At 52.1% G+C, this 139,478-nt stretch overlaps 7 protein-coding genes across 9 annotated transcripts; 4 read left to right on the top strand and 3 right to left on the bottom strand.

The window, feature by feature from the left end:
• Positions 1–29,378: 29,378 nt before the first annotated feature.
• Positions 29,379–38,266, top strand: JAM3 (junctional adhesion molecule 3; the record flags this gene model as incomplete). The annotated part of the gene is made up of 10 exons (XM_080631652.1): positions 29,379–29,394; positions 29,505–29,591; positions 33,960–34,025; positions 34,819–34,932; positions 35,513–35,665; positions 35,834–36,036; positions 36,344–36,443; positions 36,728–36,857; positions 37,592–37,646; positions 38,231–38,266. The coding sequence occupies 10 exons, from the start codon at positions 29,379–29,381 to the stop codon at positions 38,264–38,266; spliced, it is 960 nt and encodes a 319-aa protein (XP_080487778.1).
• A 4,021-nt stretch (positions 38,267–42,287) lies between these two features.
• Positions 42,288–67,641, bottom strand: NCAPD3 (non-SMC condensin II complex subunit D3; the record flags this gene model as incomplete). The annotated part of the gene is made up of 35 exons (XM_080631682.1): positions 42,288–42,399; positions 42,491–42,551; positions 42,649–42,723; positions 45,180–45,257; positions 45,378–45,517; positions 45,833–45,993; positions 46,750–46,905; positions 47,317–47,427; positions 47,648–47,847; positions 47,978–48,111; positions 48,504–48,641; positions 49,843–49,922; positions 50,535–50,773; positions 51,738–51,845; positions 51,941–52,055; positions 52,437–52,544; positions 53,544–53,659; positions 53,784–53,881; positions 54,221–54,412; positions 55,534–55,754; positions 56,436–56,570; positions 57,340–57,413; positions 59,615–59,698; positions 59,852–59,931; positions 60,428–60,684; positions 60,849–60,974; positions 61,565–61,637; positions 62,243–62,376; positions 63,540–63,627; positions 63,865–63,926; positions 64,462–64,641; positions 65,186–65,370; positions 65,931–66,093; positions 67,282–67,433; positions 67,581–67,641. 35 exons carry the CDS (start codon positions 67,639–67,641, stop codon positions 42,288–42,290), a joined length of 4,497 nt encoding a protein of 1,498 aa, XP_080487808.1.
• A 160-nt stretch (positions 67,642–67,801) lies between these two features.
• VPS26B (VPS26 retromer complex component B) lies at positions 67,802–75,142 on the top strand. The gene is made up of 6 exons (XM_080631694.1): positions 67,802–68,227; positions 71,566–71,722; positions 72,721–72,885; positions 73,444–73,619; positions 74,235–74,377; positions 74,902–75,142. Exons 1-6 carry the CDS (start codon positions 68,005–68,007, stop codon positions 75,046–75,048), a joined length of 1,011 nt encoding a protein of 336 aa, XP_080487820.1. The 5' UTR covers positions 67,802–68,004; the 3' UTR covers positions 75,049–75,142.
• Positions 75,143–78,327: 3,185 nt separating this feature from the next.
• On the bottom strand, positions 78,328–82,312 carry THYN1 (thymocyte nuclear protein 1). Of its 3 annotated transcripts, XM_080631745.1 has the most exons (8): positions 82,176–82,312; positions 81,551–81,634; positions 80,874–81,103; positions 80,636–80,704; positions 80,085–80,177; positions 79,362–79,457; positions 78,606–78,756; positions 78,328–78,493 (listed from the first exon to the last, which is right to left on the bottom strand). In XM_080631745.1, exons 2-8 carry the CDS (start codon positions 81,591–81,593, stop codon positions 78,447–78,449), a joined length of 729 nt encoding a protein of 242 aa, XP_080487871.1. In that variant the 5' UTR covers positions 81,594–81,634; positions 82,176–82,312; the 3' UTR covers positions 78,328–78,446. The 3 variants fall into 3 exon arrangements, with proteins under 3 accessions (XP_080487871.1, XP_080487869.1, XP_080487870.1); XM_080631743.1 differs by having other exon boundaries at positions 78,388–78,756; XM_080631744.1 differs by having other exon boundaries at positions 78,388–78,756; positions 81,551–81,637; positions 82,176–82,188.
• A 71-nt stretch (positions 82,313–82,383) lies between these two features.
• Positions 82,384–87,080, top strand: ACAD8 (acyl-CoA dehydrogenase family member 8; the record flags this gene model as incomplete). The annotated part of the gene is made up of 11 exons (XM_080631543.1): positions 82,384–82,477; positions 83,070–83,170; positions 83,566–83,735; positions 83,973–84,082; positions 84,271–84,347; positions 84,560–84,697; positions 85,052–85,187; positions 85,280–85,377; positions 85,452–85,604; positions 86,365–86,467; positions 86,892–87,080. 11 exons carry the CDS (start codon positions 82,384–82,386, stop codon positions 86,942–86,944), a joined length of 1,233 nt encoding a protein of 410 aa, XP_080487669.1. The 3' UTR covers positions 86,945–87,080.
• A 1,012-nt stretch (positions 87,081–88,092) lies between these two features.
• Positions 88,093–108,351, top strand: LOC308228407 (beta-galactosidase-1-like protein 2; the record flags this gene model as incomplete). Its single annotated transcript, XM_080631707.1, has 20 exons — positions 88,093–88,175; positions 91,689–91,748; positions 92,803–93,000; positions 93,182–93,250; positions 93,498–93,593; positions 94,624–94,732; positions 94,964–95,056; positions 97,733–97,814; positions 99,787–99,851; positions 100,752–100,836; positions 101,787–101,924; positions 102,255–102,335; positions 102,531–102,637; positions 103,011–103,157; positions 103,509–103,580; positions 104,450–104,528; positions 105,355–105,442; positions 106,861–106,975; positions 107,718–107,834; positions 108,265–108,351. 20 exons carry the CDS (start codon positions 88,093–88,095, stop codon positions 108,349–108,351), a joined length of 1,971 nt encoding a protein of 656 aa, XP_080487833.1.
• Positions 108,352–113,233: 4,882 nt separating this feature from the next.
• On the bottom strand, positions 113,234–120,501 carry B3GAT1 (beta-1,3-glucuronyltransferase 1; the record flags this gene model as incomplete). The annotated part of the gene is made up of 4 exons (XM_080631788.1): positions 113,234–113,320; positions 115,409–115,705; positions 117,696–118,204; positions 120,315–120,501. 4 exons carry the CDS (start codon positions 120,499–120,501, stop codon positions 113,234–113,236), a joined length of 1,080 nt encoding a protein of 359 aa, XP_080487914.1.
• Between the last annotated feature and the right edge of the window lie 18,977 nt (positions 120,502–139,478).

Raw genomic sequence — 139,478 nt, forward strand, 5'->3', positions numbered from 1 at the left:
GATCACAGCAGATGGCTTGTAATGGAAACCAATGCACGGCTCCTCCAAGCTGCGCAGGGATGCGAAGGCATTAGAATAGGCAAACATCTCCCCATCGGTGCAGCAGAGCCAGGGATGCAGCACCAGGCATGGCCATGCAGCCTAGAGCCAAGGTAGGAAAACACCCATGGGAGACACCAGCACCTTTCTGCTCCCCAGAGCCAGCCCCACAAGCCACGGCAAGGGAAACGATCCCCATATCCTCGGTCCAGAGCAGAGCATCCTTTGGGAGCAGGGATGCAGAGCAACCCCTCCCTGCCCTACACGTGTTCCCACCCCCAAAACCCGCACCCGTTACCTGTGTTTCACCATCCGAGCATCAGGACAAGGCAGGAGATGCTGCTCCTTGCCCAAGCACCGCAACTGGAAGACACGGAGACTCCCGCCGGTTGCCGGAGGGGATCCAAAGAAATGATTCCCTCCGAGCTGTGTGTGTGGGGAATATCCCACATCCCAGCCAGCCCCCGAGGGGAACGCACCAAGAGCTTTGTGCTCAGGGAATGGCTGATTCATGCTTTTTTCCAGGCATCCCCTGCAAAACCTTGGATGAGGACAGAGCTCACAGCTGAGCGGGTGTCTTCCACAGCACATCACACTGGGCTTCCCTTCAGGGGGGATGCAGAGAGCCAAACCCATCTATTTTGATATGTAGAACCATAAGAGAAGGCCTTATGACTCAATTAAAGAGGAATGAGATCCCTTGGGATAGCCCAACCAGGCACCCGGGAGCCATCCATGGGGCAACAAGCTCTCATGGAGGATGCTAAACTGAGAGCAGGGTCTCAGACAGGAGGGGACATGCTCCCAAATCAGGGCAACCAGCACCTCATCCTGCCTTCAATGGCCAGGGCGATGGGGACCTCAGTCAGCATCACACCCTGCTGTGGCTGGGGCAGTCTGCAAGCATAGGAATCATAGGATGCTATGTCGTGGGTAGGGACACCTTCCACTAGAGCAGGCTGCTCCAAGCCCCTTCCAACATGGCTTGAAATGGCCAGGGAACGGGCAGGGAAATGTCCCAGTGGTCACATATATCCACTGGCATCCATGTGTCCCACTGCTCCGATCCCCTCGTGGGGCTGCTCGTGTGAAGCATTCCCTAAACAGGGACCCGTGTCCGTAGGAGATGGGCTGGAACTGGATGAGCTTTATGGTCCCTTCCCACCCAAACCATTCCATGACTCCGTGCTCTATAACCAAAGCCATGAACAAACAGGACTCCCCTCACAGACCTGAGCACCCACTCCATGCCCAGAGCCCCCAGAGCCACATCCCCTGGACCTCAATGTAGATTCCCCACCCCAAATCCCACCTCAAACACCACAGGAAGCTGGATGCTGCTGGGGAAGGTCCTGCTCTTCCAACTCTCCCTTCCCAAAGCACATCCAAAGCCTGTTTCCCAAGTGAGGGAACACCTTTAGCAACCAGCACCCCATGAACACAGCAAATGCAATCCCATCCCATCCATGCTGCTGGTACCTGGCCAGGAGATGCTGAAGGTCACCAAGCCAGACCTGTTCAAGCACCCAAAGCACCAGAATGGGTCCCACTCTTCTGTTTAAAGCTTCATGCCCCACAGCTGCCTCCCCTATGGATTTGGGAGGCTCCAGGTGCTCCCCATCAGGGCTGTTGGCACTCCTGCATCCCAATTCCCTCCCTCGGGGGCGCTGTGCCCCTTCATCCCTGGGTCCCAATCCAGGGTAGTCATGTTCCCCTTCCCCACTTAAACCCACAACCTCCATTAAGAAGCAGCATCCACGGCTGCAAATCCACTGGTGGCTCAGCCCTCAGCCCTCGCCAGCTCCCTTCCCTTAATGTCTCCATCCATCCTGGCATCAGCCTCACCAAGAGCTCCTTAAAAGACATCTAAGCAAGGAATAAGCCTTGGGAATGCGGAAGGTATATGCCCCTGACCCACTGGAAAACCCCACACCTGTATCCACCAGCAAAACCCATAGCTCCAGCAGAGCCCTAAGCACTGGTCCATGACCCACGTGAGCCTCCACACTGCAGCATCTCCTCCATGGATTAATCCCCTCCAATGAGCCTCAGGATAGCAGCACAGGGAGAAGCAGAGGCAGCAGCATCCCCCCAGAGGGGCAGTGATGCAGTGGGGAGGAGAGGGGAAGAATGAGTCCCCTCATCCCCCTGCCTTCCTCCTCCTCCTCCTCCTCCTCCTTCCTGGGCCCCCAGGTTGCTGCACACAGAATAGACCCATTTGCTGGCGGGGCTGAGTAATGCTCTGAGCTGCTCCTCCCCGGCAGTGAGTAATCCTGCTTTTGTCTCCATCTCCAGCACGGAGCAAAGCCAGGGATACAGCACCCCATGGCCACCTCATCCAGGAGGATGGCACCCAGGGTGGCATCCCAGGGGGGACACCTCGGGGGTGACACATGATGGTTTCACACCATGGCAAGCCATATCTATATGAGGACGTCAAATATGGGCAGCATCCTCTGAAAGGCTGCCTCTCATTGTGGTACCCTGGGTTAGTGTTCCCTGGGCATCCCTTGCCACACTGCTGGACCCTGCAGAGCACCATGGAATCATGGAATCCCAGCCTGGTTTGGGTTGAAGGGACCTTAAAGCTCACCCAGCTCCAAGGGCAGGGACCCCTTCCACTGGAGCAGCTTGCTCCAAGCCCCTGTGTCCAACCTGGCCTTGAACACTGCCAGGGATGGGGCAGCCACAGCTTCTCTGGGCACCCTGTGCCAGCGCCTCAGCACCCTCACAGGGAAGAGCTTCCTTAGATCCAACCTGAACTTCCCCTGTTCCAGTCTGAACCCATCACCCCTTGCTCTGTCCCTACAGGCCCAGATGAAGGGCCCCTCTCCAGCATCCATCCAGCATCACATCCATGGAGAAGCCCAACCTCCCTGGGTGCCATGGAAAAGCTGTGGAGAAAAGGCATCTCCATCCGCTTCCACCTGGTTCATCCTCCCTCCCAAGGAGGCGTGAAGGGAAGCCCAGCCACGACAGGCTCCTGCCTGGGTGGGACAACCAAGGGTTTCTCCATTGGTTTTCCCACCCAGGGCATGTCCTGGATCCCAGAGCATCCCTCCATTCCCGGTGCTGAGTCACAGGGCTGGCGGGCGGCTCCCGCTTGGGCTCCCACGCTGCAGATGGTGAAGCCTCTCTCCTTGTGATTTCATGTTTTCCCCCTTATTTTTGGATGTTATTTCAGTGCGCACACCCCTCGCCTCCCTTCCCCTCTCCCATGTCCCCTCGCCACCTCCTTCCATAGGAGAGGGCAGCCATGGAATCCTGGGATTCTATGCCATGAATCCTATGTTGATGTGCAAGAGAGCAGAGCTGGGATATCAGTGCCTCTAAGTAGCCCTTGGTGGCTTCCTTGTGGGATGTCACAGTTGTCCCGCATGGGATGACACCGGTGCACCAGGATCCAGCTAATTCCCAAGCTTCCCATGGCATGGACACTGATGCCATGTTCCCCATGCTCCTCTCTGCACTTCCAATGGTGGCTGTGGGCACAGGGACATCCCCAGTGGACAAACACCTTCCCCATCACTTCCAGGCACCGAGGACCACGAGCAGCACCAGTTTGCCCCTGTTGTGCCAATGTGGGATCCCAGATGTGGGTCATGGCACAACCTCCCCCTCCAGCCATGCACTGGGGGTGATGCAGCTCCCATGGGGATGTGGTTTCTCTTCCATTCCCTTTGCCATGGCTGAGCAGAGGGAGAAGCCTGCCTGTGGAGTGCGGGGTTCAGCAGCTCAGCTGCGCTGGGAAGAGGAACGGGAATATGGGATGCAGCGAGAGCAAGACAGGCTATAAATAAAGGCTGGAGAAGTGGGAGGCAGCAGCCACAGGGGCTCTGGAGCAGCAAGAAAAGCAGGTGCACGTTGGCTCTTGATGCCTTTGTGCTTCCCGGGTATCCCTAATAACTGGGATCCGGGTGGGAGCGGGGCCAGGATTCCCTCTGGAAATCACTGATGTCTGAAGAGCAGAAGGAGCTGAGGAAGAGGAGGATGGGAGGGAATCAAAGGCTCCAAAGGGGCTGCCGGCACCAATGCAGCTCCAATTTAATGGGAAAGGGGGGAACCTCCAGCCAAAATCTGTTACTGGAGTCAATGGGGGATGGAGGGAATTGACACAGCTCAATGCATCCAACCCGGGATCATCCCAGGAAGAGCTGAGATTCCCACCATGGGTCACTGGGAGCCGATGGGGACCCGTGCGGTGCCTGCAGCAGGCAGGGATGAGCGGGAAGAGAGGAGGAGAAGGAGACAGATGGGCAGCGATGGAAACATAAGTTAACTCGAAGGAAGCGGATAAACAGCAGGCAGGGAGCAGATCCCAGCACATATGCTGTGCTGCAGCCAGCCAGGAGCAGGGATGTTCCTCACTGTTCCCAGTCCCCATCCCTACGGAGCGGCCTGAGCCACACAGGGGTGTTGGAAGCAGGAGCAGGGCTCAGGGGGATGGGGTTCGAGGCCAGGGCTTGCAGCAGACAAGCAGGAGAGCAGCCAGGATGAGCAGCTCAGGTGCAGCTCATGGCCATGGCAGCCAAACCCAAAAGCCAGACCCATAGAAGAATCATCCGTGAGGTGGACACGGCTCCTGGCATGGGAATCACGGACCCATTCCCTATGGCTGCTTGGGGTAGCTTTGGCCAGGGAGGGATGGTTCCTCCCTGCCTGGCAGGAGCAGGCAGTTGGATGGGGTCCCTGCCTCAGTGTCCCCAGCCAGGAGAGGGGAAGCAGGTTGGAATACCTTGCTTTAGTGGACAATGTCCCTGCCATGGAACTGGATGAGCTTGAAGGTCCCTTCCAACCCAAACTATTCCTTGACTCTATGACTCTATGAGCAGGACAGCATCAGCTCGTGTGACATAAAATCAAGCTGAAGACCCTCAAAAGCCCTTGAGCCCTGTAGTGGGCACCGGGTACCCCGGTGCCTGCACAGCATCACTGCCTGCTCCAGCAAGGGGGACCCGGGTCACCCCGCATTGCCCCTGCTCCCCCAGCAGTGGGATGGGGGGCTCTGCCCATCACAAGCACGGAGAGGCATGGAGTTGCCAAGAGCATCCCTTTGGATGCGGGGTTCTAATGAGCCCCAATGTCATGACCCACATTAACACCCCGAAGGCTGCTGACAACAGAGGAGAAGAAGGAGAGCGCTCAACAAGCCCCCGCAGCCGCCTGCACCCCCGGAAAGCCGTTGGGAATGGGGCCAGCGAGCGCTGGGCGCACACAGACACCCTTGTTCCCTGCTCCCCGCCGCGGGCCAGGGCTGCCTGCACAAGGGGAAGCTTGTTCAGGGCACCCGCGCTTCCCGGCGGGATGCGAGAGCTTTCCCTGCGGTTGCCAGCACGACCGGAGGCTGCGGCGGGACCCTGAGCTGCAGCGGTCAAGGGCAGGGCTGACCCCATAGAAGGGAAGTGGAGGCATCCAGTGGGAACTGCAAGCGGGAGGCCTTGGAGAGGTTGTGAGACTGCTCCATCCCTGGCAGTGCTCAAGGCCAGGTTGGATGGGGCTTGGAGCCACCTGGTCCAGTGGAAGGTGTCCCTGCCCCTGGCTTTAAGGATGGGCCTTAAGGTCCCTACCAACCCAAACCATTCCATGAATCCATGATTCTATGTGGCTGGCCCTCACCACGTAGCCAACTTGCTTCCTCCACTCAGCATCCCCCACGCAGCTCCTGGTCCTGTCTTTGCAGCATCCTCCCCCTTGCAGCGTCCTTAGTACCACAGAATCCCAGCCTGGTCCATGCAATGGCTCCGAGCGGCCACAGCTCATCCCGATGTTGGTCAGTGGGAAGCTATGGTGGTATTCCATGAGCTGGGAGCAAACACCTCCTGCCAAGCACTGGAACTGCTGTCCCCATAAAGCTGGGTGGAGATGAGGAGCTGCAGCATCCCAGGAGCATCCATCTGCTGGGAAAGGCAGAGCAAGGAGCAATGGATGGGAGAGGAAGCCAGGAGAGCTCAAATTAGGATTAATAAGGCACAAATTGCTAGTGGCAAAGGGGAATTCAGCTGGGAAGAGGCTGCCAAAGCGCACGGGGAGCACATTCTCAGCTCAGAGCTGCATCTGCCAGCCCAGCACCACAATGGGAGCAGTCCTGACTCTGCTTCATCCCAGCACCTTCAGAGAGGAAGTTCTGCATCACCCCCTGGGATAAGCAGCCATACCCGGACCGCTGCAGCCAGCACACGCCAAACCCATGCTCTGCACCACAGCGCCGTGTGCTTGGTGACTCCAGCTCCCAGATCCTGAGCATCACACGGAGCATCACAGCTCTGTCGGTGACGTTTGCCCTGCGCGGGGCTCGGGAACCCGCTTGCACACTGGAGCCTGGTTCCAGCCTAGGAGCATCCCTGCAGGAGCAGCACGATCCCGCGGGTCCCTCCCAGCGGCAGCGCGCATCGGGAGGATGCTCCGCAGCGCTTCCCACCGCCGGGGCCGCTCCCGAGGACCAGGAGCTGGCAGGCAGGAGCCCCCCAGCACCCCCCGGCTCCGTGGCAGCCCCCATCCGCCCGTCCCTGCACCCGGCAGTGGCTGCAGCGGAGGTGGGAGCGATGACTCAGGAGATAATGAGCCACAGCAGGAGGAGGAGAGGAGCAGAGCGGGGACGTGGCGGTGGTGAGGAGGCAGCTTTGGGCTGCTCTGACTCACCCCCAGGGCACAGCAGCACCGTTGGACCCCCCCACCCCATGTACATCCATCCCGCCTCCCACCAGGGATGCGGGTCCCCAGGCAAAGGGGCTGCATATGGGGTCCAGCCAGCCCCCACGGCTGCTGTGCTGCCCCGCGGGGAGCCCATGGTCCAGCATCCAGCGGTGCCTTTCATCCACGGGGATCCTCCCGCTGCCAAACGAGCCGGTTCCCCAGCTCCCGATGGATAAACAGCCTCTGCAGCCTGGGGAAACTGAGGCAGGGAGGCACCAGGCTTGCCCGAGGCTGTTGTTCACAACAGGAGTCCCAGCTCCTGTTCATTTGCATCCCGAGCTCCTGTATAAAGTCATTTTCCACTGTGTGCAGGGCAGCGCCACTCACCCATGGGGTGACACTGCTGGCCCAGCCCCTTGGTAGCTTCCCTTCCATTAGAACCAGTCAGACCTGGTGGCACCGGTGCCTCAGTTTCCCCACATTGGAGCTCATCAGCATCTTTTGCTCACAGCATCTTCCTTCCCCAGGAGCTGAGCCTTGGCAGGGAAAGGAATTGCTTATGCAGAACAAATGGAATCAATCACAACAAAAGGCAGCGGGCCTGCTTCTATTTATTCCCCATCCGAGGGTTTCAAACGCATCTACAGGCATCCACAGCCATATGGAGACGGGGAACCCACCGGGGCTGTCCCAACAGGCAGGAAAAGGCAGGATAGGGGCACAAATCCAGGGTCTCAGGGTCACCTCTTGCAGTGTTTTGCTTCCCCTTGCATGTTCTTTGGGACCACAGCGGTCCTCATCCACCTTAGCTTAGGGGTGATGCTACCGAGCAGCCAGAACATAAAGAGAAGGGAGGATGAGGAGCAGGGCACCCAAAATATCCTGCTGCTGGGTGCAGTACAGCCCCTGCATCACCACCTCCACGGACACTCCACGGCGGAGGATCCAGCAGCAGGATCCAGCCCACGCTGCCAGGGAACTGAATCTGTGCTGCTTTATCAGGGCTGCTGCTCCTGCCGACAGATTCCATGTGCTCCAGGGAGCTCCTGGCCTCTCCCTTGGCCTCACCAGCTCATGGAAGAGGTGATGCTGCAGGTACCTCTCTGCTCCCATCCCAGCCGGGGCACTGCCAACCCTCTGGCATTGGAACAAGCTGGAAGTGGTGAGGAAGGCTGGTGGGAGATGGCTCATTGATGCAGTGAGGCTGCAGCATGTCAGGGCCTGCGCGCTGGAGGGACAAGCTCCAAAACCCTGGAATCTGGTAGAGGCACTGGAGGGATGGTTCCATGCATGGAGAGTGAGGGGACACCTCGCTGCCAGCACATGGGGTGCAGCCACTACCCAGGCAATGGGGAGATGCCAGCTGGGCTTTGTGGTTATCCAAGAGCAAACAGCAGCTCCCTTTGGGATTCTCCTTGGCTGAAGCTTTCCCACCCACCTGGGCTCCCACTGCACCCCTCCAGGACTGCTGGAGCTGTTTCTGGGCTATGTGGGATCCTGGGCACTCCAGGGGACTCTGGAGCAGGGCAGGACCCCCGCATGTCCTCATACGAGGACACTGAGGGCTCAGCCAGAGCAAGAGCCAGAGCAATGCTCTTCCCAGGAGCATGTCCCATGTCCCAGCCCAGGGAGTGCAGGGGATGATGCTCAGAGGGATGATGATGCTCCAAGGGGATGACGATGCTTGGAGGAGATAAGGATGCCTGGAGGGGATGCTAATGCTTGGAGGGGATGATGCTTGGAGATAATGCTGATGCTTGGAGGGGATGGGGATGCTCAGAAGGGATAATGATCAGGGGGAATGATGCTCGGAGTGGATGCTGATGCTCAGAGGTGATGCCGACGGTCAGAGGGGATGATGCTGGCAGGTGATGCTGATGCTCAGAGCGGATGATGCTCGACAGGAATGATGCTGGGATGGGATGATGCTGAAAGGTGATGCTGATGCTCGGCGCGGGCTCCCCCTGGCGGCCCCCCCGAGCCCCGAGGCCCTCTCCCGGGATCGATCCCTCCCCAGCAGCATCCTCTCCCGTTCCGGTCCCCCCCTCCAGCCCCAGAGCCGCGGCAGCTGCAGGCTAAAGCCCCCCAGTCCCCCTCCACCCCATCTGCTCCCAGCGCAGGCTCCCTTTAAGCCCACTCAAATCCAATTTCCAGGAGAGGCTTTTGCACCTGGGCACTTCCCGATATCCCCAAGGGATCTGATGCACCAGGGCTGCCCACCCCCCGTCAATGTGAGTCCTTGCTTTGGGCTGTGAGCGCTCAAAGGGGAGCCCGGGGCTGCGCCCCGCTCATCGATGGGGCTGCGAGTGCTGGCTGGTGGCTGCCCATCAGCCCCGCATCGTGTTGGGGTCACGCAGTGGCTCTCCAGTGCCGTGCCACACACGGGGTGATGAAGGATGGGGGGCGCTCAGCGCACCCCCTGTTCCCTCCCCGGGGCTCTGAGCCTGGCTGTGGAGCATCAAGGAGCATCTTGCCACAAGAGGGAACCCCTGGGCTGGAGAATCCCGTCCTGGAGCTGCTTCCCGGCTGTGCACCCACAGCCCCTGCTTCCAGAGAGGGGCTGGGGCCAGGAGGGATGCTCCCCTCTCCAGCAAGGGGCTTTGGACCCCTTCTATTGCCCCAAGTTACCTGCAAGCGCCTCCATTCACCCCACCGCAGGGAGATGGATACCTGTCCGTGAGATTCCTGTCTCTGACCTCATTTCCCAGCTGATCTGATCCGAGGGATGAGGACCAAGGCAGGACACACGGCTCAGGCTTACCTGAGCGAGGGGGCACAGCAGGCATCCAATGGGACAAGGAGCAGCCACGTACGCTGTGGGTGGCTCAGTCATGGCCATTCACAGCATCCCATGAAGGAAGCCCAACAGGATTTCCAGGAATGATGTAGCTGACCTGGCTCTGGTTTGCATCCCAGCGGGATATCCAGTGCTCAGGAGGGAGCCCAGGGCCTTTCAATGGGGCAGAGATATTGGTCCCCATTCAGGTTTATAGCCCCACTGACACTGGGCAATGCTTAGTGCCATAGAGCACCAAAGGGGATAGGCATGGGAATAGAGGTGATGAGGGCCTGTTGGGAAGTTGTCTACCCAAAACCATGGGATGAGAAGACTTTCCTGTGGCTTGAATGTGCACAGGGACACTTCCAGGAGAAGGAAAAACATTCCTCATGTATGGGAGAAGGATGGATGGTGCTGAGGAACTTTGCTGCACCCGAGATGCCAGTACCAGGAGCAAGGGAGGGAAAGGGGAAGAGAGATGCCAGAGGGATGGAGAGCAGGGGCATGGGCCAGGATTAGCAATGATAAACCCTAACCCAGGCTTATGTCGGCATGTGTTACCCAGGTCTGATGGGAACGATGGGTTTGCTCATCATTCCTAAGTGGCAAATTGTCCCTCCATCCTGTTTGCTCTGAATTAGGTGGCATATGTCTAATCGCCTTTGCGAGCACAACGGGCAGAGATTAAGCCCTTGCTCCTCCTCCAAGCCCAGCCATGCAGGAGGACAGTGCCTTCACCTGCCTGCTCAAGGGCAGAGGGGAGGTAAATGATGGCACCGGGTGCACACAGCGCATCCCATCTGTCCTCCAGGGGGTTGGAGCTGATTGAGCTTTAAGGTCCCTTCCAACCCAACCGGTTCCATGGTGCAAGGAAATTCTTCCCTCTTTTCCAAGCAATCTACTGTGTTTGAGCACAGTTTCCAAGCCGGAACATGCCACAGTACTGATTTCCATGGGAGTCATCAGGAGCCATTAAAGCCAGGTTAAGGTGGGGAACCAAGCACTGTCTGCTGGAGACAAAGTGCTTATTAAGCAGCAAATCAGTGCGACAGAGGAACCAGCACAAGATGAGGACTGTGGGATCCATGAGCTTTGCAGGACATCCTCACTATCCTCAAGCTTTTTCCTCTATATCCTTTGTCTTCTCTCAAGAACAGGCATAAATGCAATGGAGCGTTAGTGCCAACAGTTGTTAACCTGTTTGTGTTGAGTGGGATCAGGAGAGAGGAAGCATTTAGAGGCTGAGAGAGCTGGGCTGGGGCAGCCTGGAGAAGAGAAGGCTCCTGAAGGGGAGACCTGAGAGCAGCTCCAGTGCCTAAAGGGGCTGCAGGAAACCTGGAGAGGGGCTTGGGACAAGGGCCTGTAGGGACAGGCCAAGGGGAATGGCTTGAACCTGCCAGAGGGGAGACTGAGATGAGCTCTTAGGCAGAAGCTCTTCCCTGTGAGGGTGCTGAGGCGCTGGCCCAGGGTGCCCAGAGAAGCTGTGGCTGCCCCATCCCTGGCAGTGTTCAAGGCCAGGTTGGACACAGGGGCTTGGAGCAAGCTGCTCCAGTGGAAGGGGTCCCTGCCTGTGGCTGTAAGGATGAGCCTTAAGGTCCCTTCCAACACAAACCAGGCTGGGATTCCATGATCCCCTTCCCACTGACCCCAGGCAGAGGAAACAGGAGCAGTCCCCCCCTCCCCCTCCCAATGCCAGCCTGGGGATGCTGGCAGGATTCAGGCTGGAGCTGGAGCTGATGCCATGTCCCCGCTTGCCTTGGCCTGGAAGCGAGCACTGTAACGGGATGGTGACCCCTGGTCCTGCGATCCACAGCTCCGCTTTACTGGGGGCCGAGGCAGGAGGGAGAGGATGTGGCTGTGAACAGGGCTCCAGCAGCCCCATGGGTGCTCGCTGCTTGAGGGGCAGCCAGATGCTCCCTGCTCATCGAGGAGAGAAAAGGGCTGCACACACCAACCTCTGGGATCACAGCTTCCTGCCTGCAGCGTCAGGAGGATGCTGAGAGCTGGGCAGATCCCAGTGCCTGAGCATCGTGGTGCTGGGAGACCAGGTTTGGTGCGGAACCCCTGGTGAGGATCACCTCTTCTCCATCCCTGCACCAGCACAGGGTAAGTGAGCTCGGCTTGGGGATCCCTCGGGATGGAGATCAGCTTGGATGAGAGTTACGTGGCTCCTCTCTATAGCTGTTATCCCACCACGCTGCTGCAGACAGACCCCAAGGAATGCAGCCCAAATCCCGGGCTCCCTAAACGCATCCTGCTGGGAGGCGAAGGGCAGTGGGTTTATTCTAAGCACGGGCATTCCCAGCTCCTGCTGACCACTCCGAGAGCCCTTGTGAGCAAAGCACCCAAAGAAAACCACCTCTAATTAGAGGGTGGAGGTAAAAATATCCCCAGGCCATAAACAGAGGGAGGCAGACAGGGAAAAGGCACATGCCGGAGAGACTGACGCCCGGGAGGGAGACGAGATTAGGAGCAGCCCAGCCTCACACATAGGCAGGATTCAAAATAGATGAGCATATGCCGAAGTGATGAGCGAGGGGAGAAGGATGGGGCTGGTGTAGGAGTGGGGTCATGGGCTGAGCCACCGGGGGAGCAACAGCTTGTCTAGACTGCGGCAGCCAACAACAGAGGCGCTGCTTTCGGCTCATGAGCGTGGCCATGGAAAGCTGCCCCTGCATCCGCATGGAAGAGGGATGCCAGAGCCCTGCATCTGTTGCCAGAGCTGCTGAGAGTGAGCCTGGGTGAACCTGGGGAGTGCTTTGAGGCCCTCGCGTTCAAAGTGAGGTGTGTAAATGAGTGCGGTGTTACCTGCGGGGCCTGAAGGCCCTCTCCAACACAAGGCAGGACTTTGCCTCCAAAGCCAGTGTTTCCAAGGGGAAAAAGCCTCATGCAGCTCCACTTGGATGCAGCAGCATCCTGCTCACCTGAAGGCAGCTCTGAAGAGCCTTTCCCTCTCCAGTGGCTTATTCCATCATCTACCACCTCCATCATCCTCTGCCATACACAACGACGGCTCTCGACACACTGCACCCAACACAACCCAGTGCGCTGGTGTCTGCCGCCCCTCTTTACCTCCTTCCCACAGCTCCAGGTCTGGAGCGATCCCGATGGCTGGGAAAGGTCCAGGTGGAGAGCCCTGAGGCCCCAGGCAGGCTGCTCCACACGCCAGGCTTTGGCACAGCTCATTGGCACAGTCCTCAGAGCCCCGGTGCCCTGGATAACAAGGTTCCCATCTGCCGTGTGTGTCGCCATTGGAAACTCGCGGTGACAGGCGCAGGCTGCCATCACAGCTTGGGGCAGCTTCTTCCCAGCAGGGCTGGAATCTCACTTTGGGCCTGCAGGCACTACAAGTGTCAAAAGGATATCTGTGTTCCCTGGTTGCCTTCAGCTCCTCGCAGATCCCAAACTCTCGGTGTACAACACCGCCCCTTCCAGAACCCCCCGAGGGGGTTTTCCTTCTGTTTAACCCTCACTCCCCTTCTTTCTGTTCTCACAAGCGCTGACTCTCTCTGCTTGGGCTTCTCTTCTCCGTCACTGCCCACCACAGGCCTTGGCTGGAGCTCAGGGGAGCTCTCAGCAGGACACGCGTTCCCCCACTCTCATCCTTGCTCCAAGCACAGATGGGAAGCTCTTCAAAGAACAAAGGAGTCATAGGAAGAGGCAGGTTCGTGCTGCTCCCCATCATGCCTGAATAAACCCTGTGCTACACAAGGCTGCTCGGAGCACGTATTTCATTCCAGCTCCTTGTTTCAATGTTAAAACAATGAAAGGGGAGCTCCATTTGTGTGTGAAACCCCATGTTTGACACTGCAGCGCTTCGCCATCCCGGTCTGACGGGCTCTGCAGTCCCTGTGTGCTCTTTGTTGTGACTCCTTTGGAGTCCCGCATTCCAAACGGATGGAAAAGGCCATGGTGCCGCTCACAGGTCCACGCTCCTCCTGGCTGTGCAAATACAACATAGAAGGCCAGGAGCTAGAAACCCTCCCATCCTTCCTTGTTTCCTCTCTCTCAGCTCCACTCTGCCCTGACGAAGCTGCTGCTGGATGTTAAAGAGGGCCCTGTCAGCTCAGTGCTGACACTTTACCACTGATTACACTCTCTGTCACTGTATTTTATGTCTCTTGTCATTCCAGCCCAAGCAGACTGTGTTCAGATGACTCTTCGCTCAACAGGGGCCCAACCCAGAGACTGCTGGAGTCAGGATTTAAGCTCTGTCATCTTATTAGGTGGTTTCTTCCCCTTCATCCTCAATGCAACGTCCCATCTGGCCATTAGAGCTGATGAGCCTCTCTGTATTCATTTCACCAGGCTCAGATCAGCCCTCTAAATCTACTCATTAGCATCTCGAGTTAGATCTGCCACATTATCAACTTAAATACAGCTTTACATCCCTTTATTTCTTCCCGGCTCTCCCGAGCTGGTTCACAGCACAGAGGAGAGCTCAGCTTTCATTCCAGCTGCTTGATCTTCAACAGCATCTTAATTACATCCCATCATGACAGGCTGCTGACAGGCAGTGACGTGCGAGCCAGCATTAGCCCAGGCTGAGGCACTGGATTCCAGTGTCCAGTGCTGGTGGCTTTTGCTTCTCGTCGTCACTGAAAAAGGCTCTGGGAGGTCTTTTAGGGTTGGTCCAAAGTTCACAGTGAAATGCACAGGTTGGGGGCTAATTCTCGCAGGGAAATGCCCCTTTCTTATAGACTCATGGAATGGTTCGGGTTGGAAGGAACTTAAAGCTCATCTAGGTCCATCCCTAGACACTTCCCACTAGACCAGGGTGCTCTAACCCTTTTTAGAGGCTCTTATTAAGTGTAAGGAGGGGAAATACTCCCTTTAGAGCAAAACCTGACCCCAAACCTCTGCCTTCCAGCCGGCGTCCAGCTTCTCCTTGCTCTCCATCACATAAAACCTGCCCAGCCGCTTCCTCCCGGCCGGTCCCACGCACGGAGCATCCTCTTCCCTTCCCATGGGAAGCGGCTTTCCCGGGGCCGGGGCGGGGGGGGAGCAGCCGGAGGACCAGGACCGGTGGCTCCCCCCCTCCCCGGGTCCCCATCCCGGCCCTGCCCTCCCGGGGCCGCCCCTTCCCCGCCCGGTTTCTGCGGTAACGGGAGCGCGGCCGCCGGCGGGGCAGTGCGCAGGCTCTGCGCGGCTCCGCACTCCTTCCCTCCCATCATGGCGCTGCGGATCCTGCTCCTGCCTCTGCTCGGTGAGTCCCGGGCACCGGAGCTGCCCCGCTACCGGCACCGGGGGACCCGCGGCGGCAGCGCCTCGGGGAACAGATGGGAAAGGAATGGGAAGGGATGCGCTGCTCCGGCTCCTTCCCGGGAGGGAAGAAGGGAAAGGGGAGGGATGCGCTGCCCCGAGCCTTGTCCCGAGAGGGAAGAAGGGAAAGGGGAGGGATGCGCTGCCCTGAGCCTTGTCCCGGGAGGGAAGGAGGAAAGGGGAGGGATGCGCTGCCCCGGCTCCTTCCCGGGTAGAAAGAAGGGAAAGGAGAGGGATGAGCTGCCCCGAGCCTTGTCCCGGGAGGGAAGAAGGGATGCGCTGCCTCAAGCCGTGCCTCGGGAGGGAAGAAGGGAGGAAAGAAGGAATGCGCTGTCCCAAGCCTTGTCCCGGGGGGGAGGAAGGGGGGAAAGAAGGGATGCTCTGTCCCAAGCCTTGTCCCTGGAGAGAGGAAGGGAAGGAGGGAAGGATGCCGTTGGCCGAGGCTTATCCCGGTAGGGAGAAAAGGAGGGATGCGCTGCCCCGAGCCTTGTCCCAAGAGGGATGCGCCGCTCCAACCCCGTCGGGACGCAGGGGCAGGACGGGACGGGATAAGGACTCGGCGCCGGGAGCGCGGTGCCGCGGGGAGGGAGGGAGGGAGGGAGAGCGGGGGGTAAAAACATCCCCCAAAGCCCAGCTCAGCAAGGAGCCGGTCCAGGGATGAGGGTGCCAGGAATGTGCAGGCTCGGCAGGCAGGCAGGGAGGACACTGGTGCCTATTCAGGACCAGGCACAGGCGCCTATTGTTCCGGGGGCCCCGCATGGATGTTTGCAGTTTTAATTGCAAAAACATTTGCTAATTCCTCTCAGGAATGAATTTGGGCTCATTTGGTGTCTGGCTATTAATAGTGGAGGGGGGTGAGGAGGGGGACAGCAGCCGGTGGGCTTGGATTGCCCTCCCCCTTTCTCTGCCCAGAGAGCAGGAGGAGGAAAGGGGATGGAGTGGGGTTAGGGTGATAAGCAGCAAGTGATCACTGAAGCACACAGGGCAGTGCAGACACACAAATCACTGCTCTAGGTCAGTTCAGACTCAAGTGTATTGGAGTATTTCAAACAGCTTATCAAGCAATTCTCCATGTAACTGAGAGAGCCTGAAAGAAAGGGAGATGTGGGCACTCTTCATCAAAAACGAGTGAGTGAAGCAGTGAGGAGATGACTCTAACATCTTTCACATCTCATCTGCAGCAAGGAGATGGTTGTCACGCGCTCCACGGGCTGTTGTTCCCTTGGTTTACTGTGGTTTGTGGCAGAAATGGTTGCAGCAGGAGGAATCGGGATGCCTGATCCCGGAGCATCACGGAGGGTTCCAAGTGCTGACTCTGGATGCAGATGCTCCCTTTGAAGGGGAAAAAGCACAGACTTAAAGCACCTTTTCCATACAGTTAGCCTGCAAGGTAGTGCACTCAGCGCCGAGTGTCCTGTTGAATCTGGCCCGAGAGACAGCAAAGCTGGAGTGAGCTACAGACACTCCTGCATTGCTTTAGCCAGACAAACCCCACTCATTTCACACCTCTGCCTGACAGCATTTCTCTGGCCAGTAAACCAAGTGATACCAGGGTTTGCTCTGCGTTTGAATCCAAAGAGTTGTGGCCAAATCCAAGTGCCTCAGCCTGGAAGTGATTTCCAGCTATTTCAAATTTGGGTTCCTAAGCGCAGGAGAGTGGGGTTGGGAATAAAGAAGTTTGTTCCACTCTGATGGACGAAGTGAAGGTTATGCTGTGAGCAGCACATGACATGAAACATGGACTGAAGCCTGCAGGGTTGGTGTTGAACAGTGCGATAGGAGCATGACAATGAGGGTGTGCTTGGTGCCAGCTGACTACTTGGGAACAAACCAGGCACAAAAGGAAGTTAATGGGATGCTGAGATGCCGAGGTGCAAAATTAACCTGGATGGTTTAGGCTAGAAGGTGCTGGTGAGCTGATAAGAGGTGCAGAGCAGGGATTGCCTCCTCCTAGGGTGATATTGCCCAGAACAGCCCCTACTCTTGCTCACAGTCTTAAAGCCTTGCCATGGAGCCAATGGAGCATTCAATGCTTACCCAGCTCCAGGCACTGAAAGCATGTAAAGACTCTGCTCATCAGGGAAATGCCACAGTCATAATTAGACCGGCGTCAGTGATGGAGAGCGGGGCTTCCAGCTGACATCAGTGTCGTGCCCTACCTCCACTGCAAGCTTCCCTGTGGAAACAAAGGTTTGGGTGATGAGCCCTTCCCCAGCCTCTCAAGTTGAAACCAAAACATGTTGATGTACTCCTCAGTGGGGAGACCCAGCAAGTCTCTGGCTCATTTCAAGCTCAACACATCCAAATCTCCCTTCGATTCAGTGGTGAGGTTTCGGTAATGTGCTTTTCAAACTCTCCAGAGCAGTTCCCATTTCCTTCTCCCTTTTTTTCCCTCTCTGAAGTCCATCTGTCCCAGCCACCAGCAACTGTTCCCAGTCAGCTGTCAGTGCCAAAAAGCACTCGGGTGGCAGCGTTGTCAGTCGCGCTGTTGGTATTTTCTGATGGGAAGGAGTATTTGCACTGTTGCTTTCTTTCCAACAGGCAGCATAGAACCAGCACAAACAGCTTGGAGAGCCAAAAGGCTTAAGAACCTCTTCCAAAAAATTCTTAGGAAGGGCTTGGTGTTCCAATTTGGGTAAGAAATATCTGGCATCACCACCAAAGGGTGGTTGGATGCGCATCCCTTTTACAGCTGTTGACAGAGAACGTGACACCAGCGCATTCCCTCTTGCTTGGAATACTTTGGGGAATGACTTGGGTACTGGAGCACCAGTAGATTAAAGAGTGAGATGTGTTTTCTTTAGCGGGGAGAGAGAGCTGCTGCTCTGCTGGTGAACTTGGCTTCTTTCGCTGACCTCTTTGTTTTCCTTCTCCGAGTTGAACTCCGGGTCTGCTGCAGCTGGGTTGCAGCGATCTGGCCACACACTGAGGATATGCACCAGGAACACACGGTGTGGTGCCAAAACCTCACCTTCAACAAGTCAATACAGTGGAAGGAGCTCCTGCGTTCAGCTTCACAACTCAGGGCAAAAGCTGGTTTCTGGGTCTCCTGCCAGTTTGCCCCTAACTTTATCCCTCTCCAAAGAGTAAAGCACTTGCTCCTGCTGTGTTGGAGCAGAACTGGCCTCTCCCTGTTGTATATTTGGAGCTAATGCTTCACAGTTAATTGCATCAAGCCCTGAACTCCTTACAGAGCAGGCCTGGAGTGGTGGGAGGGAGTTAGGAGCCAACAGGATCCTGAGTCCTTCTCTGCACTGTGCCTTGCTAATGTGCCCCTCCAGAAGAGCTCTCTGCCTAAAAGCTGGTGGCCTGCTTTGAAACTGTTCATCTGCTAAAGAAGAGATGTATCCGTGATAGCAAATTCATTAGGATAATTACATTCTCAATCTGGCTTCTCCATCAGCTGGAAGCTGAACTGCACCATCTTCTCCCAATTGATAAGGGCCGTTTGCTTCCCCCTGCACCCCCAGGGGGTATCCTGTTTTTAGGAGACGCGGGATCAACCCCAAATTCAACCAAGAAGCGTCAGTTCTGAGTAGTGGAGAAGTAAGGGGGGGCGTGTGCCCTGCAATGAAACCCATCCCTTTGCTGAGACATGGCCTAAGAACCAGTTAATGGCGTTAATTGCACTAATGAATGTTCTGGACACAGTTCCATATTCACCCAAAGGGGCTGGATTGCTCTTTGGGTGCAGTTCTGTCAATAGCTGTGCTTGGGGCAGAGGAAATGCCTGCTGGGCTCCTGCTGGGAACCAGAGGTTTCAGTTTCAGTAAAACAAACAAGAACACGAAAACCGGACTCTCCTTTTGGCTGGAAAGCTCAGGGCTCTGTTTGCTTATGACTCCTCAGAGTGCTAACAACACCCACAGCATTAACCTGGGGTTAGAGGTGCTGTTTGGAGTGTTTCATTCTTGTTCTGGAGGCTTACCAGCAAAAGAGTTCATCTGTGAGGAACAGGACAGCAAAGTACTCCATGGACTTCATTGGGACGAGGATAACAAGATTCTGCTCCTCATTTTAGATAAGTGGAGGTCAAGCAGGCTTCCTCTGGGGACAGACACTGAGGGAGGTGGATACTGGAGCTGTGTCCTGCACTAGAGCAGCCAGCTGAGGTTCTGTTATCCCCTCTTCCACTGACTTTGGGCTATAAGAAAGCTGTGTGTGACTCCTGTGCTGAGTTCAGCTGTCTAAGGCACAGCTTGGAAGTGCAAAACCCAGACAGCTGCGTAACTGAGCTGGTGCCTGGTTCCTATTAGAGCAGCATCCTAAGCCAGGCCTTAGGAAGGCAAGAAGTAAGGTCTAGGGAGGGTGTTCCTCACCGGTCCCGAAGGGTCTCTGCTGTGTTGAGTATGGAAGGGATTTGCTTTGGTGCATGGTCCGAACCAGGCAGAGAAAAGGCAGAAGGGAAACCATAAATAGGAGTTGGCAAAGGATAAAACCCATCTCTGCAATTCCCCCTGCTCCTGAGAACAGGATTCCCATGGGCTGCTGGGTGCTTTCTAATGGGAGTCCAGTCCGCACTGGGCTGGCATCACCTCCCTAAAACCCAGCCGCATACAAGCTGTAACCCGACAGCCCACAGGTACTTGAGGTGAGCTCAGAAACGTGATGGGAGTTGTTCTGTCATGCCCAAATCACTTGTCAGTATAAATAATACAACGTATTGGGTTGTGTAGTGCCTGCCCCTCATGGGCTGGAGCAAAGGGCTTAGCACAGAGGTGGTTACAAGGGGAAATGAAGGTTCCAGCGCAGCAATGGATGAAGTAGATGAAATTAAATCGTGTTCAGCTCATGCTCAAGGTTTTCTTTTCTGTTTTAAGTCATAAATCCGAGGGATTTGGGAGTTAAAGCCGGAGCGCTCTAACCCACCCCCATCAATGTACCTGATTACAGCACAACCCTGAGATCAGCACCTTTTGAAGGCTCTTCGGGATTCATTTGGGCACAGCTGGCTCATGTGCAGACGCTGAGCTTTGTGCCAGGGACTTGCTGTATCTTTGGCACAGGGCTAAGAGGTAGCAGTTGAGGATGTTCAGCAGTATTTCAAGGGGGTTAACCACACCATTAAAAGTATATTTTGGTGGCCTAAGAAAGATTTTCTGCTGAGCCAAAGAAATCCACTGAAGTCTAAGGGGATTTGGTCCCGTTACTAAGCTGCTTCTAACACCCATGGCTTTCTTAATAAACTTTGGTGAAATGACTTCTGTAATTGCCCAACACTTGACAGGAGGATGTGAACCAGGGGCACTTAGGTTTAGACTCTGTTTTGAAGGGTGAAAGGGAGGGTGGTGAGGGGCTGGCACAGGTTGAAGTCCTTCAATGGGTGCTGAAGGAGCCCATAATAGTCTACGTATCCAAAGTGAGTCTGAATGTGTGTTTCATCAGTCATAGGGAATAAGCCTGGCAAGCAATGTCATGGGGGAGAGCTGTTTTGGAGAGCCAAGCTTACCTTCAAACACAGCCAGCAGTGCTCTGCTCAGCACTCCTGCTTTGTCTTCCTAAGGGAAAGGTTCCTGCCACATCCCACCTCTCCCAGACCCACTCGAGTGGAGCTGCTTACACAGCTATGGACACAGTGATTGTGTCTGCACAGATCTTTTAGACCAAGGTGAGCCATGGAGACAATCTAGGATGTGATGGTTGGAAAGCAAAGGCCTTGAGAGATGTTACTGCTCTTACTTGCATGACGGGAGCTTCTGTTTCATGGCTTGGTGTCTGTCTTTGCTTGGGGCTGTCAAAAGAAAGGAGAAGATAAATCTCACTGTAACAATTAGCATCCTCCCTCAGTGACAGGCATCCGAAGGACCAGTTCATCACTCACTGCTGTTAGCCCCGCGAAGGATCTTAATACACACTTGAATCTGTGCTCTCATCTTTCTTTTCCCTCTGCATTGATCTCTGCAGAAGCCCAAAGAGGAATACTGCTTTATACACACCACGTTGTTTCAGGGTTGTTGTGGAGCCTGGCAAACACCTGCTCTGTTGCAAGCAAGGTCCTGTACCTCAGTAACATCCCTTAGAGAGGGAAGCCCCAACAGTGACTTGTGCCTCTGGATCAGCCCTGGTGCCCCCCGTCCTTGGAAGGGTGGGTTGTTGTTGTTGAGGGGTTCAGATACCACCAGCCGAGGTGGAGGGAGTCATAAATACACAGCTCCCTGTTGGCCTGAGTGGTCTGTGCTTTGCTGACAGAACACACGTGCACCATGAAACAAGTTGGCTTCAGCTTGTGGATCAACCATGGATCTTGTTGGCCGGTTGGTCTTGGTCTTGAAGCCAACTCGTTGATCAACCCTGTTGATCCAGTGGCTCCTCCAGCAGAGGAGATGATTTGTTTCCCTTTCTGGTCTTGGCTACTCTGCTGAGGTTGCATATAGAGCACATCGACGGGGCTGGGCTGGTTTCTCAAGGAGCAATGGCTTATCTCATTCCTTTTGCACAAACAAACAGCTATTACTTGGCTTCAGCTTGGGCAGTGCTGATGGAGCTGCCTTTGAACTGGTGATGTGGAGATGAAAGGCAGAGCACCCTGTGATCACCTCCTGATTCTCCCTCGAGCAGAACTATTGGAGTTGGGAAGCATCCTTCTACAGCTGGCGTTCTCCCTTCGTTTGGGTCAGTTTTCCACATCCCATCGGAGCAGGGAGCTCTGCCTGGAGCGCTGCCTGTGTGTGCTGGAGGGGAGGCTCAACCAGGTACCAGGTTCTCTCTTCTCCCACCAGGAATGCTCCGGTGGGCCTGGCCAGCACCCAGCTGTCCTCACCCACATCTCTCCCACGCAGCAGGGTGAGATAAGCCCTTTGAAGTGTGCATTTGGGCTGGCAGCAGCTTCCGAGGTGCCCCAGTGCGTCCAGTTGCCAACTGCGCCTCGGTTCTCCAAGCCAACAGCTGAGCTTCCATCCAGGGCTGGAGCACTGGGGCTTTGCCAGGGGACAGAGGGGGCTCCAGAGCCCAGCGTGTTCCCGCATGGGAGGACTGGGGGCTTGCTTTGTGATGGGCCGTGCTCCTCGCCCACCCCAGCAACAACAGCGATTGTTCTCCTGGTGCTCCTGGAGCCTCCTCCTCCGGCAAGTATTTGGCGCAGATCCTGTTTGGCTGCTCTGATGGTTTGAGTCAGCTCTGGAATGACAAAGGGAAGCTGGACCCAGGTTCACGCTGGTCACAAGTAGCTCTGCAAAGGGGGGAGATGGGTCAAGATCGGAGATGAAGCAGGAGGCTCTATGAGAGAGGGTGTGTGGTGACCTGACCTCAACTGTTGGAGCCGGGTTGCGTGCAGCACGTAAGGGGATCCCTGCTGTTGGCTGTAACACTGCACGCTTGAGGGGAGCGTGTTTGTGGAGCTTCTTGTGCTCTGGTGACAAACATCCCATCACTTGGCTGCTTAAACGTTTCCCAAGAGCTTTTCAATTCCTGGCGCATCCTCACACACATGCCATACATCTTACATCTGTCATCTTCTGGACATCTTTGCTACAAAGGCTTCCCTCTTTCCCTCCCTCCCTGCTTTCCTTTTCCTGGGGCCCTCACTGAGAAGCAGTAGTTACAGCTGCTTCCCCAGGCTCCAGTGTCCTCCTCTTCAACAGCAAGCTGTAAGCGTGTTCTTAAGTGGGAAGATAAGTGGCGTTGTGATCCTTTCATCTCCTGGCTCACGGAGCAGGCTGGAGATAACCGGTGAGGGGATGGCAGCGAGGAAGAGGCACCTTTGGATGCGATTCCTGCTTTGCAAGGCAGTCTTTAAAGCACATCTCTGCTGGGAACACAGGCGGGTACAATAAAGCTGGTCCTTGCTTTCTCAGCATATGGCTTTTCCTCATGTCTCCGAGGCACATCCTCTGCCTGTGCCAGCAGAGCTAGTGCAGAGTGAGCTGGCTTCTCCCTTTCAGAGCCCTCCTTCTGGTGCTGACATTGGAAGGACTTGTCTCTAGACGCTGTTTTGGCTGGTGGTTTCCTTCCCGACAGCAGAGCCTGTGCGGGGCTGAGCTGTGCCCTCCCCACATTTGCACTTGGGGATTAGCAGCCGTGCACACGATGCATTCCTCTGCAGGGGTCTGTGAGAGAGCACATCAGCGACAGCCTCACATGGCAGGGAGCCCTCAGACACCCCTTGAACAGACGCTGCCTTCAGCTCCTGCATTCCTGCCTTAGTCCCTGCTCTGCTGCCTCAAGCAGCTGCCAAGCACATGCCTGGAAGAGTCTTTATAGGGGGTGGTCTTCAAGGTCAGCTGTATCCAGCCCACATTCCAGCCTACCTCATCTTCTGGCCATGCAGCCTGGAGGTTCCCAACCACGCACACATGCTGCTTGTTGGAAGCAAACCACTTGAAAGCAGTGTGTGTGCAGCCCGAGCCTGTGCCAGCCCCCAGGGAATAGGGCAGAGAGCTGCTGCCCACCCCACATCCCACTGTGCCACTCCAGTCTGCTCCCGCAGTCTGGTGGTAGCTGTGCAGATGCTGTTGGGGAGCTGCTCCAGGCCTGGGAACACCAGAAATGGTTGAGCTGTTTGAGGCAGGGAGCTTGGCTTTGGCACAGTCTGCAGGCAAGCACAGAATGGTTTGGGTTGGAAGGAGCCTTAAAGATACCATCTGATTGCAACCCTCTGCCACGGGCGTGATCCAGAAGAGATGATGCCTATTGCACTGAGAAGACCACATCCAGGTGCTGCTTTGAGGGGGCTTCAAAGGAGCCCAGGCTGTTTCCAGGTGCCTGCTCTTGCCTCTACCTTTGTGCCAAACACAGATTTCAGATGAGGCTACGAACCATAGCGAGGAGCCTGGGGGCCTCCCCTCTGCTTTATGTGGGGAGCTTTGCTACCCCTCCGAGCCTGCAGTGTGAGCAGAGGCTGCAGCATCCCTCTCCAATCAGCCCCAGCACCTCCCTGACAGGGAATTAAGTAGGATTTCTAGGTCATTGTGGGGCTGTCAGGAGGAATCATCTCCTGGAGGCCTCATTACCAAGGCTCTGCCTGCAATGCCAGGCTTCTGAACAATGGCAGCCTGGTTCCCTAAACACTGACTATAATGAGACAGGGCTGTTAACAGCAGTTTGCTAACTAAAGGCTGGTTCTGCCCCAGACAGAACAAAGCCAGGCTGGATTTTCTCAGCTGCCTCTCACACAGAAGCTATTTCAAAGGATCCTTATTAAAACAATAAGCTCGATGTTGCTTGTCCTGGTGATGCAGAGGGTCTGTGCTTGATGCTGGTGCACCCTTGGTTTCCCTTGAGCTCCTATGACTTTGTCCTGCTCTGATAGGGACTTGCTGCTTTACACTGGACAAGTTGCTCTGGGTGAGCTCCGGTCCCTTGGGTGCCGTAGGAAGGTGATCTTTGTTCTCAGGGTGGCCTGAGGGCTGCTTGTGAAAGGAGCTGGGAGGAAGGAGAGGAGACTGTGCTTGTACCTGGATGCTGAGCAGCAAGGACACAGCTCCCATGTGAGTGATGGGAGGCCAGCAAATGCCTCCTGATGTGCCTGCAATGAGATTTTGCATCCTGCCTCTCCTCCCGTTGTCAGGAGGGCCTGGATTAAAGATGGAGCACGATGGGATGTGTCTGCCTCTGGCTGGAGCTGGGGATTATTGCCTGGTTGAGGCAGCGCTTTGATGTGGCAATGGGAGCCCATGGAAGGTAAAGGGTGCACAGACAGGTTTTCCTCACCCTCTGTTGCTGCCTCTGAAGCACACAAGTGGTGCCAGACAGGCTGCAATGCCCCAGGATGCAGCAGAGCTATTTCCAGAGGCACGGAACAATGGTTCTCCAGCAGAGAACCATTCAGTTCAGCCGGCTCTTGCTGAACCCTTGTCAAACCTCCTGCACGGTGGAACTGCTCCTCTCGGTGCCTGCAGCAGTTAACTGCACATAGATGCTATTAGGAGTGACCAAAGGGAAGACCAAGAGCGTGCTTCCATGGCAGAGAGGTACAAGAGAGGTCCATTACCCAGCGCCCTGGGCAGCAGGGCTGGGGATCCAGGATGTCACTCAGTTCTAGCAGCATCTGGAGAGGGATCAGGCTGGCTCTTGGCTGGATGCTGCTGGGACTTGCCCTGCATGGCCAGGAACAACTGTACCGGTGGTTCAGCTCCATTGGGAGGGGAGGAAAAGGCAGGCCATGATCGGGAGGGATGTGTCGCTGGCTGGCAAGCTGTGCTGGGAGCCTGCCTTGGCTCTGATGTGCCATGTCCCCCAGGCTGTCTGGGAGGGGAAGTGGAGACTGCATTCAAACGCCTATTGTGTCCTTCAGCTGGGAGCAGCGCCAGGAGAGAGATGCTCTGGCAGCATCTGATACAGGGGGCAGATGTGAGGGGGAAACATGCTCATCCGTGAAACGCTGTCGCTGGCGTCTCCCAAGGAGTGCCGGAGGTTAAGTGCCCATGCGTTGGGATGCGGATGGGAAGGTCGGGAGAGAAACCCTGGGCTCCTGGGATCCTCTTGGCGCTGGGACAAGCCCTTGTGCAGCATCTGTGGCGTGTCCAGGTGAATGCTGCTCGCAGCCCCATTAAAGCAGAGGTGGGGAGAAGGGCAAAGGCAGGTTTAGCCCACATAGGGGCCCTCAGAGGTGCAGCGTTAGTGCAATCTGGCTCCCCTCTCCTGCACCCAGCTGCAGATCCCTGCAAACACGAGCTGGAAGCAGAGGATTTCTTTACCCTGCCTCGTCCTCTCCCTTCGCCCCTGCCAGAGCAGGGCTCGGCCACAGGTTTCAAGCAGAGCTGGAAACTTGGCACTGAGGCGAGGAGCAGAAAAGAGCCCAGCTTGCTCTTGTGTGTCTGGGCTGGCTTCTGCGCTGCTGCGGGGAGTACAAATATGTTCCAAAGCTGTTTGCTGCACTGACACGGCTCCAAGACACACAGGCCACAGATCCTCGGACCAAGAAGGGGCCATTGTTAGAGGGACCTTCTTGACTGTGGCTCTGCTGCAACCGAGTGCTGCTGCTTCATCCCTGCTTCATTCACAGGCTCCACAGTGCTTGATCCTCGCAGGTCACCCAGCTTTAACTGCACAGGCAAGCCAGGGCTTCATTCCTGTTTGTCCATCCCTGTGCCCTGAGCTGGCCTTTTGATTTACATCCCATGGCAGGCAGGTGTGAAATCAAGGTGGAGATAAAGGAGGTTCTGAGCATCGCTACCCTGTGATGCTCACTGATACATTGCTCATTGCACATAGCTTGCTCCGGAGCAGAGGGGCCAAGGGAAGGGAGTGATGGACTGATAGGCCATTTGGGCTAAGGAGGAGTAAAGCCCCCAAGAAAGCCAGTGAAGAGGAAGGGAGTTACCTCATTTGTTTCCAGCAGCCAAGGCAGGGTTGTCCTCTGAGAGGTATTTCCTTAAGCTTTATCCAGTCTGATTTTAGTTGCAACTTTTATGAACAATAAAGGCTTCCACGGTTTCCCTTGGAGGAACTGGAATGAATCCAAAGAGATCTGAGTGCTGAGAAGCAGATCGTGTTATTAAAGTCAACCCAATCACTTCTTTCTATCTCCTTCCCACCTTCTTGGCCATTCATGCTCCTGCAAGCACTTAAACCAAGTCCAGTGCACCCTCTTCTTTAGCTGCTTCTGAGATTGCGGCCCAGATTGCAGCCTGGCTTTTAGGGGCTCTGAGTGCATTTCATATGCCTGCAGCGTGCTGGTGGGGGATTGTCCCCCTTGGCTTTGGAGGGACATCTAAACCCCAAAGGCAGCAGGACACAGACCAGAGCTAAGCTGCGCTGGGGACCAGTGCTGTGTCTGTGGGAAAAGGGCCTCTGCCCAGGACTCAACTGGGAGCATTCAGCTGAGAGAATTCTCTGCTAAAAATAGCAGCAGATGATGCTGAAGGAGAAAAACAAGTCAGGGGTTGGGAGAAGTTAGTTCCCAGAGACGTGGGGAATTCAGCTCCCCCAGCACAAGCCATCTTTTAACCCCTCCATGCCAAAGGCACGTTTCTGCTCTGCTAAGCTTGCCTTGCCAGGAGCCCAGGTTGGCACTAGCCAGAATGGCTTTGCTCCTTGCTCTTTGCTCTGACAGGGCATTACTTTTCCCCCTCTTCCCCTGCTTATTTATTCCAGCATCTTCCCAATTGTGCCCTTTGCCAAGCTTCCCACCTTCATCTGTCTGGGAGCCCATTTGGGCTCCCTTTAATTCCCTGCTGTTCTTCCCAAGGATACAACCCCTCCTGAAGCGTGCAGCACATCTCCCCATGCAGGTTTGCAGCCTGTGCTCAGGCTGATGGTGACAAGGGAAGTCCTTTCAAATCTGGTCGCGTGAGTCAGGGCTGCCCCTACAATAGCATTGCCCCAGCTCGCATGTCTGCAGGCAGAATGCCTCTTCCCCTTTGGATCTGCATCCTTTGTTCCGACACAGCCCCTGCAACGCTTCCAGGCTGCCTTATGGAAGACAGCCCCACCTCTCCCGCCTGGAATGACGGCAGTGGCTTCACAGGCTCGTGGTCGCACGCTCATAGGCAGATGTGAATGTTCCCTTGGTGCCTGCCATCAGGCTCTTGCAGCGCTCATTTGTACATGCTGCGTGCTACACAGGAGACAGACAACTGGTTTCTACCCGAGACTGGAATTATACACACAAAAAAGACAGTGTAAAACTGGAAAGCACATCCTCAAACTGAGAGCTGTTTTCAGTCTTGTCATAAAGGAGTCCTCTGTGTGCTTGCTCACGCCCTCTCCCGTTCCCTTCTCTTGGCTCTGATGGCTCCCGCTGTCTTCCCAACTCCCGTTTTCCACAGGAAGATGACACGCTTGCTCTCTGATAAGCAGAACTTCAGGTCTGTGTTTTGTTGGTCAAGCTGGAGGAGGACGGAGGATCAAGAGATTAGAGTCACAGACAGAGAAATAGAGGATTATAGGCTAAAACCCTGCGAGCCTCTGTATTGATGGCTGGGACAGAGCCAGACACCAAAGTGCATTGCAGAGCCTGGTGCTGATAGCATATCCTCTTATTTCCTGTCTTTGCATTTCAGGCAGCTTTTGATAGGTGTGTCCTGCTCCAGAGCCAGGGTCAGGCAGGTCCGGAGCATCCCCAGCTCCTCCTGAAGTCAAATACCTGCTGAGACCCAGCCTGTGCCTCGCCTGGCGCTCAGCCTGGGAAATGTCACTTGGGCTTTGAGCTCCTCAGCAATCCCTGAGTCACATTCCCACACAAGACTAAAATAAAGGAACTTGCCCCCTTTCCCCTTACTTTCCCCTTTAGAGTCCGCTCTGTCCCCCTGATCCCGGCTGCAGATCCCTGCCACGCCACTGAATTGAACGAGACTTCCATTATCGTGTCTGCTGCAACCAGGGCCCTGCTGGGAGGAAGGGAGAGGACAGGAAGAAGACCATTGCCCCTGGCTCCTTATCACAGTTATCGGCTGGTTCCCTCCCACTTGGCACTAATTTGGTACCAGCATCTGCCACTTTGGGGAGGAAAGGGACTTGCTGAAGTGAGAAATAACGTAGGATGTGCCTGCGTGGCAACTCTTGGGGCTGGCTAGGGAAACAATGCAAGAAGGCAAGTGGGAATAGAGAGGAAGGGTTGGTTTCAAGTCTGCCCTATGCAAATATTCCCACTTCTCTTCAGTGCTCACCAGTTTTGCTCGCAGCCTTTGCTGTTGCAAGGCGCTCCGATCCAGGCAGCAGATTGCAGAAGGGTATAGCCACTGCGGGTTGAGATGCTGTGTTCCTTACTGTTCCTTTGACTTCCTGGTCCTCAGTGCTCCCTCCAGTGAGCTGGAACTGTACATCCTTACTGAGTTGCAGGGGACACTGGACCTGAAGGGACTGAGGCTTAGCAGGTACAAACAGAGCGGAAAGTCACCACAAGGCAACACTGCAGGTGGGAACCTGAGGGACCCAGCCGGTTGCGTCCCATGCCCTAAAGCAGAGGAAGGGATGAGCTGAGCTCCCCTCACATCCCCTTTTGTGTGAATGAATTCATGGTCGTGGTGTGGAGTGGCTGGGAACCAGCCCAGTTTGAAGCTGTAGTTGTGCTGTCTGTGTGTTAATGAGAATGGCAGGAGCAGCGCTCGGTGCAACACAACCGTGCTGGTACATTCCCGGCCAAGTGAGCTCAGTGTTTGCTTCTTGCCTTATTTCTCTAATGGCTTTTGCCAAAAAGCCTTAGTGCAGAGGCAATGAGAGGCTCTCCTGTGGCCTGCCCTCAAAGCCACACAGCTTTGAGATCAGCCTAACACTGCAAAGCATCTGTGTGAGGGGCTGGACCTCACAGGCAGAATAAGCTGGGCAAGGCTTAATCCCCTGGTTAGTGGTACCTAATGCACCGCAGAAGCTTTGTGCCCTGTTCCCTTTCTGTTCCCTCTCCCAGATTTTGAGGGGCAAATTCTCTTTCCATCTTTTCTTTGAGCCGAAGATGGCCTAAATTACCCTGCAGGAAGAGATGCAGTCTGACATGCTGGGAACTCTCTAGCCCGTGCTGCTTCCATCTTAATCTCTTTCAAGATTAGGTATTAGTCATCCACCCAAGTGTTGCTTCCTTCCCATCCTGCACGTACGCTCAGCCCTTCCCAGGAGAAGAGCCAAAACCCAGGGTAGGAGCTTGGGAAAAGAGGAGAGCTAAAACCAGACCATGCACAGGTTGAGAGGATGGGCAAGGCATGCACAGCCTCATGTATTAACTGCCCATCTTCCCCTTGATGTCAACAGCATTCAGATACCTCTGTGGAGCTGGCTCTTGGCCTCTTGATCCATGTCTGTTCTGGGAGGTAAGAGCTGTTCCGATAAGATGGGCTGCATGTGCCATGCCCTTCAACCTTCTTCCCAGGATGCCAGCCATGATCCCAGGCTCCCTCCTACAGCATCTGTGCTCCTTTAGGGAGAACAGAGCACAAGAACCTGCTGGTGGATGAGGTCCAAGCTCAACGTGTCCAGCCAAGAGCTCAGACTCATGCTAAGACCATGAGTAAGTTGAACTCTTCTTGTTCAGACAGCTCTGCAGCGTGGCTCATGGTGCCTCCTCCTTGCATGGGGCTGAGGATTTGCCAAGTGGGTGGTGTGTGAATCTCATCTTGGGAACAAGCTGTCTTGTCTCTGTGAGAGTGCAGATACGTGGGACCTTATCTCTAAACACCCTGCAGTGCCATGAGCAATGGCAACCAAGGATTGTGCAATCCTTATCTCCAGAAGCCCTTGTGGAAGGTGACCCTGCCCGTTGGAACTGCATCACCTTTAAGGTCCCTTCCAACCCAAACCATTCCATGATTCTATGATGGAATCTCCTGCATGGGAGAGAGGAGGAATGTTTGTCTGCAGAAGGAGGCTGCTTTGCAGGGAGGCTTTTGTCTTAAGAGGGCTCTATATCTCCTCGGTAGCGACCTGTTTAGCTCCTGAGTGTGGCTGTGTAAGCTGTGTGTATACTAATGGCTTTGCTGTCTGCTTAGGAGTAGAACAGTAAATCCTCCTGTCCAAAGAGGAGGGGGAAAGCAAGGAAAAGGGGGAAAAAAGGCCTGTGCATGGCCCGTATGCTAATACAGGACCTTATCTGCAGCAAGCACAGGCAGGTCTTTAAGGTGCTAGTTTAAATCAGGAGATCTAAATCTGGAGATTTAAACAGGCTAAGATTGCAGTCCAGAACCACATGTACCCTACTTGCAGACGGGCATCTCCTTTGCCTTCTCTAGTGCAGGAAGAGAGTGAATCAAGTGAAATGTGACATCCTTACATCTTCAGGTGACTGCAAATACTCCATGGGCTCCCATGCAACTTTGTCCCGGGGAGTCCAGGTCCTGCCGACACCACCAGATACTCCTTTATTATCAGCATCCAGAAGGATCAAGTGCCATCAGCCTCCTAAAAGAGGGGAAAAGCAAAAGGCAGAACCACGTGGAACGCCAAACCCTGCTCTGCAACGTTGCATTTGCCTCCTCTAGGTTAATTATGCTTCATGCTCCCTGCCCAGGCGGGCACATCTCTGTTGGTAGGTGTCTGTCAGAGAGCTGGCACCCTTTTAACTGCGAGGTACAAGGCATGCATCTAAAATCAGTCCCGCTGGCTTCTGATGGTGGGTAAAAATAAAGCCTTACACAGGCAGCTCTGAGAGCACTGGGGATTTACGCCTGAGTGGGGCTTTTGCCTGGCCACAGCCTGGTGATGGCCTTTTTATACCCGTTATCAGCTCCCACACAGACCAGGTCCATCTGTTACTTGATTTGAACGGAGACACTCCTAAGCTTTTGTGTGCTAATCTCTCCCTGCACATCTACATTGTTCTCCAGCAGGGCGGCCCACCCCTGAGTCAGGCTTGGCTTGGCTTTCCTGAGCTCGGGAAGGCACCGTGGAAAACTGGGATAAGAGGGAGCCATGCAGCTCGCTCCGGTCATTGACCAGCACGATCCATGCACCTGCTCCCTTGAAGGGGCTTTTAACCTGCAACTTTGGGTTACAAGCCTAAAGTTGATGGTGTCATCATCAACTCTATGATGCCAGGGCAAACATAAAGCCAGCTCTTTGGGCTGGAGGCAAGGGATGAAGGGGAAGGCTGAGTGCTACAAAACAGTGAGGCACCCTGTATAAATCCAGTCTTTATCTAGCACAGGTTTAAGCCCCTTAAGCTATTCCCAAAGCCTCAGCTAAGGGGAAGTTGGGCAGAAAAGACCCCATGGGGGTTTGGTTACCCCAAACGTACCAGAGGGCACGTTTGGGTGTCTCGGTCCTATCTGCTGTGTTGCCTACATCACCTTGTGCACACCGGCACAAGCATGGAATCACAGAGAAAAGAGGAGGGAGGGTGAAGAGCCTGAAGCACTGAGACACGGAAGGAGGGGTATTTCGAGGTCAGATGCTTCTAAAACTGATGGTTTATGGTGATTTCCTCCAAGCCAGCCGGGGACAGAAGCCTGCCCTCCCTCTTCCTTGCCTTCCCCAGCCCAGCACCATGCGGCTTCCTCTGCTTTCCCTCTGGAGGCTTCTCACATTGAACACTTGGCTTCCTCCCCGCCGCATGCACTCATCACTTGTAAGGCAGGGGCAGCGCTGGGGTCGGCTGGGCTGCCCTGAGCAGCAGTGCTTGTCTCCTGCCTGCTGCTCTCATCGTCCCTTCTGCACTGTCCTTGTCACCACCGCTTCCTCTGCAGCTCTCAGCATCGAGGGTGGCTGCTGCAGGGGGCAGCTCCAGGCTGGCAGGCGTAAGTGTGCTAACACATGGCTAACACCTACAGTACATCACTGGGTAGCGCTCTGCTTTTAAACAGAGAGGAGGTTGGGATGGAAGGAGATGGAAGGTCACCCTTTAAACCCAGTGCAGAGAGAGGAGGTTTAGCAGGGCAGTTGTCTACAAAGCTTTCTCCTGATGCTGCAGTTTCAGTGTAGCATTTTGAAGTGATTCAGACGCCATGAGTCACAGCAACAAGCAGAGGCTGAAAGAAGCGCCATAAGAATATGCTATAGACTTGAGTGCCTTGTCCTGGATTCCATTTCGGAGAGCTGATGGCATTTAGGATTCAACCATATGTGTGCCTGAGCCTGTAGCACATACAGAGCTGGTAAGGATTCGGAGCTGCAGCACATACAGAGCTGGAGGTGCGTCTGTTGTGGCATGCCTGCTGCTCCCGAGAGGAATGCGTGCCTGTGCCCGGCTGTTCCCCACATCCTGCCTGCCGAGGCCTTTGAAGTGAGATTGCCATAACACAAACCCTTTGCTGCTTATTTGCACTGGGCTCAGAGAGGCCTAAAGGAACGTCTTTGGAATACTCGGTTTAAAAGGTGCCGTTGGCCACTAATGAGGATTTAAAACAAGCAAACCATAAGTGTGCCAGCAGCAGGGAAATGGGAAGAGCACAGATGCTCTGGCTCCTTGAGCAGCTGGGAAGCACTGCCTTGGTGCAGATTCCTTCAGCCCTCGGGAGACTGGGGAACAAGGAACCCCAAAAGGAATGCTAAGAAGAGCCAGGAAGGTGCTCAGCTCCTCTCCTGTGATTTAGGGCACGCTCCTTGCTCCTGTGTGCTCCTCTGCCACACACACAAGAATAACTCTGTCTCAGCAGTGATTTGAGGAGCCACATTGATCTCTGCCTGCAGTCAATACATGTAATAGTGTCAGAACCTCTGACTCGGGCCCCAAGGGCTCGGCTTTGGTCTGAAATCTGTTGTCACCCCTCCGGGATAGGCCTAAATCTCTTGTGTTTAGTGGGTGGGAAAACGCCGGCAGTGAGCAATTCCTGAGGAATGAATGGCTGGAGTCTGATGGAGTCTCACTGTCTTGGAGTGAATACTTCTACTTGTAACTGCTTCAGGGTAACAACAGTGGGGTATTACTGTCCCCACCTTCCACCGCACTTATATCGTAGCTCTAGTAGGTGAGTAGGACTCCCATCTACTTGAAGGGACACAATTCTGCTCAAAACAGATCTTGTGTGAGCAAAAACGTGTAACAAAAACCAAACACAGGTTTCCTTTAAGGAACCTTTTCCCTCCCCATCTTTCTCTGGCTTTTCCACAAGGAATACATACAGGACAGTAGAGACCAGGCGGATGCTGTGCAAGCTGCCTTCCGTGGCTCTTCAGGCACCGTGCAGCTCCATAGTCATCTGCTTCAGGTCTTGGAGAGGTCTTTGTGGTGCAGCTCCATGGCCAAGGAGGAAAGCAGCACCTCCAGCTTCCCCTTTTGGGAAGACTGAGCTAAATGCATTAGCAGAGCCACCTGTGCCAGCCAGGATCTCTGCACTGAGCTGAGTGCCCCGACCTCAAGCACAGCTCTCTTGGTCCCAGAAGCAGGAATCTCACAGCAGAAGCAACCAAATGCCTTGTTTGTGTGACGTGCCCTATGGTGGTGTTGAGAACATGACCCAAGGTTGTTCTGTGTCCGCTGGTGGTGAGCCCGGGGTGGTTTGCTGGGATCAGTGGGATCTGTGTGTGCTCACAAGGGAGCAAGCGAGGATCCCAGCGCCAGACAGAGCACCCGAGAGGATCAGAGGCTCAACAGCGGGGATGTGTCAGTGCCTTGTGGCACAGTTCCCTTCCTTCAAGAGGCAGCTTCTGATGAGGTTTGAACAGCAGAGTTGCATGTGGGGCCCTGGCATTCCCCTGTTGTAGTGTGCATCCTCCTCCTTTGATCAGCCTCTTCTGTGAATACCATGGGCTGATGGGCTTTGCAACCACCACAACACCCAGTTTCCCCCTGAATCCCAGTCCTTCCCTGAATGTATTCCGTTTAACTCCAATTCCCTTTCCCTCTATTTACACCACGACTCCTAAATAAACTCCAGCAGCGCGTTTCCAGCTGGGTGACTTATGAGCTGTGCTATTGCTTCTTACCTTCTGTTTGCTTTTCCAGGCTACAGGCTCTTGGCTGTGGAGCTGACATCCAGCAACACCAAGCCCGTGGTGCAGGAATTCCAGAGTGAGTCCTGGCTGCGGTGCAAAGAACTGGGGGGAAAGAGCTTGCTTCTGGCTTGTGGTATCTGGTTTCCTGGGGGCTTAGGGAGCCTGAGAGTCACAAAAGTGCTGAAGAAGATGTCTGGAGCTCCCTGTTTAGCCAGGCTCTTGATGGAAATGGTTTATTGAAGTCAAGCCACTGGCAAAGCATCTCCCTAAGTGCTTTTTTGAACTGGATCCCAAAAGGAGGAACAGCAGTTGCCTTGCAGTTAACACACTGGAAAGCAGGTCGGGAAGTATGTGTTAGCTTGGCCCTCCTATAGCTGTGCAACGGGATAGTGGGTAAAGCACCCCTCCGCCTGCTGCAGTGCCCTCTCCTGTAGAGGAGATGGAGGTGACAGTGCCTGCTTCAAAGGGACTGGGTTTGCTGCAGTCATCCCCAGGCATCGCGGTCCTTAGTACATCCCCAGACACCACTCAGAGAGATTCTGCATCCCTGCCGCATGTGGTGGGCTCTGACTAGCAGCAGGACAGTGCTCTGGCCTCGCCCTGTCAGAAGGGCTTGTTTGCCATAAGATAGAGCCCACAGAGAACAGTGTGTTCATTTCTCTCCATAGTTCAACTATTATTTTTGCTGGCCAAGATCCATCTTCCCCAATAGCTCCTGGAAGCCAGCAGTGTTTCTGTTTGTGAGGCAGATGAAAGGCATTGCTTCGTGGGCAGCATCTCCTAATAAAACACTCTGCGAGGCTGCTTAAAGCAGAGCAAAAATACATCTGCTTCCTATTAATCTCTGTGTCCTTTTGTTCTCCTGGTAGGTGTTGAGCTCTCCTGCATCATCAAATCCACCATAACACCAGATCCCAGAATCGAGTGGAAGAAGATCCGGAATGGAGAAACCTCTTATGTATTCTTCGACAATAAAATGCAGGGTAGGGAGATTTGTTGTCCTGAAACCTCCAAAGCAGCCTCAGAAACCATACAGCTGAGCACAAGTCTGTAAAGGCAGGACCTCTGGCCATAAATGACTGGTGGTCACTGAGTGTCTGAGCTTTCAGGACCAGACACTGACCCTTTCTGTCTTTCCATATGACACGCTTGTCTTTTATCACCTTTCCATACGGCATCTTCTGCTTCAAAGCAGACTCTTGGCTTGATGGTGAAACTCAAACCCAGCCCTGCCATGAGGGCTTGACTCCATCTGGAAACACTCCAGTGCTTTAGATGGGATCACAGCCACATCCAAGTGAATCTTCCAAAGGAGACGAGACCTTAAGGCTCTTGGAAGTTCAGTTTTGCCATGATTGGAGGTTGAAGTGGTGCCTTCTAGAGTTCATCCTCTTACTTAGTAGCATTGGTTCCCTTTGTGCTCACTGGTGAAAGCTCTTAACTCCAAGCATTAGGTTCCTTTTAGGTGCTTCTCCAGGCTCCAAGTTGAGCCACTTAATTCGGACCCTGAAACCAGTCTGTGTGGCTGCCCTGAAACGTCTCTGTCCCTTTCCTGTGCCTCAGGGGACTTTGTGACTCGTGCAGAGATCCTGAGCAGGACATCGCTGGTGATCAAAAACACCACCCGGATGGACACTGCCACGTACCGCTGCGAAGTGGCAGCGCCTGCTGATACCAAAACCATCGATGAGATCAACATCCAGCTCACAGTCCAAGGTACTGCTATATAAACCCACATACTGACCTAACAGAAAGGGGTCTGGGTCTCTCCAGAGTCCAAAACCTCTGTGTTTGGGTTAAAAGCAGCTGGGAATAAGGGCAGGTTCTGATGGCTTTGTAGCACCTTAGAAAGCAGCATTCCCATGGTTTGTGTCTTTCCCACAGTGAAGCCTATGACTCCTCGATGCACTGTGCCTAAAGCTGTCCCTGTTGGCAAGACAGCCTCTCTTCACTGCCACGAGAGCGAAGGTTACCCCAAGTCCACGTACAGCTGGTACCGCAACAGCGAACCTCTATCACCAGACTCCAGATCCAATGCCAAATTCCATAACTCCTCCTACACCCTGAACCCCAGCACAGGCACTCTGGTAATGCCCTGGCATGCAGCAGCAAGGCTTGGGTTGCTGCATGGGTTGCTTGGGAGAGTAAAAGGCCACTGCATGGCTGTCAAGGGAAGTCTAACATGAAGAAGGTTGTGTAGGAGGTGGGTGAGTTGGGAAGGGGAAGATTAATGCTGGAAGATCCTGGTGTTTGGTTTTAAACTCCTGCCTTTTTAGAAGGAGAAGATGTCTCACAGCTCACTGAGACGCCTGGGAGCGTAGCTTATACATGCTTATGGCCTCGCAGTGCCTTCTGTTTCTCACCTCCTCCTCCCCTCCCTTTTCTCCTTGCCAGGTTTTCCATGCTGTGCACAAAGGGGACACGGGCCGTTACTCCTGCATAGCAACCAACGATGCCGGCTTTGCCAAGTGTGAGGAGCAGGAGATGGAAGTCTGTGAGTGGCTCTACATCAATGCTGATTAATAGGTCCCCGTAAATAAGCTGCTGTCATCATAGGGAAAGAAGGGGGACATCCTCAAGTGTCTTTCCTGCTTTCTCATAGCTCCAAACACAGGAAAAGCTAAGTAAAACTTTCCAAGGAAACATCAAAACACTGTTCAGGTCCATGACACGTTTAGTCTTGGAATCAGTTCCCTATGGATTACTTACAATACTTGAGAGATGTCATTTTCGTGTATGTAAATCTAAATGTGAATCGATGGCTTCTCTCTTGGCCAGATGACCTCAACATTGGAGGGATCATCGGTGGGGTCCTGGTGGTCCTTGCGGTTTTGGTGCTCATCACCCTTGGTATCTGCTGTGCCTACAGAAGGGGTTACTTTGCAAACGGCAAAGAGAGTGGGGAAAGGTAAGAGTGTCCTTAGACAAGTCCCTGTCTCCCAGCCTGCATGAAGGAGTCTGAAGGTGCCAGAAACTGGTTGTTAAAGGGTGTTTTGATGCCTGACTCAGACGTATTTCTTCCTTGTTTCCTCCCAAAGAGTAGAGGCCAAGCAGTTCTTGAAGTGTCCAATCCCCCACTGTCAGCCCTGCACCATGCTGAAGGTTTATTTGCCTAAGGGAGCATTTGGCTTGGCTCCTCCTGTGCTTGCTGCTAAGAGCAGGCAGAGTGGATGCTGTGCTCTGATATCCTCAGCCTTTGCTCAGGAAGGGGGGACCAGCACAATTAAAAGCCTGCAGGGGTTTGGCCAAGGGGTTACCTGCTGTTGGCATAATGAGGGCTACAATGGCATGAGCAGAGCTCACTGCACCATTAGTTAAAAGCATCAGGACATGCATAGAAAATGTATGCAGAAGAGTAGGCTCTCAACAGGAAATCTCACTCGTGGTGAGAAGCTCAATTTGGGATTAAAACTAACTCTTAGAATGCACATTAAAATGTTAAAACCAACAGCATTAGCATCAGAAACAAGCCTTGATGTCCTTACTGAACCCGTAGAAGAGATAATATATGGAAACCCAAGCTTCTCACCGTTTCATGTTAAATGCTGCTTTGCAGCACGAGTCCTGTCCTGATTTTTGTCCCCCCCTCCAAAATCCTGCAGTCTTCTTGTCCCAGAAATGAGATCTTTCCCTTTATTTCAGCTACAAGACTCCAGCAAAGCCTGATGGTGTTAACTATATCCGGACAGATGATGAGGTAACAAATGATTTGCATTTAACATCTCTCTGTTTAGGAGAGGGAGGGGGTGGGCAGAGAACTACTGGCTTTTTTAGGACCTAGAGGCTTTCTTAGACACAAGCACCACTCAGAACTGAGGATGCAGAACAGAGAGGAGACAGAAGGGTGAAGGCTGAGTCATTTCCTTAGAACTGATGAACAGTTTAAGTTGCCTTGAGTGGCTTGATGCCAACAGCTATCAAATGCAGCTCTGCTCTCCCTCAGTTATCTCATGGCTTGACCCCCTTAGGATGAGTTTCATTGGATTAAGTGGGCAGGCCACGATGCTGTTACAAGAGAATTTCCATTCTGGGATTTGGATAGATCACTAAGATTAAGAGGAGGAAAAGCCTGTCCCTGGTAGCAGAGATGCTGAGGAGGGAATGAGAAAGTCCCTGGGGAGGAGGACAGCAGGAGAAGGAGCCCTTGGCCAGTGACTGGTGTCTCCTTCTTACCTGCCTGAAGGGGAATAGAATCCTGGTACTGACACAGATTGGATCTACCTTTCATGGGCACGTTGCAGGTGCTAGATCCTCCCTCCATCCAGCACTGTTTTGTTGCAGGGTGACTTCAGGCACAAGTCTTCATTTGTCATCTAAGATGCCACGAGAGTCTCACAAACCAGCAAAAGCAAGCGTGCAAATACCTCCTCCAGGAACCCGAAGCAAGAGCAAAGGATGAATTAAGTGCGCTTGGAAGAGTTTGGAACACACCAGAACTCGATAGCTACCTATCTGTATCTTGTTTTTTCTTTGCCAAAGTTTAAAGTAACTCCTCACTGCCCAACTTGCGTCTCCCCTGCCTCCGGAGATACCAGCAGGATCACCTAAACCTGTCCTTGGACTAAGGAAGCCCTCCAATGCTTCCCAAGAGACTGCGGGCTGTGGAAGTTTGTGGAATTGCCTTCTCTTTGTGCTGCAGGAACACGGCCACAATGTGCAAACCCACCAGAGGAACAGCGTTAGGTAAACGTGTAGTAGACATTACTAGTAGGTGTTACTAGTAGACAAAAAAAGGTGCTGATAAAGCAATAGACGGACTTCAGGGGGGAATCGTCCTCTCAGCAGCTGGTTGCCCAGGCCTGGCTGGTGACTTTTACACGTGTGTGATTGTCTTGTGCTTTTGGCTCTGACTTTGGTGCAGAACAGGGGATGTGAACAGCCTGCAGCGACAGGTACCGATACACAACTAACGCTCTCAGCCCTCTTGTAAACTTACCTTCTTGTTCCTCTGTCTAACAGGAGAGAGCAGGCAGCATCAGGCCAGGAGGATTGCTTCTGTTCGCTGCTTTATAGAGAGCTCACTGCACGCAGGTAACCCCTCAGTCTAATCTGCACAAAGCAGGCTTGCCTCTTGCGTCTCCTGGTGCTGGAAAGAGGCTTAGAGTGGAGGCAGAGTGTGCTGAGACATCCCTTTCAGGAAAATTAAAGCCAAATACTCCCATGGGGGAAGGAGGCCAGGAAAGGCACTGAGATATCTTCAAGCTTTTTTACCTTCTCCCTTCCTTTTGTAAAAATCCCACAGGCTCAATTTTGGGCAAAGAAAGATCTATTTTGGTTACTTCAGAAAAGGTAATGTTTCTATTGCCAGTGTAAATAGGTGATGCCAGCAGTGGGTCAGGAACGGGGCTATTTTTTTTACTGTTCAAGCTACAGAGAGGAGCTCAAACGTTGCTCCAGTCTGGCACTGTCAGAGCATGTCAGTATTACTGCAGAGTGAACTAAAGAGCTGCAGGTGGAACAGCATCTCCCTCCTCTTCAGCTAGCTTCAGCAATTTCCTTGTCACAAGAGGTCTTACAGACACAGAACAGAGTCACTCAGGGATAGTTTTTGTACATTTATGGCAGGAGCTGTCAACTTTTTTATACGTAAACCATAGTTTTCTTGCCAGTGACCAACACTTTGGGTTTGGTGTTGCAAGAAACAGCCAGGGATGGCTTTTTGGATCCAGTCCCACCAAGGTGACAAGAGTGACTTCAATGTTTGCTACCCCTCTGCCAGTTCCCTAAAGCACTAACCCACTGTGACAGCTACAGCAGCTTTCCAGGTTCAAGCTGCAGAGCCAGGGCAACTGTTCCTGGAGCTGGGAAAGCAAAAGCTCAATACAAAAGCACTTTTGTAGTGGCAGTTGCAACTTCTCTGTAGGTGGTAAGAGAAAGAAAACACATGGGGTTCTCTTGGCTTAGAGAGACTCATTGGAAACGTGCTGATAGTATTGAACAGCATTGGGTAATATACGGCTGCAAGATGCGGATGCAACACTAGAACTATGCTGTGGTTTAGGAGTTTTTTTAATGTAGCATAATGTAGTGTTCTTGTATTTCCAATATGAATTGAGTTGTCTTAACTTTTCCTGGATACAGTATTTTGGATACTTGACGATTTGGACTGTCAGTGTTATTTTCTAGTGTTCTGCATTAACCTGCTTTGGTTCCTTGGGGCCTCGCTGGATATGCCATTGCTGCATTTGTTTTGCCTAAGCTAAGTGGTACCACTTCTCCTTTTGCTAAGGAAAGGGAAAATACGGATGAGGCAGCAATAACCTGGGGTTCTCTGTGTAACTCAGACATTACCACTGCTATATTGAACTACATCATGATTACCTTCTTTAGACATGCTCTTCAAGCAAGCCACATGCTGGTCACTGGCTGCCTCTAACCTGTATGCCAGTAGTGAGCATAACATTCCTTCGCACTTTCTGTCCATCCACTACTCTTTTTCTGTGCTGCTTTTACAGGTATCTTTATTACAGGATACCTGTAATAAGGGAGAGGAAGAAAAGGGTTGAATGAGGGGAGCTCTGGGCACTGTGGGAGCACAATCTACATAGTCTCACCATGAACCAAAGGCAGCCTTCATGTGAAAAGCCAGCAAGCTTCTGTTTCAGTTCTAAAATGTGACAGTGGCATCTCTAACGAGAGAAGGGGAGATGATCCCCCTCATCCAGCTCTGATGGAGTTCATTGTATCTTTGTGAATAATATTCAGGTTTGTACTAATGTATTCTGTTTAACTTTGCCAAGAAGGTTTTCCATAAATACCAAGCTATAAAGCAGTCTTGTGGGGTTGTTTGGGGTGGGTTTGGTTTTTAAACAGCCAGATTGGAGGCTTCTGTTTTCAATGCAGCAAAGGTCAGGGAAAGTCTCTTCTGGCTGAGCATTCCCTTACTTGTATTGGGCTGAAGGTTACTTGGACATTTGTCTATCCCTGGTTCTTTTTAGGCTCATGGGCTCATCTCAAACACTGATCAAGAACAGAACAAAACTAGGAAAGCACAAGTTAGGAAACAACCTATTCCAATTTACCCTTCAAGTGGTTAAAGCATACTTCACGGTAGGAGAGAAGGTACAAAATAAATGGATGGGGCCATAATTGACCATAATTAAGCCAAAGCCAGCCTGTACATCCCCTGGTCCCAGGTTTTGACTTTGATTTGGAAAGTAAAGTTGAACTTTGCTTAAAGGTTTCTCTGATCTTCAGAACAGAGTAGGGAAACTGAGGGCAAATGATGGAATTCCAAGGCAGGAGGTAAGTGCCCCTGGAAGGGCTGTAGTAAAACCACACTCGGCCTCTTTGTTTCCCCTTATGCAAAAAAACTCATTCCCTTGCTGCTGGTCATGCCCGATTGAGACAGGCCAGCATGAATAAAAGAGATTCCATTTTCAAGTTGCAATGAAATCTAGGGCAAGAGCTCTGTAATAGCTTCAGTGAGGTTCATATGGCACCAGCGAGCCTCAGGAATGGTCAGATCCCAGTAGTCCCACAGCATATTTATGATAAACAGGTTATAGAGCACAAAGCCATGCCTAGGACTTACCAGCTTTGATTTGAGTTACTCACATCCTGCTTGCAGTCAAATGAGAGTCTATATTTAAAAGCTGCTGGGTCCAACATTAATTGAAGTGACTGTCTAAAGATACCAGCAACGGAGTGGAAGAGAGTTAGAGGCTGTGGAAATCCATAAGAAATAAGAATTCCTCTGTCAGCTCAAGAGCAGAAGCTGTGGGTGGAATTAATTCCGTAACCATTTATTTTCATAAAATGGAAATCACATAGTTCAAGACTGGAAATATTCCATAGAAAAGAACACGAAGGCTGCTCACACACACACAGGAGTCAGCACAACAAATAAGAGGTGCTGGAGCTTGCAATTACCAGATTTAGGAGGACGGCAGTGACAAGCTGGGTTACCTTTGTGCAAATTAAAGCAAGCCTAGCATAGAGCCAGGAGGGACAATGAGGGACTAAGCAGAGCCACTCACTCCCCTGCAAGCTGTGATAAATGCCTTTATGGCTAAGCTGGTGGCAACATTATGCTCTTACTTTTCCAAATGGACAAATTATACATCCTGTGAGTGAGGAGCAAGCCTCCCTTTATACTGCAGCTTTCAGCACTCCACTGAGCTCTGTCAACAGCAGCGGTTTATAATACGTACATGTGGTAATGCAGGCTTTGTGTGCCCACTTTCTAGACAGTTTCATGTAAACCCCACATCAGAATAGATAAGGAAGGAAGGAAGGGAGGGAGGATGGACGTGTGCCCACAGGGACTTATAAATACAGAGGAGAGGGACAAATTTCAGGCAACCTGATGATTCTGTGCAACAGCTCAGTGAAGGGATCAGTTGTCTGGTTTCAGTGGGGTTCTCCGCTGGGAACGTCGCAGGGGGACACATTGGTTGCTCTTTTTCCTTGCTGGGGATTCTATTTTCCACTTCTGGGGCTGGGAGGGGCTGGAAGGAGGAAGCAGAAGGAGCACTGATTGTAAAGCACGTCACCAGTGGGTCTCACTGCCATTGCTGCTTCAGCCCTGCAGTAACTTACACTTTCTCTAGTGAGTTCAAACAGATGATATCTTTTGGCTCCTCCTCAGCCTTCTCCTTCTCTGCAAATAACACACTTTCATATGGTAAGAAATGCCATAGATTTGATCACTGGGGTGTTTTCCCCCCCCTCAGGTTAGAATCCCAAAGAGAACTTGCCTGGACCTGAAGCAGGTGTGCGCATCAAGCTGATGTAACTGACCCCAGCACCAAAAGTCAAGTCATTAATGGTCTCTGAAAAGAGAAGCACAGATTAGAGCGAGCTTGTGACACAGCCTGGGAGCAAGGCATGTGGCACCCAAGTGGCACAGAGTGAGTATATCCAGGTAACTGCAAGCACATCCACAGCAGACCCCAGCGCCTCCCGTCCAGCCTCAAAACTATGTGCTGAATGTGCTGGGCTATTTGTGCGCATCAGCTTCACACTCCAAACTTAGAGCCTGCTTTGTATGGGGAGGAAGCTAATTCAACCACAAGACCTCCTTGTCCTCCCTAAGTGGGAGAGCCACCCCTTCCACTGAAGCTTTGCCATCTGTCTCAGCAACACGTTAGATTCAGAGCGGTTGCTTTGCCTTGTCGAGGCACAATATGGGCCCCTGAAGACTGACAAAGGACCTGAGCAGCCGTTCCTTGCGGAGCTGCCTGCAGCCAGACAAGAGGAATCACTTGACAGGGAAGCTAGGTAGAATTTAGCTTGCCTGAATAGGCCAGAGTTGTCAGCTGTCTCTTTGCTGTCATTTATCTCATGAGAGATGTCACAATATTCAGATTTTACTTTACTCAACACTCTGGTTTATGCTCATGTTTCCCAGAACCTTTCACAAGGAATTAAGGTAGAAAGTGCTTTATAGGACAGGAGCTGGAAACTCTGCTGTAAGGCCTCTCCAGACAAACTGGGTTTGCCCTTTAACTATTTCCCTGTCCCGGAAGGGAGCCACTGAAGCTTGTAGTGGGAATCCAGCTTGATCTGTCTGCCTTAGCTGGCCACTGCATCTCTGGAGACTGACCTGCAAGTGTCCTTTATGCAGTGTGTGCCTTAAGTTACCTTGGTTAATGAGAAGTTTATGTCAGGGGAAGCAGATGGTGAAGAACTACCATCAAGCAGGGCTTCCCATGTAATCAGAGGTGCTGTCTTCATAACGTGTGTTGCTGTACCACCATGAAGCAGTCCACACTTGCCCAAAGCCATGTAGGCATCCTCAAAGTAATAGGCAGGAGTTGAGAAGGAGACCCAAAGACAGCCAGAACAGACAAATAAAGAGACTAGACAGTTGTTCTGAACTTCTCAAGTACAAACTGGCTTACAAAGAACTCCAACAGTTCTGGAATAATATACTAGAGAAATAAGAATGCTTTATTTTGACTATCAGCCTACAAGGCCCACCATGCAGATGGCTCAGCACGCTAACTCAAGTGATGACACTGCTCTGTACAGTTTGTCTCCCTGCTGAAGGAGAAAGACATGTGCTGCCTTGAAGCAAAGGAGGAATTCAGCCCTAGTACCACTGCAGATTAATGTTCTGCCTCCTTTTTCACCATATGGCGCTCAAGAGAAACAGCCGTGCAAGCTTCCACACAGAGAGCTGGCTCTTCACCATTTCTGCTCTCTAAAAACATGCCCCCAGGTATTTTTGTTGCACAAAGATCATTGCCTGTTGCTCAGGCAGCAAAGAGAAACATTGAGGCAGACAAATCCAGCCACAGAGTGGAGCACGCAAGGAAGAGAGGAGTCAGATTTTCCAGTGGATGCACATCACTGCTGCCTGCTCACACATGGCAGGTATTTGCAGTTCCCTGCTTTGTTGGCTAGATGAGGTTTGCTCTCCTGTGTGTGTGCAGGTCAGGTGCTTGCACAGATAGAGGCAAAGAGCGCAGGCAGACAGCAGCGCCTCTGAAACATCAACCCATGCCCACAACACTTCACAGCTGCCTAATGAGAGACAACTTGTCACCCATACCCCCAGCTTCACTGGAGGGTGTCAGTGACACAGTTCACACCACGACGGATATGCCCTCAAGGAGGTCAGCAGTGAATTGACATAAAGGAAGGAATCCACTGCTAGAACTGAGCTCCATTTGTGTAACTGCCTCTCAGTTTGCAGAAAGTGACACTGCAGAATGCTGCAGGCTGGCAGAAAGCATTCCAGTAAAGACTGACTTTGAAGGTCAGGTTTTGAGGGAGAAGCTGAAGCTGCCATGGACACAAACTCCCAATCTGTGTATCAGGTTCCTCTCTGTGTATTTGTACATTAGTTTCCACAGCAGAGTGAAAAAACCTAAATCCTTCTCCAGTGCTCAGTTCTTCCTTAGGGAAGAATACACACACTCAGAAATGACCCTGCAGGTTATTAATCCCACTTGAGCAGATCTCTGTGTTCTCTTGCAATTGTCACAGCTCACTGCCTGCGCTAGAAGCGGGTCGTAGCTCACCCAAGAGCCTTTGTTTGGACAACAGGAGCTTCCTATCTTAGAGCTGAAGAGGACCAGACCCTGAGTATTTCCCTTACATCATTCATCCGAGACCTTCCATTTCAGAACAGTTCTTATTTACTACAAGCACTTACATAAATACCCAACAGCTAGCAATGATTCCTTTGCTCTTCAGGGAGCACACAGAGCATGCACTGCTACCTCTCTCAGAGAATGAGTGCTCAGCCCCATTGGAAAGGGTTCCTTTGGGTTGTACTTACGTTCCGGTGTGCTGATTGCACGGCCCACCACAGAAATATTCTCTCTCGTAGACTGCTCATCCAGGCTTTGGAAGGATGCTGGGAACAAGAGGGAAATCATTCAAATAGAAATGTATTCACTCAGAGACCTCCAGGGTCTCACAATCAGGCTATGTCAACTAGATCTAACCCAATGCCAGTTAGCAGCAGGATTCCTACCTTGCTTGCTGCCGGCTGTGCTCAGTGGAAGCAATGCAGTTGCTAAACTTCCTCCAACACTCTTGCTCCGTTGCTTGCTCCTGGCTTCCACTGCTTTCCTGGCAGAGTTCAGGATGGCAACGGTGCTCAAGGATGTTGGCCTATAGGGAAAAAAACATGACAGAACCAGTCATTGCCTTCTGCAAGCCCAAAGGAGATGATGCAATCACAGAATGGTTTGGGTTGGAAAGGACCTTAAGACACCAGACCTTGTTGCCCAAGCCCCTGTCCGACCTGGCCTTGGAGGAAGGGAGACCTGTGTCCTCCAATCCCTTTCGATCTTAAGACATCAGATGTTTTGGAGAAGATCATGCTGCAATACTGGTGGCTTCCATACCTCTAAGCAAGGAGTGGCTAAGCAAAGCAGTAGCCCTGCAGTGTATCATGAAACTGGTCCTCCTAACCAGGACCCATACCTGCGACTGTGTTTCAGAGCATCAGCCCTCGGTGTAGCAAACACAGAAGGCACTGAGGAAGCACTTGATCGAGGTGAGGAGGGCTGTCTCCCACTTGTAGGAGACTGAGCATTACTGCTCCAGCCTCCAGAAGGTCCAGTTCTCTCCAAAGATGGAGGATGCTAGAGAAAACAGGAAGAAAGATCATGTCTAACAGTGGATACAGGTGTAGATAAGCCTCGACACAAGACACTTAGACCTACATGCTGCATGTTTAAGAACTACCCTTTGGGTGATGGATGTCAAGGGGTGAAAGGGAGACAGAATTTATTGGCCAAAATTCATCAAGAAGCAAATAGGAAATTGAGATGGGACACACATGTCCTAGTTTAGGGGTGTATATAGAGGTACTCTTCTAAATCAGCAGAGAAAGGTGTTTCCAGGGTAGAAGTCATCTCAACTTCAAGCACTACCTAAAGTAGTTCAGGACAACTGACCCCAGCACATACTTATTTCTTTACAATGGCTTCAAAAGAAGATGTGCACTAGGACAGGTTAAGTTCGCACTCTGTATACACCCAAAGTCAGACAAAATGAAACCTTTTATCATCTTTATCACACTGGGAAGAGAGCAACACAACATGTAAGCACAGCCAGTGGCAAGTTAGACTTAGCCTTCCCTTTAAATTGAATTCTCTTCACATCAGTTGTTTGCTGCTCCTCTGCCTAACATGTGTTGTTTGTAGTGGTTCTAAGCACATTAAATGACTCTGAAACCAAAGCTTCTGCCAGCAAATGGGAAGAGGGATAAGAACATTACACAGCCATGCTGTTACAAGTGCTGTAACGAGGTCCACACACATACAGAGCCTGAGTGTGAGCCATACACCAACTTTAGCAGAGGAGACAGCACATGTACAGTTAATGGCACCACCAACCTCTGCCTGTGCTGTGGAGACTTGCTCTTGGTCTGACTCCTTCTCCCTGGCCAGCTGCTCTTCATACTTCTTCATATCATACTCCAGCTCGGCTGCCAGCTGCTTGTCCACAGCAAAGAAGTCCTTGATTTCATTTCTGTAATCCTGCATCATTTCCTGGAGCAATAAGGAATGTTTCAAGTCTTTCAGAAATCTCTTGACTACTGATTCACATCCCCATTCAGATCACAGCTGCTTAAGTGCAAAAGGAAATACCAGTTGGTGGAGCAGAGGTGTTTTTAACAGACTAAGAGTTTCGATTCCAGTTTGTACTTGAGAACATGGAAAAGCTTTCCAGCATTCAGGCTTTCTGCCCACGTTCCACTGAGGAGGCTCACACGTATCACACTGCGAGATCCTGATCTAAAATCCCTTCGCCTCCTATGTTAGTTAACACAGTGGCAGTGTCACAACATCATATGCCTTCTAAATTTCTCTCTAAGAAGGCTGTTCTGTTCCCAGTTGCACATCTAACACATTAAGGCAAGAGAGGAAAAAGAAACCCAACAAGAAAACACTTCCCCTTACCTGGAGGTAGCTCATAAGGTCCCTGAGAGCTGGGAGCCTCTTCTGCTCCATCAGAGACTTGAGGGATGTGATTATTGGCACAATGTTTTCTATGAAGTTCTTCTTTTGAACCTTTGTTTGAACAAGGCATCAACAGTTACACGATGCAATAAAGGAGAAGCCACTCTGTGGTTACATGAATGCTCTCAGTGAGGAGTTATCACTCCATAGCAAGGGAATTATCACAGTTAAGCCTGCTCTTAACACCAGACATATGTACATAGGCTTTTAACCTAAGCAGAGCCTCTTAAGAAGCCAGCCCTCTCCCCACTCCAGATCAAATGCCACTCACCTGCGAGATGAGCTTTTTCTGTGCCACCTGCATGACAGCATTGGCCATTGCCATTTCATCTTCCTCAGGCTGAGTATCTTCGTCCGGTTTTGACCTCATAGTTGACAGCTTGATTTCTTTGCAGCTAAGGACTGCAAACGTATCCGAGAGCAGCTCACTGGCTTCCAGGTCCAATGGAAGGACATTATCCACAAAGCACGCTGAACACACGGGGAAGAAATAAGTAGTATACTGAAAGCAGCAGTGCCAGTAAAGACAGGAAGATAACATGGCTGGATTGAGGTCTTACATAGACATCAGTTTGGCAGACTTTAAAGGACAGGCCCTTACCTAGGATGCTGTGGCTGATCTTTGTCGTGATGCTGAACCTCTGCTCATCTGTAAAGTGGTCCAGCAGGAACCGGTAGATAAGCATCCTCTTCTCTTTGTTTTCTTTCCCCTTCAGAGAAAAGAGACTCCTCGCCCTGGGGATGAGCAAGACATATTACCAGGGCCAAGTCACATCATGTGAAGTCACCGAAATAATAAGACTTTCAATCAGCAAGGAATAGTTGAATGTCAATTGCCAGACCCATAAACCTGTTAGGATACCACACACTGCCACAAATCACATGCAGGAGGCCTCCCAGAAGTGTCACAGGGAAGGGAGAGCACTCTGCATTTAACACTGTTTCCCCTGGCTGCTTTCACCCTATTGCATACATAATTACACAGTGCCACAAGCGCTGTCATAGCATCAACTAGGTTGGAAAAGACACTTAAGATCATCAAGCCCAACCTTTGCCCCAGGGCTGGCAATGATGGGCCAGACAGCCCATCATTTAGCAAAGAGGAGATACGAATGTGCTCAACTGACCTCGCACTCTGAGGGAACCTGTTGTACTTCTCATGCTTCTCATAGCTATTGAAATGGAAGATGCACTCAATGAAGTGTTGGGAGAACATTACTGGATTCCTCTTCAGCAAGAGATGCACCAGGCAGAACTCTCCAAACCTGAAAAGGAGGAAAACAAAGAACTTAGCATCAGATAGCTTCTAAAGCCACCCCTTGAAACACAAGCATAGAGTTCACAAGCTATAAAGCAGGAAGGTGGTTCTCCTTTTGCAACTCTCCCTCAACACCACATTTAATCCTTGCCCAGCTCCATCTGGGCTTGAACAAGGATATCAGCTCATTGACTTTAAGCCTTTTTTCATGCAGAAAGAGACAGACATTCTCAGCATCCACAATACTACAATTTTTGTGCCATTAAAGAGAGACTGAACTCGAATCCAGGCACAAGACTTGGGCTGTTTAAGTAACTTAAGTTCCATTGTGGCTGAGACACAGCACTTAGCACAAAATGAATCACCAAAAACCCTACAACAGCTGCGAGTTAATCCCAGACATGAAGAACGTGGTTTTGTCTGGATGCAGTCACTGAATGCAGATGCAAAGAGAAAGGTTCCCAAAGAAATAACACCATGTTCTTTAGCTGAAGCTCTGGGAACGTGATGTTGCAATGTCACCATCTACTGGAAAGACATTTTTACATCTTAAACTCACTGAAGAGAAAAGAAAGTGTGAAGCTGCACTAGGAAGCAATGACAGGTTGATGGTGCTAGAAACACCAATCTTCAGATTGACTGTTCCAGGGAGAAAGCAGCAGTGCCCAAGTCTCCTGTGCAGCACCATCCTTAGGGAAACCTGCCCCATTCCCATTTCTCACATAACAGAGCAGCTTGAGACTTGGAAACCCACAGAAACATCACAAACATGCACTTAAAGCCAGTGTGCACAAGTCCTCTTAGGTGTCAGAGTATTACAAACTGGTAGAAGGCTTAAACAGAGAATATTTAATCCTATTCCTAAACCAAAACAACCACTCAAGACAGAGCCTATTGGAAAACCACAAGGAGAATTTCACCAAGGCTTGCTTCAAAAATTCCTGTTCTCTGGATAACTGAGAGTCAAAAGCAGAGCAGAGCTGCATGGCAAGAACATACAGCTTGCTACTTTGGGTCCTTCGGATGACTTGGAAAGAAGTTCTCCACTCCTTTGCTACCATAACAGACCCTAAGGCATGGACCACCATAGAAGTGAAGAGGTTAATGGGATCTCTCTCACTGGATCTTTGCTTTGCTTGCTGAAGGTACAAGGCTAGGACTGGGTTTGAGCCCACCTCTGATTCTGAACTCACAGATGAGTATTTTACCTGGCAATATCTGGACATGGATCCACCAAGACAGTGATGAAACGGAAGAAGAGACAGTTCTTCCATCTCACAAACTCCTCCTGTAAGAAACAGCAAATTACCTGGATTAGGAAAATCCTTCAGACAGTTGTCAGGACAATATCTGATGGAGGCCAGCAGAAGATACATCAGGCAGATGAGCAAGGTACCTTCAGCTGGAGGTACACAAAATCCACCCCAAATCACTTCTTTTGGAGTGGACATACAGAGACCACAGTGGCAAGGATCCAGGTTTACCACAGGTCTCAATGAAAAAGTAGAAGCATCCTAAGGCACATATGCTCTTCAACAACTCTTCTGGGAGTCAAATGCACTCCAAATCTGCCTTGCCTGGCTCCGCATGGATATGGGGAGGGTAAACATCTTGAGCCTTCTCAGTGGGAGAAGAAGGTGCTGCGATGCTCGTTATATTCATTCATACAGGAGTGAAGGGAATTCAGAGAAACAGAAGGTGAGAACAGAGGTACCCACTGACTAAAAATAACCTCATTATCCGACTGCATAAAGTGTCCTTGGTAGGATCCCTGCCCAGCTAGCAAACTAAAGCAGGAACAAGACGCATAGTTTAAAGTCTTCCTGATGAAGTGTAGATGAATCAAGGTGTAAGCAATGCACTGGCTGGACAGGCTGTGAGACACAGACCCCCTATTTACCTGCAGGAGGTTGGTGAGCAGGATCAGCGTCTGCTTACGGATGAAGGGATGGGGGTCCTTCAGACACAAGGAAATGTTGGGAATGTATCTGTCCACCATGGATGTGTAACGGACACACAGATCACACATGATGATGACAACGTTATTGCGAACAGCCACATCCTGTGACACCTCCAGCTCTCGAGCGAGAGCTGCAATGCATTTCTTGGCCAGATCCTCATGCTGTAAACACAATTTACCTGGGAAACAGGGATGAGATTGTCAGAGCTGTAAAGACAGGCTTCTTCCTAACCGCCACAGCCCAGCTTACTGCCTCCTTTGAGTCCAATAGGAGCCAAGAAAGGAATCGGGAAGTTAGCAGGAATAAAGAAGAAACACACATGGAAACTTGATGAGCAATCTGCACCATCTCTCCAAGAAATGATGCTTTGAGGAGTTCTTCCAAACTCCACTTAGACCCTTAGCGTGGGTCTCTATGCCAAATTCCCTCCTTCACAGCAAACTATTTCTGTGTACAGGGTATTATTCAAAGCAGCTAAAAAGAACAGCCCCAGCTGTCACAGGCAAAGCAGGGAGACACCCACCTCTGAGAGCATCACTAAACCAACCTAAAATAAACCAGCCTGCATTCTAACATTACTTCTCCCTGTTTCTAAGCTCTGTACAAAAGAATTAAGCTTCCCAAAGCAGTTAAGGAAAGAGTAATACTGTCTATCTGCAAAAGAGACTTGTTCTTAACCACAGAGGTACTACAAAAGCAGAACTTGCACTTAGTACTCTCCATAATACTGGAGATGCAGATTGAGGCTTCTCTCAAAGAAGTTCTTCCCTCATGCTGAGGAGCACAAGGAGTTGTGTGCAGTCATTCTGCTCTAAACTGCATCAGAAGCACCAAGTTTTCTTCATCCTCTTACTACATGTAGGAGAATCCTTCAGCCAGACAGCAACCAAGTATGATTCTGAAGGACACTGCTAATTGTTGGTCACCATTAACCACCATGAGAAACAGCCACATGGATGTATTTTTATGGGTTGTGCCACTTGTTACCATGGATATTTGCACTGCTAAAAGCTATGAGCTGAGGAGATGCCAACATGGAGCACTGTGGCTACAACTGACACAGCTTTTTGAGCAGAACTTGAAGCAAGAAGGCTGGGAATTGTGTATGTGAGGGCCAGCTTCTACTGCAGGATGGCACTCACCTAGAGTAATGAAGGCATGAGCTCTGACCACTGAAGGCATGGCTGATCCTCTGAACTGGGACAGCGGCTGAGAAGCTGGGATTTCCTCACCATCCGGAGGACTAGCCACTAGGGAAGAAGAGGTCAGGAATGAGAACATGCTCTTCTGGTAAACACTGTTGTCTGTAAGCCCAACACTACAGGCAGTAAGGAGAGCGCCTCACATTTGTCCTCGCTGACAGGAGCGGCCAGAATGGACTGAATCAACAGGAAGACACGTTTCTCCACTTTGGCTGGACAGAGCTGTGCAGCCTCCCCCAGGAGGTAGAGGTGTCTCACCTACAGAGATAAAGCACCACTGCAGTCAAAAGGCAATGCCTGAGCTGCAAACGAAGTCAGCAGGACTCTGCTGCTACCTCTCCAAAACCAACTTTCAATAACATTGAAATCCACCTCAAAGCAACCTCTGCGTTTCACACTAACCTCCCAAACAGCTCATCTAAGAAGTATGAGTGGAAAAGCAAAGAAAACCCATGTCATTTTATTACAAACACATGGGATATCGTACCCTTAAAGCAAGTGCTGATGTATAAAACCGCTGGATGCTCACAAATACCAGATTCCAGTGTGTACACACCAGGATTTTCCTATGTAACAGTTACTGGAGTCTCAACTACACCTCCAGCCTTTGAGCAGTCAGTGAAGGGGAACCAAACGTACCAAGAGATCTTCCTGCAGCTGCTTTGCTCCATCCTTTTTGAGGACTATATTCGAGATGTAGCTTTCACAGTTGGATACTAAATCTCCACACACCTGGTTGAGCAGCTCCTGTTCCATAATTAAACAAAATTAATTGGGCACTTGATTAATTAAGCAAAATGGAGCCTGAATATCTGTCCATACATGAAAACCTCAGCTGAAAGCACTTACATGCTTTTAATAATCTAGGTGCTATTGAAATCAATCAGACAGGGCCTTAGAGCTTTCAAATTCTTCCTGCACATCAAAGGATGCGTGCAAGCGTCCAAACATCTTGGAGAATCTGGCTTTTAATGATCCACAGGCCTAAGTTTACTTCATTATAGAAATCACACTGATCTGAAAAGGATTTAAGTGACTGTTTCATGTACATCCAACACATTTGGGGTTACCTGTGTGAATTTTACAGGCTGGTTGGAAAACGCAGCTCTATTCAAATGAAAACACAATGCAAATAGCTGCCATCAATATTGAAAGAGATATAGAACACAAAGAGAAAACTGCAGCAAGAGAGACCTGCACTAGTTTTACCTCCTTTGAGACTGTGCTCAAGCTGAGATGTCTACTTTACCTTCTCATTACAGGAGTGAAACAAGCTATGGTATAAAACAGGGGCACTAAAAATGAGCAAGTGATGTTTTATCAACTCCCTGTTTGGTCCCATGAGAGAGGTCTAGAAAATATGTGTATGTACAGCAGCTCTGGTATAGAATCCTCAGAGCTTATAGTATAAGCCTGTAGCTTCAAACTGGAGTAAGCCTGAGAAACAGCTGATTTCAAAAGGCACAGCCATAGGTCTCCTATTTCTGTCAGCTCTGACAGAAGGCAAATACAAGGTATTTCAGGTGGTGGTGGTGGGAAATCCTTCTCGAGAAAGACAATTTCTCACAAGCCCATCCTTAGAGGATGCTCTCCAGCACAACTGCAGTAAAGCAGGTAAGAGCTGAGCAGAACAGACTTGAGTTGCTGTGGTCAGCTCCCCTTTGTTAAGAGAGCCTGGACTGGAGACAGAGAGAGTTCTCCAAAGCATGAAACAAGCTAATTTAGAAGCTGTCTTTTCAGTCACACCTGTGCCTCCTCCAGCACATCTGCATAGGCATGGCAGAGCTTCTGCAGAGTCTCCACAGCTGGGCTAATCACCTCCAAGGGACACTGAGAATCCCTCAGCCACGACTTGAGATGATCTGAAAACGACAGAAACACAGAAAATGAGCATTTTCTAAGCTTCCCAAGTGATGGAGAAGAACTAACTGAAGATGGGAGGCACGAACCCTGCCTTCCCCACTGCAGTTTCTCAGGGCCACTCACCAATCAGCCTCTCACAGGTGCTTTTAGAGAGGTGCTTTGCGACATGACCCATGACACACAACATATGTCCTGTAGTATCAGCGCTTATGTTCTGCTGCCTGAAAAAGAGCAGAGCAGACAAACTCACATTAACACTAAGGAACACCACCAAACCACAGCAGAAAGATCCTTTCATCTGGGGTATGTATTATTAAGGCAGCCCTGCCTGTCAAACCAAATGAAAACTCAAAAAGCTTTAGGTAAGAGCTGGTTACTGCACAAACTGTGGGCCACTGCTTGCCTCCCATTGTAGAACAGATTGCCTGAATCAAGAACTGATATCTAAGCAGTTAAGCAGCAATCTGCCTGGGGAAGGACAGAACGTGCTCACTTGCTTTGTTCCTCTTCTTCACCCCCATCTCTTTCACTGCAGAATGGAGCTCAAAGCACACATATACCTGCTGACACTGTCCCAGGATTCAATGATCTTGGAGTAATTCAGCTTGGGGGAAGAACGTGCCACCTTAGCAAGCAGCATCCAGGCTGGTACAGCATGCTCTGTTTCCACATGAGATATGATGTTATTAATGAAGGTGGAGGTGAACTTATTCTGTCTGGACCACATATAAAAAGCTTTGTTCAAGTAACGGCTATAGGGGAGAAAGAAGAGAAAAAAGTTAAAGGAGTGAATAAACACTTGCCCTTAGGCACTGGCAGTAAAATCCAGCATCCTTATCCAGGATACACTGGGCAACGCAACAAAGTTGCTATTGCTTGGCATTCCCATCAATTGCAATACATAGGGATATCTACCACCTATTCACTAGCAGTATTTTCAGTCTTTCAGCTCATTGTCCTGATGCCTTACAGCCCTGGCACGCAAGCACGGAGGTAGTGTTCCGTGTCAGTAAGATGTAAGGTCTAACTGACACCATGACTCACCAAGAAAACATCATTTCAGCAATCTGTAACAGACTTTCTAGTAGCTGTTGTTGAATAGCCATGGATGGGACAGGTTACACTCATGTTAAGGCATCAAAACTTACTCATTTTCCTCTTTAACACCAGTTATCTACTTCACGTGGAAAGAGTTCTGAGCTCTACCAAGCTGCAAGGTATTCTAAGGCACCATGACTGTGCAAACCATGTTAGAAAATAGCCCAAATGAGAACACTGCCAGTGTCACAGATGGGCAAGGCAGCCCCACCAGCATCTCCTTTTCTATTTCTGAGCAATTATGCCCTGTTGACTAATAAACACACAGCTGCCTTTAACCAATGTTGTGTCCTTGTCATACTGTGTGTCATGCCAGTTCTGCTGTTTCTTCCCACAGCATTCTACAAAAGGCAGAATAATTCTATTTGTCATAAGACAAGTAACATATTGTACATCAGAATTAATACAGGGCGATGTTCTTTTTTCTTTATATATCCTCTCTTCTGTCGTCACAACACCTCCATCTGACTTAAATAGTCATGCTGCTAGCAACACGTCAAGAACAGCACGCACTGCTCCTGTGTGTGAACACTGGGGTGCAAGGACAGAGCACAGGTAATGAGAGCAGCAAGGGAAAACACTTGACACAAAGAAAGACTGCACTTTTCTCACCAGCTTGTCTGTGCTGGGATAGTTGCATATCCTAATGAGATTCCAAGTAACAGTACTGGATTTTGGACCTGAATGCTGATGTTGTAAAGGCAATAGAAGCATCCAAGGCATCGAACAAGGGAAAAGCCAACAGAGCTCATGATGAAGTGAAAAATGCACTTACTTGAGCTCCTGGTTGTCTGAAGCCAGGAGGGTGAGGAGATCCCATGCCAGCACCTGATTCTCATCATCACTCCTGAATTTATCATAACGTTTTATATGTTGCAACAAGAGCTGATCAAGGCAATCCAAGGCCTTTTCTTGGACAGAACTCTCTGAGTCCATCACAACAGGCACCACTCCATTTAACCAGGCCTTCTGCACTAGAGTATTATCGTGCTGAGACTGAGAGAAACACAATGTTGTGTTAGAAACATCTTTAAATCATAAGATCAGCAAAGGCCTAGGAACCTCCAGATTCAGATTGGTAAGTGAATCTTTATAAATGCCAGCATACTGCTCAACTAGCAATAGGATAAGGGAACTTGTACCTCTTTGACACCACAAGGTATTTGATCATAGCTGGTGCTTCTGCTGAAGTACTGTAACACTTTGGTTTGAAACCCTATAAATAGTTCTCACAGTATCACAATAAAGCTGTACAGCAGATGATCTAACACTAAAAAAACAGCTTTGCTTAATATAAACTCTGGGCTCCAAGTTACTAACCCATTGTGAATAAATAGAAAAGCAAAATATTGCAGTGCTATCATCTCCACATTGCATTTTAGTGGAGTGATTCACATTTTCTTTCAAACTGGAGAAGGCCAGCCACATGAACATTTTCTCCATGACACAGAGATCAACACCCAGGGAAAAGAAATGTTTCCAACAGTTGGAAGCACCCTGCAGCAATCTCAAGTATGTGTAAGAATGAATCACGACTTCCGAGTCAAAAGGTAACAAAAAATACTAAGACACAGTCATAGGATGAAATTCACTCAATGAACAACTGACACAGACCAGATTTGTCTGTTGTCTCCTTCTTTTAACTCACATTTTGCTCATCTGTGTAAGATCACTCACCAGGAGCAGCTCTGTTATAGACTGCAAGGCCTGCTTACGCACAGAGACAGCAGGATCCCGGCAGCGGTCCTGAAGGATGCACAAATCCTCTGCAGTGCAAGGGATCAATTGGTGCTTCAGGATGTTCATGAAAACCTGGAAGTTGGGAATACAGGCCATGTGCATCAAGTAGCCAATCAAAAATACAATCCACCCCTAGCAACTTGAACCAGAGATGAATTTCCCTCAGCCAGAGCCAAACATCACATTCACAATTTACGGGTAGTGGGTGCAGAGAAGTAGAATGAAACAAAATCCATCTTTTCAGTCATTCTGCTCTTGAAACAGCATTTGGATAGAGCAAATGTCACTATTTCCCCTTGAAAATAACAGATCTTTGTATGAATCATGTTTGTTACCTGGGAAGCTCGAATCAGGGGGAAGAGCTGGGGTGCAGAGGACTAACAGAGGAAGGTGGTTTTTAAAAGGATGAGATCTTTGCTGAAGCACATCTCTTTAAAAGCTAATGATTTCATTAAATAAAGGGAGCAACAAGCAAAGCATCCCTCAAAAAGAGCCTGGCTATAACCCAATCTCTTTGATAACAAGGTCAAAACAAACTAAGCAGCTAATCTGCTTCGGTTTCCAAGGAAGTCACTTAATTGAAATGCCTGTTGACATTTGCAAAGAGCCTCTCTTCTAAATGAGGGGCTAAGAGAAGCCAGCAAGAGTCCTAGAACAATCTCCCATCATCATGCTTGCATTATTTACTGATCAGGAGCTAGGAAACAAGATCTTTCCAAGGCCTGGAGGCACTGTGCAGGAATAGCAGGAAGCTACAGGGTAAAGTTGCAGAGTTCCCTACAGTACTATGGCCTCATTATTTGTATGAGTGTTGTGGGTAATCAAGCAGAAGCCATCCCACCTGCAGAGCGGATTTCCTCACGTTGGTTTTCTCATCTCCAGCTCTCCGTCTCAGCATGGCCATGACTTCTTTTCCTATCCAAAACCATGACAAGAAGTGAGCCATTTAGCAGCACTGCCATGCTGTGCAAGGAGAAGCACAGCTCCCAACTCAACTAAGCAATTTGTTGCCTGAGACTTCCAGGTCTGAACCCAAGTCAGGTTAATAGACTTGTAAGCAGAGAGCTTTGAATGCCTACAACCTTTTGTGAGTTATGCCTCAGAGCTCCACACAGGATAAAGCACTAATGTATGAACTGCTGTGTTTCCTAGAGTGGAAATGACTCCATTTATGAGCCAAATGAACTCCTCGAGGCTGCAGAAGGCAGCTGCAAAGAACCCAAGAGAAGAAGGAAACCAGAACACATCTTCCCACTCTGAACATCAAATTAGGCCTCAGATTTTACTTTCCATAGCCACAGTCATACTTATTTCTGCATGTTCTCAGGAAAAAGACACAATGGAGTTTATTAAATGCCACACAAATGAGCACGCAGAGCCACAATCGTTTCTCACCTTTGAATCGTTCGAACAGGCTAGTGACAAGCTGGCAATCCTGATTGATACATTTTGCTATTGCTTTTAAGGTTTCTATTTAATGCTGTTTGTCAGATTTCTTACAGTATCAAGAAAGATTTGCCCAAGATATAGCAAATTTGGGGGTCTGTGGCAAAACATCCACGTGGAGGTCCACTCTGTTGCCATTAAGAAATAGAATTAATCAAAGAGTTGGAAAAGGGACTTCAATCCTAATGGGCAGTTAACTGCAACCACATCTTCCTCCTGAGAACAGCTTGCTAGAAAAAGAACCTTTTCAGCACCAGATTATGCCATTAAAACACACCAGCTCTTGTGAAGGTGACCAAATGTGTGAAAACAATCACATTTTGCCAACTGACACTGATTTGACTCCCAGTGACATAAGGAGGAGGAAAACCAACCCCAAACCAACCCACCAAACAAACAAAATGGCTGAGAATTACCAAGGGAGCACCGTGTTTGCATGCTGTAACTCCGCAGCACCCTGCAGATTCCCCCCCTCTTCTTATCTCTGCCCTTGTGCAATCAGCACATTCTGACTGTCCTCAACTAAGACTTATTCCACTTCTCCAATATGAGCTCTTTGGTTTCCACAGAAGTGCAAGATTAGCCCAGGCATAAGCCAAACACAAGTGTGTGCCAGACAGCTTTGCTAATGCATCTTGACTGACTCGGAGGCCCTGTATTCCAGCTATCCTCTTGAGCCCAAGACAGCCCTTTCTAATCCAATCCTTTCCTGAAGTTGTTCTGCCACGTGCCAAATGTGTGCTTAGCTCGGTATTGGATACAAAGCCAGGCATCCTCTGCCACAGGGAGCCTGCAACTACACAGGGAATACAAAATACCTTAAAGTGGCCTGGAGGACTTTTCTATCTGAGAGAGCAGATTAATGACATTTATCAGGGCAACATTTTAAAGGAAAGCTTTCAATGGAAAAGACTGGAGCCTGACTCATGGAGATAGGGAGAGAGATCCCATGTGAAGCGCAGCATGAGGCGCGTAACAAAGCCACAAATGCAGGATGTGAACCAAGCCGCCTGCTGAATTGTTCAAGGGAGGTGAGCAGCAAGAACTAAGAGCAGAGATACTGGCACAGGCCTAAAGGTTAGGAAGAAAAGCTTTTACACTGAAGAGGGAAAGAAAGAAGAGATTCAAAGAGCCACAAAAGTTGATTTCATGCTATCAACACATTAGAACTAGCTGCTTGCCATTCTGCACCGGTCCACCTCACACTTGGCTTTCAACTCCAGCCAATTCCTGATGCTGCAGAGAAGCGAATTCTTCCCCACTTAAGTCCTACTCAAAAGTGCTGTGGTTTATATGGCAAACATATATTAGTTCTTTTGGCACTGAAGCAAGACATGTAATTACCCTTATATTTATGGAGTTCCAAGTAATATACCCCATCCTTTTTGGAAAGGATACGTTACCTGCTTTCCCACAAGAGTTACCACTACATTCATACAAAAACCATCGGGATTTCAAGATTACATGTATTTGTCAGACTTGAGTGGAAACAGGATTTCTTTATAGCTGCCACTTCCACTCACTTCATCACCCAGAAGTGGTTTTTTAACAGCTCTACAGAAAACCCTCTGCTTTCTTTGAGAAATGGACAGTGAATACACTTCAGAAGGTCTAATTTCAGTGAAGGCTTTGAAAAATCACCTGAAAAGGCAAGTGTGATTTTGACATACCATCAAGCCCAGCAGTGTTGCTGTTGTTTGTCAGCTCAATGGTTTTGAACGTGGGCAAGGTCTTCAGTGGATGGTTGGACACAGCTGAAAGAAAAGATCAAGGTTTAAGAGTTTGAAAGGCAGATGCTCACCCAGCAAGATGCTTCACTGTTACACAGAGAGCCTCATGCATGGCCTAGGCTTTACAGGGATGCACATGCACAGAACATGGCATGCCAAAAGAAGCCAGAGACTTACTAGAAGAGAATAGCTCTGTACCTTCTGCACTGACGGCCAAACTCGCAGCGTCTGTGTTTGCTTCCAAGACTGTGAGGCCGAAAAGAAAGCAAACAAGAGAAATAAATGAATTCTTTTAATTCCAGATGTTCTGTCCTCCCAAATTGTTTTCAGGCAACTCATCTAACTGTAGGATGCCACACACATATCTCTGAATTGGGCCGTCTGGCCTTTACCACGCCTGAGGGAGTTCAGAATGCCAGTCAGGAGCACATAACTTCACAGAGCAAAAGGCAACTCAAGAATCAAGCAACTCTCAGGCAAGAACGAACATATTTTTTCAGTGAGCAATTTCAGTCATCTGTAAATATCTTCCAAAGGTATCTCATATGGAGGCATCTATTTAGAACTGGCTCGTGAGAATGAATCCCTTCCAAATATAAGGCTTCATGAGTAACAAGACTCATTTCTTACTTCTCATCATGACACAATACACAAGGATGAGCAGATTTAAGTTCCTGACCACCAGCTCTCTTATCTCCCAGTAGTTATTCCCCAAAGTTCAAGAAATACTCCTACTATCTGATCCATTAATACTTACAGCTTTGTAATAAGTCCTGGATGCTCTCCAAGGTAGTAGCAGCTTTCATGTCAAGACACTGAGCAAAGCTGCTTAAAGCTTTGCTACGGACCACGGGTGCTTTGTCCGAGCAGCGCCCGAACACCATCACCTGTACTAAAAACTTATGCTTTAGAAACTTCTGCTGGTCCAGGGACAGGGAGGTGTCCGCGTTCCTCTCTGGCACATTCAACAAAGCTAAGGCTACATCGAGAGCAAACACCCTGTAGGCAATCTGTTGGGAAGAAAAAGCACGTTGTTAATGTAAGCAAAGCCACAGGAGTGGTCTACTCAGTGCCTTTAGGTACCAGTAGTAACAGCAATGCTATTTGGAACCCTTCAACTTCAACCTACTGCTGCCTCTGAAGCCTGGAGCATCAGGCTGGATGAGGTACTTACTTTAGTGTTGTGGGAGTATTTGTAAAGCCAGGCGATGAAGTCAGCAAACTCTACATTAGGGAATTTGCTCAGCAGAGTCACCAGGGCCTGTGCAGCGTATGTGCGATAATCAGCCTTGTCTGGGACCTGAAAAACAAGGGCAACGGCATGATGTGGCATTTCCACACTCTCCCCCAGGGAAAGGTGGAACTTGGATTAAATCCAGAGGGAGTATTTCTACCTGACTGTCTTCAGATGGGTAGCTAGGCCAAGTGCTCTCAGCATAGAACGGGTTGAAAGGGACCTTAAAGACCATCTAATTCCAATCCCTCTGTATTAACAGGGACTGAATCCCAACAAATCCCAACCCCCAAGAACCTTTCTAGTCATGTGGGCACCAGTGAGCATCCAGGCTCACTTTTGCTCTCTGACATAATTAAGATTAAATTAGATAATGTAAATCACATATTTGAACAGGATGGGTTAAGAGCTGCCCTTCACCAGCTAGCTCAGATGATAGTCTTGTATTAGAATCAAACTTCATTTTCCCCTCCCAACAGAGTGGTAAAGAAAGAGCACATTTTGGAAAGGTCACAGTAGGGTACAACCACTTGGAAATGAGTGGGATAGAGCTCACCCTCAGCATTCCCATAAGCTGGTTTAAGACCTATTTCCTAATTCTTAGATACTGCCACCCATCAGTTCTTCAGCTCCAGAGGTAACGAAGCTCAGCATACCTTGGTGCAGATATGTTGCAGTAATATCCGAAGAACTGGAAAAGCAACTTCTTTCAGCTCATCCACTACAGAGCTGCACAAAGGAAAAGCAGATGTTAATAAGGCTGGGTTTAGAAGACAGCAAAAATGAAGTAAATTCCTTTTGGAATGCATTTCAGAAGTCAAAGAGTGCAACAAGATACGGGCATGGCAGACCTACTGTCTGCATTAACCTGGCTTGCAGGTAGAAAACAGGAAAAGCTTCTCTGTTTTCAGTCTACTCACTAGAAGTTGTCTGGGGATCTCTGCACTTTGCAACCACATAGATCCCCAATAAACACAGGCAAAACCCCTCTTTAAGTAGGAGAATGCAAAGAGCTAAGGAGACATGAGCTCCATCATCATCTTCCCTTCCAAATACTTTGTAGTAAACCACAAGAGCTGAAAAGCTGACACAAAGCAAAATAGAGAAGGTGATGCCTTCTACTCAGTGCCACATCTCTGTCAAACAGCACCTCTGCCAACAAGTTGAGTAAATTCCCATTACAGACATGTTAATTAAGCCTCATTTGCACAACCAACTTCAAAGCCAGTGCCAGTTCTTGTCATCCCTTTATCAAGCAAACAGTAAAGCAAGGGCATGCCAGAAGAAAGAGCAGACCTACCCAGGCAGGGTAGTGCCAGAACTCTGTACTTCACCTGATAAATTTAATAGCCTGATTCCTGGCACTGATCACAGCTGATGTGATGGCAAGGACTGCAAATCTGGAGCCTGCACCACCTTCCAGCATCAGAATGACACTGAGGAGCTGCTGGAAGACACAGCGGAGAACCTGGAAAGAAAAGGTTATTCTCAGGTTCAGCTCAGCAGCAACCAGAGCCCATGGATAAGCATTCTGGCCAGGTTTATGGAAGAATTCCAAACCAAACAAGCTTACATCCAAATGACAGAACCTGCAAAACATGACTCCCAGAAGAGTAATTCAAAGAGGATCCCTTCATTAATACACCACAGCTTTCCCAGCTGGGATGTTCTCATTCCAGTTCAGCAAGGCATGGTTCCGAGGTGCTCAACTTTCACATACATGGTATTGAGCTGCTGGGCCTTGGGCTCTGCTCATGTCTAAGGGCTTCCTGAAAACATAACAGATATCCCCCTCCCCAAAGTAGTGGGCTTGAATTTGCCCGAAACATTTGGGATTTGAGGATATTCACTGGTGTTCGCACAGAAGTGCTCTGGAGCTTCCTCCCTGCCATACTTTTGGGATCACAGCATGCCTTGTTATCCTGGCACACTCTGAGCAGGGACTGAGCAATCAAACAGGAGAAGCAGGGATGTCCTGACTAGACAGACACTAACTCCTGGCTTGCTAGCTCAGAGCTAATTCAGATGGGTTTACACAGACCCACAAACACAGCAGCACAGTCACACCCAAAGCTCAAAAGCCCCATCCATAGGAGCAGCACAGGTAAGCGAGACGACACAGTGTGCTTGACAACTTAACAAAATAAGATCTGCAGACACGTTCCTGATGGAATGGGATGTGCCAGATGACAGTGTTCTCTGCACCAGAATCAACCCTGTTCACCAGCATCTGCACATAACACTGACATCATGCTTCGTTGCTGCACAACCCAGCACCACAGCACAGTACAAGCAGTGCTGGAGCTCCACCTAGCAGGAAACAAAAGCATTCCAGCAAATGCAGGAACCTGGAATTCTCTCTAAGATACAGAGATCTCTATCCTCTGCTCTCGATTCACCTGCCAGAAGAATCACTAGAGCACAGAACTCAATGCTCACAAAACACATCATTACACAAGTCAAAGGAATAAGGGCTGGGATGGAAAACAGCATCTCGCCTCTTACCCAGCAAACACATGCACAAAGAGTAAAACTAACTGGAGAAGTAAAACACACGCAAGCACAAACGACGTGCAGAGAAGGAAACAAACCACTGCAGGGAAGATTTTAAAGATTTTGCCTAACTTTTACCTTATCTTCTGCACCATGTAGAGGGGAGCACAGTAACCGCACCCCGAAATAGGCCAGCTCGGAGAGGTACTTGGCTTTGTCAACATTCCTAAGCAAAAGGAGGCAAAGAGATGTCATCATCTCTCATCAGAGAAGCATTTACTACAATTACTACAACTAAACATGCTCACTGACTGGAAGACGCTCAATATTCACTAGCTGTTGTTTCCTGTTAGCTAGGGGAAACGTTTTAATTATCTTTAGTGAAAGAAATCCCTGATTTCGTTGTCACATCAACAGGTTAACACCAACAGAATCCCCTAAGCATCCAGAATTCTGTACTCACATTGCTGATGAAAACTTGAACTCCTGTACCACTGGCTCAAAGTTTGTCACTTCAACAAAGACCTGCAGGGGAAGAAAGCCAAGCTTAGCCCATTCACAAGTAGAGAAGATGTGCAGGTCTGCTGGGGGTCAGACCCCGCAGAACTCAAGTCTGTATTTCAAATCACAGCATTTTCCTTGAAGCAGGACACGGCATGTGTATGCTGAGGGTTGAGCACCTTGGAACCAAACACAATCTGCTGAGCATAACAGATATGGAGCAGGCACCCCACTCAGAATCCCAGACTGTTTTGGGTTGGAAGGGACCTGAAAGCTCACCCAGTTCCAACCCCTGCCATACGCAGGGACACCTTCCACTGGAGCAGCTTGCTCCAAGCCCCTGTGTCCAACCTGGCCTTGAACACTGCCAGGGATGGGGCAGCCACAGCTTCTCTGGGCACCCTGGGCCAGCGCCTCAGCACCCTCACAGGGAACAGCTTCTGCCTAAGAGCTCATCTCAGTCTCCCCTCTGGCAGGTTCAAGCCATTCCCCTTGGCCTGTCCCTACAGGCCCTTGTCCAAAGCCCCTCTCCAGGTTTCTTGTAGTTGAATCCCATTACCTGCAGGCAGTTTTGCACACACTGAGGTTTTTCTTTGAGGGGGAACTTAGGTAGCAGTCTCAAGATGTTTTTGAGCAGAAAGAAGATTGCATTGCGAACTTGAAGGAGGTCATCTGTTGAAAAGTAAACGTTTTCATCATCCTCTTCCTCCTCCTCCTCTTCCTCTTGGATCTCTTCCATCTATATTGGTAGAAAAAAGAAACAGCACCATCCTGCCCACAGCACTGGTGGGTCTCTTTTGCACATTTTGGTTTTCAGGCTACATCCCATGATTTCCCATCCCAAATGTGGAATCTTTTCTTTCAGATGAATCAATACACTTAACAGAGGGGGACAAAATCCCTAACCAACCAAAAATCAGACAGGAAGATGAAAGTTGGGTACAAAACCAGAAAGTGCCAACATAGCCTATTCTTGTTTCGAGGGAGAAAGTCCATCAGACTGAACACTAACTGGAAGCTCTCTTGAGGAAGCTGATACAAATTAGTTTCTCCCTCTGCTACTGAGCTTCCTAACAATACACCACACACAAATCATTAGGTTTGTGAAACTCCTACTAGGTAGAGGACCAAGAGCACAGCTGAACTGCTGAATGAAAGAGTAGGGAAGGAAAAAGGGGTGGAAAAGAGTAAGAGCATCACACTGCCCTCGAGGTGAAATAGTCTGCCAACAACTTACTTATTAATAGTGATTTATATCTGAAGAGATTATGCAAACATCTTACATGGGAGGGTCTGTTCCTGCGTGGTTTGCCTTTCTTTCTGTTTCTCCCTGCAGTGGTCTGAGAGCTTTGAGTGTGCATCTTCTTCCTCTTCCTGGCCACATCTGGTTCCTGAGGCCAGCATTTTGTCAGGGCGTAAAGGCACTTATCAAACATCACTTGGTGCAACAGCTGGTTAACTATACTGCCTGCCCAGGAGAGACAACATCAGCATCTTCCATGCAAAATACAGACAGCATCAAATCATCTGGCCAGCTCCTTGCTTGCTTTGACAGCCAGAAAACTGACTGCTAGAACACTAACTGCTGGTTATTTTACACAAAAACTATTATTTTCACAAATGAACCTGTCGAATAGCTCCACATAGTGAAATCCTTTCTAGTTACAGAGCAGGAACAGGAAACAGCTTCTGCCTTCACTGTGTGTTACTGTCTAAGCAGAGGGATACACAATTCCAGCTCTGTGTAGCACCCAGACTCCTCTGTCCACCTTGTCACAGAGCTACTAAGAAGATGCACAGCAGCACAAACCCCAGCTGATACCTTCAAGTCACTTTATGACCAGTGACCAAGCTCCTGTCAGGCTGAACACTCAAACCATGCCTGGGTTTGATCCCCAAGGATTTCAGGGAGATCAAGCAGACAGCTCCAAAGCCATCACTTGTTCCACCTGGAATTCTTCTAAATGAAAGCTGATTTAGCCTGAATGATGCTTTATCCTACAATCAAGAGTACAACACATTGCTCACCTGGGATTTCCAGCAGTAAGAAGTACAACCCAGCTGCATGGAGAGCAAAAACCCTCTTCTGTGAGTTAGCTTGCCTGTGCTGGCCCGCTTGGACAAAGTGATGTAACACAGCCACTAGAGCAGTAGGAGAAAAGTTCTCTTCAGCAAATATGGTCCAGATGTTCTGAGGTGAAATACACGGGTAAGAGTGAGAAATACCACCATAGCATAACTCTGCACAAGTGTTACTGTTCAATTTTTAACAGATCCCACTGCAAACAACCCCCTATATATACTTAAAGACATGTTTTAACAATTATGCTATAAATATATAATAATCATAGAACTATAGAGCGGTTTGTGTTGGAAGGGACCTTAAAGCTCCCCCAGTTCCAACACACTGCCATTGGCAGTGACAATGAGCAGCTTGCTCCAGGTCCCTGTGTCCAACCTGGCCTTGAACACTGCCAGGGATGGGGCAGCCACAGCTTCTCTGGGCACCCTGGGCCAGCGCCTCAGCACCCTCACAGGGAAGAGCTTCTGCCTAAGAGCTCATCTCAGTCTCCCCTCGGGCAGGTTCAAGCCATTCCCCTTGGCCTGTCCCTACAGGCCCTTGTCCCAAGCCCCTCTCCAGCTTTCCTGCAGCCCCTTTAGGCACTGGAGCTGCTCTCAGGTCTCCCCTTCAGGAGCCTTCTCTTCTCCAGGCTGCCCCAGCCCAGCTCTCTCAGCCTGGCTCCAGAGCAGAGCTGCTCCAGCCCTCGCAGCATCTCCATGGCCTCCTCTGGCCTCTCTCCAGCAGCTCCACGTCCCTCTTGTGCTGCTGCCCCAGAGCTGGATCAGGGCTGCAGGGGGGGTCTCCCCAGAGAGCGGCAGAGGGGCAGGATCCCCTCCCTGAGCTGCTGCTCACACGCTGGGGGTGCAGCCCAGGACACGGGGGGGTTCTGGGCTCAAGCACACACTGAAGCTGGGTCATGGGGAGCTTCTCATCACCCAGCACCCAAGTCCTTCTCCTCAGGCTGCTCCATCCTATTTCCCTCAGCCTGTGTTTGTGCTGGGGATTGCCCCAACCCAGGGGCAGGAATTCACACTTGAACTTCAAGTGTGAAAACGTTTTATAACAATGGTTATATTGTTAAAACATTATATAAAACATTATATGGTTATAACACTATACAGAGTTCACATGATGTTATACTATATATGACCTGATGTATCTTACCGATGGGAATACTTTCCCTCCGAAGCATTCCAGCACATGTGACAAGGATTGCTTAGGGCTGCCTTAGAGCATTTTGCACGTCTCCAGGTGGAACAGCCCTGAACACCTGCACAGCACCAGGACCCACTTCCATGGTGCCAGTGTCATCCTCACCTCCTTCTCCTGGTTCTCATCAGCAAACCACAACAGGGCCTGGCGAAGACAGGTGAAGACATCAAGTCCATCATTGGTGATCTCCTCCACAATGCTGGGATCCAGGGGCTCGGTCTCAGTGAAATCCAGATCCCAGACCGCGTCCACCCAGACTAAGCGGAAATAAAAGAGGGGTTTATAAGCACCGTAAGTGCACAGCAGCCCCTTATGTTCCCTCAGGCTCCTCGCATGCACCTTAGATGCCACTCAGACACCTCAAAGGCCCTCGGAGCCCCCTCAAAGCCGTCCCGGCCCCGCACCTGATCCAACCTCCTGCAGCCGCCACCGAGCCAGCGCCCGCACCAACTCCGCGGCCGCCATCACCCTCCCGCCGCCACCGCCGCCCGGCTTCGAACCAGCCAATCGCGTGCCGCAGCCGCTCCCCGCAGCCAATCAGCGCCGCGCTCAGCGCGCCTGCGCCCGGCTCCCGGTGAGGGGCTCCGTGGTGTGGACGGCGCATGCGCGGTGAGCGGCGCCTGGGCCGGCGGTGAGGCGGGGGCCGCGCTCCCGGTGAAGGCTGAGGGGCCGCGGGGCCGCGCTCGCCCCGGGCTCCCTCCAGCGGCGCCCGGGTCCCGCCGACTGTGTCCGTGCCGCATTGCGGGCTCCCTCCGCCGTCGAGACCCCTCCTCTCCGTTCCTCTCATCCCTGGGGCCAGGCCGGGCCGCCCCCCCATCCGCCGGTGCAATGAGCTTCTTCGGGTTCGGGCAGAGCGTGGAGCTGGAACTGGTGCTGAGCGACAGCGAGAGCCGGCGTCGGGTGGAGCACAAGACGGAGGAAGGGAAGAAAGAGAAGTATTTCCTCTTCTACGACGGGGAGACTGTGTCCGGGCGGGTGGTGCTCACCCTGAAGCACCCCAACAAGCGGCTGGAGCACCAGGGCATCAAAGTGGAGTTCATCGGGCAGATCGGTGAGGCCCCGCTGAGCCGCGCTCCCGTTCCCCTCACCTCCATAGCACGGGTTCTGGGAATGCTGCTGGGCCTTAGGGTGTGGAGATGGGGATGGTGTGAAGTGAGATGTGCTCCTGCCCAATGGTGGATCCCTATAGCCACACGCAGTCAGTCCATCCTCTGTTGAAGGTGGGTAACCTGGTGAAGGGAAGGAGCTCCAGCCTTTTTCCAGGTCATTGTTCCCTATTTCCTCGTCCTATTTTCCAGCCTCTGCTCGGGCACTGATTTCAGCTCGTAAATGCATGTGTTTGAAGGTGGGTGGTGCTTGCTTTACCTCCTGCAGGTGCAGGTCTGAGCCTGGATGTCCCAGCAGTGCCCTCTGCCAGACGGGATTCTCCAGAATGGCTTTGCTGTTGGCGTTGCTTGGCTGTCTGTCCCCCCTACTTCGGGAAGCAAAGGCTCTGATAAGGGTGGTCAACTGGGTGGGTTTTTCCCATTCATCCCAGGGGCTTCCCCATCCCCTGTTCCTCACTGTTTGACCTGGGTGAATGAGCTTTCTTATGGTGGGAGATGGAGATGAGCTCTTAGGCACAAGCTCTTCCCTGTGAGGGTGCTGAGGCGCTGGCACAGGGTGCCCAGAGAAGCTGTGGCTGCCCCATCCCTGGCAGTGCTCAAGGCCAGGTTGGACACAGGGGCTTGGAGCAACCTGGCCCAATGGAAGGTGTCCCTGCCTATGGAACTGGATGAGCTTTAAGGTCCTTTCTAACCCAAACCGGGCTGGGATTCTTGAGGCCTTCTTTTCAGCTTGGCCAATTCCATCTTGACTCTTTCTTGAGTGCAAGTCTGTGTGTCCCTGCATGGTTGGTTGAGTGGCTTCAAGTTGTTCAAAACTCGTGGTTGTCCGTGTGTGTAACCAATGCAGATTGAATGTTTCCTGCTCTCTCAGAGGAAGGGTGGCTGCCACACCCACCCTTGATCCCCGTAGAGATGTCCATGTTTCATCCCTGCACCCCAAAATAAGTTCAGGATCTTGGAATCATGATATTGCCCTTTAGGCACTGGAGCTGCTCTAAGGTCTCCCCTTAAGGAGCCTTCTCTTCTCCAGGCTGACCCAGCCTGGCTCCAGAGCAGAGCTGCTCCAGCCCTCGCAGCACCTCCATGGCCTCCTCTGTACTCTCTCCAGCAGCTCCACATCCCTCTTGTGCTGATGTTCCTGGTGATGCGGCTGCATTTGGTGTCTGTGGCACTCTGATCCCCAAAACCACTGTGTGAGCTGTGGGCCTGCAGCCTCTGCATTGCAAATCTTGTGCTGTAGGCAAGTGAGCTGGAGGTTTCCTCATCCAACCTCAGTACTGGTGTTGGATGATTTTGCTGGCCTCACTTGTGCTTAATGCTGCTTTTAGGAAGGGAAGGGGAGGCCAGGTAGGAGAGCCTGCAAACAATGGGGTGTACCTAAGCCTGTTGCTCAGGAGGGAGCCCAGTTGATGGTGATTGTCAGTGGAAATTAAGCATGAACTTCACTTCCTGCTGTCTTCTCTCCTTTGTGCTGCCTCACCTGCTTTGCATTGCCCATTTTGGAAGACTTGTGAGCCTCACCTGGTTAGAATAAGGGCTCTGAAGTCACATTATCACCCCTGCAAGTGTGGTAAGAGCTGCTGTGGCCACATGCCAGCCCTTTCTTTTTGCCCATCAGGCTGCTTTATTAAAGAGCTGAACTTTGTGCCACCTTAATGCTTTCCATCTCAAACCAGCCTGCCTTATATTCCAACTTCCCACTGTCACAAGGTCAATATCCATACCATACATAGAGGTAGGGAGACAGAGGTGTAGTGGGGAGAAAGGTGTTCCAGACTAGGGTCCAGGCTGTGAACACTGTGTCCTGTGTGGCCACTGGTGAGCACAGAACCTGTTTAACATTTCATTTTGCAGTGTCCTGAGCATGGTTTTGTTTAACCTGGAAACCCTACAGCCCTCAAAACCTGCAATTACAGCTTAGACCTATTTGACATCCTAATGTCTTCTAAAGTGTGGGAAATACCAATCCTTCCTCCACTTAAGGCTGCAGAGTGCCAGCCTGGGCCCTTCCAGGGTAGCACTGACATTTGCCTCCCCTTGCTTTAAATTCAATCATTGCCTTCTGCATTGTGTGGCAAGATGATCTGTTCCTCTTGTTATGTGGCATGAGGCTTCTGTCATGTTAACAAGCACTTCCCTCCCTGTGGACATGTATTCAATGCAGAGAGCTGCTTTATTTATGTCACCTGCCTGCCCAGGCTTGATGGCACTCACTGTTTAGCTTAAGTGAGGGGTGTCCTAGTGCCAATACTTCCATTATGGAGATAGGGTGAGCAGAGGGGTGTATGAAACTGAAGTCACAAGCTGGAGTCTCACTGTGCATCTCAAGGACTGGAGAAGTGAGTCTCACAACAGTTCTTGACCACTGCTAATCCCTCTTAGAAGCCTCTTCTGCACAGTTTAGTGCTGACAGTGAACTTGGGGGTGTGACTGATGACTTGGGGTTTGTTTCCTCATCTCACCATGTCAGATTGGCAAAGGCTTTACCTTTTGGAAGGCCTGTGTGGGTGTCTGGTAGGCACAGTGCTCACACAGCCTTGGGAAGGGCAGGTTTCATTGATGCTTAGCTGTAATACCAAGCTGTTAACGCAAATTGCAGGGCTTTAAGTTTCTGTGGCTTTGTCCTAAAGGAGATCACTTGTGGAAGTGCATTAAGTGAGGAAACCTGCAGTTGTTTCGTGCAGGCCCAAGAAGGTTGTGGGGAAACTGAAGCAATGGGCTGGTGTTGGTTACCTGAGCTGGTTTGAACAGTGCTTCCAAAGGTGAATGTTCTTCCCTCATCAGGGTTCCCACGGATGTTAATGCGTTATCCACTGACTGATGGAGCACTTGTCTTCCTCCCCACACACTTTGCAGTCATGCACTGAGTGCTGGCTTACTGCAGGATTGGTGACAATCTCCACTGTTATTCCCTGGTGGGAATCAAGACCACTCAAACTCTTTGTTGTCAAAGGATAAGCAGGAACAGCAGGAAGCCTCCTAGTCCTTGATTTTGCTCAGTCACTGTTTGCTGTTCCAGAGAAGCAGTGGTGGTGTTTTCCTCTCCTTACAGTGGCAATGCCTTTTCCCTGGAATATTGCATGAGCCACTGGCTCCTCTTCTCAACCAGCCTAATTAACACTGATAGGAGGTGACCCACATCCCTGAGGCAAGGTGAGCTCCTGATTTGGAGTTGGTGAGGCTGTATAGACCTCTTCCTGCTTCAGGGTCTGTGACATCTTCTGCCTTTCTTTCTTTCTTGGGATTGACCAGCACAGCTTACCCTGTCCTTCTGTCTTCCCAGAACTCTACTATGACCGAGGGAACCACCATGAGTTTGTGTCCCTGGTGAAGGACCTGGCCCGTCCTGGTGAATTCACTCAGTCACAGACATTTGACTTTGAGTTCACCCACGTGGAAAAGCCGTATGAGTCCTACACGGGGCAGAACGTGAAGCTACGGTGAGTGCCCTCCCCATGCTGAGCCCAGGCCCTGGCTCTGTGCAGTGTGCAGGTGCTGGTATTCACTGCATCCCTTCCCACACATCCTTACAAGCTTAGAATGTAATTCCCAATGGATTTTGGGGGGCTGAGTTGTCTTGGAGGGCTCTACTTTTATCAGCATGTGTTTCACAGTATCACAGTATGTTAGAGATTGGAAGGGACCTCAAAAGATCATCTAGTCCAATCCCCCTGCCAGAGCAGGAACACCTAAATAAGGTTACATAGGAATGTGTCCAGGCGGGTTTTGAATGTCTCCAGAGAAGGAGACTCCACAACCTCCCTGGGCAGCCTGTTCCAGTGTTCTGTCACCCTCACTGAGAAGAAGTTTCTTCTCAAGTTTAAGTGGAACCTCTTGTGTTCCAGTTTGTACCCATTACCCCTTGTCCTATCATTGTTTGCCACTGAGAAGAGCCTGGCTCCATCCTCATGACACTCCCCCTTTATATATTTATATACACTAATAAGGTCCCCCCACAGTCTCCTCTTCTCCAAACTATAGAGACCCAGCTCCCTCAGCCTTTCCTCATAAGGGAGATGCTCCACTCCCTTCATCATCTTAGTTTCACATCAAGGAGCTCCAGTTGACTGGAAATCCAGTCACAGGCCTTTGAAGGGGGGTTGGAAGGCTGAGATCTGCAAGAAGAGGTGTGTCTGTGGAGACCTGCGTGATCTTATCTCTTGCAAAAGTGGTTTTACCATGTGCAAGCTGTTACTTGGATCTCCACAATGGTACTCGGGCAGCTCAAGCTCACAAGTGCATGAAAGCTTAGAGAAGCCTTTTTCATTAGAAAATTCCCTTCTGTCTTTTCCAACCCTGGGTATTGGCTGCTCCAGAAGCCAGGATACTTGTGAGACTGCTTGGCTAGTCCAGTGCAACCCATTCAGCCCCACATCCCTCCCTGCTTGTCTCCGTTGCTTCCTGTGCCCCCCCTAACAGGAGGGGACTGGCCTTGCAGGTATTTCCTCCGTGCGACCGTCAGCCGCAGACTGAACGATGTGGTGAAGGAGATGGACATAGTTGTGCACACCCTGAGCACCTACCCGGAGCTCAACTCCTCCATCAAGATGGAGGTGGGGATTGAGGATTGCCTACACATTGAGTTTGAGTACAACAAGTCCAAGTAAGTGTCTCGGGAGCAGGCAGTGGCTGTGAGGAGCCATCTGCTACAGGGGACAGCTTGGTTTGGAAGCCTGAGGCACATGTCTTCTGTATGATCCTCAAAGGGAATCTGTGTTCACATGCTCCAGCAAGGCAGGTTGGATCCTGCTGAGGATCTGTGAGTTCCTCGCGCTGCCCATAGATGTGGGGGATCACATCTCTGTGATCAAGGTGTGGGAAGCTGTGGCTTCCCTGAGCTTGGAGCACAGCGTGAGGCTGCTGCAGTAACTTTGTGTTCCCTATATTATCCTTGGCAAGATCAGTATTTCCTAGTGTCTTCCAAGTATCAAGTCTGCTCTTTACCAGTCAGTGCAGCTGAAGTGGGACCTTAATTCAGGCAGAGAAGTTGGGAACAGCTCTTTTTAAGCTAGTTTTGATGCACCTTTCCCAGCTGATGCTGACAAACCTCCCTCTGGTGTAATATTGGGGTTAGTTTTAATTGACCTAAAAGATTGGATTTGGAGGCTTTGGCGTCATGGTGCAGATACTGATTGTGGTGCTTTCTCCCTTCATATGCCAGATATCATTTAAAAGATGTGATTGTTGGCAAGATCTACTTCCTGCTGGTGCGAATCAAGATCAAGCACATGGAGATAGATATCATCAAGAGAGAAACAACAGGGACTGGCCCCAACGTCTATCATGAGAATGACACAATAGCCAAATATGAGATCATGGATGGGGCACCTGTGAGAGGTGAGAAGGCAGATGAGCCCTTCAGAATTCCTCTTCTTGGGAGTCTTTTAGGATGGGAACAGGAGTCCTGCAGTATCTTCAGCTGGATCCGTGTGCTCCTGTTTCACTGGTGGGCTCACAGCAGTTTCCAGAGGTGGTTAAACACGATCCCCTTCCTTTTCTGATCTGATGAGGAGGAACTGAGGCATAATGAGTTGCAGTGACTTAATTCTTGTGCTAAAGCAGTGGAATAGATGTAAATTCCCTGCTGGCATGGGCCACCAGCTGGCATTGCTGCAGCTTGGAGCAGAAAGATGATGTTCTAGCTCTGTGCCAGTCTCCTGTGCCACATTCTCCTCTGCCAGAGAAAATGGCACCTTACTCATTTCTTCCTGCAGTGCTGTCTTGATGAAGGTCACAGCGAGTCCCATGCTCTTAGAAGTGGAGGTGGAGTAGCTGTCAGCAAGGGCAGGATCTGGCCATGGGTTTCTGAAGGGGGTTGAGATCTTCTTGCTCATCTTACTCCACCTGTGGAGATGGTCACAATGTTTGTGGCCTAGTGAGGTGTTTCGCTGGTGCCCTCCTAGTTTAGAGCTGTGCATTCTGCCTGTGCTGATGGTTCTGTGCACTTTGCAGGGGAGTCCATTCCCATCAGGCTTTTCCTGGCTGGCTATGAGCTGACTCCAACCATGAGGGACATCAACAAGAAGTTCTCGGTGCGTTATTACCTCAACCTGGTGCTGATCGATGAGGAAGAGAGACGCTACTTCAAACAGCAGGTGAGGAGCAGAGCTGGTTTTCTTCCTGGACCTGTGGACTGTCACTTGGGATCCTGTGTTAGAAGCACCTTCTGGGAATTTGGGATTCCCATGGGGAGAATCATGTTCTTGACTGAATATCCATAAGGATATTCCATATACCAATACCCATATACTAATGAGAGTGTGCAAAGAGTGGTCCGCATGGGTCAAATGTGCATGTAGCAGGTGCCTAACTGGGATTTCTTTTCCACTGTTGCCCCGTGGTGGAGCTTCTCACCTTACCCATTCCAATGTGGTAGCCCATGGCAGTAGCCCATGGCTGCCCTAGATGTCCAGTGGGTTGCCTCTGTGTGCTCAGACCCTGGGGAGGAGTGCTCTACCCAAACATACCAAGGCTGGAAATGGCCTCATGCGTACACATGGTGTAAGATGTTGGCGTGGGCTGAGCTCTCACTGCTTGCCTGGCTCAGCCTTTGGGCCTGGCTGGGGCCAGGAGGAGGCCCCACAAGCCCTGACGAGGCCTGCTGGCTGTGTTACTGCAGGAGGTGGTGCTCTGGCGGAAAGGAGACATCGTGAGGAAGAGCATGTCCCACCAAGCAGCCATCGCCTCCCAGCGCTTCGAGGGGACCTCCTCGCACCCCGAGGCCAAGACCCCCAACCAGCCTGCAGAGAACAACGGCCGGCAGTGAGGGGCCACGCAGAGGATGCTGCTGTGGAGCCAGAGGGACAGCAGCAGCAGGAGGAGGAGGAGGAGAAAACACTTGAGAGACTTTGTGAAAACAAATACCCGTTTTTGACTTAATTCCTTTCTTCAAAGGACTCGCAGGGTGGGAAGGGATGGGGAGAGCAAAGCGAGCTGCAGCACTGGCGCCGCGGGGCTGAAGGTGCCTCAGTGCTTCCCAATCAACGACATTCCTCTGGGATCGGCTGCGTTGGGGCATGTGTCCCGAGGCTGCGGAGCTGCCTGATCTCCTCTCTGCCCCGAGACCCTTTTGCTGTGGCAGCGGGGAGGGAGAGAGTAAGTGAAGGCCACATCTGCTGCTGCTTCCCAGCGGGGTGGAGGTTGCTCTGGGTGTGGGATGGATGTTGTCTTGCCTTTCTGAAACCTTCACGAGGGGAAAGGACACAGGGATTAGCTGGAAGGTAAAGGAGGGACTCGGACTGAGGGGTGGCCTTCTTGAAGTGCTGAGTGTTATCCCCTCGCTGCCTCCCCTTCCTTTCCATGCTGGATTCCTTGTCACAAACAGCTGTATCATGTCACTGACTCAGCCACACTGAGCACGCTGCAGTGGCCTTGCTGTGGAGCTCCTGTGTGTCGTGGCAAGGAGGAGCAGTGCCTGGCAGGAGGGAGCGAGGCATGAGAGCGCAGGAGGAGGTGGCACAGATTGGGCAGAGCTGTGAAGGTCCCAGTGCTGTTGAGTGGGAAACAGAAGGGGGCAGAAGGCTCCTGGCCAAGAGCAGTGCCTTCCTAGTGTTGTCCCAGCGCCTGCCTGAGTGCCTCTCTCTGACTGCTGCTGCAGAGCAAGGGCAGAGTGGCCTGGAGGGCTCTAGAGGATGCTTTTGGGAGGTGAGACATCAGTGGGGGCTCTCTTGGGAGTGGGCTTACGCTGCACACCCTGTCCTGCTCGTTCCTGTGTCCCTGTGGCAGAGCAGTCTTTGTAGTAGGGACAGACAGGGCAGTATAGAAACACGTGTGTACAGTTGTGTTTGCTTCCTCAAGCCTGTGGGATGAGGATTAGGAAGGACAGAAAGTAGATGAAATGGTTTTAAGAAGCTTATGGCCTGTGTGTGCTGCTAGATGAAGCCAAGCAGCAACTGGAAGGATGGTAGAGCTCTGTGTTTCCAGAGGCACATTCCTAAGGTCTGAGCTCGAAGGTCTGAGGGTAATGCTGTGAACTGAGAACCTGAATGTGGGCTTTTCCTTCCCTGAATTAAGCTTTTCCTAGTCTTCAGCTAAGTGAAATCATGAGAACATTCCCAGAAGGGAGTCATTCCTCCATTAACAATTAGATGTGGCTTTGTAGACTTGATGGAGTCTGGAGAATATCCACCCTGTTTAGCTGCCCTTTGAGGAAGCAGGGGGCTAGACCTCCTACCAGATGGAGATTGAGAAGCCTGCAGGAAATGCTGGGATATGAGCTCTGTTGAGTGCGATTTGCCTGGATTTCCCTGTGAGTTGGTGGCTCACTAGGGTATCTTCTGCTTTGTTTAGTGGAGTGGTGCTGGTGGAGGGAGCGGGGCCTAGGTGAGAAGGGGAGCATTTTATGTACTAAGCTACTGCACTCCAGTGATAAATGTGTGTTTCTGCTTGCCAAAGTAAGTTATCTTCTCCTCACCACGTGTAAGGCTGTGGTTGTCAGTAGAGCTGGACAGATCGCGCTGTTGTAGAGGACACTACTGAGCTCGTCCCTGCCCGATGCTGTGTCTCACCATGTGCTGCTCTCATCTGAAGACGTGGTTTGCTTTCTGCCCATGAGAGGTCTGTGCTGTGGGCTGGAGCTGGGTCTTCCGGACTTCAGACAACTGCCCTGTGGCAGGGCAGGGGGTGGGGACCTGCTGCAGGCCTCAGCGGCAAAGGAATCTGGATTTACTCCTTTCTATCCCTCTCTGTGTAGGGGGAACCTGTGCTGTGGCAATACAATCTTTTAGGGCTCCGATGGGAGCCTCTGGGGATAGCAGACTATCCTTCCATGGCTTAGCTGAGCACAGCAGTACTCTAACCCCCCTCTAGCTTCCCCTCAGCTCCCATCCCACCTGGAATTCCCATCCTTGCCCATTCCTCTTGCTTGTAGGCCACGTGGTATTAAAGAAACCTGGTGGATGAAGGTGTCTCTGCATTCCAGGAGTGTTTTGTTTACTGGCTGAACAGCAGCAGTACTGGATGTGGGACAACAAGGCACAGTTGGGAGAGTTCTGTTCAACATCTGCTCACCACTTAGGGAGGGTTAGCTTGGAAAAGGTGCATGAGTCGTTTGGGTTGATTTTTCCCTCCTCTGTGCCCCTCTCCTGTGTCCCTGCTTGTGGAACCAGAATGTAGAAATGATTCCCATTTTTTCCTTCATCTAATGGACCATTCAACCTGTTGCCCACTAGGCCCTGTGTTTGTCTGGGGTGGAGCAGATGTGCTGAGCCTCTTCAGAGAGAAGCCGAAGCATAAGGTCACTGCAGGTACTAGAGAAGAGCATTTCCTTAGCATGTAAGGGGCAGACAGCACTGGAGCAGTCGTGTCCCCTGAGGTTCTGTTCAGCCCTTGGCTCATTCCCTCTCCCCAGGCAGGCTGGAGCAGGGGCAGCGTGCAAGTACTCCAACCAAGCAGTGCAACCTGTAAGTAAGCCTCTGCTGTGTTTACATGTTTCTTAATTCGTCGTCTTTTCAATGGCTGTATTTTCCAACTTGGGTTTTTTTGTCTCTCCAATTAAAAAGAGCCAGCCCTGGCTGTCAATGCTGTGCACGACCTGGTCTGCTGTGGTTCATGGTGCCTGCCTCTGGCCTTGGGTTCTTTATGGTATGAAGCCATTTTCCCTTAGTGCTGTGCAGCGCAGTCCTCCAGGAGCAGTCTGTCCTTTGGCAGCTTTGTCAATCCTTAGTCTTCCTTTAGAAGCTTTGCTGGTGGAGAACCCTTATAGCTTAAAATGAGCAAGGTGGCTGTATTATCTTCCACTTCCCTGATTCCAGAGCTTAAATAACCTGAGGAGTCTGGTACCTATAGGAAGTTAACTGATGTGCTTTGCAGCAAGCAAGCTGCATGTGTATTTAAACGTCCTAGTGATACCTTCCTGCAGAGAAATGTGCCTCTGCAGCACATGGAACCGCACTGGATCCTGTAGTAGATCCCCAAGGAGGATGTTTGGCCCCTCAGGAGCTAAACCGCAGATTTCCCAGATTTACAAAGGAGAAGCTGCAGCTGATTCTCAAAAAGCTTTATTTAAAAAGAAGCAAGTAACAGTGTGTCAGGAGAAGGGATGTGGGGCTGTGGATCATGTGCAGGCACATTTTGTTGCTGGGGTTGAGCAAAGGAACTTGGGAATTAGGCTGGTTTAGGAGGAGGCATCAGTGGCAAGGTACAAACTGTGCTGCTGGTAGGTTCTTAATGTGGTTTCTCCTCTTCCAGGCTCAAGACGAAATCAAACTCCTCTGTGTTGGAAAGGTAAGGGAGGAAAAGCCGTAAATGGGACTTGCAGGCACTCGGAGTGAGGGCTGCCTCCGCAGGGGATAGCACCAGGAGTGCAGAGAAGAAGTTTCCTACCTTGTGTCAGTGGCTGGATGGAAAGCCGTTGTCTTGTGAAGAGCATCATGTTCTTGAGGGGGCCTCCATCTGCTTTGTGTGCCAGGTGGTGAGCCTTGATCTCGGAGAGCGGGATGAACCGCTTGGTCATCCGCACAAACTGCACATCCACCTGGGAAGTGAGGGGCAGCAGAGGAGGTTAAAGCCTCCAGACATCACGTAAGATATTTGGTGGCGGGGGATAAAGATCTTAAACTGAAGCAAATGCCACCTTATAATGGTGTGGAAGCTTTTCCTTGCTTGAGGCTAAAAGAACTTTGGGCTGCTCCTGGCAGGTGATGTGCTTAGAGCAATGTGAGCACTGGGCACTAGCAGCACACATCCATGCTGGCACAGGCAATACAGAATGAAGCTGTAGGACGTAGCCAGCCTGCAAACATTCCTGTCATTGAGTGTGCCTCAGAACTACAGCTTGCTTTGTGCTAGGCTGAGAGTGGTACTTCAGGATGTTCTCTTTGCTAACCCAGAATCCTGCTGTGCATGGATGTCAGTCTGCATCCAACATTTAAAGACTTAGGGAGATAGATCTGGCAGCCTTCTGGAAGAAATAGGGGAAAAGGCAAAGAAACTATCAGGATTGACCTTCTTGAGAGAGAACAAGGTAGCTAGGCCACGACAGAAGCTTAAGGAGACACACAGTATGATGCAAAGAGGCTTCTGCCTCCACTCAGCTTGCACACAGAGCTTGAAGCAGCTGTATTTAGTTTACTACATTACCATGGACCATTTGGGGTTCTCTTTTCTGCTGGAGGAATCATAATGAGGATTCTTCTGATCAAACTGTGTGTGATCAGGGTAAGCCTCCTTTACGACCTGAAGCAGAAAGGGAGAAGAACGTGAGACATCAGTTCAAAGCTATTTGTCAGCAAAGGCTATGAAATGCCCTTGAGCAAGCTGTGACTAGAGAGAAGGACTAATCCTGACGCACAAGCCAGCCTGGCTTTCCCTGAGCTCCATTCTAACAGCGAGATGCATTTCCTTCCTTTCCATCTCTTGGGTCGAAGCACTGCAGAGCAGGATGGTTGTCAGCAAAGCCCCATCACCTCTTTGGAACACGATGGAGAAGAGCACGCACAACAGAGGAAAACTGGGTAGAGGATGAGAGCCTTTGTGGTGAGTTCTCCTCCTGCAGAAGCTGCTCTGTGCCCGAGGTTTCATTGCTGACTGGAACTGAGTCAGAGTTTGATCAGTGTGGAGCAACACCTGGCTGGAAGCGCCCTGACATGCCAGCAGAACAGTTTGGTCCCACTTCTCCAGGGAGAAGTGCTTGTGTCAGCCCTGCCGTGACATCTGCCCTTGAGCCTTGATGTCCCAGGCTCACCTCCTGCTCCCACTGGACAGCTTTTGCCCTCCTTTGGTGCAGAGACAGAAGCAGGGCTAAGGAGCTGTTTGATAACCCATTCCCTGCCCCAAAACACTGGACAAGGAAGAGGCACTCACCTTGACAATGCCGACAATGCCAGGCTCTTTACAGTTACTGTGGTAGAAGAAGGCCTGCTGCCCGAGTTTCATGGCTCTCAGGAAGTTCCTTGCCTGTCAGGTGTAAAGAAGAGATTTTGAGCTCTTTGCATCAAGGGTTTCAATATAAGCAGCAGGAACAGGAACTAACAAGACAGTGAATGTGAAATAAAAACCAGGCTAAAGACAAGCTCCTGATGGTTAGAAAGCATGTGGGAATCCAGCAGTTCAGCAGAGCTGATCATGTATGGGGGGAAGCATGTATAGTAGTGGAAGCACACATGGATTTCCTCTGCGGAGAGGCCTGGAACAGAAAGCTGATGTCCACTGACAGTGTTTGAGTAAGGACAGACTTGCAAGAGGTTGCCAAGGCGAATAAGGGCTGCTCAAAGCGAAAGGAAAGCTGGATGATGTAATTTGCCCAACCTTTGACAGGTACAGCCTCAAAAGCAAATCCTTTCTTCAGGCAAACGAACAGGTTACCCATTTTCCCGGTGCTATTGCAGTGCCTTCCTCTGTCGTGTGCTCCTTACCTGGTAGTTTCTTACTCCATCCCAAAAGGTGGTCTGGTTGGGCTGAGCTTTCAAGTCATCAATGCTGAACTGCCAAAGGCAATGAAAACACAGGGTTTTGCGGGGAGACAAATGGGGTTTGAGAAGTAAAGACACAACAGTGCTCATCCGGATCGCCTGAGCCTGTAACTCAGCACTCTGGGGGTGGCAGTGACACTGCTGCTGTACTCTGCTGAGTAAGGGGGGTGCAGGTGCTTACTTTCACATCCACTCCCTTCTCCAGCCTGCTCTCTGGTTCTGATTTCAGCAGCCAGTGGCAGTACGTGATCTTGCTCTCCTCCCCACCGGAGTCAGACTCCTTTGTCTTCTTCCAGTTCTTCCACCCTGACTTGGAGCTCCCAGCTGGAGCTTTTGTGGACTTCTCCTCTTCCTCCTTATCCGGAGCCTCCTCCTCAGTTTTGGCAATTTTAGCATCGGGCTCCTTTTTATCTTTAAAAGAGACAACAAAACATTCAGATAAACCTCATTTGGTTTCCAACAGGAGTGATTAAAGGCTAAGATGATGCTTATTTGCTGGAGTTCATTAAGCAGAGGAGTGCCATGGATGAGCCAGCTGGGCACCTTGTTCATCTTCTGCTTTGAACACCACAGAATAGTGCCTCAAGCACCAGGTTCTTGCTCTTTGGGGTTTTGTCTGTGCAGACACCATGCTCCACTGCGCACACGCAGGTGGAAGCTCTTTGTAAATGGATGTGAATTGTGTTTCTTAACCACCTGGTGTTGTGAACGCATCTACAGCCTGGCCTCGGTCACCCCTGGCTGCTCGGCCCGTTTGCACAGAGGAAACGCTGTCTGGAACCCATGTGGGTTAAGATGACTGCAGTTTCACTACAGCTTGGACCTCAAGTGGGAGTTAGTGAGGACGCCAGCACAGACCTGCTACTGCTGCTTTGTCTCTCTTCCTGCTCGGCCAGGGCATCTCTGCTCTCCTGGAATGATCTTCTCTTCACTGGGAAGCTCCTGCTGAAGGAGGGAAGAAGGAGGAGCGCTCAGGTAAGCTGAGGAGAGCAGAGGCAGTGCTGTAGAAGCCGTGCGGTGAGTGGAGAGTGAATGATTTCCTTCCCCGGGCCCAGCCATTTCCTCTATCAGTGCTAACGCTGGCACTGGCTGAGGACCACACCCGCGGTGCCGGAGGCAGGACCCGCGCTGATGGACACCAGCAGAAGGGCAGCTTCGCTCCACAGTGATGGAGGAGAGGCCCCGAGGTGCTCGTCCCGAGCGCGGCCCCCTCTGCCCTGCAAGAGGCGCAAGGGAAGGGAGAGCCACTCGGCTCCGCAGCCTCCCACCTCGGGGCTCTGCCTCGACTTCTTACTCACAGCTGAACGCCCGCAATCCCCCTTGAGCAAGGGCTGGCGCGTCCAACCCCTGCCCCTTCGCCAGCGGCCCCTTGGCACTGATCCGGCTCCGGTGGCATCAACTTTTCCACCTCCCGTGCCAAGCGCTCCCTTCCCTCCTTGCCCCGCTCCATCCCTCCCTACCGCGCCCCCCGGCTCCCCCTCACCGGCTCCTCTCCTCCTGGCAGCGGGGACCGCGCTGCTGCCGGCCGCGGGTCAGCGGGCACCGTTATGCAGGCGGAGGCGGCAGAGCCCGCGGGCTCGCCCCCTTCCCGGAACCAGCGCGCAGGCGGGAGGCGCCGGGGGCCGGACTACAGCTCCCAGCCTGCACCCGACCGCGGCCGCCGGCGGAGGAGCCTGCGGTCCGGCCGCGCCATGGCCTGGTGCGGAGCCCCCCGAGCGGCGCGGCTGCTGCTGCCATCGCTGCGGTGCGCGGCCGGGCGGCGCCGCATCGCCTCCTGCATCGACCGTGAGCAGCGGAACGGGATGGGGTGGGAAGGGATGGGGAGCCCCGGGACCCCCCCCTCCCGCAGGTGCCGGGGCCCAGGGAGAGGTGAGCGGCCGAGGGGAGATGTCCCCGCTGCTGGCGCAGGGTGGTGCGGGCCGGGAGAGCCCAAGCGCTCCTTCCCCTTGCCGGTACCTTGGTTGTGTCCTCAGGCTCGGCTGCGGGTCAGCGTGGCTCGGGAGGGCCCGGTGCAACACTGGGGAGGCAGAACAGGCGGCGGGTACCCCTGATGCTGAGCGGGGGCTCTGGTTACCGGGATAACAGCTGGGGCCGAGCTGCTCTCCTCCTACGGGATTCCTGAGCGCTGCCCAGATGCATTGCTGCCGGGTGTAACAGCGTGTGGGACTGGAGCTGCAGCATCCCTGGGAGGGGAACCAACAAATCAGTGCTGGGTGAAGCAGGATGCAGGCTCTAACTAAAGCTATAGAGGGCTGCTTTATTCTTAGCTTGCTTCTCGACTGCCTTGCAGGCCCAGTCCTTGGGACACTTGGATGCTGTTGGACACTCATTTTCCTGCAGCAGACACAGCTTCTGATCTCTCTTCTTTCTTCCCTAGCATCCGCTGGCCTCACTGAGGAGCAGAAGGGATTCCAGAGCATTGCCCTAGATTTTGCTGCTAAGGAGATGGCTCCTCACATGGCTGAGTGGGATGAGAAGGTACCACAGCCCCAGCAGGGTTGTACCGCTCTGCTTTCTTGTCCCTTAGGGCATGATGGGTCTTGGGGCTCCCTGGAGGGGTGGTCCTGCAGTAGCTCCTCGGTGCTGTCACATCATCTGTAGGGCTTGGCTTTGAAGCTGCTGCTGCAGCTGGGGTTGGGAAGCCATCAGAAAGACCTTGAAGCTTCCCTGGCCAGGCTGTTCAATCATCTGAGACCTGGGTTTACTCCTGAAGATGGTCTCTATCTGCCTAGGTAGAGACAAAGCATTCTATAACCCACCCAGTTAACGTCAGCTCTGGAGGAGTTTGGGTCTGGCCTTGCTGTACCAAAAGAGTTTGAATGCTGAGATTGAATTCATCCTGATTATTGCACTCCCTCTGCCTGTCCCAATAGGAAATCTTCCCTGTGGGCACAATGCGGAAGGCAGCCCAGCTGGGATTTGGTGGGATCTATGTGAAGCCAGACGTCGGTGGCTCTGGATTGTCAAGACTTGATACCTCCATAATCTTTGAAGCGCTCTCAACGGGATGTACCAGCACCACTGCTTATATGAGCATCCACAAGTGAGTTGTTCCGTGGGCTCTGCATCCAGCGGAGGCAGCTCCCTTGGTGCTGCTTCTTAGTTCAAGTTGGGACCCTGAGTAGACCCATCCCTGTGAGGATCTCTTAGTGGTTGTGAACAAGCAGGCTCCAAAAGGAGATGCCACCAGGAAGCGATTCTAGCTTCGTGGCGTGCAAGATAGGGTTAAGTCCTGGCTGTGCAGGCCTCCTGTAATGCTGCTCCTTCTGTGCTGCTCCAGCATGTGTGTTTGGATGATCGACACCTTTGGCAGCGAGGAGCAGAGGCGCAGGTTCTGCCCGTCCCTCTGCAGCATGGAACAGTTTGCTTCTTACTGCCTGACTGAGCCAGGTGAGCATCCTCATCGTCTCCTTCCCAGGCTCCCAGCGGAGCTGGACCGGCCTTGACCGTTCCAAGCAGCAGGGAAGCTTCTCCTCGTGTTTACCTGGGCAGTCACCGGGATGTTGGGAAGGGGCAGGTGTGGGGGGGGTTCAGGCTCTGGGCTTGCTTCACTGGCTGCTTCCTTACCTCTTGAGCAGGAAGTGGGAGTGATGCAGCTTCCCTGCTGACCTCAGCTCAGAGGAAAGGGGACACCTATGTCCTGAATGGCTCCAAGGTACCTCTTTGTTCCTCCTACAGCTGCTGGATGCAGTGCATGCACAGGGGGGGCTGGGTTTCATCATTTCCATTTCCTGCTGTCTCCTCATCTCTGTGTATTCGCTGCAGAGCGTTCACTAGAGCTGGTCCCTAAACACCTTCTGGGGTCTTCGTAGCTGCAGGCTCTGGGCTAGCACAGAACAGCAACCCCTTTCTTGTGCCTTTCTGCAGGCCTTCATCAGCGGAGGGGGGGACACGGATGTCTACGTGGTGATGTGTCGCACAGGAGGCCCAGGCCCCAAGGGCATCTCCTGCCTGGTGCTGGAGAAGGGAACACCAGGGCTCAGCTTTGGGAAGAAAGAGAGGAAGGTAAGAGGCTTGGGGCTTGCTTCCCGCGTGCTTGAGGGGAGTGCAGGATAACGACGAGGGATCTCTTCTGGAGTGGAACCAGAATCCCACCTGGAACGTTCTTCCCAAGCCAAGCCCAGCTTAGGCGAAGTTTGCCCTTTGTGAAGGGAAGGGTTTTAATGTTGGAAGCATCGCGGACCGCTGGATGCGTGCCTCTTCTCAAATAGATCATTCCTGTTTCCACACTGAGGCCAAACCACATAGCCTGGGGTGCTCTGCAGCAGCTTGGCAAGGAGAGGCTGAGAGCAGTTCTGTGCTGGGAACTGGAGCCGTGCCGCTCCTTGGGCAGGCTGAGGGCACTCTGCTCTTCCCCAGGTGGGCTGGAACTCCCAGCCAACTCGGGCTGTGATCTTTGAGGACTGCGTGGTTCCCGTCAGCAACCGGCTGGGAGCCGAAGGGCAGGGCTTCAGCATTGCCATGAAGGGCCTCAATGGAGGCAGGATAAACATCGGTAAGAAAGCCGAGAGCGCAGGAGGGCAGGATCCTCTTGTTCTCTGCCTGCGACTGCTTCACATTCACTGTGTCCCTGCCTCCTCCCACCAGCTTCCTGTTCGTTAGGAGCTGCTCACGCCTCTGTGCTCCTGGCTCAGGAGCATCTCACCGTCCGCAAGCAGTTTGGGGAGCCGCTGGCAAACAACCAGGTACCCTCCATCAGAGCTGGGAGGGGACGTGGCCCAGGCCCCCCGGAGATGCTGACCCGCTTTCCCCTGCGCAGTACCTGCAGTTCAGGCTGGCCGAGATGGCCACACGCCTGGTGGCAGCACGGCTGATGGTGCGCAACGCGGCGCGGGCGCTGCAGGAGGAGCGGGAGGACGCGCCGGTGCTGTGCTCCATGGCCAAGCTCTTTGCTACTGATGCGTGCTTTGAGGTGGGTTACTCAGAGCATCGCCTGGGAGCTTTGCAGACCCTCCAGGGTGTCAGAAGGCAGCTGGGCGCTGTCACAACCCAGCCCCAAGCACGTTCATTGGGCCAGAAGCCTGATTTCAGGAGCAGGGCGTTCATGGGACCGAGTTCTGCAGCCTGTGGAGGCTCCACAGCTCAGGCTTGTGCTTCCTGCCCTGCCAAGGGGACCAAGGAGGGGGACAGGACAGGGAGCAGAGCAGGACAATACGCATGCTGCAGGCTGGGAGATGTCCCTGCTCAAGGCAGGGGGTTGGAACTGGATGATCCTAAGCTCCTTCCCAGCCCAACCCATTCCATGATTGCCAGGTAGCAAGTGCTCTTTGATAGACCCCTGAGAAAAGACCACAAAATGTCCCTTCCCTGAAAAGGGGAAGCAAGAAGGGAGGAAAAGGAACAATTTCTCCCTCTCTGACCAGTAGATGGTGGTGGTGTTGGCGGTTTGCACCGGTAGCACCACAGACATGCAGCAAAGTACCCCTTAAAAGCGTTTTCCTTGGTATTTCTGTGTTATAAATGCATCATTAATGTGAAAGAGCACGTGGGTGACGTGCTGGCATTGACAGCAGCACTGGTGGGCACTGGGAGTGCCTTGCTGCTGCACCACACTTGAGAGATGGGATTAAGTGACCAGAACAAAGAAACCAGGAAGGTTCCTGGGTCCTTACCAAGCTCCTGTCCCTGCCGTGTCCTCCAGGTCCCTTCACTGGGGATTGTTCTCTTCTCAGATCTGTAACCAGGCCCTGCAGATGCACGGGGGCTATGGCTACCTGAAGGACTATGCCGTGCAGCAGTTCGTGCGAGATGTCAGAGTCCACCAGATCCTGGAAGGTAAAGGGCACTGTTACTGCCAGTAAAACATCGTGTCTCTGACAGGGGCTGCCCTCTTCTGATCTCGTTCGGGCCATTCTATATTCCCTCCTTTGCCATCCCTTCACCTACACCCAGGACATCCTCTTTCCAGTACCAAGTGGGTCCGCACTCCCTCTCTGCGTTGTATGTGTGTTCATAGTGAAAACCTGGATGTTGGTTTATATCCACTCCTGGTGCTGCATCCTCTCGAAGCCCAAATCAATACAAGCATCTGCCACTCTGAAGCCTGAGCACTGTTGGGTTTTGCCCCAGCACCTCCTAAATGCCACCTCCATCAGTGGGAGGAGCTTTTCTGTGCTGGAAACTGCTGATCAGGGGAGAATCCTCTATGTGGGGGAAAATCCCTTGACTGCCTCTCTTTTGCACCCCTGTCCTGCTGCAGGTACCAATGAGGTGATGCGGATGATCGTGGCCAGGAGCCTGCTGCAGGGCTGAAGCCAGGAGCTCTTCTCCAGCCTTAAAATGCCGTTGTCTGTTACACTCACTCTGTTTCCCTCCCTGGGAGCACAGAGAGGGATATCCCTGTGGAAACAGCCTTTCTGCCTCATCCTGACTGGAAGCGCACAGCTGGATGCCCCTCACATGCTGCCACTCTGTGCCTGGCAGAGCTGCCTTTCCGTGGATCCTATTGTGCAGCCTGAGGATGCAAATCGCAGCGGTGAATACGAGCCTCTGTCTCCACATCTCCATCACGGGCTGCTTGCCACCCCAGAGGAACCCCAGGCTCTGCTGAGTCAGGGCTGAAATGGGAATGCCGGGCAGAGGTGCAGCCTTAATCCCATGGGATTTTTCATCTTTAGTTCAAAGGAGCTATTTGCTCTGCTTTAAAACCTGGCCTCTGGGGACATAGGGAACATAGGGAACAACTTACCCACATAACTGCAGCTCTAACCACTTAGCAATGGCTTTTTAACTTTTTATGAAGCAGGATGCTTCTGGGCTACCTGGAAGCATTCCTTTTAATCCCAGCACACCTTTCCCAATGGACTGACTGCTTGTTCTCCCTATTCCTACCACATATTGGTGCTTAATCTAAGCAGTACAAACACTAAGGTACTGCATGGCAACAGTTACCTGTTGTTCCTAATCGGTACTCCCTGCCCTGCCCAGCGTAGGGGGAATAAATCAGTGAATTCAGGTATTTCCCCGCTGGGATTTGGAATCAATAAAGCAGTGATGTTGATTTGACTGATAATTCCCTTCTGTGCTGTGGCAGGGATTAAACCCAGCTCCCCTTCTCCCAGCACACGCTTCACCCATGGCAGGGCCGGGAGGTGACGGACCCTTAGCGCCTGATACGGTGGATTTGGGTCTCGCCGGGTAGCGGAGCACGGTGGCGGGGCTGGGAGCCGCCTCCCCGGGTAGCGGCCGGCAGAGGGGCACAGGGACCCGCCTCACCATACCGCTACCCTTCGCCCCGCCCTGCGGGCGCCCAGCCACCAATCAGAGGCGGCTAAGAGGCAGGCCGAGCCCGCGGCTGGCCAATAGCGGGCGAGCAGCGGGCGGAGCGGACCAAGGCAGCGGAGTGAGGAGGGGGGGTGTCGGCGGGGCCGGGCCCGGGCCGGCGGCGGAGCGCGGCCGCCATGTGGCCGTGCGGCGGGCGGCGGCAGCGCCGTGTCGGCGGGGTCGCGCTGGTCACGGTCGTGCTGTGGGTGCTGGTGCGGAGGTGAGAGCGGGAGCGGCTGCGGCGGGGTGGGAACAGGAGCGTGGTTTTGGGGTGAAAACGGGGAATTACGGCAGTGCCGGCCGGGAAATGGATCCGTGGGGATAAACCCAAATCCTTCCTTAGGGGGGTGCGGGCGGAAGGAGCGCGCCCCGCTGCCGTCCGTCAGCGTGGAAACGGTGTACAGCCTGAGCTGCACAGGTGGTAAACGCAGCTCCTGCCCGTCAGAAGCGGTGACGGGTGAGGAACGGCCGGCTGCCAGCAATGTAAATCACGCCGGCGTTGCGCTCCTGCTATCCCGGGCGATGTTGGCTCTCCCGGGGCTTTCCCGCATCGCAGCGCGGAAGGGGGGGATTCCCGCTGGGAAGTGAGTCCCGCCGCTGGAGCTGCGCACGTTGTGTGCACCTTGCTCCAGCCTCTCCCGGGTCCGGTTCTTCCCGTCCTGTGCCCATGTGGTACCCGGGGACCGGCGCTGTGCCCGCGGTGCTGCCGCCTCCTTCTGCTCCAGGGTGTTTGCTGCTCCTCTGGAGCCCCCCTGCAGAGCAAGGAGCTGTAGCTCAGGGTTGTAGCTTGGGTCACATTCGTTTGGGGGTGATGCTCTTCCCCTCTTCCCTGGATGAGCCGCTCTCGTGTTGTAGCTGGAGGGGGGTGTGTTGCACTTCTCCATGCCGAGTGGCAGGAGCTCTTCAGTCCCTGGCACTGGAGATGATACAAGGGAAGACGTAGTTATTCCTTGCATGGAACAGGCGTAGTTATTCCTTGCATGGAACAGACGTAGTTATTCCTTGCATGGAACAGACGTAGTTATTCCTTGCATGGAACAGACGTAGTTATTCCTTGCATAGAACAGACGTAGTTATTCCTTGCATAGAACAGACGTAGTTATTCCTTGCATAGAACAGACGTAGTTATTCCTTGCATGGAACAGGCGTAGTTATTCCTTGCATGGAACAGACGTAGTTATTCCTTGCATGGAACAGACGTAGTTATTCCTTGCATAGAACAGACGTAGTTATTCCTTGCATGGAACAGGCGTAGTTATTCCTTGCATGGAACAGACGTAGTTATTCCTTGCATAGAACAGACGTAGTTATTCCTTGCATGGAACAGGCGTAGTTATTCCTTGCATAGAACAGACGTAGTTATTCCTTGCATGGAACAGACGTAGTTATTCCTTGCATAGAACAGACGTAGTTATTCCTTGCATAGAACAGACGTAGTTATTCCTTGCATAGAACAGACGTAGTTATTCCTTGCATGGAACAGGCGTAGTTATTCCTTGCATGGAACAGACGTAGTTATTCCTTGCATAGAACAGACGTAGTTATTCCTTGCATAGAACAGACGTAGTTATTCCTTGCATAGAACAGACGTAGTTATTCCTTGCATGGAACAGGCGTAGTTATTCCTTGCATAGAACAGACGTAGTTATTCCTTGCATGGAACAGACGTAGTTATTCCTTGCATAGAACAGACGTAGTTATTCCTTGCATAGAACAGACGTAGTTATTCCTTGCATGGAACAGACGTAGTTATTCCTTGCATGGAACAGACGTAGTTATTCCTTGCATAGAACAGACGTAGTTATTCCTTGCATAGAACAGACGTAGTTATTCCTTGCATAGAACAGACGTAGTTATTCCTTGCATGGAACAGGCGTAGTTATTCCTTGCATAGAACAGACGTAGTTATTCCTTGCATGGAACAGACGTAGTTATTCCTTGCATAGAACAGACGTAGTTATTCCTTGCATAGAACAGACGTAGTTATTCCTTGCATAGAACAGACGTAGTTATTCCTTGCATGGAACAGACGTAGTTATTCCTTGCATAGAACAGACGTAGTTATTCCTTGCATAGAACAGACGTAGTTATTCCTTGCATGGAACAGACGTAGTTATTCCTTGCATGGAACAGACGTAGTTATTCCTTGCATGGAACAGACGTAGTTATTCCTTGCATAGAACAGACGTAGGTATTCCTTGCATAGAACAGTTGTAGGTATTCTTTGCACAACCTGCTCTAGTGGAAGATGTCCCTGCCCATGGAACTAGATGAGCTCTAAGGTTCCTTCCAACCCACACCATAATAACCTGGGATTTATTACCCCTGGGATTTATTGGATGTTTATTATGGGTCATGAAATTCATGGCAGGAAACTACCTGATCCTCAGAGCTATAGATAAGCTTTGGTAAGTGCTTATGTAATTAGAAGCAAAGATCTTTTAGGGCTGGTCTTGGGTTTGTGCCACCTCCATTCTTCACAGAGGACTATTGCAAGGCAGTACCTGATAAAAGGGTGGAAGTCTGCTCCAAAGGGTGTCTATAAACCGGAGTATCCATCAGAACCTGGTGGTTTTCTCCACCTGGGAATAAACTGTACCAGGAGATGCAGGGATCCTTATCCCACCGTGTTGAACATGCATCTGGGGCTTGGCTGACTGACACAGGACCCTGGTTGCCACCAGACAGCGAGTCCTGGGTGAAGGCAAATCCAAGCTTTCCCTTTCCTCTGGCCACAGGAAGCTTGGAATGAAGCGCAGAGCCCTCTGAGTAGAGCTTAGGGGTTAAATGAAGTCTCTTGTCCTTTAGTGTGGGCAAAGCAAACTGTGGGTCTCCGTGCTTCCAGCCTTGTTTTGGCTTCACTTTCCTTCTCCTTTGGCCGCTGTGGGTGTGTGGGGGAGCAATGCCAAGGCTGAATCTCTGCTCATCAGAGAGGACTTGAGCTGGGGTTTGGGTTTTTCCTCGCGGAGGTGAGAAAACCCAACCTGGGAGCTATAAATTGCTCTGCAGAGGAAGCACAGAGCCGTGGGAAGTGGGAAATCCAGCACCGGGGAATGGGGTGCAGCTCGGTGAGAGCTTCCCCGTGGTGAGCACCAGCCCTGGAGCCGGGGAGTTTCGAGGCAGGGAACTTGCCAGCTGAGTTATGGCCAGGGTTAAGCAGAGGAGCCCAAGGGACGGGGTTATTTATATCTGGCTGTGTGGTTCCTGGGTGCAGCCTTAGCACTGCTGTGGGCAGGGGTGAGTTAGGGCTCGGGAACTGATTGGAAACAGGGATTTTCCAACTTACTCTTGAAGTATCGGAGTCTCCAGACCCCTGTGAGCTTTCCAGCTCTGGCTTGCACCAAGCAAGAGTAGATAGAGCTGCTCTTTGGGGAGCTCATTGGCTCTAAGACCTAGTTCTGGGAGAGGGGCACGGAGCTGCAGGATACCCTATGGATGGATTGAGAGCCACCATCCCTGCTGGTAAAGCTCATAGGAACTCCTTGGGAGCAACGCTGCTGTTGCCAAGCCTCACCCCGTCATCCTCTGCTTGTTCCTGGCCTAGAAGAGCTCTGCCGCGTGCCGGGCCTGTTTCTCCTGCTTCGAGCTGCTCTGTCTTCCTGTCAGCTCTGTTGTTCCTGCGCCACCGCTGTGGGATGTCCCCAGCTCCTTGCCCAGCGCTCTCTCAGTGGGTGCATGGTGGATGCGCCTGGTGGGTGAAGGCTCAATCGCTAACCCAGACTTCCTTTTCCAGGTATTACCCGTGCCTGCTGCCGGTTGTTTCAGAGCCCTGTGGGAATGCTGTGCTGTACAGGTACCCTGGGCTGGCCAGCCAGCCCGTGCAGTAGCCTGGAAGGCTTAGGCTTAGCTCCTTTGGTCTCCTTGTCTTGTGTTGAAGGGCAGGTACTAGCTGCTGGGTAGCAATCCCTGTAAGCCCAGAGAGTCCTCCCCCTCTGCTAATACCTGCTCTGCACCTAGAGTAGAGAAAGCAGCTGGAGCTTTAGGCCTTTCCCTTCCACTCCTGCTTCCTTGAGATGGGAATTCATCCCTCACATCCCAGGAGCAAGCTGCTATTGTCCAGCTCCTCTGTGTATTCAGAGCTGTGGAACTGGGATGATGGAGGCGGTTTGACTGCTTGCTGATGAAATGGTTTCTTGGTTCAGCCAAAACCAACTGCAAGGAGATAGGGGATGGTTTCTTGCATGCAGGAGCCATCCCGAATGGAGCTGTGGTAGGATGAGGACTCAAGGCGGTAAGTGCTGTGGAACCTGGCATCTCCATTGCTCCTGTTCTTTTGGCAAATAACACAGTAATGGAGGCAGTGAGAGGCTGGTGCTGGCGGCTGACTCTGCCTTCCCTGGGATGAATATAACCCAGGACATGACGGAAGAAGTTCTCTGTTCCCACTGAGGGGACTTTGCTTTCCGTGCATGGAGTTGGAAGGTGTCAGAGGCCACAAGATGCTCAGGGTATCACTACCGAGCTGCAGCTGCTGTCGGAACAAGGAGCTGGGAGTCAGTCAGCCTGCTGCGAAGCAGGGACATCTGAAGCGGAATAACTTAGGAAGCGCTGGAATTGGGAGTGAGGAGCTGCCCTCCTGGTATGGCCAGCGAGGCGGTTCCGTGCTCTGGGCTGCAGCAGTGCCACAGGTCAGTGGCAGAGGGGCTTGGGATGGGAGCTGCTGCTGAAATGAGGGGTAAATGCACATCTTGGGCAGGCTTCCCTCTGTCTATAGCTCTCTATGACAAAGAGCCTGGCTTGAGAAGAAGTCAGAGCTGACCCTGCCAGGCAGGGGAAGAGGAGCAGCCCCTCGGGACAGATCTCTTCACTGGAGGCTGGGTGCTCTTATCCCTGCCTTTCTCTTCCAGGTTCAACTGGAGCGAGCTGGTCCCTCTGCGGTTATGGGGGAGGACCCTTGGCCTGCAGGCAGAGCACTCCCAGTTCCTCCTGGAGGGCATGCCATTCCGCATCTTCGGAGGCTCGGTGCACTACTTCCGAGTCCCCAGGGAATACTGGGAAGATCGAATGCTTAAAATGAAAGCCTGTGGCTTGAACACCCTCACCACGTAAGTGTCCTCCCTCCCTGGGCTCCGTCACCTTCAGCCCCTTCCATGGTGGTTGGTGGGATTTGTCCTCGATGCGGGTTGTTTGAAGGGACCCTTGTCATGCACAGCAGGAGGGCATGGCTCACACCGGGGGTGCGTGGGGCTTTTGATGCAGAGCCCTTTTCACCCCTCCACTGCCCAGGTACGTGCCGTGGAACCTCCATGAACGGGACCGAGGGAAGTTCGACTTCAGTGGGAACCTGGACCTCAGGTACGTGGTGCTGATGGCTCTGTTCCGGACCCGCCTGGCCTGTGTGCTGGTTCTGGATGAGGAGGTCATCGCCAGCCTCTGAAGTGAAGCCCGTGCCTTGGCCAGGCAATGAGGGCTCTCATTCCTTCTGGAGCTCCTTAGAGCTTTAGTCCCAGTCCAAGCCTCAGCGGGCAGTTACTGTGCTGCACAGGGGTGCAGCAGGAGGGGGTCTGCAGGCAGACACTGATGAAGCTCCCTGCATCTCCAGGGCCTTCCTTTCGCTGGCAGCTCAGAATGGCCTGTGGGTGATTCTGCGTCCTGGCCCCTACATCTGCTCGGAGTGGGACCTTGGGGGTCTGCCCAGGTACGTGTGCACTGATTCACTTGAGGGGAGCGTTTGGGGTGGTGGAAAAGCCCTTGGTCACACGGCTGAGCCTCCTTCCCAGACGGGGAAGGGTTGCCTGACCCATACCCATGCCATCCTCCTGCTGCATGCACACAGCTTGCTGGTGAGAGGCTTTGAGAGCTGAGTTGAAGGCGTCAGCACTGAGGCTTGCCTGGTTACTAGATCCCAGTGGAACCACTTGTTTTCCTCACCCTCAGGGAGCGTAAGCCTTAGCGGAGACACTGCAGTGGGGATTGCTGCTTGGAGTCTTTCCACTGCTCAGAGTGCCTTTGGTTATCAGAGGGCTCGGGGGTGGAACTGGAAGGTGCGTCAGGACTGCTTGTGTGGCCAGAGGCAGCAGTTAGCTCTACAAGCGCACGTGTTGCCATGTGCATCTTTATCAGACAGATAAAAGGCTGATAAAGAGCAGCTCTGTTCTCATTTCACAGATAAAGGGCAGTGATCCTGTAAGCCCAGTGCGCTGCACGTAGAGTGCAGGAGTTGAGTCTTCTGGACCTCTGGAAGCACTATGAGTTAATGCCTGCTTTTGCAGAGACAAGGAAGGTCCAGGTGCGAGGTGTTACAGCATGGCACTGTTCTGCTCTGAAGCAAATTGCCCTTTCCTCTGTTAAGACCCAACCAATGAACTAAGTCTTGGAAATGAGCAGTAGAAACCACAGAACAACGCCTGGAAGCTTTGTTTGAGTGATGGTTGGGGCTTGTGAGGGGTTGGTGCCCTAGGGGATGCAGGATGGTCCAGGGTAACCTTGCGAGTGGTAAGTTCAGCCCTTGAAATCCTCTTGGGAAAGGTATGAAATGAGCTTAGGCCCAAAATACAGGCCAAAAAGAGGGGAAGAGGTTGGCAATTGCAGCCTGGACTCACTGGAAGGGGCGGTGGAGCCCTCCCCTGACTCGTGTGTCCGTACCTGCACTGTGGCCTCAGCCGAGTGGCACAGGCCTTGAGTGGCCAGGAGACTCTGATGGATTCTGTTCGCTGCCTTTCTCATAGCTGGCTCCTGCAGGACCCAGAGATGCAGCTGAGGACAACGTACAAGGGCTTCACGGAAGCTGTGGATGCTTACTTTGACCATCTGATGCCTCTTGTGGTCCCTCTTCAGGCAAGTGCAGCCCATTGCCCTCTCTGTCCGCAGGTGGGGACTGTGTGTGATGGCAGCAGGCTGGAGCAGGAGCAGGGTTGTCTCTGTCAGCTCTCCAGATCCAGAGGTTTGGTTGTACACAGACTGTGGGAGGGTGGAGCTGAGGCCATCTGAGACTCCTGCATCTTCCCTGTGCCACTGAGGCTTCCATCCCTCTGCTGGTCACCAACGTCTCCCTTTCGTTCCCAACAGTACAAGAAAGGAGGTCCCATCATTGCAGTGCAAGTGGAGAACGAGTATGGTTCCTATGCCAAAGACTCAAACTACATGGCCTATGTTAAAACGGTAACGTTGGCACGGGCACTTGTTTCTGGGGTGAATCTCTCTCCTAAACACCTTCCATATGGTATTTTCTTTCTTCTGAATAATCCTGAGCTGGGCTTCAGAAACCCTGGCAAGCATCGGTGCATAATCCCACTGCTTTCTCCTTCATCTTGCCTCCTGGAGTGGAAGAGATGGCAGATGACCCTCTCAGTACTGATAAGCCTGTGTTCTCGTGTCTCCCAGGGAAGAGGCTGATAGGGAAATGGGGGAGTGTCTGGCATAGAGAGCTGGCCTTGAAGAAGCTGTTTCCTTCTGGTCCTGTTTGGCTTCTCTTAGGCAACATTAGGGAAAGGTTTCTCTTTGCCTCTGACTCGCGTGGCTGTGAACAAGCCCCTGGCACACCCCTAACCGTGTGTGACCTGGAGCTCAGCGCCAGGCAGTTCATTTGCCAAGTGCCTCCCTTACCCTTGTCAAACAGAGGCTAAGCTGTGCCCTGGCCCCTGCCTCTGAACTGAGTGATGGAGAGTTGGCCGGTGCCCACGGGTTATCCTGGTGGATCTAACGCACAGAGTCAGGGTTAGGGTTGGAAGGAACCTTAGAGATCATCCAACATAAGCCTGACCTGTTCGTTTGCCCCTAGTACAGCTGCAGGGCAGACACGTAACAAGTTGGGCAGCCTGCCTTACACAGCTGGGTGTTTCATTTCTTCCCACTGAATGCTTGGAAGTGTTGCTGTGAACTGAGTGTTCCCTGTTCTTCTGCCACAGCACTATCAGAGCCTTCTGAAAGCCTCTGGGTGGCCCAGGTTCCCTCTGGCTCAGGTTGCCCTGTTGCCTATGCTGTAGAGAGGCTCTTCCAGCGAATCAATGGCGTGGCAGGAGTCCTAACCTGCTTAGAGCAGTGCCTGCACTACTTCCGTCCCATGGAGTGATTTAGCATTGCTGAGAAGGTTCAATAGGGAGTAGATAGGCACACAGGAAGGAGTTAATGGCCAGTCTGCACTGAGAATAGATCAGTTTGTCTATGTCACACCAGTGGCAAGTATATAAGCAACTGGCTTGCAAAGGCCTGCATGGATGGGGCACGGGGGCTGTGTTGTGTCTGAGCAGCGTGTTGCCTCGGTGCTTTTCCATCTGTCAGTGATGAAAGAGCGTGTGATGCTCCACAGACCTGTCAGAACAGCTTCCCTTGCCAAGCCTGCTGTGGGTGTGTTTTTGCAGCGCTGTTTCATCATCCTCTGGTGCTGTGTGCAGCGTGCATCCGAGGAAGTGCATTGTAGTGGTTAAAGATGAAAATGTGGGAAAGCAGGATTTGCAGGGCATCCTTTTCGGTTGGAGTGGGATCGGACGTGAGGCGGAGCTCCTGTTCTTTGTCCTGGTTTGGGCTTTAAACGTGGTGAATTCACGCCTGCAGCTAGAACACATTGCAATCCTCCTGGAAGGAATATGCCCATTAACCCCCCCCAACTCATGGAACGCCTGGAAGCCCTGTGCTAACCTCAGCCGTGCGATGCAGTGCCATGCAAGGGTGTACTGGCAGCTCCCTCCCCACCCGGAGCAGGACTGGGATTAGCTGAGCACACACCTGCGTCTGTTTCTATTCCTGGTTTCTCTGCTGTGCCCTGGAATCCCCTAAGCCATTCCAGTGTGTGCAGCTCTCTGCTGGTTCTCCATTTCACACCTGTATTCAGAAGATGGGCAAAGAAGCTTCACGTTAATGCAGGGCTCGACATAAGAAGCTGTGTTAGAAACTCCAGTCCCTCCGTAGCTGGATTCTGTCAGATGCCAGCATCCAGAGGGGTATCAATAAGTAATTCCAGGTTGATAAACGAACCAGCTGGTCCCAGCTCTGAATGGGGCTTGTCTTTAACCTCTGCGTTGTAATTCCCTAAGGTGGGCTGTGTGGGATGCTCCAGTCTGCTCTTTGTGCAGGCCGGCGCCGTGGGCAGAGGTTTCTCTGATCACAGAGCAGGCGTGAGCCGGTTGCTGCACGTGATGCAGGTTACTTTAGCTTTGATAAATGTCTTTATCACCACTTCAGAGGCAGGAATTCGGAATGGGGGCACTGCAGGTTTGTTTTCAAAGCTCCTTGAGGCTGAGGGAGTGACTCCCCTGCAGGTCCAGTGAAAAGAGGGGTGAATCTGGGGTTTCCCCATCTCTCCTTCAAACGTGAGCCACTGCTCTGTAAAGAAAACACCCAGAAGAGAACAGGCCTGATGGGAAGAGCCTTCTGTGTGCACGGGCATTTTAAAACCTTAGAGTCCTGTTTCATCCAGAGAAGAACCTGTAAATGCCTAGTCAAGAGCACAGGTACCTGAGCAGTCCGTGATGCAGTCACTGGCACATCAGCTTCCATTCAGGGACGGTGAGCTGCTTTTCTTTGTCTCCTTCCACCTGAAGCCCTCTTTCAATGGAAAGCAGAGATGCTCTTGATTTAACTGAGCTCAGAAGGAGAGGAAATCCTGGAGTCTGATGCATCACCTTTCCAGTCCAGCTTTCTAAGATAGAAGAAGGTTTGGCAGTTGTCTTTCAGCTTTAGGAGCAATGGGAGGTGTCACAGGAATAGTGTTTCTTACCAAGCCACTCCCAGTCTCAAGCTGTCCCCAGAGGTGCTGATAATGTGCTTGAATGCTTTAATACCCTGGCCAACACCAAACTCGGGCTGTTAACACAATTGCTTCTCCTCTTTCTCATTTAGGCCCTGCTAAACAGAGGGATTGTGGAAATGTTAATGACCTCGGACAACAAGAATGGGCTGTCCTATGGCTTAGTGGAAGGAGGTATGTGCTTGGAGGAGGTATGTGCTTGGAGGAGAGCAGGGTAAGGCTGTTCTTTGCTAGGGGCAGCTGATGAAACATAGCCTTTGGGTGAGAGCAGCATGCTCCGTTCACTAAGCTGCACCCGTTAACCGTGTTAATCAGATTAAAAGGCTGGAAATACTGCTTCTTATTGCTTCATTTCAATAGATATTAAACAAGTACCTCAGCCGTTATTAATAGTAATAACTTAAGAAGAAGACACCCACTTTGCAATAAAAAAGAGAAGGAAAAAGCCTGTCAAAACCTTGCTTCAGAGATATAGCATTCTGTAAGGTTAGTGGGTTGGGGTAGCCCTCTCTGCTCAGCCAGCTTGCTCTGGGCTCACAGCCTCTGGTAGGGAGGTGAAGGAGGGCATCATTTGCTAATCCCATGCAGGGGGATGATTAAAGGCATTTCCCTCCTATTTTTCCTCCTCTTGTTCTTATGACAGGGTTTATATGTCCAGGTTGGATGCGGCTTGGAGCAAGCTGCTCTAGTGGAAGGTGTCCCTGCCCGTGTCAGGGGTTGGAACTGGATGAGCTTTAAGGTCCTTTCCAAGCCGAATAATCCCGTGATTCTATGGCCATAATAAGAAAGGGACATACTCAGTCCATGGCCCTACCCCAGCACTGCGCCTTCTCACGTGTGCTCTGGTGGTGTGCAGCAGTTTTCAGCCATGACCACACAGAGTCACTCTCTCCCATGGCAGAGCGCTGCAGCGCGGGTCTGCTGTGGAAATCCCTGTTTAGCCCTCCCCATCTCCTGTGGGAATGTTTGCTGCCTCGGAGCTCGTGTTTGGAGTTGCCTTTTCCAGCGTGTTGCATGCTGAGCGCTCTTTGATACCAATTTGCCTCTTGGATGTCATAACAATCTGCTCATTAGAGTCAACATGTCAAGTAATCAGATGTGTGGAATAACTAGGGCTCAGAGCAGTGGAGCAGCAAGGAGATTATGGAAGCACTACAGGGGAGAGAACAAAACCCACTGTAGAAATGGGTAAGAAAATAGAGAGGACTCTGTACTGGAGCTGAAACTGGATGTGATTTTGTTGATTCTGTTCATCACTGGTGTACTGAGTTCTGCCTGAGAGGCGTCTGTACCTTCCTCTTCATGCCAAGAGCAGCCTGGTGCTCTGCAGAGGAAACTGTTGGTGGAAAGCTGTGTGTATGTGAGAGCTACCAGCTGTGGAAAGGATGGGGAAGGCTTTGGGGGCTGGTTCTCTGCACCGTTCTCAATGGTGTGCTGTTGATCTGCAGGAAAAGCAGAACTGAGCATGTTCACCTGCAGGATTGCCAAGTGATGCTAAATCCAGCCACGTACCAGGGGCTGGGCCGTTAATACCGGATCAGTGTCTTCTAATGCATTGGCTCCTGGAGAGAGGTTTTCCTGCTCCAGTGCTTGAAGCTCATGCAGTGACTTGGGCTATGCTGCAGCACACACCAAGCAGTTGCTGGTCCCGTCGTGCTGCACGGGGCAGAAGCACCGATTAAGCTTCCCATTTCTATCTGCTTCACTGGTACGGTGGTTTCTCTCACTCATCCCACAGGCATGACAAGCTCTAAGGTAGCGGGGATTGATTCCTAACGCCTGGAAGCTCAATGTGCATCCAAACTGATAAGTTTGCCTTTATCTGGTGCTTTTTATCTGAGGACCTCCAAGCGCTTTACAGCCTCTCACTGAAGCTTGCGACACCCCGTGAGCTGCTCTGATGCTCTCTTTCCGGTACCTCTGAACATGAGAGCCACAGAGATGGCCTGCAAGCATTCCACTGTGTGCTGTGTCCAGTTTGATTCTGCATACCCAGTGGAGGCTTTGATGGGCAGCTGCTGAGGAGGTTGTAAGGATGGTTCAGAAGATGCTCCGCTTCCCCCTGAGCTCGTGCTGCATTCCCAATGGTCCCTCAGGCATTTTGCAGGTGGTTACAGGAATAAACCCTTTTTCTTCTCCCCAATAGCACTGGCCACTGTTAACTTCCAGAAGCTGGAACCTGGGCTGCTGAAACATCTGGACTCAGTGCAGGTAAGGTGCAGCTGGATTTGGAAGGGCAGCTCTTGTATTTGTTATGCTACCTTTTCCTTTTTAAGGTCTTTTATTCCAGAGGGTGATAAAACTCCTCCTGGGATGAGTTTGTCAGGGAAGGATTGGTTAAACATTCCCCAGAGCTGCTCTGAACCTGGAACAGTTAGATCCCTACAGGCACCTGCAGTTGTTTCCTCCTGATGAAACATGAGTTTCTTTAATGCCACTTAATGTGGCCGTTCCGTGTGGCACCAGATAAAGCCCCTGTCAAATAAAGGGCAGAATTCCCTTGGCTAGGAATAAGTGCCATGAGGAGGGGGTGCCAGGCAGGCTGAGCTCCTGGCAAGTGGGATGGGGCTGGGTGGAATTGCACAGGAGCTAAGGCAGGCTGTGACAAATAGGAAGCAATTGCTCTGTGTCTGCAATTGCAGAGCCTTTTAATGAAGACCTAATTCCTGCAAAGGCTAATTCCTTGCTGCCAGCACCATGTGCAGCATTAACAAGGCATTAAGCTGCTCAGGGCTGCTGTTGTACCTTGGCAAGCATTCACTGCAGTGCACCTGCATGCTCGGGGCTGGCACTGGGAAGCTGTCATTCCTAAATGTGTATTTCCAGGAGCAAAGCAGTGCAATTGGTTTGTCCTTTTGCTCTGGCTCTACCAAACAACAGGATCCAGAAGTGTTTGGTGGCACCCGGTTGAGTGCTGTGGGTTTTGCTTTGTGCCCAGAAGAGGTCTTCTCTGCTTTGCCTTTGTGTGCTGGGCACTGCAGCCCCACAGCTTCTTGTTCACAGCTCTCGGATGCTCTTGAGAAGAAAGCACATTGCCAAGCTGCATTTGACCAGTGCTTCTCTAGAAGAGCCAAGTCTCCGTTTCAACTCTTTGGTTTTGTTTCGCTACAGAGAGATCAGCCCAAGATGGTGATGGAGTATTGGACTGGATGGTTCGATAACTGGGGGGGCCCTCACTATGTCTTTGATGCGGACGGTGAGCACCATACCCTGCTCCTGTAGGGCACACAGCAGTTTTGCAGCCCTGCTGTCGCCTTCGCTTTGTGAGAGGCTTTGGAAGCGAAGAGCCTCGCAGCGAGTGGGTCACGTTGCTGGGCCGTGGCTTTCCTTTAGTAGTGTCAGTAACTGGCAGCTCTTGTGATGATGTTTTTCCTCTGGGTTCTGTGATCTCAGTGTCAGTGTGTCCTGAGGCCTCGTGCTGCTCTAGGGCCATTTAAAAGTGCAGCCCAGTGATTGAAATCCTCAGTTTCACCTCCTGAGCTCATCTGAATGCTGTGAAGGTTTGCTGGGTGCTGTGTAAAGATGTCAAGAGGCTTTGGGAAACCTCCAGCCTAACAGGGGTACTCATCTAGTGACTGAACACTCCTCATTCGGAGAGTTTACCTGTTGGGGGGGATATGTGACCTCCAGCCTCTTGCAAGTCTCACATGGACCGAAATGGATCCTTTGTTCCTAGCTTAAAAGCTCATTGGGAAGGAAGAGTCCTGAATACACCCAACCCCACCAACCCCTCCAGAACCCCTTGGGCATCTCATGCAGGTGCTGCAGAAGCTCTGTAAGCAGGGTTGTGTAAGGCTATCGCAATGACTGTCTCACCCTCCTGCACTTGTCTTTGTAATTGGGCCATTAGTGGTTGAGTGGAGGAGGCTGACTGAGTAGTGCTGCCAACTCCTCTGCTTAAAAGCAGAATTCCTGTTCAAGGACATGGGCTTTACCCTTTTTCACCTACAGGAGAGCTGTATTGGAATGTATTAATGTGTCCTGGTACGTCAATAGATGTGCTGCTCTTCCTGAGGGCAAAATCCATATCCCAGTCCAAATCCCTGCAATGATACTGACTGACAAGGACCAGAATGTTTGTGTCTGGAGGAGTTTTAGCCTAGCTTCATGCGCTGTGGCCTACCTGGCACTGCCCTTCCTTTACAGAGATGGTGAATACTGTAGCCAGCATCCTCAAACTGGGAGCATCCCTCAATCTCTACATGTTTCACGGAGGCACCAACTTTGGCTTCATGAACGGTGCTTTGGAGGCTGATGAATACAAGTCAGATGTCACCAGTTACGGTGAGTTTTCTTCCGTTGCATTGCCCATGCACCTATGGAATGCAGCTCAGGCTACCCTGTGGGCTGGTTACTCTTGACAGAAGCATTGAGAAGTGATCACTACATCCACTTTGTCGTGGAGAGATGAGTTGGAACAGAGCTCGGAAGCAAGTACCTGTATACAAGGGGGGTTACAGTAGTGTTTCCTATTTCCAGACCTATTCCAGGGTGTGGAGAATCCCCTCGTTCTGAATTGGGAATAGAAGTCACAGATGACAGCTTTGCCTCATATTGATAGTGCTGTCCCAGAGCTGCTGTGTGCTTCAAACCACATCTGTGCTGCTCTTTCAGATTACGATGCTGTGCTGACAGAGGCTGGAGATTATACATCCAAATTCTTCAAGCTCCGGCAGCTCTTCAGCATGATCATTGGTAAGGAGCAATCCAGACCCAAGTCACTGTCCTACCTCCAGTGTTCAGGCAGGGACTGGTTTCAGCTTGTTTAGCTGGAGCCTGGTTGGTTCTTGTCCTAAAGATGGGTGGGAGAACCAAGGAGGCTTTAAATCTGTGCTGGGCTTTGGTATCTCAAAGACTTGTTCCATCCTTCTCTTTCTTTTTGCATCTCAGGCCAGCCTCTTCCTCTCCCTCCTGTGATTGAAAGCAAGGCATCGTATGGTGCAATCCTGTTGCATCAGTACATCTCTCTCTGGGATGTGATACCATCTCTTCTGCAGGTAGTACTGCCAATTTTCATGCTAGAAGGCATCACTCCTTAGGTGGGAAGGGCCATTAGTGCCTGTTACCCCGGGAGGATAAAGTCAGGGAGTGTTTTATCAAGGGTATGCGAAGGAGGCAAATCTTTTATCTCACCTCTTTTACTGCCACTTCCCTTATCTTGGAATTCTGGTTTTCCAAGTCCTTGGCTCCCTTTTCTGGCACTTTCCTGGCTGTGGCTTTCAGAGTCACATGGGGTTGAGGTTGAACAGGAGGTTTGCAGGGTAGATGTAGCCTGTGGCAGTGGAACACCTGTCTGAAATAACCTGCCTCTGGGTGGCCTGTCAGTGCTGAGAGGCCATTTCTGCCCTTCAATCTGTTTCTCCTTTGCAGCCCATTAAGTCCGAGTTTCCCATTAACATGGAGAATCTGCACCTGAACGATAGCAGTGGGCAGTCGTATGGATACGTGCTCTATGAGACTGTCATATTTGGTGGTGGCCATCTCCATTCAAGGAACCATGTCCGTGACCGAGCACAGGTAAGGAGCACAGGGACCAGCCTAAGTCAGGTGTAAATGCTTTGGACTTGGCAGGTAGGCAGGAAATGGGTCAACCACGAAGGGAAGTGGGAAGTTCTCAGCTCAGCCCCAGCCCTTACCATGTGTGAAACAGGTTGAGGTTCCAGTCTGCTGGAACTTCTGTCTTTACAGAGCAGAATATTGACTGTTCTGAGGGATGCTGTGATTTTCCTCCCCCACTTCCACCCCATCAGTCAGTGACACTGTTCTAGTTGCAAGTAGGGGCAATTTCCTCCCCAGATACAGCTTCCTGCAGCTATAACAGCATAACTGATGAGAAGTTGCTCTCCTCTCCTGTGCTCTGCTCTGCAGGTGTTTGTTAACACCGTGTATGTTGGTGAGCTGGACTACAACATAGTGGAGCTCTCCCTTCCTGAAGGACAGGTAACTGCTTGGAGATTGCTCACAGCAGTAGGATGTGGATAACAGGACCAAGACTGCTAAAGAGGAATAGCTCTCCAGAAGGCACCTCCCACCAAATCCATTTAACAGTGGCCTGACACAGGGAATGGTTGTTATACCCCAATGAGACACTATTTCACTAGTGAAATACAGGGTGATTTCACTGCCAAGTGACGGTTTGTGCTTGAGAAGTGGGGTTTGAATACATTTCCATGGAGAAGATTCAAGTCCTTGTTGTCTTTGCTGCACATTCTACAACTGCAACTGTAGACATTAAGTACCGTGTAGGCTTCGCCTTCCTTAGCACAAAGCAGCTTTTAAGGGGGTTTGGGGGCTTTTGCACATTTTAGGACTTAAATAAAATGAGGGGGAATGTCTCTTTTTCGCTCTGAGAGTAGTCTTACCCTGGCAGAAGTTGGCAATAAGACCAGTACATTGATTGAAGCATGTCAACAGAGCTGTGTGTGGCTCCTAGGTGAGTGGGTCGGATATAGGAGGTGTTCTTATGACTTGATGGAGAGGTGTATGACATGAGCTGTACTATGTCAGGCTCTATTTCTGGCTCTGTGGGTGATACCAAAATGATGCTTCAGATTTTAACAGCAAAAAAACCCCAGCTTTTATGAAAAGGCTGAGAGTTCCTCAGGGCATCACTGCTTGTAGTAGGTAGAAGACACTGTCCTGCCCCATGATCCAGAGCTTTCAACAGGCAAATTGCAACTGCCAAAGGTATTGGTGCCACATCCCCTCTATTCAACACCTCCACTGGCCTCTATTAGCCAGGCGTTAGGGCTGACACAGCACACGCTGAGCACTGGTCCAGCTGATGCTCTTCCTTATCTTTCTTACAGGGATTCAGGCAGTTAAGACTCCTGGTAGAGAACCGTGGTCGTGTCAATTATGGCCTGGCACTGAACAAGCAGAGAAAAGGTAAGTGAAGTTCTTTGTTCTCCCACTGTCCTACATAGTTCCCTGGGTATTAGCCCTGTAGAGCTGGGTTTGATACTGGAGGATCACAACAGTTAAAAGCTCACCCAATATCAGGAGGAGCAAATTGCACCCTGCTGAGCAGAACGTACTCAAATGTTCAAGTCTGGCACAGTTGTGGAGCTGCACGAGGTCAAACCCCCAGGATTCTATTTTAGTGGGGAATTATGTGCAAAACCTGCACAAAACAGACCAATGGACTTGGGCCCGTGGCTGTGCTCAGTTTTACTGCAGAAGGGGTGCACAAAGCCTCTGTGACAGTCTCAACAGCACTCCTGTAAGTAGGAGGCTGGATTAAGACCCAGCTTTGCCTGCTACATAGAGGGTAACTGTATGTAACAAGAGAGTGCTAAAGGTAAATGGCTTCTTAAGGTGTGCTAAGATCCGTGGATGAACAGCACTGGATGTTCAAGCCCGTGGCACTTTGTGCTGTGCCTGTTAGAGAAGTAGCTCATTTACTGCTTCCAAATCTATAGCTGGTCAGCTAAACCCAGCGATGCACCAGAGCCCCGGCTGCTGCCTGTGCCAGCAGTGCTTTCTGCTTCAGGGCTGTTTAATGGCTTGGTGGGTAGAAGCAAAGGAGAGAGTGGAGAGGCCAAAGTCCAGTGATGTTCCCTACTCAATCTGCATGGGCAATGGGACCGTATGGACTCTAATTCCATTGCAGAATGCGGCTGCTTTCCATCTCCTGCTGTTCCTCACGTTCAAAGATGAAAATCTCTCCGCTTTAGCTGTTCTTAGCTCCTCATCATCCCCATTGCTCTTGCAGGCTTGATCGGTGATGTCTTCTTGAATAATACCCCCTTGAGGAACTTCAAGATTTACAGCTTGGAGATGAAACCTGCCTTCATGAAAAGGTTTGTGGCATTGAAAACTCTTTTCTTCCTCATTTGAAACCAACTTTTACCAATAGGGTAAAATCTACTCCATAGCAGTTCCATATAGCAGGCAGCACAAGGTAAAGTAGGTGCCGCTTTATCCATGCCGTGGTTCAGGGGTGAAATGTATTCCCACTGTGGAGGATTTAAAGGCTTCCTTCAGAGCAGGGTTAGATCAGGCAGGTAAAAGCATGGCTCACCCAAAGGGATGGATCCCAGCATACCCAGGGTTGGAGCTGATGGTCTGAAAAGTCTTTTCCAACCTGGTTGTTTCTGTGATTCCCTGTTGGAGATGATTCAGTAATTCAAACCCACAAGAGATGGATTAACTCTACTACTAATAGTACATTAGCAAGCAAGGGGAAGTCAAGGAGACTCTGTAATAGAGGAGACCTTAGCAAATGTTTACGGCAACTGATGCCCGATGGACTCTGGCCACCATCCAGAGAGGCTGTTTGCAGCTTGTTCATACCAGGAAGGGACACAGTGTGCATGCCCGGGATCTCACAGCTCCTGTGGTGTGTGTAGGAAAGAGAAGAGGGGCCGTGAAATGGCTTTTCAAAGGGATCTGGGCATTTCTAAGGCTGGTCTTAAGAGGTGCTGGGGAGCTACTGGAAGGGTATTGACGGGGTGACTCCCATAAGCTTGGACTGCAAGTGCGCTGCCATACCCAGGCTAAAGCAAGGTTGGCCAGCACTGGCAAGTGCCCAGGAGCAGCAAAACACAATCAGCTGAGAACCACTTCACTGGGTGGCAGATGTGAAAGGCTTTTAGCTTGACTGCTCCCCAGTTACTCAACCGCACTGGATCAGTAGCTTCCATGATTCCAAGAGCTGCACTTCCTAAGGGTCAGAAGGAACACGTGGGACTCCCGCACTCCTCCTTTCCTCTTCTGTTTGTCCCCTGCTCCCAGATTGTTGCCACAGGTAAGAAATGGTGCCAGATGCCCCCAGCTCCCGCAGATTCCATGGATGTGTCTGTGTTCCTCAGCCGGCACATGGGCAGGAATGTGTGGTTTGAATCCTGTCAGTTCTGCAGGTTGTCCTTTAGCCCATGGCAGCCACCTGCATTTCAACTTGCACCGTGGCACCTGAAGGAGGATGGGCGCTTCAGCAGTGTTAGAGGTGGTGATAGCCCCACAGAGCCTTTTCCTTTGTAGCAGGAGTTGGGCTGTTGGCGATGTGGCAAGCTCAGGGTAACAAAGACTCCGGCACACTTAAGTCGGGGGGAGAGATCAGCTTAGTGCTTGCCTTGACTATTTGCAGGAGATGAGCGCTTCATCCCTTTGCAGCGTGAAGCCCTCCCTCTAGAAAGCAACTGCTTGGCACTGCAGGCACGCAAAGCAATAGCAGCCCTGTGGTAACAGCTCCGTGCTGTGTTTGCTCCTTCTCCTCCAGCTTGCAGCGTGTGACTGGCTGGAGCTCGGTCCCGGATTACTTTGTGGGTCCAGCTTTTTTCCGTGGAAGGCTGTGGATCGAGCATCAGCCACAGGACACGTTCCTGAAGCTACAGGCAAGTCCTTTGTCTTCTCTGGATCAAGAGGTTTGGAAGCTGGCTGGTCTGGACTCTGTGTACTCTGTAGTGGTCCTGCTGGGAGAACACGTGCAATGCTGAGCCTGCAGAGCTGCTCCTCTATTGACAGTCTTTGCTTCTTGCTATTTGCTACTTGCAGAGCACACTGAAGAAAGGAGGCACTGGTTTTATCCCTACCTCCTCAATGGGGCGTGGAAAGAGGCACTTCTTTGTAGACATGGCACGAGAGTTAGCGTTCACATCTTCCTTCTGTGGCTTACTGCTGCTCTTGCAGAGAACTTCAGCTCTCGTTCAGCTTCCTGCTCTGATTTCCTTCCCTTCAAGCCGGGGTTGATGCCAGTCATTATTGTAGTGCTCCCTTTTCCGGTTATGCTTTGCTGTCAATGCAGGATTTCTGTCACCTGGGCAATAGGTGAGGGGAGATGTTCTGTGCTTGGGAAGAAATCAAGATGGGTCTGTCAGAAGGATGAGGTTTTCCTGTACAAGCATGAATCTTTGGAAGCTTTATCCTTTTGATTAGTGCATTAAGGATAACTCCTGCTCAATGGGGCTTAAATGTTCCTGGCTTCAGGGAGAGCGAGCGGAAAACCTGCGGGAAGTGGCCTGAAAGAATGCAAGTGTGAAGCAGACTGAATTCCGGTGGGAATGGCAGGCAGGCAGTACAGCTGCCTGTATATGATAATACAGCTGGGTACATGTGTGTGTGTTCTCTTGGTTCTAGGGCTGGGAAAAAGGAGTCGTGTTCGTCAACGGGCAGAACCTGGGCCGCTACTGGAAGATCGGCCCTCAGGAAACACTCTACCTTCCTGGCCCCTGGCTTCGGAAAGGGAGCAATGAGGTGAGAGGTTTCCCTTCGCTTGTTTGGTGCAAGATCCTGCCCCGAGCCAGGTCCCAAAGAGCTGAACACAGATCATGTCTTGATTCCCTGGGTCCAGCTGCAAACCAGTGCAGCACAGAGGAGGGAGACTGTTCTCTGCTAAGGTGTGGGAGGTGGGGGAATGTGCTGCTCTCGAGCCAGTTCTGGCTCTGACAGCCAGTGAGACATGGTGGGGATGGCAGCTCAACTTCAAAGCCATCAAGTTCCAAATCAAGACAAACCTGTTTGGTTCATTCCCAGCATCGTGTGGTGCTGAAGAAGAATCCCGGTCACTGTTCAGAGCTCTCGAAATGCTGCTGCCTTTCCCTCCTGGGATCGTGTGCCTTTTCCTCCTCAAAATGCTGACAGTAGCTTTGTGTGAGGAATGTTCATGTGTCCCTTTCTTCTGCAGATTGTCATTTTTGAGGAGCGCACTGCAGGAAGGATAATACAGTCTGTGGACATTCCTTATTTAGGAAGGACCCAGTATGTGGACTGATGAGAGCTTCTTTCCCAATGTTTGGCTCACCTTGAACATTCCTGGTTGCATGGCTGGGACGTGATGGTCCAGGCACTTGGGCATGTTAAATCCCACTAGACCCAGGTAAAGGATTTACTCTTTGGCAGTAAGTTCAGAAGAGAGAATGGGCCCTGAAGGTGGGTCTGTTGTTTCATAGATGGATGTGGAAGCTTATCTCCCTGGACTGCTGAGGACCCACTGCTTGGATGGCTGCCCATGATGCTATGGACAGCCTGAATGGGGGAGAGTAAAAGTGCTAGAGGCAGGAGAAGGAGAGAGAAAGAACTGAAACCATCTGAACTGAAAGCTGAGCTCAGCTCCCCAGTGACTTTCAAGATGTGTTGTTATGGGCCTCCTCATTTCTATCATTAGATAGTGAGAAAATAGTTGGTGAACATGGGAGGAGCCAGGTGTGGAAAACCAGGCAGAACTCAGCAGCTCACTCTGCAAAGAGGCCGTTTACTTGTCCACTCGTTGGAAGCCAAGTTGTTGTCAAATGGCTTTAATTCAAGGTGGTTTTCCACTGAGTTTTACTCTGGAGGTTTGTGTCTCTCTCAAAAAGGATTAAAAAGGGTTTGAAGAAGTGACCTGCGTGTTGTCCTCTGTCAAACACATCAGTGTGTTTCAGGCGGGAATGGGAACTTGCAAGGAGGAGAAAGGACCAGTTAATCTTCAGTCATCCCTCCACCCTGCTCGCACTGTGAAGCACCCGAAGGTGAAATTCCCCCTTGTAAAAGGAGCAGGGATCAGATTTGGGTTGGGATAGAAGGGATTGCAGATATAGCTGCAAGTGGGAGAGCACATCTGTTCATCCTAGTTAAACCCGCTGTGAAAGCTTGGGATCTTGGGTCCTGTGTCCTTTTTGTCCCTCAAAGAGAAACCCAGGATGTAGGGAATTGTGACCTGTTGGGTTTAACTCCCCTGCTCAGCAGTCACTGAGGAGCTGCCATCTCTTTAGACCAATTTCTAGCTGGGAATCTCCGAGAAGCCGCTCAGCCCCTGCTTCGTATCCCAGTAACCAGAGGGGCCGGGCTATGAGGGAAGCACCAGACGTGGTCTCTGGTGATGGAGTTTCAGGGTCTGCTGGCTCTTAGAAACCATAGTTTTATTACCAAATGTCAATACAGTTTGTTTCAAACTGAGGACAGTGCAGCTGGAACACCCTCCATCCCCCCTGCTCGCACCCAACACACAGCTCTGCTCCCCAGGACCACCACTGGCCTCTCTGCACGTTGGAAGGGCCCAGGCTGGTGGGACCAGCTTGGAGGACAGTGGAGCATGTATGGTTATGTTCAGGACTTGAGCCTTTCCCTTCCTTTGGAAGCGATTCCCTTCCAAGGAGGGAAGGCTGCAACTCAGCAGGGACTGGAATTAAGATGAGTGAAACCGAACATGCAGCTGGGAGAGGACACAGCACTTGGAAACGATGCCAATGGCATGAATACTTGTTGCAGTCCTGTTCCAAGTGTCTCTTTGCACTCCAGGCTTTGCAGCCTGCAGTGAACTCGGAGGGCTCAGCTGATAACAGAGTCAATCTGCTACTGCTTGAATAGAACACCCCCCGTTCCCATGGAGCAGCCAGCAGCTCTCTAGCCAAGTCGCTCTTCAGCCAGTGCACCTAAAGGAGCATTTCTGTAAGGCTTTGGGACTGGGAGCTGGGGAATGCCACTCTTCCCAAGGGATGGATACACAGTGGGAGAAAATAACTTCCCAAAAATAGATGGTTTGAGATCTGAGGAAATACACAACGTTTGCAGGGTCACTTTTCCCCTCAATCCAAAGGTAAAATTGTGCTTCAGACCTTTTTGAAGGAACTGGGACAATGGTGGGAAGGGTTGATCAAAGGTTTAAACCCAACATGAAGGGGGAGGTAAGTTCTGGGTGGTGTTAATGGGGAGAAGGGAAGTGGTGTACCTCAATGTGTTCCTCAGCAAGTGTGCCAATCTCAAACAGAGCCAACCAAGGTAGCAGCACCCAGGTTTCTCTTGCATTGCTCAGTCCTGTGTCTCACAGAGGAGCAAACCACAGTTTCATCAGAGACCACACTTCCATCAGTGCTATCTCGGGTCCTTTGATGTTCAGAACACACTAGAGGTGACTCATGTTTTACAGAGATAGTTTATCAACCTACCTCGAGCCAGGTCCTGAAGAGCACTGAGCACAGGATCCCTTTACAAGGCTGCTGCTCTGTCACAAGTTACCTCTGGAACTGCTCCAGCAGCTCTGCAGTAGTGTGGCCTGGCTGTGAACAAGGGGCTGGGGCTGAAGCATACATCCCAGTATGCACTAGAATCCCCTTTTATCATTAAATCTCTTGTTTCAAGCAGTTAACCTTGTTTTTTTAGGGGTGGAAATCAGGCTTTAGGGAAGAGCACCCTTCAGAGAATCCCACACCCAATGCTCACGTGAACCGGGATTTGAGACTGGATCAGGGATTATAGAGCATGGCCACAACGCCCTGGTTAAAACCCACTCCCAACTGCTTTAGTGTGGATGAATAGAGAACCACATGCAGTAACCATAAATCCATCCAGGAACAACCCTGGAGTGTGAGCAGCAGCTCAGGGAGGGGATCCTGCCCCTCTGCTGCGCTCTGTGAGACCCCCCCTGCAGCCCTGATCCAGCTCTGGGGCAGCAGCACAAGAGGGACGTGGAGCTGTTGGAGAGAGGCCAGAGGAGGCCATGGAGATGCTGCGAGGGCTGGAGCAGCTCTGCTCTGGAGCCAGGCTGAGAGAGCTGGGCTGGGGCAGCCTGGACAAGAGAAGGCTCCTGAAGGGGAGACCTGAGAGCAGCTCCAGCGCCTAAAGGGGCTGCAGGAAACCTGGAGAGGGGCTTGGGACAAGGGCCTGTAGGGACAGGCCAAGGGGAATGGCTTGAACCTGCCAGAGGGGAGACTGAGATGAGCTCTTAGGCAGAAGCTCTTCCCTGTGAGGGTGCTGAGGCGCTGGCCCAGGGTGCCCAGAGAAGCTGTGACTGCCCCATCCCTGGCAGTGTTCAAGGCCAGGTTGGACACAGGGGCTTGGAGCAAGCTGCTCCAGTGGAAGGGGTCCCTGCCTGTGGCTGGGGGTTGGAACTGGGTGAGCTTTAAGGAACCTTCCAACCCAAACCATTCTGTGAACATAGAGGTATGTCAGTGCCCTCCAAACCATGAAACTAATGTAGGGAAAGGAGAGGGAATACAAAGAGAACAGAGATACCTGCTGGGCCTGTTCTAACCTGCCTTGCTTTTGACCCTCCCCCAAACCCTTCCTGTCTTGTGAGCGTAATGAACGCTGATTAAAGTAGGTCTAAAATGAAGGGCTAAGGTGCCATCTCAGAAGGCGGCTGTCACCTCCATGAGCAGAGAGCTCTTAGGCACACGCGGCCACAAGGTACACGTGTCTCAGAAACAAGTCACCAGGGGCCAGCACACTCCCGTGGCCATCCTGACCCTCGCCTTCAGGTCCTGGGAAACAGCCCCTCCAGTCTGACCCACCATCCCAGCGGTGCCACGTCCTCAGTGCATCCTGCCCTGCATCCACTGCTCCCAAACTGGGCATCTCCTCTCGCAAGGCAGCTGCTCTGGTACTAAAGATGATGGCAGTCCTGGGTTTTCTGTGCTTTTTCTCCACCTCCAGTGTCTGGTTGTGCTCAGAGTCCAGGAGGAAGGGCAGGGAACCCGGGCAGTTTATGGATGCAGTGGTGCTTGTTTGCAGTACACTAAGAACTCCTGGGAGTCAGCAGAGGTCCTGGGTACTGCACGTCTGGCTGCTTGGATGCTGTAGAGAGGAACTTTGCAGGCTGTGCATGAAGAGATCTGCAGCAGAGACACAAGTAGCATGTATATCACCCTCCTGCCTCGCTGCAGTCAGCTGCCACCCCTTGGAACTAGCCCAAAACGCATCTCGGATCCGGAGTACTGCTGCTAGGCAACTGGGTGGTGGTGACAAGCAGTTGTGACAGCGCCGGAGAGCTGTGGCCTCTCTGCAAAGCTGCTATATATAGTGCAGCTGATGTGCAGTGCCGGCTCTCCTCTGCTGGCCTGCCAACGGGCTGCCAGAGCGGGCCACTGCAGCAGGCAGGGCTCCAGCCGCTCAGCCTGAGCACAGGGACCCCTTCCCTTTGCTGCTGAGCACAGGGACCCCTTCCCTTTGCTGCTGAGCACACGGGCCCCTTCCCTTTGCTGCTGAGCACAGGGACCCCTTCCCTTTGCTGCTGAGCACAGGGACCCCTTCCCTTTGCTGCTGAGCACACGGGCCCCTTCCCTTTGCTGCTGAGCACACGGACCCCTTCCCTTTGCTGCTGAGCACATGGACCCCTTCCCTTTGCTGTGCTTACTTCCCTGTATTCCAGAGAAGAAGAGAACAAGGAGCAGCTTCCTCTGCCCTCAGGCCTGGTTGTACACTCCAGTTAAAGGGAGCTGTGCATTTATTTTTCCCTGTAATCACGAAATGCAGCAACATGGTCTGGATGCAGATAGGAGTGAACAGTCCATCCTTCACTTCAGCAAACCAACTGCAGACTAAGTGCACATCGTGCACCCTTGTGCTTTGGCTCTATTAGGACAGTTCATAAGGCAGCCTTGCTGTTTGGGCAGAGGTCTGGTTATCTAACCACGTAACTTGTGCCTAAACTCTCCTCCCCTGGTTTTCTCTCCTTCCCCTGAGCCTCTCACCAAGTCTCTCCCCTTCTGCAGCTTGTCTTTAAGATCAAATAGAGGTTCTTTACTTGTCTCAGGACGTTCTGCAGAAGGGGAAGGTCAGAATGTGAAAAATGGCACTGAAAAAGCACGTTTAGAAGAGTCACTGCCTGGTGTGCTCCTCGCTTCGGCATCCAGATCCAAGAGCTCTTACCTCCTGTTGGTCTCCGTTCAGCCACGCAGTCAGATTTCCACGTTGGGATCTGTGAATCCTTTCTTCCCCTCATTCACCAGCACAGGCTTCTCTGTCCTTGTGTGCCAGACCAGGATCTGAAGAAGCGACAGAAGTCATTGCCTGCACTAACAACTCTTCCTGCACATTCAATCAATGGTGCAATTTCACCGCCTACCCTGGGGCCTAATGGCGCATTCGGAGCGGAGAGGAGGTTTGCATAAAGCTTCATTTGGGCAGCCCTGCTGCTCCGCAGAGTGCACAGAAACAGCCCATTTTACAGTGTGCTGTCTTGGGACATTAACCTGCCCCTTCCACGGAGTTAGCAGCCACCTTCCTCCAGAGGCTCATCCACCCTCGCAATGCTGTAAGGCAGCTCCCTCCCAAACAGAGCCACACTTGAGTTCCCCCCAGAGCCAGCTCCTTACTCAGGTTGTTGCTTATCCTGTTACTGCATCCCTGGCCAGTGTGGGAAGAGGAACGTGAGTTTTTCAGTGCATCTTGATCAGCCATCACTGGAGGGAAGCCCCAGATGCAGGAGGTAGGTGCAGAACACTCCCCGCCTTCCACATGCACATGGTCCTTTCAGAGCCCACCTCAAACCCCCATACACATCTCCTTTGGTATGCTGGCCTCACACTGCCACTCTCTGTACCATGTACAATACGTTGCTTACAGCCCCTCTCCAACTTCAACCAGAACTGAAGCTTCTGCTAAAGCTTCCTTCAGTCTTGGCAGCAAAATGTAATATAGAATCATGAGATGGTTTGGATTGAAGCCCTCTCCAGGTTTCCTGTAGCCCCTTTAGGCACTGGAAGACTGTTTAGGGATGACCATCTGCGGATGAGAACTGGAATACATATAAACTGAAGGAGGTCTGCCATTCATGGAGGGGGTTACAGGTAAGCAGCCTCCAGCAGCTGTGCTGTTCTGCTGCATGGAAGCTGTATAAAACGCTCTCCCATACCAGACTCAATTACACTCACTGCTTTGCTCCCAGAACCTGGATTGCTGGGAGCTGCTTCATCCCTTCAGTTACAGCTTCCTGCTTCCCTTCACCTGCTCTCACTGATGCTTGTTGCCTTGCGGGGGTTTCCTCCCGTTGCTATGACAATGCTCTGCACAGTTAATCCAAGGATGTGCCATTCCATACCCAGGCCCTGCTCCTGGGGAGGAAACGAGGGCACGTCCTGTTTCTAAAGGATGAACAAAGCCCTTCGCAAACCCTTTGGTTAAACAGGAGCACCCCAAGAAGCTGCTGGACCAAATTTGCCTCTGACACGAGCCATCACCTCCTGTGCAGGGCTTAAATCTCACCAACTGGGGCAATAGAGACCAGCTGCTGTCTGGAGCTGGTCCAAACCCCTGTTTGATTGCTCCCCACAAGCCCTTCAGGGCCTGCCCATCCACAGCAGACATTGCCTTCTAACAGGGAATTAGAAAGCCAACAGGCAAGTTGAGCTACGGTGAGAGAGGGCCACAGGGTTCCAAGCACACAGGAGGGGATGCAGGGGTTCTTGTTTGAGACGGGGACTCTACAGCATGAAGGAAAAGAGACAGCAAGCTGCAATGACAGCTTAGCTTCCTCCCAGCTTGTGCTAACCCAAATTCCTGCATCTCTAAGGCTCTCTTCAGCATTGTGGAGATGCTCTTCTCCCAGAGCACACCCCCTGGTGTAACAAACACAGCTCACTTCTCCCTGTAACTCTTGCTTTTCCTCTGTGTCAAGAGAATCGAGGCCATTGCTATTAAATGAGCTCAAACTGATCTTCAGCTGCGCTTTGTGCCTTGTGAGGGGTGTTACAGAGAGAACACAGCAGACCACAAGAGAAGAAAAGGTTACAGCAGCCTGGTCCGAGCTATTGCAGCTGCAGCAGAGAGCTCCATGTCCAGCACGGAGCAGCACAGGCAGAGAGTGCTGCAGAACCTGAGCTCCTCCGGCGTAAATGACAGCTTTACAGGGGACGGCATTGCAGAGCAGTGCTGGTCACCAACCAGGTCCAGGCAAGGCCAAGAGCCTTGCTCCATGCCTGTCACTCAAATCAACAGCTCGAGCGCTGCTGCCTGTGAGGCTTCCCCTGCACGGTGCAAGCACTGGTCACCAACCTACATGAAAAGAGGAGGCAAGCGATGGCACGATGGGGCTGCCCTGGGCGCCCGCAGCACGCACGAGGAGCAGACCGTACCTTAGTGCAGTTGGCAGCTTTCGGCTCCAGGTCGCTGAGGGTGACGAGCTCCCGGAGCAGGCTGCTCTCCTGGTAGCCCCCCTTGACTCCTCGCAGCTTGAAGTACGCCTGAGGTCTGTGGAGGATGAGCCTGAGGTTCACCGCAAAGCCGGCCATGTCTATAGCGAAGGGGCGGTGCGGGTCGAACACCGTCTTCCAGCCATAGACCTTGCCCGCGGCGTTCACGCGGGGGGACTCGTAGCGCAGCCCTCCAACAAAGGCCACCGGCCACACCGACACCTTCCTGGTGCTGCGCATCTGCAGGGGCACAGAGGGACGGGCTGCAGGGGCTGCCAGCACCCGGCAGGGCGCCTGCGTCCTGCTCAGCACCAGCTCTAGAGCCAAGAACCCGGGCTGCGCTCCCAAGCTGCAGAGCTCGACGCTCACGGGTACAAGGAAGAGCATCAGGAGATGCAGAAGCCAAGTGCTTTGGGAAGCGGCACAATGGGAATGGGCAGCCACTGAAACAAGCAGAGAACCACGGAATGGGTTGGCTTAAAGCTCATCCAGCTCTAACCCCTGCCACGGGCAGGGACACCTTCCATTAGAGCAGCTTGCTCCAAGCCGCATCCAACCTGGCCGTGAAGCTGGCATGAGCGCAGCACTAACCCCAGAGCTGCCAATAATACACATAACTGAGACCGAAGAGTGGGGTTTTGTCCAAAGGCCTTTAGAGCTGTGGGGCGTCAGTGCCCCACATGGACGGCACGGGAGATAGGACACACAGGAGGGAAGCACCAGCTGGAAATGCAGGAATGGCGTATCTAGGAAGCAGGGTGAAAGCTAAGGAGTCTGAGCTGCAGTCTCAGCCTGTGAGGCAGAGCAAGACCCAAAGCATCCCCAGAGTGAGGCACTGCAGCTGCAGCTCACACCTCAGAGCCAGCGGAGCCTCTCCAGAAGCTCCCAGCATGCAGGACAGGGTTTTGTACCTGCTCCTACCCCCGGTGGAATGATGCTGGATGCCTCCACTCCCTGCAGAGTCAACAGGCAGAGACTGGAGCCACGAGGGGCCACTCGAGATGCCTGCACTTGCCAAGGCAGATGCTCTGAATGCCAGGCTGCCCACTCACCCAGGCCCTCTCTGCTGGCAGGCTCAGCCTCCAGCCTGTTCTCAGCCCAGTCTCTCAGATCAGGGATCTCCCAGAGCTAATCTCATCACTGCTAATTGCAGCAAACAAGACCAGAGGAGCTCTGGCACTTGCCCTTCTGCATTATACACATGCTAAGAGCAGCCCCTGCCCACAGGGAACAATAGTGCGTGTCTTCTGCATTTCGCAGCACGTTGCAGCAGCTCCATGTGGCCTCAAACTGCAGCTCGTATCAGAGAGAAACCTCTGCAAGCAGAGCCCACAGGTGACTGAAGGAACCCTTTCTGCTTTATTCATGCACGGTGTCTGTCTCGAGATGCTGCCGGAACCAGGCTCAAAGGGGACTGTGGAAGAAAAGCATTCATCTGGATTTCCTTCCAGCTTTAAAAGCTGTGGCTATCGAAGCTAAAGTGAAAGCCATCAGGGGAGGGAAAGGAGGCGTGTGTGGAGCTCCCTGCTATGGAACCTGGCAGCTGGTGGGGAAGGAAGCAGTCCCCATTCTCATCCCTTGCTGCAAGAGCAGCCCTCTCCAAGGCAGTGTGAGGGGCTCCACCTCTCTGGGAGAAGGACCAAGCACAAACCCATGCTCCTCGTGTGTGCAGCAAGGCAGAGCCATTGGGGAAGATGTCCTGCAGGACACCCTGCAGGCATAGCTCTGAAAGGGCACTGCTGCCTTGCAGTGCAGAGCAGGCACCATGCTCCTGACGGCTCCAGGATTCAACCAGTGGGCACTGTGGGATGAGAGCAAGCATATGCGAACAGCAAGCAGGGAGGAGAAACCTCAGGGACTCCTCAGACAAGAACAAACACCAATTCACAGGCAGCCAAGTGCAATACAGAGGGATGGTGGAGAAGTGGGTAACATCAGCTCAGAAACCGGCTGGAAATCTGCTCCAGGCTGGTGCATGGAAGGAGGGTGGACATGTATGTTGTGATGTTCCACTCCGCCAGTACTCCCCACAGGGGAAGGCAGCTCCTCCTTAGCTTCCTTTACAGTGAAACCTACCTGATCTCATGCCACTGGGGTTCCCATCACTTCACACAGGATGACTGTGGTCCAGGAGCTCAGGAGGGGACGCACACCGCATCCCCTCGGCTCAGCACACCGCATCCTTTACCCGCCATGTCCCAAGCTGCAGGCGAGCCCAGCAGGGTCTTACCTCCTCAAAGAGCTCCAAGCTGTAGGTGTTGTCATCATCGGCGAAGTAGACAATGCCAGGCTGGCTGCTGTTCTTGTTGAAGGTCTCCCTCAGCCACCTCAGGGCGAGGTTCCTCTGCATGGTCCCGCGGGGGATGCGGGGGTCCCGCATGTCCCCCCGCAGCTTGTAGTTGCGCGGGGTCTCCACGTTGAGGTGGGTGTAGTTGAGCCCCGTGTCCCGCAGCAGGCGGGTGATGAGGGGCGTGCGGCGCTGGGAGTCCTCCACCAGGATCCAGTGCAGGTTGGGGACGTGCAGGAGGGTGTTGGCCAGGCGGGTGAGCTCTGCCTTCTGCACGGGCCGGCTGTAGGTGGGGGTGATGACGTGGATGGTGGGCAGGGTGTCTGACCACGGGGGCGGGCGGGTGTAAACATACTCTGTCCTCACCACCTCCACTATGTCCCGCTCCGACAGGCAGTATTCCTTGGAGTCCAAGCCTGCAGCGAGATCACGCTGGGAGTCACCACCATCATCTGAGCAAGGGTACGAGAGAGAAGAAAGAGCTGCATGGAGTCAGTCCTCCAGCACCCCCCAGCTGAGCCCGCCGGCTGGTTGCTAATAGCAGGTCACCCTCCTGGGTGCAGAGGACAGGAAACAAGCTGGGATGGAGGCTTCCATACATACACAAATAAATAAAGGCATCAGGGACAAACACGCAGGAGGAAAGAGGGTTCTGCTCTTAGAAAAGCAGCACCAAGCAAGGCCTGAGTGCTCACAGCAACTTCCACAAGCACCCAGAATCAGAGAGTACCAGGCTGGAAGTGACCTCGAGGATCATCTCTTTCAGCTTTCCAGGCAAAGCTACGGAAGAGACAGGCTTTTGTAGAGCAGTTAGATCTAGATAAAGAAAACAGCAGCGGGGATGGATGAGGTGTCATTCCCAAAGAGCTCCAGTGCTCTGGGCACCACGTTCAGTGGGACACCGAGACACCTGGATTGGGAGGCAGGGAGCTAACTGGTGGTAATATCAAGGCAGTGAAGATCTCCCAGCAGCACCACCTTGGGACTCTGCAGCACTGACAGGCCTGGGATGGGGCATGCAGAAGCAGGGAAAGACACACTTCAAATCCAGAGATGGAGAGGGGAATCAAAGCCTGCAAGTGTAGGCATTGTCCTGCAGAGACTCTCACCTCTAACCCCTCCTGAGGAAGGCCCTCCCTGTCTCTGAGGATCACACTCAGCAGAGCAGAGCGAACAATAAACAGCATGCACATAGGATACAATGATCCAAACTATTCCTTGCAAATAGAATCCTTCCTATGCAGCTAAAGGGAAGAAAAGGTCCTGCCCCTGTTGTAGGGTGCGACTTTCACACTTCAGTACCGCTGCAGAGCAGAAGGAACACCACAGTCTACAGTCAGGAGCTGGCAGAGGTGAAGGGACACCTCCATTCAGTGTCTGAGGCAGCTGCTCTCTAGTGGGCACATCCTCTTGGAGCCATAGGGTTTGCAAACGGAGCGACCACCAGATGAGAAAGGAGAGACCAGACATTATTATATATATTATTATATATATTAGGTGACCCAGCAGGATCATTGCATGCTGCTCTTCCAGCATCGCAGACTTTGATTGCAGCCCTGAACCGAATGAAGGTCTCCTACTCCATGGCGCTGATGGAGGGAGATGTGTCTATCTGGTGGGGATGGACAGGGATGAGATGCCTGCACATGCTGGCACATCAGCAAAGCACATCAGCAGACTCCGAGCTGACAATTCCAAGTGTTCAGCCAAGGAAGAAGCATCTTTGGAGGATGGGTGCAAACATGACATTGAAAAGGGGAAAGAATCCTCCATAGAAAGAGACCAGAGAGGGGAAATGAAGTGGCTTTCTTCCCCTCACACAAGCCTCCCCATACCGACCTGCAGCAAGAAGGGCAGAGCCAAGAATGAAGCCTGCAAGAGCTCTCACAGCCTATGGGTACTGCCGCTGTGCCAAGAACAGGATAAAAACTAGGACCTTCTGGCCAGAGGGGATCCCTCAGAACTTCCTGCATCAATCTGATCTGGGCCAGGGCTCTGTTCAATGCTTTGTGTGACAGGCAGTGTGGGAGCTGATGCTCTCCTAGCATTGGAACTGCACAGACACTCAGGTGAGATGCTGGCTCTTGCCTTCTTCAAGTGCAGGAGCACCAGTTGGCTGCTTTCCTGAGGACACTTACAGATGCTCTTTGCCTCCCATCTCCCAGAGCTGTCTCAAGTGGCAGCTTTGTTTCCTCTGCTCTCTTGCTTCTGCAGCTTTCCTGCTCAACTGACTGGTGTGCAGGGACAGCAGGAAGGGGCTCCTCCGCTATGGATCATCATCCACCAAGAGCAAAGAAAGGCATCTTCCTTCAGAACTCTGGATTTAGGGCACAGAGAGCTCTCCAAGTGCAGCAAGCACACCCCATGGCTTGGAGTTTGATGTGTGTGAGGAACCTCTGCGAGCACTGGGCTGTTCCTACAGCACAAGTGGGGAGGCTTCTGCATGAGCATGGACTGGGAGCTGAGATGAGCATGGCTGCCATGGAGAAATGAAATGAGGGAGGAGATGAGGACGAGGGAGGGATGCACAGACCGGGCATGGGCTGGTTTGAGTTCTCTCACCCTTGTGCACTGCAAGCAGTGGAGCAATGGTGCTCTGGTGCCAGACGGTGATTAGTAGTGTCCAGGGCAGAACTATCAGCACGATAGCCAGGATGTCTCGTCTCTTCGGCATCTCCAAGACTGACTGGACCCACAGCTCCTCATTACCTGACAGTGAGAACCCCAGAGACAGAACAGCAGAGCACATGGAGAATAGAAATAAATGGGCAGGAAGGAACAAGGACACAGAGAGCGAACGCGAGAAGGAGAGAGCAGCAGAGGCGACACGACTCGTGGTCTTACCAGTGCTTACAACCCACCCATTGCAGAAGCAGGTTTGGAGGGGCCTCGGCTGCTGACACCCGGAGCAGGAGGGCACTTCTGCAGCACAGCGCTGGAGCTGCCAGCAGGAACCTCAGGGACTCATGTGGAAGGAAACCTGCAACACAGCACGAAGGTGAGTAGGCACAGAAGAGCACTATGGAGCTGCTGCACAGGGCGCACAATCCTCCTCAGGAAGAGCAAATCAGAGCTGGGCACTGAGCAGCAGCAACGTGTCCCACCCCTCCAGCGTGCTCAGAGCCTTGCTTCCCTTCGCATCCACCTCCTCGAGCTGAAGCTGCTCAGTGCTGCATCAGTGCTTGACCATGCCCAGCAGAAGAGGACCCTTCATCCCCCAGCCAGCCAAGCCTCACACCACCACGTGCCAGGCCCATGCCCTCAGAGGAAGCAGAGACTGTAATGATCCTGTGACAAGTCAGACCCTCTCCCTAGGCCAGGCAGAGCACTTGGGTTGCCTTGTGCCTGCTCCCTTGGGAATACAGCTCCAGTGAACCAGTGACTCTCTGTTTTGCCCATCACTGTCTTCCCCTCAGCTCAGACCATCCCACTGGCATCTCTGAGGCAGCTCCAATGGCTCATTTCTTCCATCTCAGGGGTGTTGCAACTGGAGCATGTTAAACTGCCACGATGGCTCGGGTTGATTCAGTATAAGCCCATACAACATTTAAGCAGACTGTGTTTTATCCAAGTGTCTCGGCAAGCAAAGTACATCACTTAGGGATACACACAATGGACACTCTGCAAACACGGGTACCACTTTAGTACCACTGCTCCCGTGCGGGGCAAGGCATTAACCTGCTGCTGAAAGGGCTGCAGAGAATGGGAGTGCTGGAGAGACGCAGGGTCAGGTCCCTGATTTGGCTAGATGTGGTTTTCCTTGGCTGTGCCTCTGACACTGAGCCCAGCGGAAGCCCTGAAGCGAAACGGCTCCAAGAAGCCATGGCTTGTCCTTTTGGAGTGGGATTCAAGTTGCTGGGCACAACCAGATCAGCACTTCAGTCACAGAGGGGTTAACTTCCCAGGGAAAACAAGGGGAACCTGCTACCTCCCATAGAGAAACCTGTGCCAGGGATCACCTATGGAGCTGGGGACCCATCCACCTCACATGCACCTACCCTGGAAGGGTCTCCAGCAGCAACAAGCCCCCGAACACACCCGGTTCTACAGAGAGGCAGGTTTCCCACAGGGAAGCACAGGGAAGCAGCAGGGAACAGCTTTCACAGCTCAAGGAGCTGCTCTGTGCAGCCACGTGCAAGGAAGCATCTCCCAGCAATGTGGATTTGTCCCTGTTTATGGTCAGGACTGGAGAAAGCAGGCAGGGAGGAAGAAGAGGAGTTCTTCCAGCACATCCCAGCTGCTGCTGCATCGCTGTCCAGCTCTGTGAGACAGAGACATCCCGCTGGCCCCACGCTGCCAAAGCACACAGTGCCCTCAGGAAAGAGCATCTGGCCTCATCCTCGCTGTCCCTGCAGTTGCTGTCAGTGCCTCAACAGGGGACACTGGGAATCCTCTCATGCATCCAGAGCATGTCCCTTGGGCATCCCCATAGGGCAGAGCTGGAAGGGGCAGCTTTGACAAGCCTGCCCACCTTAGCTAGCTGCAAATGCACCGAGGGAAGGCCTCAGGCACTTAGAGGGGCTGCGAGGAAAGGACAAGCAAAAAGAGCTGCTCAGAGTCAATGCAGAGCTCTGGCAAGCTGCCACAGTGGCTGGCATGCAGCAAATGGCCCTTTGTCAAGGGCAGCTTCCTCCCAACACAGTGCTCGTATCTTAAAGATGCCTTTTCCCTGCCTCCTGCCAAGCCAGCATCCTCCCACAGAACAGGCTGAGCCTGGGCTTCCTAGGATGGAACTCTTCCTCTCCATGTCCTTCTGGGGCTGGCTGAGCTCGCAGCTCCCTCTGCACCACCAAACCATGGGCTGCAGGGGTGAATGAGGTACCCACACACAGTGACTGTTACTGATGTTCCTTCCCTACACACAGCACACTCCGCATGCCCAAGGGCACACAGCTCCAGGAGGGATCCCAATAGCAGATGGGGATTGTCTGAGCCCCTCACTGTGAGAGAGACATTGAGGGGACCTTATTGCTCTCTACAACTGCCTGGCAGGAGGATGGAGCCGGGAGGGGGTTGGTCTCTGCTCCCAAGGAACAAGGGAATGGTTGGACTTGATCTCAAAGCCCTTTTACATCCTGGTTGATCCTCTGCAGCAAAGCCATTTGCTCACTGTTAATTGCTGAAGTGCTCTGAGTGCGCGGATGACCCCGAGAAGCCTGACTGAAGGACATGGGGAGAACTCCCTTGGGGCCGCTGTGAGCAGTAGCAAACCTGGATCCAAACTATTTCAAGCGTGCTCGCCCTCAACACAGGCTGAGGCCAGTTCTCAGTGCTCCAAAGCCACGCTCCCACCTCACCAGCATGTGCCAAAGGATGAAATCCACTTGCTGCTGTGAACAGCATCAGCCAGGAAACCCATGGTTGTACACTGCTGGTGACAGAAGTCACAGCTTCACAGCCCGACAAAGAGGGCTTGCCCTGCAGCCCTCAAATCCCTTGGGGCCCAACTAAATGATGCTTTTTGCTGCTGGTTATGGCACAAGGGAGGCTTGCCAAGAATTAGAATGGGAAAAACAATGTTCCTCCTGCAGGTATTCACCTACCCCTGCCCCATCACATACAACTCTCCTTTTCCCAGTGCACACCTGTAAACCCAAACCTGCCTTTGTTCAGACTGTCCATGTGAGGCTTCTGCTATCTCCTCCTCTGCAGGGAAAAGGAGGAGGAGGAACAAAGGGAAACAGGACGTAACCGAAAGAATACTTCCTTTTTTTTCGGCAAAAGACACAAATCCCCAGCTCAAACCTCAGTGATCTGGGGGTTAAAACACTTCTAACCCAAAGGTGTTTGGCATAGTTGGAACCAGTCTCCTTGGCAGGGATCTCTTCCAACATGCTGGAAGCAGAAGGGCTGTGCCACACGGTGGCAGAGATTTCCCGTTCTCCGGCAGAGGGCAATGGTGTCAAGGCATGACAATACGGAAAGGGCATTCATCTAATAGAGAAGCTGTAATAAATCCTGGAGCCACGTGTTAGGAACCTGCTGGATTATTAAACACTGAACGTTCTTCTTTAAAATGGAGTGAATTTGCCTCAGGGCTGGCACCTGCTGTAGGAAACGCGGATTCCACCTGCAAGCTGGTTCTAGTTTTCCCTTCTTTCTTCCTGTGGGGCTGGTGAGTGTCATCACTCCTTGGTTTTCCCCCCATTGAACAGAAGTGATTTAGAACATGTTAACCTGACGACTTGCTTGGATTGAGTTTGTGTGTGTATATATATATATATAGATAGGTAGGTAGGTAGGTAGATAGATAGATGATAGATAGATATAGATAGATTAGATAGATTAGATAGATAGATATAGATAGATTAGATAGATAGATAGATAGATAGATGATAGATAGATATAGATAGATTAGATAGATAGATATAGATAGATTAGACAGACAGACAGATAGATAGATAGATAGATAGATGTCACTGGAGTGAAAATACTGCCTAGATGTAAGAAAAACACAGACAAAACCCCCAAACAAAGACAGTCAAACACTTCCTTGCATTACAAACAGCCAGGCAATAGCAAACACAGAGCCAGATCCTACAACAAAAGCTTTACAATGCAAATAAACACATCAGGATACAAAGTATATTCTCACCAATAGCTTTTCCCCCTGAGCAAAGTGTCCCTAAACCTAAACACAGGGTTCCTTTCACCTCGGGGATGGGAATAGGTCTGAGCCCTGCTGGAAAATGACCCCCAACCAGAATAAAGTGCATCTCCAGCCCAGCAGACACTGGGGACAAGCCCAGCAAGTCACTGGGGTCACACATGGGCTCTGTCACAAAGCCTCTGCCAGAGATGCTGGTGTTTGGCAGCAAAGGTTTGTAAAGCTCAGGCTAAAAAGAAAGGCGGTGATAACTCTTGCTCACTAGTTACTGCGTAAGCCATTAATGCCAACAACCCCATAACTTTAATGGCGGCTGTTATAAGTGTAGTAGAAAAGCTGCAGAGCTAATTACTGTTTAGTTATTAAGCAGAACATGGAGCTGAGTAATGAGCACACGGAATTGCTTGTTCTTCCAGGGTTTCTTCCCTGTGAGGGTGCTGAGGCGCTGGCCCAGGGTGCCCAGAGAAGCTGTGGCTGCCCCATCCCTGGCAGTGTTCAAGGCCAGGTTGGACACAGGGGCTTGGAGCAAGCTGCTCCAGTGGAAGGGGTCCCTGCCCGTGGCAGGGGTTGGAGCTGGATGAGCTTTAAGGTCCCTTCCAACCCAAACCAGGCTGGGATTCTCTGAGCCCCCCCCAGAAGGTTGCACATCACGGCGACCAGCCTTGCACTGGAGCCGATTTGCACATCCCCAAGCTGGAATTGCAAGTCGAGAACAAATGGGATCAAACCCACAGATTAGCTCACACAAAGAAATAATATGAGCCCATCTTCTCAGAACAACACTTACAATTTACAGCGAGCACGAGCAAAGTGGATCAAGGGAGCTCAACACCAGCACAATTAGCTGCTGGAACTTATTGCCACAGGATACTAAGAAGAACAAGAACTTAACAGGATTCCAAACAGGATTAGTTGTGTATGGGAATAAAATGCATATCCAGAATGAGAATGAGCCACCCACCAGTCTGGGAAACAGAAACCCTGGAGCTTCAGAGCTTCAGCCACGTTTTAACAGGCATCAGGAGCTTCCTCTTCTGCAGATTCATCCTTCCCCCCGTGCTGCTCCACCTCTGCCAGCGGTGGCCTGAGCTAGGAACAGGACAGGAGACGTGATGCTCTCAGGGGATGCTCTGGTTGGCAATGCTTGCTCCAGACTCCCTCCCCAGCCAGGCGAGCTGTGGGTGACAGGTCTTGGCTGAGAAAGCATTCCCAGCACTCCATACTTCTTCATAAACGGCTGCACTTCACCCATGGGTTTTAAAAAGCATCTCCATCATGATGGAAAGCTGTTGGATTTACAGCCCACTTCCAAAGGGAAAGACAAATGAGAGCTGTTTTCTTCAGGGAAATGCTGCTGACACCCATGAGAAGTTGTTTGACTTTCTTTAAGGTTGCATGCTGAGTGACTGCTCCAGCAAGTAGCTCCTTCAAGGGCTCCTCCATCAAGTCTCCTCAAGCTGGTGACACCACGATACCTTGAGTTATACCTTTGCTCAGCTCAGACCACATCCACGCTGTCAGAACCACTCAGAGTCTCTGGTTCCACCCCTATGGTTTGCATTGCACTGAGTATTTTGCTCACTGCTACCTTCCATAGACGTGAAAAAGCGACATTAACAAAGGATGACCCAATTTCAACAGGATTGGACTAAATTCCATCGCTCCATAATAGGCTTTGCATATGCTTTGTCCAAAGGGCTGGAAGACTTCCATGATACTCCCCATGTAAGGGTGGCAGCAGGACCTAAGGAGCAAGCCCCACCTTGCCAACCTGCAGGCAGAAGGCCACTGTCTCAGAAGCTGCAATACCCCAACCTGGTGTTAGTTATTGTTCCCTTCTGTTGTTAGTGGTGCAGAGAAGCCCCAGGCTTTGACGCTGCCGGAATGAGGGGTGTAGGATGCTGTGGCTCGGTCTCGGTGCTGGGGTACACTGGGGGCTGCCTCTGACACTGGCACTTTGGGACTGTCACCCATGGAGAGCTGTGCCCAGCGAGCCACAAGCCCTCATTGACTCTCCCTGCTGGCTCCGCAGGGTGTTCCCAGTTCCAGACCTGGAGCTGAGGCTGCTCACCCCACACACTGCTGCCTCTTACCTCGCTGTGGAGATGGGGCTGGGGCAGGACCCACTGCTTGGCTGGGGGTGAGGGCACACAGCGGCACAGAGCTCAGCACCTCCATACCCGAGACCTGCCTTCACAGCCTCCAGCACTCCCTTTGAATCACTGAGTTCTTCCCTAGCCCTGAAAGGAATTAAATCCTGCTCTATTTAAAAAGAGTTATTAATAACCTGATTCCAATGCATGCGAAAAGAAGGCTGGCAGTGAGCGAGCAAGCTGGCCCTCTCCACCGCAGCAAGCCACCATCGGGCACCTTGACACCTTAAAGAGGGCTTTAGTTTGTGAAAGCATCATTCCTTTCCTTTCAAGAGCAAAATCCAGGATGTTCAAGGTTGTTTTTTGAAGGCTGGATGAAAAACCAACCTGCTGGCATCCAAACTCCCCCTGCGTGCTGCAAACACCAGCTCTGTAAGCACCAGCCCCTGAAGATGCCACTGAAGGAAAACTGCTTGGCAGGAGCTGCTGCTGAGTTGCCTGATGGAGTGCACATGTCCAGGCTGCCATGGTGCTCCTGCTCAGGGCATGCAATGTGTTGTCAATGCATCTCCTCCACACTCCGCACTAAGCGGAGTCCCTGTTAGCTGCTTCCTGAGCAACAACCCCTCCGGCATCTCAGCACCTCAGCATCCCTCAGCGCTGCAGGATGGATTCCTGTGCCAGCAGCAGTGCTTGCAGGGGCAGGGCTGACTCGCAGCGGTTCTCTCCTGCAGTTTCCTCTCCTCTCCCCCGACAGAGCCAGCAAAGATGCAGCACTTGGAGCTCACTCAGCTCCTTGGTCAGCCAAAAAATCACAGCCAAGAGCATCAGAGCAACCTGCACGGAAGCTCCCGCTCCCTGCTAGATGGCTTCTTTAAAGAGATGAGCCTCAAATCCAAACGCTGCTCAGTGCTTGCTGTCCATGAGTGCAGCCACAGCCCTGCTCCTTGGAAGCATTTGGAAGGGATCTCCTGCTGGACTTGGGCAGGGTCCCAGGATGCACTCATCCTTCTTGCCTCCCCTCCTGTCTCCACAGTGCACACGAGGCCTCTGCCTGCCCGGGACCCTTTGACATGTCAGAATAACGTGGATCCATCTCCCATCTGAGAGGCATTTGGAAGGAAACGAGTGCCTTTCCTTTGCCATGCCCCCATATGCCAATCCAATAAACCCAGGGCTATTCCAGCCCTGCAAGGAGGTGGGATGTGGCTCGGGGTTTGTCTCTGGGTGGCACAGACTAATTCCACCAGTGTCAGCAGCTTCCAATGGAAGCCTGGACCCAGCTCCATCCTCCCTCGTGGCTCGGTGCCTTTGGCTCACCTGCACCTCCGCTCGCTCTAGGGGTGAGATGAAAATAGCTGCTGCTGTTGGACAGGGCTCACGGGGCTCGAGCAGGCTAAATACAGAAATGGCACAAGCACTGGTGCCGGGGGTGCTGGCAGAGCACAGCTCACACTGCCCTGAGGGCCTGGCGAAGGTCAGTGCTCCTAAATATAGACTCACCCAAGGGCCAGAGCTCCTGCAGACAGAATGAAGCAGTGGACAAGCCACCCTCACCGGTAGAGCAGCGCCTCTGAACACCTCTCCCTGCTGCCCGGCTCCCCGGGACCAGCTCCTGCCCTTTCCAAGAGCACCTGCACCACCTGGAAGAGCTTGACCTGCTTGGCCCAGCACCAAACTGTTGGGACATATGGACACAGGGAACTCCAGCCTACAAGAGGCACATGGAGTGCGCCACAGAGCGAGCTGCAGGCACAGCTGATGGACAGACAGACTCCCCTGCAGTGCTTTACTTGCAAGGTGAGGAGCGAGACGAGCCCTTGGGGAGAACCTGGAGGGGTTTGTAATGGCTGCTCTAAGAATACTGTAATCATGCAGTAATTACAGTGCATCTCAAATCAGCCACACAAATTGCAGCCTTATTATGCCTGTCACCTACCTTGTGTGGCAGGGACACAGAGACAGGCCACCCCCTTGCCCAAGGAGGGGACAGGGTTAGGAGACTCCCCGCACAGCCCCATCGCACTCCAAGCCATGTGAGTGGCTTCCTCAAGTGAGCAGGACCACATCTGTGCTTCCCTACTGCATCTCAAGGTGCAACACTCCATTAGTCAGGTGGATTTTACCTGTTTGCAATGAAACAAATACCTGCAAGCACCAGAGCAGCCCTGGGTGTTTGATTGGAGCTGTCAGTCTTTCAAATGGCATTCCTGCTGATGAGTAAGCTTTAGAAACAAGAGTTACTGAACTCTTTGAGTCAGCTGATAATGAAGCAGAGGGAAGAATCAGTGCTGGCTGGCTCCAGAGGGGCTCAGTGCTGCATGGGGCCCTAAAGCAGCGCGGGGGACTGGGGCTTGCTGACCGATGCAGAATGCAGGCTGTGAACAGGAGGGGTGCAGCACATCTGCGAGGACATCCTGGCACACCTTCCCTCCGTCACGTCGGCATCAAAGAGGAGAACTTCCTCTTTCAGTCCCTCTGGATGTGTTGCTTCTCATTCAGTTCCAAGGCCCTGCCATGGGCAGGGACACCTTCCACTACAGTAGGTTGCTCCTAGCTCCGTCCAACCTGGCCTTGAAGCGCTGGCCTGAGCCCAGCACTTCTTCACTTGATAACAGTGACAGTAGTCCCAGCATCCTCACAATGCCACGGACAATCACTCCTCCACAAAAGGCAGGGATTGGCAGCTCCCCTCCTACCATCCTTTGGGCTTTATTTATGGAAAGGCACCTTTTATTGCCATTTGTGCTGCTTCCTGAGGCTGCTGTGCCAGGCTGGAGGCAGGGACAGCATCTACACCTCCGGCATCCAGACAGCTCCACCTTGCTGCCAAGGGATTCATCTTGGAGTGCTGTTATTCACAGTTATGCCTGCCAGGCCCTTCTCAATACTCTTGGCTGCTTGCACTTGGAGGATTTCAGAGCTAAAGTAACTGGTAACTGATAGAATAACTATAAGGTACAAGCCTGAGCCACCCCAGAGCTGAACTCTCACCACACCACATTCTCTTTTAAGCATCTCCTGCCATGCCTGAATCCTGCTGCTCCGGCCAAGCTAGCACATAGAAATCCATGGGCATCCTTCCCTGTGCACGCCCACAGCTTCCCACACAGGTAGAGTTGTCCTGGCCTCACCCTTATCCCCCACATCCCACCCAGGCTTTTCAGTTTTAGCACTTCCTGATGAAAAGCACACCAGGAATGATGCTCATCTAACTGAAACCCAGAAACAGCTCCTCCCAAACCCTCGCAGAAGGTCACTCCAGCAAGCCCTCTGGAAAGGAGCATGTTAGAGTCATGCCTTGTGGATTGTGCCGCTGTTACCAGACAGACACTGGCGTCTCTTTACAAGTGACTCTGTACCTCCCAGTGGATGAGCCCACCTGACTAAACCTTTGCATGCCCATACAACCCCACAGCACCCAGCCAAAGCCAGCCTCTCCGGGGGCACTGCATCCCTGCAGCTCCTGCGAGAGGCTGGGAAGGACACAGCATTCCTGTATCTCCGCACGGCTGTAGGGAGCATGCAGACAGTGCCGTAAGCTGGCTGGCAGGCTGCAGGGGTGGCAGGCTTGTGCCACATTCCACTTCCCTCTCCCAAAGCAGAAGCCAAACGTGCCACTAGAAAGCCAGGGGAAAGCAAAAGGCTGCCTCTCCGTATCACCGCGTGAGGCAGCATCTTAGAGCATCCCCAGCTCCCAGGGTCCTGCCCACTGCCCTGGCACACACCTGCCATAGGGTTGCTGTGCTCGCCCCTCAGCCTGGCCTCAGCGAGAAGACAGCAGAGCTGCTCCCATCCTCTGACCCCTGCGGAGGCTTCTCCAGCCTTGTTACAGTGAGGGACAGGAGTTAAGAGCCCTGTCAATGCTCCCTCATCACCTGCTTGATGCACCTCCAGCACAGCCCTGCTCACCTCCCGGGTGCTCCATAAACCCCAGCCTTTCCTTGGGCTCGCACTGACAGTTGCCCACAGGGTGGAGGGGTGGCAGGACAAGGAGGGCACGGGAAGCCTCACGGTGCCCACAGGAGGACAGTGACTTGAGCACGTTCTCACAGGGCCCTGCAGAGTTATCGCCATAGGAGGGTGGCATCGAGCGTGCAGGGGTCCCACAGAACGGCCAAGTTTGCCTCCCTTCCATGTGAACGTGGCGGTGTTAGCGCTGCCCTGGGATGGGGGATGGCTCCTCCATCCAACGAAGCACTGGGAACGGTGTGTTCTAAAAACAAGCAGAGCACAGCAGCGCAGACCTCGAGAACGGTGCTTCCCACAGAGCTAATCCCTGCCGTTGGAATTGCATCAGCACGAGGCTGGGAGACGTGAAGCTGGAGAAAGCTCACTTGGAGGCACTAGCCAGAAGCACTGCAGGGTGTCAGTGTCTCAGCACTGCTCCAGGTTCCCGTGACCCAGGCTATGGGATTCAGATGGATTTTGCACACTGAGATGAGCCTCCAGTAAGCACAGGCCTGGCCCTCCCAGGACTCCAAGAGAAATCCATGGATACACGTTTCTTCTTTAGCTTTAGAAGCTGCTAAACAGATGGACAAACAAAGGATGGGCTCTAAGGCGCCGAGCCAGAATGCTTCAGCACCATGGTGGTATTTATAGAGGAGCCCAGGGGGAGGTACCCCAGCACCCACTCCACTGTCACACTGCAGCTTGCTCAGCACCCACACACATATGCACCCAGAGCCACTCATTCCCAACAGAGCACAGGCTCACCTTCACCCTCACGTCGTGCCTCCAGGACAAGAGCATGGGATGTGCAAAACGGCACCTTATCGAAAGTGATGAGGAGAGGAGCGATGCTTTTGCTTTACTGAGAGCTGGAGTGGGCCCCGAGTCACACTGGCGTTATGGTATGATAATGCTGGAAGTACTATAAATGCTTTGCATGCCAGACAAATCCTGGAGCAGGCTTCCAAATCCCCTCCAAACCCCACCTGCATCTCTGCAGTCATCCATTCATGAAATCCAGAGCAGAGCCTCAGCGTCCCGTCCTTTTGCTCCTTGGCTCGTTCCAGCTGGGTGGAAGTGAGGCAGAGTCAAGGTGGTTCTTCTGGATTGGAATCATTTTGTCTTTCAGGTGCTGAACCTGAGGAAGAAACAGCTGGAGCATTCCAGAATGGCACTGCCATCCCTGCCTCCTGCAGTGCCATGGCTGGGCATCCCCACAGCAGAGCTCGCTGATGGATTCTGCCTGCAACCAACAGGGACAATTCCAATTCCCATTAGGAGAAAGCCTTCACGTGAGCTGAGCTGCACCCTGGAGATGCCCATTTCTCTTTACTGAACTGATAGCCACATCTTCAGTACACTTCAGCAATGCTCCTGACCACCAACCAGTCGAGTGCACCAGGCAGGAAGGGAAGGGGAGGCTCTCAACTCTGCTCTCCATAGTGCATCATCAGGCACAAGCTGCTGTTGTTTCAGGAGGATATCCAGCCTCCAGCAGGCACAGTGGAAGGAATGTGGGGCTCAGAGGACATCTCTCTTCTGTGCTTCTCAGCAGCCCAGAGCTGAACAGGGGAGTTCTCAATTGTGATGTGAAGATGTAAACCCCCTCCCTGGAGGTTTCAAAGGTAGGGTTTAAACTCCTTTCTGAGGCCTGTCCCACTTTTAACTTCTCTCCAGTGCAGAGAGTTCACGTTCCCAGCACCAAGGACTCTGCAGTATTGAACCACATCTCAGGAACTAACAATAAATAGCATTCCAGGGCGTGTAGAGGCTGGAGCTGGGCCAGCAGTGACCAATGCGTTAGCACACCCTTGGAGAGCTAATACATCACCTGCTCTTAAAGACCAGCACAGGAAGCCTTGCACAGAAGATGAGCTCTTGTCCCACGTTTAGGAGAACAGCTCAGATCCAGGCAGGGAGGGGATTTGGAGCCTTTCTCTCTTTATTCTGCTGTCGCTGCCAGGCACATCAGCCCGTGTTCAGCTGGATAGGATAGCTATGGGAGGGGTCTGTGAGCTGGCAAAGCGCTTGAAGCCATGTGGTGCTTGGGCAGGACAGGGCATTTCTCAGAGAGCAGCACAGGGTATGTGCACATCTGCACCCAGCTGTACCGGGGAAGGACACACACTGCTATGGGCATGGATAACAGAGGTGTGCAAGGCTGCCTGTGCACAACCTGCCCCGGAAAGTGGGACCTGGTACAGGCTGACAGAGCAGGAGGGAAGGACTAAAGTGGGACAAAGCCACCAGCGCTGCGAGAGAGCAGGATCCGCTCCCTGGCACAGTGAAGTGCTCTCAGTGAAGCTCCCAGTGCCTCAGCTCCCTGGAGGTGTGGAGTTCCCATTAAAGGATGTGGGAGGATATATTCAACAGGGACTAATGTGCTGTATCACCTGGAGCTCTTGGGGGTGTCCACGTCTCGAGGTGAGGTATGAAGATTCATTCACCCTGAGGTCTCCACTCAGCAAAGCCCTTCTTACCTCCTGGAGGTGAATCCAGCCAACCCAAACGCAACCAGCTGGGGCTCACAGGAGGGAAAGGAGACTCTGTCCTCACTCCTCAGCCCTTGTGCTTGGCAAAGATCACTCCCCCTGCCACCAGAGAAGGCAGGTAACCGGTTCGGGATGTCCATGAGCAAAGCTTAGCAGACAACACGATACAGAGAACAGGGACTTGTGAAAAAGACACTGCAGATGTCACTGCTTCCAGCAGATGCTTTGCCTTTGGGTTGGTTGAAGCCTCACCAAGTGCATCTCCAGCCATATCCTCAAATAAGACCTAGAGCTACAGCCCCCCTCACTTTCCCAGGAGGCTGCATGCAATGGAGAGTGAGAAGGCCACAGAGGCCATCAGCCACAGGGCAAGATGGTGCCCAGGGCCCGGTGTGTCCCCAGGTTGCTGGTGAGCCCCTGGAAAGCAGGCGCTGCTCATCCCTGCAAGGCAAAATGCACAGGGACCATCTCCTGCCTGCCCATGGGTTCATATCTGCCCACTGGGTTTGCTCTGAAGAATCCAGAGCTCCTGGTTTTGAGCTGATAGAAATAGAACAAGGGCAAGAGAGAGCCAAAGGCAAGTCTCCGAGAAACACCAAACCAGGAAGCGCAACACTTGCCCTGGTGTTCGTTTCCCAAGGCTTCTGCTGGCGCAGCACGAGGGTGCTGGAGGAGATGAACAGGGCACACACAGTTTTCCTCTCGGGAAGCATCGCTTTGCCACGGAGCCAGCTCAGGACAGCGTGTGCTCACACTGGGAGATTCCTTGGGAAGCTCAGGATGGTTCTCCCAGCTCCAGGCAAAGCCAAGCTGCTCTTCTTGCCTCGGGAGGTGCCCAGCTGTAGAGCGAACACTGGGGAGGTGCAGGTCGAGGAAGGGAAGAGCAAATCCAGGCCTGGCTGCTGGATGGATCCAGGCACTTCTCTTCCTCTGTCTTTCATACTGAACCAGGAGAATGACATTACTGCTCAGCTTCCTTCCCATTCAAATAGCATCCATTGTCCTGCTGGCTCTGGCCATTTCCAGAGCCTTGTTCCCTGCCACAGAATCAACCCTCGTGGGTGAACTCTCCTAATTCCTTCCCCAGAACACCTCCTCTATTCCCAGTGCTCCGAAGCTGACACTGAGCTGGTGTTACATACAGCAATGTCCTTCATCCTCTCTTCCCCAAGTGCCTCCATTTCCCCACACCTTTCTGATCCCAATTCTGTCAGGTGAGCCTCAAATCCCAACCACCGTAAGCTTGCAATTGGCATTGGAGAGCTGTGTCCAGAGAAGTACACGGACAGGGCAAGCAAGAGCCTGGGTGAGCAGGAGAATTCCCTGCTCTGAGCAAGGAGGAAACAAAGGAATGTCTTGGAGCTCCACAGCCCTTCTTCCATTTCCATGGGCACATTCCCCCAACCTCCCTCATTTACGCAAGTTCCCTACAGTTTAGACAAGCTGATGGGCAGACCCATCCAACACACTGCAAAGGCTCTTCCAGTCCCAGCACTGGACCATCGGCTCCTTCAATGCGCACAGACGTCAAGTGATGGCTCCTGACTTCCTGCACTGGGTGCACTCAAGTGGGTACTTGTGTGATGCGTCACTAAAACCCAAAGCAAATGCTTCCTAACCTCATGCCAAGAGCCATCAAGAAGCCCCTGAAGGCAAGGGGAGGATGGACAGCACAAAACAAATGGCTATTGCAGCACCAAGATAGAGAGACACCCAGCCAAGACCCTCACTTGCTGGGATTAACTGGGTCTGTGCTCCACAGCTGTCAACATCAGGTTCTCCTCAGTGCTTTCCCAAACATCTGGGCTAAACCACCTCCCAGTACAAGCTGAATCTGTTTCTGGTCTGGGAGAGGAATCAGGACTTTCAGGGTCAGAGAGCCAGGAATTGAGTCAGAGGCCCAGCCGGGAAAAGGGAAGCAACATTTGGTGAGGGTTTCATTGATCACCATGGACTTCCGCCCCCATAATCACTGTTTTTCACTCCCACAGCATAAGACGACACAGAGATCACCCCTCAGCTGGCAAAGCATTGCCCAGCCATCTCCTATTGCTCCAAAAGACAGCACTCAGAAAGCTTTTCTCTTTAAGCAGCCTCAAAGTTGGCTCTCACCACCACTGGCACGAATGAAAGGGATTTCAGTTCTCCCTCCTCCTAAACCCGTCCCTTTCTGTCGCGAAGAAAAGGCAGAGGATGGCCAAGGGGAGGGAAAAGCAACTCTCCCTGCGGCTTCTCACCTCTCATCCTCCTGCACGGAGGCACTGGAGAGCTGGAAGGGCGCGGGGCCATTGTATTCCCCACGGGAGGAAGCCCACGGAGCGAGTGCAGGGCTGGGAGGGCAGGGCTGGGAGCACAGTGTGCATTATCCATATCCCAGCCTGAAAAAGGGGGGGGGGGGGGCAAGTGATCTCCAGCAGCTCCCGGAACCCATTCTGCACCCTTTCAATACACGGGAAGGGGTAGAAGAACGAGTCTTCCCTGCTTCCTCCCAGCCCCTGCCCGCTGCATGCACACATCCACACACACCCTGTGCATAAAGGAGCTCTGTCCTGCTCAGCTCAGCCATGCAATGCCTGCAAGAGGCAGGAGTTACCTTATTCCCACAGCCTGAGCCTCCTCCTCTCTCCATCGTGGCTGGGAAGCTGCTCCCATTCATGCTTTAATCCCTGGGAACAGAGGCACGATTCAAAGCGGCTCTTCGCCCACCGGAGCGGGCTCCCCGCAGCCACCTCCTCCTCCTCCTCCTCTCCTTTCTGCCTTGTTTTCTCGGGTACGTATTCCTCTCAACCCAGGCAGCGACCAAGACCTTCCTCCACTGCCTCTGCCTCCCGTTCCACTCGCAAAGCAGCAGCGCTGGAGAGCTCCTTCCTCCTCCTCCTCCGGGCACCTCCGCTTCCCAGGTCTGCAGCGTAGGGAACAGAGTGGGAGAGGGGGGGGACGTGCAAACAGGGAGGAGGAGGAGGAGGAGGAGGAAGGACCCGGAGCGTGGCTGCTTTGTATCCAGAGCAGTGCCCTCCCCCCTGCCAGAGGAGGACCTGTGCCGCTAATGGTCTGTACCAACGGATTCCACCCCGGCAGGGGCGGCGGGAGAAGGGAAAGCGAGGGCTGGCTCCGAGCTGGCCCCTTCGGGAACCGCTTCCTGCTCTCCTCACTCCAGCCGCCACCCACGGAGCGAGGTGAGGGAGGTGCTCCCCAGCCCAGCAGGCAGAGGGGAAGTGCGAGGCTGGGTGCGAGGGAAGGGTCTTGGAGAGGGAAAGCGGTGCCTGGATGAGGGGTGGAGAGCAAGGTTCTCCTGCAGCCCGTCTGCTCCACCTTCTGCACACACACTGCTCTTGGTGTGCGCCTCCATTCCCCACATGGGCTTTGTGAGTCCTCCTTGTCTAGCATCATGTCTTTCCATGGCCTCCCTCAGCCATCCCAACCCCAACAGTGCACCCCGACAGCTGACTGAGGGCCTTGGCACTAGGGAAGGACAGCAGGAACATGATTCCCCCTTGAGAAGGAGGCTCTGGATGTGCCGACGGCTGTCCCTCAACTGGGGACAACTGCAGACAGGACCCCATGACCTCTAACAATGCAGCAGGACCCTGTGTATCGCCTCCTTCAGAGGGATCCGCTCGGAGGATGCAGGAAAGAGCTCACCTCCTGGTACTGCCCTTTAGTGGTTAACGCAGGCAGGGCTGCCTCATGCTCAGCACCGCAGCCGCTGTGTCTGTGAAGGCCACACTCACATCTGGACAGTCTAACATGAGCCAAAAGTCAGTCCTGGGGCTGGCGGTGAGTTACCTTTTACCTGTCCTGCTCCTGCTGCCTTCCAACCACATCAGCCCCTCCATATCCCACCATCTCCTCCTGGCTATGAGTTCCACAGAGGACATGCACAGATCCACAGCTACTCCCCTGTTACTCCCTCTCTTCCAGATCGGGTAAGGTTACAGTGCCATGGTAACCTGTAGGTATAGACACATTTACTTGTGCTTTACCCAAAAAAGGAACAGCAAAGGGAAAACACAACCTTCCAGTTACTGTGAGAAGCGTCAGCACTCGAGGAGCTGAGGTCCCTGTTGTGGAGCCTTCCCAGGGATATTCAGCAGTGATTCCCATCATTGCCAGGGCCAGCAGCTCCCATACTCTTCCCTTCTCAGGTGAAGCAAGCTGGGGGACTCCACGTGTGGCCCCAAGCCACTGCTTCAGGTCTGCACTGCACAAACCAGGGAGATGATGCCTCCATCCACAGAGGGTGATGCTTGAAGGAGGTGCTTTACAAGCCTGTGGACGGACGAGGATGAGCTGCCAAGCCAGAATCCCTCCTGCACAGCCAGGCCAGCTCCCGCTGCAGAGCGAGGCAGTTCTTGCAATCAAAGGGAGAGTGGCCTTTTTGTCCTTGGTCTCATTTCCTGCAAGGCACAGAGGGAGAGCTCAGCTCCAAAGCCTGGGAATGTCATGCCAATTCAGCCGGTACTAAAGGTTTCACTGACCCCCCTGCCTGTTAAAAACGCATAATGTCCACTGACATCAGAACGGGGGGGTTCGGACCAAGCGCTTCTCCACTATGTCCCAGGCTACCTGCTGTCATTGAGGAGATGGATAGGAAGGAACTGTCCCTTGAGGCCTCTATGAGGAGATAAGAGAGGGCCTATTCCTTGTCTATTTCAGGGCTGGGTGAGAAAACAAGGGAGAAGAGACATAAGGATGCTCTTGCCACAAAGCCTGAGCCCATCCAAACTCAGGGAGGAGGGAAAGGGGATGTGCTACACCTGAGATTTGGCAACATGATGGGTGAGCAGTAACATTTGAGGCTCAGGCCCCTATTGGTGTCTCTGGAGGCTCACAAAGGTGAAAGGCATCGGGGAAAGTATCAGAGGCTCTGGAGGGACACAGACAGAGAGAGGCGGTGCCGTGTCCCTCCCCGGCTGCACGCCACAGCCTGGCTCACCCGGAGCAGCAGAACAATGCTGCAGAGCCGCTGCTCTGACATTTCCCTTCGAACCTTCGCGTGTTAGCAGTGCTGGCTATGGAGTGTGCCACATGCCCCAGGGCCAGATGCCAGCAGAGAGGGATGGAGGAGAGGCTCAGGCAATGCGCCCGAGGGATCCGGGATCAAGGTGGGAAGGGAAGGGTGTTGTTCGCCTGGAATCCAGCGTGCTTCCCAGAGGATGCGCCTGGGAAGCAGCAGCCTCGCTGTTGACAGCCGTGTATGTAAACAGAGCAGCATTTCCCTACTCCCTCCCCCTTCTTATTGTAGCCCAAACCACCCCGAGTAAAACACACAAACACAACAATCCACTATAAATGGAAAACAAAGCCCCAGGCACAGGCACACACACACACACACGTAGATGCTCTTCTGGAGAGCGTAGCATATATTCAGTACCTTAAATGCCATGTTTAACCATCAATGCTGTGCCCCTGTCAGGGATACTGCCACAGGTGTGGGGACAAGGGAAAACCTGACCTGGCTGCTCCCAGCCTGCCCCAAGCCTGCTCCTTGCCCACGCTCCACCTCCCCATCCCAAACCATCCCAGCTGCAGAGCCTTCAGGCTGTTACCAGGAGGAGGCAGAGCTGCAGCTCCTTTCCCCCTCTTCGCATCATCTGGGCTGTCAGGAGGATCCCTGCCTGGAGTCACGCTGCAGCCAGGCAGGAACACGAGTGTCTCCAGCTCAGGCTGAGGCAGCGCAGGCAAGGGCAGAGCACGAGGGCTCACCATGGAGAAGGTGTGTTTCCGTGTGCACACACAAGCACGGGCTGGCAGGGAGCACAGCTATCCGCAGGAACAGCATGAGGGAAGAGATGGGCCAGTTTTTGCAATGTCAGAGCCAAGCTCAGCACTGGGAAGGGAGAACCTCATCTGATATCCCATTTCCCAGATAGTCCCGGTGCACGGGGAGAGGCCATGGAGAAAAAACCCTCCAAGTTTGTCCCCTTTGCCAAGCTAACCCAATTCCCTTTCTTCCCACAGGAGGCTGAGTTTGTAACCGCAACTCAAACTATACCCCGTGATAACTCCCCATGCAACAAAACCTCTCAGCCCTGGTGCTCCCTTTAAGCACCATGGTCCATCCCACCCTCTGGCATGGATCCTTGCTCCTACATGTACATACTGGTCACAAAGATCCCATCCAAATTCTCTTTATGATCCACTCAATGAGTCTACCTCATGGGCTTCACCTACACAAGCCATCAGAGACGCCTCCTCATCACTTGTGCAGCTCCACTTCTGATCCCCTTGGCACGATGATGTCCTAAAGGCCCTTTGGAGGAAAACCACCCCCTGGGTACAGCCCGTCTTTCCCCCGAAGCCAGGGCAGGGAGATCCTCTCCTCCCTGGCAGCAGGGCAGTGATGCTTCTTAACATCTTGGCAGGAGCTCTTCACAGGCTAAAGACCCATCGCAGGTAACCTCACCCAGGGGAACACCGAACAGGGGATGCTTTAGCGCACTGCTGGGAGCTGGCAGGAGTGATTCAATAACCCCTCACCTCCTTGTCCAGCTACAGCCCTGCTCCGATCGATGCCCTGGCCAGAATCCAAGGCAGAGACTGATCAGAGACCTGCACAAGGCAGACAGTGCTAAATCAC

Source organism: Psittacula echo (genome assembly GCF_963264785.1).
Source record: "Psittacula echo genome assembly, chromosome: 18".
Classification (NCBI taxonomy): Eukaryota; Metazoa; Chordata; class Aves; order Psittaciformes; family Psittacidae; genus Psittacula; species Psittacula echo.

Coding starts and splice junctions, on each gene's coding strand:
- VPS26B (XM_080631694.1), top strand. CDS start 68,005: ATGAGCTTCTTCGGGTTCGGGCAGAGCGTGGAGCTGGAACTGGTGCTG. Junction 68,228..71,565: donor GGAGTTCATCGGGCAGATCG/GTGAGGCCCCGC, acceptor CTGTCTTCCCAG/AACTCTACTATGACCGAGGG. Junction 72,886..73,443: donor TTTGAGTACAACAAGTCCAA/GTAAGTGTCTCG, acceptor TTCATATGCCAG/ATATCATTTAAAAGATGTGA.
- THYN1 (XM_080631743.1), bottom strand. CDS start 81,593: ATGCCCTGGCCGAGCAGGAAGAGAGACAAAGCAGCAGTAGCAG. Junction 80,705..80,873: donor AGAAGGGAGTGGATGTGAAA/GTAAGCACCTGC, acceptor TGCCTTTGGCAG/TTCAGCATTGATGACTTGAA. Junction 78,757..79,361: donor AGAACCCCAAATGGTCCATG/GTAATGTAGTAA, acceptor CTCACTTCCCAG/GTGGATGTGCAGTTTGTGCG.